The sequence below is a fragment of the Saccopteryx bilineata genome, chromosome 1 (genome assembly GCF_036850765.1).
Source record: "Saccopteryx bilineata isolate mSacBil1 chromosome 1, mSacBil1_pri_phased_curated, whole genome shotgun sequence".
NCBI classification, from domain to species: domain Eukaryota; kingdom Metazoa; phylum Chordata; class Mammalia; order Chiroptera; family Emballonuridae; genus Saccopteryx; species Saccopteryx bilineata.
The window spans coordinates 89157010-89259304 of NC_089490.1; the positions used below are offsets into that span (position 1 = coordinate 89157010).

General features: G+C 51.8%; 4 protein-coding genes across 5 annotated transcripts; 2 read left to right on the forward strand and 2 right to left on the reverse strand.

Annotated features, from left to right (window-relative positions):
- Positions 1-19039: 19039 nt before the first annotated feature.
- Positions 19040-30015, forward strand: SOX10 (SRY-box transcription factor 10). The gene is made up of 4 exons (XM_066258457.1): positions 19040-19235; positions 19722-20242; positions 24878-25146; positions 28100-30015. The coding sequence occupies exons 2-4, from the start codon at positions 19800-19802 to the stop codon at positions 28801-28803; spliced, it is 1416 nt and encodes a 471-aa protein (XP_066114554.1). The 5' UTR covers positions 19040-19235; positions 19722-19799; the 3' UTR covers positions 28804-30015.
- A 3538-nt stretch (positions 30016-33553) lies between these two features.
- On the reverse strand, positions 33554-46418 carry POLR2F (RNA polymerase II, I and III subunit F). Its single transcript, XM_066258543.1, has 5 exons — positions 46286-46418; positions 44022-44091; positions 39819-39949; positions 34192-34263; positions 33554-33750 (listed from the first exon to the last, which is right to left on the reverse strand). Exons 1-5 carry the CDS (start codon positions 46303-46305, stop codon positions 33660-33662), a joined length of 384 nt encoding a protein of 127 aa, XP_066114640.1. The 5' UTR covers positions 46306-46418; the 3' UTR covers positions 33554-33659.
- Positions 46419-46453: 35 nt separating this feature from the next.
- On the forward strand, positions 46454-54690 carry C1H22orf23 (chromosome 1 C22orf23 homolog). Of its 2 annotated transcripts, none has more exons than XM_066258519.1 (7): positions 46454-46742; positions 46931-47042; positions 47824-47886; positions 52547-52729; positions 53459-53587; positions 53806-53906; positions 54088-54690. In XM_066258519.1, the coding sequence occupies exons 2-7, from the start codon at positions 46940-46942 to the stop codon at positions 54157-54159; spliced, it is 651 nt and encodes a 216-aa protein (XP_066114616.1). In that variant the 5' UTR covers positions 46454-46742; positions 46931-46939; the 3' UTR covers positions 54160-54690. The 2 variants fall into 2 exon arrangements, with proteins under 2 accessions (XP_066114616.1, XP_066114627.1); XM_066258530.1 differs by having other exon boundaries at positions 46454-46717.
- A 935-nt stretch (positions 54691-55625) lies between these two features.
- Positions 55626-84665, reverse strand: MICALL1 (MICAL like 1). The gene is made up of 16 exons (XM_066258445.1): positions 84183-84665; positions 79632-79680; positions 79130-79271; positions 73139-73218; positions 71929-72071; positions 70277-70710; positions 68863-68920; positions 67567-67946; positions 65850-66265; positions 62842-62976; positions 62098-62224; positions 61880-61970; positions 61651-61724; positions 58880-58994; positions 58636-58682; positions 55626-57573 (listed from the first exon to the last, which is right to left on the reverse strand). Exons 1-16 carry the CDS (start codon positions 84326-84328, stop codon positions 57452-57454), a joined length of 2559 nt encoding a protein of 852 aa, XP_066114542.1. The 5' UTR covers positions 84329-84665; the 3' UTR covers positions 55626-57451.
- Positions 84666-102295: the final 17630 nt, after the last annotated feature.

The following is a 102295-nucleotide window of genomic DNA, read 5'->3' on the forward strand; positions in this document are numbered from 1 at the left end:
TTGTTTTTGTTTTTTTTTACAGAGACAGAGAGAGGGATAGATAGGGACAGACAGACAGGAACGGAGAGAGATGAGAAGCATCAGTCATCAGTTTTTCATTGCAACACGTTAGTTGTTCATTGATTGCTTTCTCATATGTGCCTTGACCATGGGGCTACAGCAGACCGAGTAACTCCTTGCTCAAGCCAGTGACCTTGGGTACAAGCTGGTGGGCTTTTGCTCAAACCAGATGAGCCCGTGCTCAATCTGGCAACCTCGGGGTCTCAGACCTGGGTCCTCCGCATCCCAGTTTGACGCTCTATCCACTGCGCCACTGCCTGGTCAGGCGGTTTCTAAGGTCTTAACTATGGTCTGTACTTATTCCTCCAGGGAAAGTACTAGTGTATAGACCTCATTTGGGGTGGCTTCTCTAGATTTCTTCATTTTAGGGGCTAGCATCACCCTCCCATCCCTGCTTGGTCTGAAAACCCTCACCTGCCACCTACACAGACCAGTCCTATTGTGTCCTTGGTGGGACCCCTCCTCACGGGCTCCCCTCCCTCAACCGCTCATGCAGGGGCAGGGTGTGCTGCCTGCCCTGTTCAGTTCTGCAGATGAACATGTTCTCAGGAGCAAGCGACCCTCAGAAACCATCGAATTCTGCCCAGTGGACGGTGGGTGCTCACTCATGGTGATCTTTTATTGTTAATGCAAAACTTTTCTCCCTTAATCACAACAAACCTATGAGGTTACGAGCAGCCTCATTTGTTAAAAATAAATTTAAAACATTAAGGGACTCGCCCAAGGTCACACATCAGTGACTGTCAGAATCAGGGTTCCAACACAGGCTCCAGTCAGCTCGGTAGGCCTCGAGGTGCTGATGGTAAGGCACACCAAGCAAATGCTGCCAATCAGACCTTGCAATTTTGTGATCTGATGAGGTTAAACTTGGACCAAAAGCAATAAAAATGGTGAAAAAGTGGACTTAGTTAAGCTAAACATAATAAAGGTATAAAAATACAACTACATATGCACCAAATAACATAGAACCAACACCCATAAAGCAGAACTCATAGGACATTCAAGGAGAAACTGAAGCACACTGGAAATAGACTAACCTGCTTCTCAGTCCCTGACAGATCAGGTGAGCTACAATGAATCTCGAAGTTCACTGACCGTGAAGTGGATGTCAACCTAGCTACTCATGTACATGTGTATTCAGATGCACCCCAAACATCTACCCATCTCTATTCTAGAGACTAGCTCCCCTATGTGTGTTGAGCTGCTCAGAGAGACACATTCAGATGTACAGGTAAGCTGCACACATTTAGAGATAAAAGTTTTTCTAACTTGTCTACAATGAATATATTTCATGTACAAGGGTTTTCTGGACATTGTTTTGTAAGTACAGGGCACATAGGATTCTGGTGAGTTGAAGATATACGTAATACAGATTTCTGTTAAGTGAAACCAGCCTCCCATATCTGTCTACACAAGGGAAGCTATGAGGATGTTGTAAGATCATCATAGAAGCCCCAGGCCCACGGAGCACTCAGAGCACTGTGGGTGTTGGCATTACCACCTGTTTCCAGCACCTTTCACTCCAGCTACTGCCCGAATAGTTTTCAAATCTCTCCTCCTCTTCGCTCTCACCTGTCCTTATCCCAACTCAGGTCCCCATCATCTGGCCCTGGCCGGTTGGCTCAGTGATAGAGCGTCAGCCTGGCATGCAGGAGTCCCGGGTTCGATTCCCAGCCGAGGTACACAGGAGAAGCGCCCATCTGCTTCTCCACCCCTCCCCCTCTCCTTCCTCTCTGTCTCTCTCTTCACCTCCCGCAGCCAAGGCTCCATTAGAGCAAAGTTGGCCCAGGCACTGAGGATGGCTCTGTGGCCTCTGCCTCAGGCACTAGAATGGCTCTGGTTGCAACAGAACAAGGCCCCAGATGGGCAGAGCATCACCCCCTGGTGGGCATGCCGGGTGGATCCCAGTCGGGCGCGTGCAGGAGTCTGTCTGACTGCTTCCCCATTTCCAACTTCAGAAAAATACAAAAAAACAAACAAACAACAAAAAAAACAGGTCCCCATCATCTTTCCCAAGATTAATACCTCAGCCTCTTGCCCTGGCCAGGTAGCTCATTTGGTAGAGCATTGTCTTGACACACCAAGGTTGCAGGTTCCATCCCTAGTCAGGGCACAGACAAGAATCAACTAATGAATAGGTAAATAAGTGGAACAACAAATTGGTACTTCTCTCTCTCTCCCTTTTTCTCTCTAAAATCAATGAAGTTTAAAAATTAAAAAAAATATATCAGCTTCTTTACTGGCTCCCATCCTCCAGTCTCTTCCAGCATCTCCTGCTCTCCCCAGCAACCATGCATTTCCCCTGATGATTTGAGAGTGATCTTTCTTTTTCAAACTACAATATAAGAGAGAGCTCATTTAGAAAGTCACAGAGGTAGGAGAAGTGAGCCATAGAAGAAATGGGCTCAGGAAACAAGCAACAGAGGCAAGAAAGGCCCTTGGAGAGAGAGAGAGAGAGAGAGAGAGAGAGAGAGAGATATGCTTTGAGAGACAAAAGTGGGAGAAAAGGTGCAGGCGTGCTCTGGGAAAAGAGAGAGCAAGCCTTGAGAGTGAACTTAAACTTCACCATGGCTCCCCATTATTCTCAGGATACAATCCCCTGCTGACCTTTCTAGTGTCACCCCGGCCCCTCCCCTGTTCTCTGTACTCTAAAATACCCTGCATTCCAAATATAGTGCACTTGTCCCAAATTCTCCATATGCTGTCCTTTCTCTACCTTCACTCGTGTATAGCCTGTTATCTCAATTACCATTAGGCTGCCTGACCTGTGGTGGCACAGTGGCTAGAGCGTCAACCTGGAACACTGAAGTCAGCGGTTCAAAACCCTGGGCTTGCCCAGTCAAGGTACATATGACAAGCAAGCAATGAACAACTAAAGTGAAGTAACAATAAGTTAATAGATCTTGCTCCCCACCTCCTCTCTCTGTTAAAAAAAAAATCTTTAAAAACAAATTATCATTAGGTTGCTTTTCTCTCTGTTCAAACCATTCTATCTCTCTAAGGTTTGACCCAAATATCATCACCAGGAAGCCATCCTTGATAGCCCCAGACACAGCTCCGTGTACTGAGTACCCTTGACCCCACATCATATCAAGCATATTAAAATGCACCCTCATCATATATGAAATATAATCATTTAGCTATAAACAAATTTGAATAAATTTTTGTGATTTTTCATTTGGAAATTTTTATTAATTTCTATTTAGCTATTTTCTTTACAAACTTTGAAACTGGTACTTTTTTTCTTCAGTTCTCAAATAATTTTGTGGGCCACTAAAAGCCTCTCGACCTCGAGCCTCCTCTGCCAAAGGTTAAGAAGATCCCCTGGTGCTGCCTCCACCCAACACTGACCACGCTAGGTGCAGTGAAACAGGTGTTTATCCACCCATCTCCTCCTCAGGACCATGAGCCTCAAGGTCAAGGGGAAGTTCTTGTTTCCTCTCTATATCCCTGGTGGTCAGTAGCCAGCCAGCATGGTGCAGACACTCAGGCACTGTCCATGGAATGAGTTATTTCATAAATTCCTCTAAAAACCTTTTGCCTCTATGAGTCTAATACAATGTGACTCATATTTATTTCTGCATCTGTTACTGTATCTCTGTAAAATATTTCTGTAATTTGTATCTGTTCTCACCAAAGAGCTCTGAGTCATGTCCCACTGTCTGCTTATCCCAACATGTGTGCTGTCGAGAGCCTACTATGTGCCCACATGTTACCTGTCCTGAGCTTCATGACAATTCCATGAAATAGATCCTATTACCCCTATTGACAGATAAGGAAACTGAGACTCAGAATGGAGAACTAGCTTGCAAATAAGAGGTTGCAGAGTGAGGAAGTGAACTCAGGACTGTCCGACTCCCAGTCCTCTGACCTCCCTCAACGCCCCTCCCTCGCCGGGTGCAGGTCCTCCGTTAGCTATCACCCCTCCCATGCTTCTTGTCTATTCCTCTGCTTCCAGCAAGACAGACTTCTCCTCCACCCACACACCTCGTCCTGTCATCAGTGGGTGGAGTTGTCTCAACACCATCACCCAATTCAGTCCCAGAAATGTTTCCTGAGTACCGACTCTGTGCTAAGCACTATGCTGAGAACAAGAGCTAAAATAATGAATGCCAAGGTCACCAGGCTACAAGCTCCTCAAGGTCAAGGACCCAACCCAGAGCAAAGAGACAGCAAGACTTCATCAGCCCACCCTTCACTTTGAAGGGTTAGAGAATATCATATTCAAACACCCACCACACCTCCCTAGCCGGGCAGGGACCCCTGGGGCTGCCCTACCTTTTACCCACATTGAGTCTGTCCCTGTGGGCTCAGGGCACCAGCCACCCTAGACCCCTATGTGAGGTTTGGAGAATAACATGGGGACAGGCCGGGCCCACCTGCCATTCTCCTCCCTGGATTTCAAGACCAGAGGGTCAACACATTCATGGGAGGAGGCGTCCCAATGTGACCCACCTAATAAACCCCTACATTTGTAGAGCAACTCTGCAGTTTGTAAAAGGTTCCACCTCCTATCTTTTGGTAGATTCTCCCTATCCCAGCTAGGGGCAAGGAATTATCTAGTCCACTTGGCTCCTAGAGGTAGAGTTCAGGCCAGGACCCAGGAGTTCTGACTCCTGCCTTGTAGTGGTATCTGCAAACTCTGTCCATTTCTCAGGACCTCAGAAGGGCTCTTCTTTTCTTTCTTTTTTTTTTTTTTTTTTTTTTCCATTTTTCTGAAGCTGGAAACAGGGAGAGACAGTCAGACAGACTCCCGCATGCACCCAACCGGGATCCACCCGGCACGCCCACCAGGGGCGACGCTCTGCCCACCAGGGGGCGATGTTCTGCCCATCCTGGGCGTCGTCATATTGCGACCAGAGCCACTCTAGCGCCTGGGGCAGAGGCCAAGGAGCCATCCCCAGCGCCCGGGCCATCCTTGCTCCAGTGGAGCCTTGGCTGCGGGAGGGGAAGAGAGAGACAGAGAGGAAAGCGCGGCGGAGGGGTGGAGAAGCAAATGGGCGCTTCTCCTGTGTGCCCTGGCCGGGAATCAAACCCGGGTCCTCCAGGGCTCCTCTTTTCTAAACCTCAGCTCCCTGTCTGTGCCATCAGGGCCTATGGCTGGACAACCTCTCAGATCCCCTCAGTTTTCAACATGCTCACATCTACCACAGGGAGGAAGGCCGGCTGTGTTACCAGGGAGGAAACTGAGGCCCAGAGCTCTCCAGAGCCCCCACAGCAACTGCACCCTCTGTGCACCATGCTGTCGGGGGAATGACACCATGTTCCAGCAGGCCCAGCAGGATGAGTCACTAAGTATGGAAATGATGCTGGCACAAGGGAGGTTCGGGGGCTGGGACACCCACCCCCACCGAAACCACAGCTGAGGAGGAGCTATGACAGGATTCCTAAGACTGGCCCAAGAGGGCACAGGCTGCAGGGCGCGGATTCAGACAGTCAAATGGTGCATGTGATATGCCTTTCAGCCCAAGGGCACTGGAAGCCACCCAGACCGCCAACAATATTAATAATCACAATAAAAATAATAATAGAACTCAGCTGTTAGCTATTGTGTCATTCACCTTACACCTGTTCCTCACAGCAAAGCTGCCAGGTGAGTGCTAGGTGACCCCATCTTACAGATGCGACCCATCCAAGGGGCTCAGAGAGACTAGGAGCTCTGTTCCAGGTCACACAGGCAGCACAGCCTCCGTCCCTTGCATCCACAGCCCAGGAACGTTTCGTTTTAGCTCAGAGGCCTCATTGACGCCTCGGAGGCCCTCACTGGGGCAGAGTCGTGGCACTGGGCTGAGAGACAGATGACTTATGGGTAGGTGGGCACCCTCTGGGCCTTAGCCTGAACATCCCAAAAACCGGGAATTTAACCTAGGGTTTCTCCAAGGCCATTCCATAGGCTGTGACATTCAAGATGTTGCCAGAGGCCTGCGGGACCTCACACACAGGCCACAGCCTAGCTCACACAGGTGGGGGAGGCTGAGCTCCTGTGGTGGCTGAGGGCCCCAGTGTCCCCCACGTGCAGGCAGCTGAAGGTGCCTGTGGTCATCTGGCAGGAATGTGTCTGAGCTCACTTGGAGCTAGGCCATCGGACCGTGGGACAGAGGGTACAATGTGGGAGCCCAAGCTGGCTCTCCACAGCACCAGCTCAGCGCTGCTCCACAGGGAACACTAAGGACCCCAGGCAAAGATGGGGCAGACTGGGGGTTCCCAGGAGAGCAGGCCTATCAGCCGCCCTGACAGGCCCACAGCCTGGGCTGGGCTCCAGGCCTCAGGAGAGACAGTTACACAGGGGTGGAGCCTATAGGCATCCTGGGAAAAAGTGAAGACACAAACCCTCGGTAAGGGAGCATAGGAGGGGCGTCTCCATCCTGAGTGGGGACAGGGATACATGTGTGATGAAAAGCAGCGCTCCCGTCTCGGGGCTGTGGCTCACCCTCCAGGGCAGGCTCCTGTTACCAACCAGACCCTGATGCCCTTCCTTTGACATCTCTGCCTCAAGCCCCCCCCCCCAAACTCTCTCTCTCTCTCTCTCTCTTTCTCTCTCTCTCTCTCTCTCTCTCTCTCGCATTCCTCTGGGAGCCGATCAGGGCTTGAATGACACCCCAGATGACTCTTTGCTATTAATTCCCACACACAGAATGGGCCCCTTGTTCTCCTCTCCCGGAGGAATAGCCGTGGCCAAAGCCATCCCAAGAGTTCCCGACTTAACCCTTCTCCTGGCTGCTCCTCTGCATGTCCCTACACCCAAGGCGACAGAGCCTGCAGGGGGTGGGACACAGAGAAGGAGTCTGGAAGACACAGGCGCGCTCTTCAAGCTCAGAGCTCCTAGAATAAAGTCCCCAGAATGGAAGAGCAGGACCACCCAACCTCTCTGGGGAGCTCTCAGCCAGACCCTGGTGTCCCAAAGGCCTCTCTACCTAAGTGTGGGAGGCCCAGAGCCAGCCTGATATCTCTGGCCCCCAGGGAGGCTCTTTCAAAGAGTAGCTGGGAGGCTCAGGCCCTTGACCCCGCCCTGGCCCTGAGGGGTTAATGGGACAGGAGGCCCAACACCACCTGTCCTGGCAGGTCACTGAGGAAAGACAAGAGGTGATTCTTCTGAGCCTGGAGGACAGAGGAGGAACTAGTCCGTACAAAGCTCACCACCCCCTTCTTCCCTGTCCCCACCCCCATGCCACCCCAGACACAGTGCCATGGGAGCACAGGGAGAGGGGCTCAGAAGCAGAGGCAATTAAGCTGGGACCAGAAGCCAGGGGACTGGGCTCAGGCTGAGAGCAGAGGCTGACCAGGGTGTGGCTGCGAACCAGAAAGGTGGCCTGGGGAGAGGCGAACTGGAAATGCAGGAGCCAGGCAGGGAGGACGTTGAAGGTCAGGACAGGAGGCACAGCGCCCTCAGCCCTGAGCTCCTATCTGCACTCCTCTGCACAAACCTCGATCTCCCTACGTTGTCACTTCTCCCTATTGCTTGCATTTTCCCAGGACCCTCCACTCCCTGGCAGCCTCCCCACATTTTCAGGTCGGCAAGGACAGGGCAGGTGAGGGGCTGGGGGGGGGGGGGCGTAGAGACAGAGAGAAATGGGGAGGAGCAGAGTCAGGAGCAAGGGAATCAAGGCAGAGAGAGTAAAAGAAGGCCTCAGACCAGAGACATTGACAGAAGTGGGAAAAGGAGAGAGCAAAGGCCAAAAGGAAGAGGAGGAGAAGGAAGGAGGAAGGGGGCAGCCCTGGCCAACTCTCGGGGCCCCTCCCAAGCTCCTCCTAGTGCTGGCAGAGCCATGCAGCCCCCATGCGGCTCCCTGCTCCCTGCACAGCTGCCCGGCTGCCCTGCTGCTGGGAAGGCTGCGAGTGCAGGCCTGAGACACACAGCAAAGAAGAGGGCACCATGGAAGCACAGAAGGACCCTGCCCAAGAGGAGGGAGTTTTGAGGCTAGGGAGGGGCCTTAGAAACCATTTATTCCAATAGTTCCTGCACTAGCTGTGTCATAATCTCCGTGAAGCTGTTAAAAATAGATTCCCAACCAAACTAAGACCAGGGATGGGACCTAGGGATCAGTATTTACAGCCAGCTCCCCAGGGAGCTTGCGCGACACCAGATTTGGGTCACTCTGGCAGATGAGGATGCTGTTGGCTACTCAAAGTCACACAAAAATCGCCTACAGAGCTGGGACTCACAGTGAGGCCTCCCAGGTCCCAGCCCAGGGTGCCGGTGGGTCTGCGCAATGCCAAGCAAACAGGAAAGGCTTAAATGGCAGTGCCATCCCCTTCCCTCTGTCCCTCTAGCCTCAAGGCCCAGGCCCAGCTCTCCAGGGCTGCCAGGGCACTCGCCATCCTGAAGCCAACAAATCAAATGGGAGAGAGAAAGGCATTGAGCCAGAATGGGATTTCTGTCCCCATTCCCCCGCCCCCGTCCCCCTAGTGCCAAGGCCTGGGGCTGCAAGCTCTAGCCAAAGACGGGGGCGGAGGGTGGGGCAGGAGGGAGGAGGGGAAGGCCCCGGTGCTTCCTGTCCCCCATAGCCCCCCTACCCCAACCTCTCCCTGTAGCCTCCTTGGGCTCAGGGCTGGGTCCCCGGAGGCAGTGGTGTCTGAAGCTGACAGATCTGCCCTGTCCTTCCTGCCTGCTGGAGGAAGGGGTGGAGCTGACCGGGGAGCTGGCTCAGATGCTCCATCCCCCCTCCTCTCCCTGTCCTAGGTCCTCTGGTGCTTGGTGTCCCACTAATCCCAGCCTGTCCCTCCAGGGTTCCCCAGTTCCAAAAGAAGAAAGAGCACTGGGAATACAGATGCCTGTGCCCGTCACATGATACCCTGGACAAGTCTCCAGTCTCTCGCCCACAGGCTCCCTGCTCGCTCTCATCACCTCTGCGGGCTCCCACCGCCCCTCCTCCACCCATCCTCCCCAACAGGCGACCTTTATTCATGCATTCATTCATTCATTGGCCACCTCTGGTCTGCCAGGCACCCAGCTCAGCCCCAGGATTCATGAATGTGACATCCTTATGGGAAGGCAATGAATTTCACAGTAATATACTGCTCACAAAAATTAGGGGATATTTCAAAATGAATATGAAGTGATAAAAAAAAGAAGCATGATTTTTTTTTATTAAACAAGAACATCAGAAAAGCAAACGACGAGTCAAAGAAAGTTGTTTAATTATGCAAATAAGATGCAAACTCAATTATCATGATTGAGTAGCAAATGATATATCAAATGCTTCTTTTCTTAATAGCTTCATATTCATTGTGAAATATACTCTAATTTTGGTGAGCAGTGTATATACTACATATATAACATTATATAATGTGTTATATATAATTTTATAATATAACAAGTATGTGTAAAGTGTATAAATATGTATATAATATGTGTCTGTATTACAGTATAGTAAATAACTTCACAGTAAATATGCAATTGTAAAGGACAATGAATGTCATACAGGAAAAGGCCAGGGTGCTGTCAGAGAATAGCTAACACTGGAAGATTGGGGAGGTGTCTCTGTGGATGTGACCTTTAGGCTGGGCCCTAAAGAAGAGCCAAGGAGGAGATGTTGGGAGAGCCCAGCTGAGGGAGAGCATTGTGGAGGCTCAGAAGCCAGAAAGCACTGCCTGAGTTTAAAGGGCTGGAAGGGGGACACTCTGGCTGGAGCCCTGGGATGAAAGCGGGCAGTCATTGGGCAGGGCCAGTCTGAAGACAGGAGATTTTGCCCCTAACAGCGGGAGAAGGAAGCACATATTTGCTCCATCAGGAATTGGAAATTCTCTTTCCCACGTGCACATGGGTCTGCCGCATCTGTGCACCCTGGAACGAACAAGTGAAGGGCTGACTGTGGGGAGTGAGTGTGGAGGCCAGGGCCAGGCTCTCTGGGGAGAGGAGTAGGCAGGGTGTCTAGTGGGTTCCCTCCCGTCAGTAAGGTTCCCCAGTCACAGAGTACCTGCTGTGTGCTCACATGTCCAGCACTGAGCAGCCGCCTCAGGGAGACAGTACCAGATGTGGGCCTTTTCCGATAACCCCTAAGACCCTGAGAGTAAAAGAACCCCTGCAGGGGCTAGGTGAAAAAGGGGAAGGGATTAAGAAGTACAAAATGGCAGTTGCAAAATAGTCACGGGGATATAACATCCAGTATAGGGAATACAGTCAATAATATGGACGATATGGTAATAACTATGTATGGTGCCAAATGGGCACTTAAAATATTGGGGGAATCACTTTGTAAAGTATATGATTGTCTAAGCACTATGCTGTACACCTGAAACTAATACAAAATAGTATTATATGTGAACTGTAATTGAGGCTCTAGCTGGGTTGCTCAGTGGATAGAGCACTGTCCCAGCATGCCGAGGTCGTGGGCTTGATCCCCAGTCAGGGCAGTACAAGAAGGAACCAATGAGTGCACAACTAAGTGGAACAACAAACTAATGCTTCTCTCTCTTTTTCTCTCTCTCTCTCAAATCAACAGGAAAAAAAATTTTTTTAACTGTAATTGAAAAATAAAATAAAACAGAAGCACTGAGATCTCCAAAACCAACTCCCTCATTGTACAGATGAAGGAGTGAGCCCAGAGAGGGGGGCTGACTTCTCCAAGGTCACACAACAAGAGTTGGGACCGTGGCAGCGTCGGGAACAGCTTTTCCCACCACATCTGCCCAACCCAAGACTTCTTCTCAAGGGTCTAGCCCCAAATGGGAGACACTCAAACTCTGACCTGTCAACTTGCCACCTGGTAGGACAGCAAGACAAATACGTGCCTGGCAGCCTCACAAGTCTGTGACACTTTCTGCTTGCATCAAGGCACCTGGACATGGGAGCACACCCAGGGCTGTGCCTGAGTCCCTTGCTACTGCTGAAGTCAGTGCAACTCTTTCCCCTAGCAAAGGAAGAGGCTTTCCAGGGTGGTATTATATCCAAGGCATTATTATACCCACCATGATAACCATCCTACCTGGAAAACACTGGACATTGACCTGCAGTTGAAACAGCTGGGAAAAGGGGATTGCTGTGTATACCTTTTGTTCCTGCCATTGTGGTGAGTAAGCACTTGCTGTTTCTTGGGGGGTGTATATGGGGGTTTTTTCATCTTTGTAATATGCCTACAAGGCAGTATTGTTACTTTCATTTTAAAAACAAGAAAATTGAGGTGCAGGAAAATGACATGTTGGCCCAATCTCACCACTGGTAACTGGGGCAGGGACCAGGTTCAAGTCCTAGTCTCTCTGGCTCGAGTTTAGGTCCGTCATCACTCATCTGCCCTTTTCATTATAAAGTGATGTCATCAAAGGATAAGTTAACCTTACTGTAGGGAGACCCCTTTGAGGTCTAAAATACTAAAATCCCACTGTATCACCCCATTTTCACTGTGAGGGGACAGAGGTAACCTTGTGAGAGCCGGGATACAATCACAACGCCAACCTCAAATGGGCATCTGCTCATGCCCAGGCCAGTCCCCTGCCCTGCCCTTCGGCATCCTCTCCCCTTCATCTGCCCAGTTGCCTGCTCATAATGGAAGGACAAAGGCCTTTCCTTAGGCACACACAGCCCGCCTTGTGGCCCCCTCCAAGGGCATCAGCACAGGTCCCATCTGATCAAGGCCACCCTCAGCCCTGCCCCACCCTTTCATTCTTTGCTCTACCTGCTCCACTGCCTTCATCCTCACACATCTGTGCCATGTTGCCTATGAAGTGTGTGGAGATGTACGAATGAACGAATGAACCAACTCCCAGCTTGCCAACCAGCTTCCTGAGGACAAGGTGAGCACTCGTCTCCCTTCATTAACCCTCAGACAGCACAGCCTTGCCTAGGGTGCATCGTCAAAACAACCTGGGTGCAAAGAGTTATGGCAGAAAGGTCAAGTTCCATGACCAAACAGTGACGTGACCACAGCCAATCACAGTCAACGCCTTCCCCTTCTCCTTTGGTACAATGGGAGTCTCCCCAGGGTCACTGGGAGCTGATGGGAGAACATTCACAACAGCATTCTGGCAGGATAAGAAGAATGACTACTATCAAACCGAAGGTCAACCAACGGCCACGTTTTGCAGGTAGATCCCCAAGATGCTAATAAAAACAGCTGCTATTTATGGAGCCCCTTTATGTGCCAGGTACTGTTGTGTTTATATAAGTTATCTAGTTTAATCCTCACCACAGCCTGGAAGGAAACTGAGTCTCAGAGACACTAAGTCACTTGCCAAGAATACACAGCGAATAAATGGGGGTACCAGGATCCAAACGTGAAGCTGCCTGACTCAAGAGCACCACACCTCATTACCCATGTACTCTGATCTACCACCTGCAAGTCATTCATCCATTCGCATCACTGTGCACCTTCTATGTGTCAGGCAACATGATGGAAGGTGACAGAGACCCAGTTCACAGGTACAAATACCAGCAGGAGTGACATCCTGCTGAAAAGGTGAGCACGGCAGGAGGCAGGGGAGACTCCTGGCCTCGGCCAATAGGCAAGGTGTCCTGTGGACAGGGCTGGGCCTCCTGGGGCCACACCTCAGGAGTGGGGAGAGCCAATGCGGCTGCGGCTTAGGTCAAGGGTTGGGGCCCGGTATGGCATGGGGGTTACAGAGGTCCATCCTGGGATTGTGGGTGGGACACAGAATTTAAGACAGTGTCCTAAGGAATGCCCAGGCCCTTCCCAGGTGAAAGTGCCTCAAGAGAACACTCCACCTTCTTGACTCTTGGGAGAGAAGAAGGGGGAGACAAAAGGACCAGAATGGGAGGAAGGGAGTTAGAAGGAGGAAGAGGAGGAGTCAGAGATAAGCATTTTAAACAAAGATCCATTTCTTTTTTTTTTTTTTTTTTCATTTTTCTGAAGCTGGAAACAGGGAGAGACAGTCAGACAGACTCCCGCATGCGCCCGACTGGGATCCACCCGGCACGCCCACCATGGGGCGACGCTCTGCCCACCAGGGGGCGATGCTCTGCCCATCCTGGGCGTCGCCATGTTGCTACCAGAGCCACTCTAGCGCCTGAGGCAGAGGCCACAGAGCCATCCCCAGCGCCCGGGCCATCTTTGCTCCAATGGAGCCTTGGCTGCGGGAGGGGAAGAGAGAGACAGAGAGGAAAGCGCGGCGGAGGGGTGGAGAAGCAAATGGACGCTTCTCCTGTGTGCCCTGGCCGGAATCGAACCCGGGTCCTCCGCACGCTAGGCCGACGCTCTACCGCTGAGCCAACCGGCCAGGGCCCCCAAAGATCCATTTCTTAACTGCAGCACCTAGAGCTTTTAACACCTTCATGAGCCCCGCATCTCTGAAAAGAAGTGGAATGTTTCCCAAACATATTTGCCCACAAAACTGTCTTTTCAAGAAACGCAATCAATGTCTGAAGAACACTAAAGGGCCTGAGAGTACCAGCTTGGAAAGAGTCAGGCATGGGCTTCTTGTTTTGAAATATAATCCATGGGCTATCAAATATGAAAACGCCTTCACAGATAACCTAGAAAGTCCCTCATTTTACAGATGGGAAACGGAGGCTTAGAGAAGTAGCTGAGCAACACAGGGCCTCTGCGTAGTCCAGCTGGACTTGACTCCAGCCCTTGGGGCTCTGGTCGCTGGTTTGGCTATGGAGAACCTCAACTGTGCCAGGGTTCTGGGCTTTCATGTAGGCGTCTCCCATCAAACTCTCAGCTCTTCAAGACCAGGCCCTGGCCCCCATCAACCTCCCCACCATGGCTCTTGGCCCAGTGCTCTGCATAGAGGGTATGTTCTCAAAAGTTCACCAAAGCTTGAGAGATTCAGGAGAGACACCAGGAAGGACTTTCCAGCAGCTCAGTTTGGGTGATAGGAACAAACAGTCTTCTTTTCTGAGGGCTTCTAAGAAGAGGGCAGAGGCCAGCTGCCCCTAGGCAGCACTGGGCACTAGCCCCAGCTCCCTTGTTCCCAGAAAATTCAGGGTTGGAAGGGGAGAAACACTTAGGCCCCAGGAGCTGCCTTCCTGGCCTGGGCCCAGGACTCTCAGCTTGGACTAGAAACAGGGACAGGGGAGACAGCCCCTGTTGGGACAGGCCCTAGAATGCTGTCCTCGCTGAGCGCTCAGGCCCTCCATCTCCAGGAAGCCACTCCTGCCTGCTCCAGCCCCTCTGATCTTTTCATCCTGGAACTGGAACAGCAATATCACAGGAAAGACTCCCTGAAGTTGTGCTGGGCCCTGGAGAGGCTAAGACCTGAGTGAGGAAGTGGCAACCGGCCTGGACACCAGGCTGTGTGTGAGGAGGAGAGGCAGGCACAAAGCCTCTGCCTCCCTTCCATGGAAAAGAGATTCAGGAAAAGAAGTCCAACCACAGTGTCCAGGTTTGCATACCTGAAGAGGGCCTCTGAGCTGGGCCGCAAGCAGCCACTGGGCGGGGAAGCAGCGGGCAGAGCAAGTGGGAAGGCCTGGGGGCAGGGAGGAGGAGAGCACAGGCCCTCAGTCTAGCGGCAGTAGGGCCCAGTGGTCAGGGTAGGTTTGGGAGGTAAACTGCGGATACCAATCCACACCCTCTCATCATTAGCTGGGTGACCTCAGGCCTGTCACTGAACCTCTTTGTGCCTCAGTTTCCTTACTAGAAGGAAAATAATAGCAGCACCTACTCATAGGATTGTTGAGAGGACCAAATGAGTCCAGTGACGGGAGTGCTCAGAGCTGGGCCTACCGGCCCACGGGGAGGCTCCAGACGTAAGGGGTGCATGCCGGGAAGGCCCACCCATGAGGTGCAGGAGGAATGTACCACACACCACCCTGCTCTGATGTTAGTTAGGGTCAACAGGCAGACTCTAACTCCTGAGGGCAAGTCCACAGCTCCTGCTCAGCAAATACCTGTGCACTTGAAGTGAGTGCTCTTCCCCACCTCTCAGCACTAAATTACATTTTCTGATTACCGTCCATTGAGTTCTCACTGCACACCAATCATGGAGCTAGGAACAGCTTGTATTATTTCAGTCTTCCATATATACATATATATGTCATTATCAGCATTTTACAAATTAGCCCAAGGCCATATAGATACTAATGGCAGGATTGCCTCACTCTAAGTCCAGTGCTCTTTCCTGTACCCCATACTAAGAAGAATACAGCCTGTCCAGAGGTGGGGGTAGCCTAGGGAACATTTGAGGGAGCCCCTACACTCCCAGTCTAAGCTTCTGTCCTGGTCACTACTGTACCCTTGACCCCTGACCCAATCTCCTCAGTCCCCCGCCCCACCAATACATAGTCCGTTGTCTGCCACGCCCCAGTTAACCATACTTCTGGCCTCCAGCTCTGGGGTCCGGAGCCCCATGTCCCTCCCCTGTCCCTGGAGATTATGCATTTTGCAGGGGTCATCACAGCCTCCAGAGAGTCAAGTAAGGGTGAGCAAGGCTCCAAGGGAGCTTCAAGAAAGTAATATACCTGGACCCCAACCCCAGAAATTCAGAATTAGCCAGTCTGTGATGCAATCCAGGCTTCAGTATTTTTTTAAAAACTCCACACGATCCTAAAATGCAGCAAGAGTTACCAGAACCAGCACTCCAGGCAGTTGTGCAGAGCTGGTCAGAAATGCAGAATCTCAGGCTGCTCCCTGGACCTGAGGAGCGGGAGCCGGGTGACCACACCTTTACATAGAGAGGCCACACCTATCTCAACAAGCCAGCAGTAAGGATGCATGTGCGTCCCTCTGGTTAATCAGAGTCACCCTAATAAATTCAATTTTTTAAAAAGTGTCCCTCTAGGTGCTAGAGGCGGCTATATGTGTTTGAGGTGCTGGAAGGGGCACAGGCCTGCAGGAACAAGGGAGGGGACAGTCTGGACCATGCAAGTCCACACAGTGCCTGGAGGTGGGAGAGTGCTTTCCCACTGTCCCTTCACCTGGCCCTCCGCTTTGTCCTCTGAGGGAGTAGGGGAGCCAATGCCATGCCCACCTGAGAAAATGGAGGTAGGAACAAAGACGACTTGACCAGCATTGCCCCTCACTCCTGCACGGCCCCTTGCTCTGGGAACAGCAGATGTCCCCATTTTATCACAGTGTGTCCTGGGTGGCAGGCATGGTGAGAGGGTGATCATTGCCCAGGTGACAGATGACTTGCCGGGCCCGAAAAAGGCTTCCACAAAGCAGGACCTTCCACAAAGCAGAGCCTTCCACAAAGCAGGACCAGTAAGTACCCTGAGAGGAAGGCTCAGGGAGCTAAGGGGTTAAGGGTCACTGCTGACTGAAGCAGTTCTGCCAGGTGGGGCCATCAGTGAACTTTACTTTTGATGACAGAATTTCATTCTTTCCCCTCCTCTCAAGGGCTGTCTTAGGAATAAATGTGGGACCAGTGTCAACAGCACCCAGGTTATATCCCAGGAAAATATTGTTGCTCCTGAAAGGCCTCTCCACCCAGGAGAGGAAGCCTGGGTCTTTACCAACACACACTCTGGGTCCCTCTCTGTTGGGTAGAGAGGACAGGCCAGAGTCCACCCCTCACCACACCTCACTAAGGGCAGATTGGATTGGGGTGTAGTGAGGGGAGGATCCTGCCTAGCATCCTTGGGGAAGGGTCAGGAATGAGGGGGAAAGGAGCCCTTCCCACCCAGAGCAAGGGAGGGAGCAGAAAGTGGCGCTGGCCCACCTGGTGGTTCTGCCAAGAGCAGGTGCCAAGGGCAGGGGCCCAGGTCTCAACCCAGGACCCCTCCTTGCTCTCCAGGGATGAACATGGGGCCTTTATCCTCCCCTGCTGGAGAAAGCTGGGCCCCCGAGCCAGGGATGGGATGGAGGGGATCACAGTTGCCAATAGGTGGGTGGATGAAGGACAATGTTCGCAGCAGGGTGTCTCCACTCCCCCCACCCCCACCCCTCAGCCCTGGGCATCTGACAGCCCTTCTCCCCACCCCTGCAGGCACACCTGCCTCATCCAGCACCTCCCAGCAGAAAGCCCAAGCACAGCACAGCGGAAACAGGAGGAGCAAGAAAGAGAGAGACAGAGAGAAGGAAAAAGAGGGCCCCTCCTCATCCACTGTGGCTTCTCTGCAGACCCAGAGCACACACTGCCACCCCCACCCCCATCCTGGCACAGCTGGGCCAAGGAGGCTAAGGGAGGAGGCAGGAGGCAGAGAGAGGAGCTGTGGGACCCCACACCCAGCTTCCTACCCTGGGCCCTGGCCCTTCACAGCCACCCCTCCCTGCCCGAGGGGGTCTCAGGGCCGAATCACAGACATTACAGGAGGCAGGGAGGCCCTTCCCTCAAAGAGGAGGAACCAAGGGTGGAAGGATGAACGGGGACCCACCGGGATCAAGAGATGCCAGGCAGGCGGGCAGCGGGCAGGCAGCAGCGGGTGTTGGAGACTGCTGCGGGCAGCCGGACACGACGGCTGGATGCTCGTCCCTCCGTCCCTCTGTCCATCCAGGGCGGCTCCTCTCTGGGCGGTTCTGAGGCCGGGCGGGCGCTGTTAAAAAGCTTTTTATGTGTGTGTGTGTTAATCACATGATTGCCGTTCACCTGTATTTCGAACAAAGACAGCTCACTGTTTCAAGGCCCCGAACAAGAGTCTGGGCACAGGGAAGAGAAGGGAGGCGGGGGGAGGAGGGTTGGCAGCGCCGGGGGTGGCGTCGAGGAAAACTGGGGGGAGATTGTCCAAGGCCGGCAAGCAAGAGAAAGAGAAAACCCTTATCAAACTCCTAATTCACTGGGCTCCGAGGCCCCAGACACACTGGCCCGATTGTCTGGCTGGTTGTGTGTGCGAGCATGTGTGTGTGTGTGTGTGTGTTCCAATGTCCGCTCCCCCCACCCCCAACATGCCTTTGCCTCGTGTGACTACCTCATTGTGTCCCTTTACCCACCCCCCTCCACCCCCTTGGCCTTTCCCAAGCATGAGGCCTTGCCTGGACCCCCTTTGCAGCCCCACTCCAGACAGGACTCCCTTGGGTTGGGCATGGGGCCTTGCCCAGCTGCTGAGGAGCTCAGAATCGTACCTGATCACCAATGCTGCCCAGGCTCTATCTGTCCCTCCAAGCACACCTAAACCTCTGCCTCCACACCCACCCACGGAGAAGAGAGAAGGATGTGACCTTTGGAGGAGAGACCTAGGAAAGAGGAAAAGGAAAAGGAGCTTTGAGTAATGGGCCAGACAGAAAAATGGAGGATTCACCCAGCTGAGGAGGAGGCTGAGGGAAAAGATGGCCAAAGAGAAGGGGGGGGGGGGCAGTGCAACTCTCCACCCTTTCTCTGGAGTGGGGGACTTCATGATAACCAGGATTGGGACTCCTCCCACCAAGAGAATGTGAGCCCAGTGTGAAGGGAGTTGGGTCCCAGGAAGTGGGACTCCAGAAGCCTTCAGACCCACTTGAAGAATACCCTCAGCACAAGCTCAGCCTACTGGTAACTTTAGACCTGTCCCTCTATCTTGACCCAGCCCACCCTTACAGGTGCCGGGTGATCAATGAGAAGGAACCAGAGGTCAAGCCAGGCCATCTGCACTGGGCAGGAGGTGTGGAGCTGCTGCCTGCAAAGCCAAGTATAGACCTAGAACTGTCTAAGTTGAGGCAGAGATGGCAGCCTGGGTGGGGACTGAGGCAGATGAAGACAGCTGGGAAGCAGGCCTATCCACAGGCATTCCGTAAGATGTCTACTGAAGCAACATAAGCCAGCCACTTTGCACTTCAACAGAACCTTCACCTGCCTTCTTCTCATTCCTCCCCAGTCTTTTGCCAACTGCCCATCCCACCACCTGGGGCAGAGATTGGGGGTCACAGGTAGGCCCAATTTTCCTCCAAGCAACAGGTTCTCACCCCACCCACGTTCATCCTTTGGCTTTTCTGGCCTGATTACCCCCACCCCTACACCTCCCCAACTAAGCTCAGGCCCCAAGATGGGCCTGGGGCAGCAGCGCAGGGAGCTGGAGTAGGGGGCTGACAGAGGAGCCCTGAGTGTTGGGGACGAAGGAAAGCGCTGGAGGCTCCACCTTCTGCCCTTCCCTCCCTCCCCTCCCCCTCCCCCTTCTCCCCCTCCTTCCTTCCCCAGCCTTCGGCAGCAGCTCAGTGCTCAGTCAGTCTCAGGCTGTCCGGCCAGGGTGGTTGGTGGTGAGGATTCAGGCTCCGTCCTGACCAGGCAGTGGCCTGAGGCTCAGGGCCCCCCAGCCCCTCCCTCCCAGCCCACCAGCGTCAACCCCCAGCCCCGAGCTGGACCGCACACCTTGGGACGCGGTTTTCCACTTCCTAAGGACGAGCCCCAGGCTGGAGGAGAGGTCCGAGGAGGTGAGTGAGTGCTCAACCCGCTCCTCCCTTCCACAGTCCAGGCCTGGGACCCTGCTGTGAGGCCTGGGGTGGAGAGAGGGTACACCCGTACCTGCCCCCCACCCAGCTCTTCTGGGCTCCGCCAGGGCAGGCGTAGGGAAGAGGGAGAGGTGAGAGAAAAGGTGGGAGACTCCAGGCGCCAGGATTAGAGCAGAATAAAGAGTCCGTTTTTCTTCCTTTCCATCAACAAACCTCCACCCAAAAGGAGGTTTTAAAAAATCCCAAACCCACCCACACCAAGAGACGGTTGGGACCAGGTGGTGGGAAGACGTGGAGGCAGGAGCTAGGAGGCCGAGCCGAGTCTGGCATGTGCGCGTGCCCCAGGGGCTGCAGTGGGTTTAGGGAGAGCAAAGCGGGCGCCACTTCGGGGCTCTGCCCGCGTCGCGTCCCGGGATTCCGTCGGGGCTGAGCGCGCGGCTGCTCCATCGCGTCCTCCTTCAAATCCAGGTGAGCGTGGGACTCTTCGCGAGGACGCCGGCGGCGGGCCCCGGGGAGGCGGCCGAGGCGACGGCGGCCGGGGGCGACATGGCGGATGAGCAGGACCTCTCCGAGGTGGAGCTGAGCCCCGTGGGCTCAGAGGAGCCCCGCTGCCTGTCCCCGGGTAGCGCGCCCTCGTTGGGACCCGACGGCGGCGGTGGCGGTGGCGGCGGCGGGGGATCGGGCCTGCGGGCCAGCCCGGGGCCGGGAGAGCTGGGCAAGGTCAAGAAGGAGCAGCAGGACGGCGAAGCGGACGATGACAAGTTTCCTGTGTGCATCCGCGAGGCCGTCAGCCAGGTGCTGAGCGGCTACGACTGGACACTGGTGCCCATGCCGGTGCGCGTCAACGGCGCCAGCAAGAGCAAACCGCACGTCAAGCGGCCCATGAACGCCTTCATGGTGTGGGCGCAGGCGGCGCGCAGGAAGCTAGCCGACCAGTACCCGCACCTGCACAATGCCGAGCTCAGCAAGACGCTGGGCAAACTCTGGAGGTGAGCGCACCCGCCGCCCGCCGGGACCTCCTGCAGGCCCTCCAGCTGCGGGTGGGTTCAGGCCGTGCGGGAACTCCTTGGGCCCTTCTCGGGCGGGGGCAGGGGTGGCGAGAACAACTCTGATGGTGCTGAAAGACCAGGTGTGGGCATCGGACCCGCCTTGCCCCCAACAAATACCCGCTTGGTGCTGGCTCAGAACCCGGGGCCTAGGCTGCTCCCCACCCCGAGTAGTGGGCAAAAAGGCGCCCCCTCGTGGTTGGAATTCTGTCGGTGGCAGGCGGTAGGGCCTGGGCTTCTTCCTGGGGGAGAAAGGGCTGGAGGGAGAGAAAGATGGTGGACTGACGGCTCACACGCCAGGCCTTCACTAATCACACATTCAGGGGTGCCACTGCCACCAGTTAAGTGGTGGGGGATGCTGGGGAAACGCTTGGCAAAGAATTGAGGACCTGGCTGGAAAGGCAGGGAAACTGAGGCAGCCAGAGGTAGAAATGGTGAAAGTCCAAGAAAAGCAAGGAATTCAAACAGGAGTCTTTGAAAGAGTGAGGAATAGAGAACTGCTAAGGGACAAATCTGTGACTGCAGGGTCCTGTCCTATCCCAGCTGCCTTCACTGTGTCTTCCTGACCTCACCATCCTTAAGTCTGGGGATTCTTCATCCTCCTGGGAAGGGGACACAGAAGGAAGCCTCCCCCTCCTACCCTGTCCCAAAGCTGCCAGGTTTGTCTCTCTCCCTCCCTCTGCCAGTTCGGCGCCATCTTCTTTTCTAGGGCCCCACCCAGCGTTGAGTAACCTCCTACCCCTCCACCCTGAAGCTGGAGCTGAGAGCCCTGGCCACAGAAATCCTTGGCCCCCTTCCTGTTCAGGGTCTCTCAGACTCCCAGCTCTGGGAGCAACCTAAACCTCTGGGGGAAAACATCCCCCCAAGGAGGAAGTCTGACAACCCTCTACTCAACCTGACTTCCTTTGGGACATTGTTGAACATGGCAACCCCACCCCCAGAGTCCTGGGCAGCTCACAAAGCGAACAGGGGCTCCAGGAGATGGGAGCCTGAAGAGGTCACCTGGTTCCCTGCTAGACTGCTCAGGAGATAGCCCCAAAAGGCAAAAGGGTTGCAAAGGCCACGTAACAGCTGGTAGCAGACCAGGAGCCAAGGCCACAACCCAGGTCTCCTGACTCTTCATCCAGTGGTCTTCCCCCACACAGTCCCTGGTACAGTGTGGGTCACCCTTTTACTCTAGGTGTGCTCAGGAGGTTGTGAGGATGGGAGCAGAGGAAAAGAGCAGTAAGGCATCTAGATTCAGAAAGTTTAGGCTTTGACAGAGGAGCCGGCAACTCTCCTGCTGCGGCGCCCCTTTGCCAGCCCCCAGCACAGTGAAGACTGGATCCTGAAGGCCAAAGGCTTAGGGTAGTGGAAAGAGCAACAAGGCCTCCAAGACACCCAAAAGAACTCACATCCAGCCCCCAGCCCTGTCCTTGGCCATGTGTTTGCTGAAGACCAGGTGCCCCTTCTCCTCCTCTCAGCCCTCAGCACTCTGCGTGTCCTGGGCAGGTCACAGGCCTCAGACCCAGAAAGTCTAGTTCTGCCCAAGAGCAGAGGTCAAATCTAGCTCCTCTGCCCAACGTCCATCCACACCCATGTGGGGCTCGGCCTGGACCTGGACCGTTGGTGCTCGGGACAGCAAAGAGCAAGTGAAAGACAGAGAAGCAGGAGGGAGACAGAGAGGCAGACAGAGCAGACCATGTGGACAGTGAGCAGACCACAGCAAGAGCCCAGTGACAGCGTCAGAGCAAGGATGGACCCCCACTTCTCCCAGCACACTATCACCAAGGATTTAAGATTGGACCCACCACTGTCCCTGTCCCTCTTTCCCCAGCCCAGAACCCTGGGCTTGGGCTCCCTCAAGAGGACTCATTCCTGGCCACCACTCAAGGTGGGAGCATAGGGGCCCAGGGTGCCCCCCGCCCCAGGCCCAGCCTGGGGTAGGACAATCAGGAAAGCAATACTGTTTGTTTAGGAACCAATCCCAGTGGTAGGAGGGTGGCAGGTCAGTGGCAAGGATCAAAGACTATGCCAACATGTGGGCAGGCTACCTCCTGGGTCCTGTGTGGGGTCCTGAAGGGCATCCTTGGATCCTGGATTTGGACTGGGCTGGCTGTCTCTTCATGGGCTCCTCCTGAGGTTCCCCGCCCCCCTCCCCACTTCATGACTTCCAGGCCATCAAGGAGGGGAATGATTAGGTAGGCAGAACTGGAAAACAGGGGCCCTAAACTGGAAAAGAGACAGACTGTATAAGGTGCTCTAAATGAGTTGGGGTCAGACACACCAGCTTCCAGGTCCTGACTCCTAATTAGCTGCATGGGCTCCAATAGTCAGGCTAACCTTCGGTGCCCACCTGGGAAAGGACTGTGGATACAGATCACGTGCTGCGGGCTGTATGTTAGTTGACTTGCCTAGAGAAAATAATTAGAGTCAAGAGACTAAAACGGGGTCATAGGCTGGACCGCTAACCCCACAGGCCCCTTCTCAAGAGCAACTGAAGTAGCAGCCAGTGCCCCACCTTGGGAGGCCCCCAGGTTGGGGTTTCCAGTTTGGGTAGGGAACCAGCCTACCCTCTCCTCACCCCTTTCCTAACTTTGGAGACCCAGAGGACAGAGGTGAAGTAAAGGAGGCGGGGGTGGGAGGAACTATGACAGTGCTGAGTGAGGGCTGGCACTGGAGTTGAGGTCAGATTTGGAATTGGGTTTACATGGTGGAGCAGAATAGGTTTAGGGTCAAGAGAGAGCCTAAACAGCTGAGGACTGGGTGAGGCTGGCATTGGGGTTGAAGGTGGGGTTAGCCTCTCTAGAAAGGACTGGGGTTAGGGCTGGTGTGTGGGGAGGGACAGGTGGGCTCATAGTTAGGTTTCTATCGAGGTTAGTGTACTGGGAAGAGCTGGCAAGGGAGGTGACAATGGGATGTATATAATGTTGTAATCTCTCTTTTGGCCTGCACCCTCCCCTGCCCCATTCCCCCCCCCCCCCGCCATTTTCTTGCCAATTCATACCTGATTGACAGGTATGCAGAGAGCACAGGGAAGGTTTGGGGTGGGACACTGAGTGAGCTGAGTGTCCCCAGACATCCACGAGCTTCTATGTTGGCTGAGCCTGCTCTTTGCCCTCTTGTGCAGTTCTATCCCCGCTCTGACCCTCAACACCCCCCCCAACACACACACACACACACACACACACACACACACTCCAGGGCCTGCCCCACCCACTCCTCTGGGTCCAGCCTCCCAGAGACCTGGCTGGGGGCAGGAAATCGGCATCCCTCTCTCAAACTCATGAGGCGCTGATCTGGAGTCCCCATCCCATCACTTGGTTACAGGAACCCTTGGAGAAACCTGGGCTAGGGCTGGGCTCCAGGGTGGGGAGAGGGGGCAGTGGGGAGGCTAAGCTGCAGAGGAATGCTGCTGCCGGCTAGGAGGTGCCTGGTATGACCACCCCCTCCCATCCTGGGCGAGAGGGCTCAGCCTTCTGCTGACTAGGAGAAGAGGGCACCCACTGGGGGTGGGGGGCTGGAGAGAGCAGCCCTTTGGGCAGAGAACAGAGCTGCTCCAGTAGACTCCCTTCTGTCTAGAATTGCATAGGTTCTTTCCCCTCAGCACCCTCTACAAGGTAACCCGTCCTGCCCTCCTCACTCTCGGGCAGTCAAGGCCTGAACACCTACCCTCCTCACCCTCTAGTCCTGGCCTGAGGATGGAGTCAGATGGGCAGGGCAGTGCCTTCAGGGCTTCCCTCCACTGCCGGTCTTGGACTGGGAAGGTCTGTCTGCCTGTCCCTGGTCTGGGAAGAGTGTCTAGCTTCCTCTTCCCTTTGTCACCCCCAAATAAAGAGATATGATCTCCCCCAGGGGGCAGTGAAGAGAGCTCCCCTCCTGCCCACAGCCCCAGCACACTGGAATTCCCAGAGTCGGTATTCCAGGAGTGGGCCCAGCCCAGGTCCTCTTGTCCCACCCCCACCCACCTCCCTGCAAGCAGCATTAGAATAGCGCTTATTTCTCAAGCGTCACCTCCCCACCCCAGGCCTGATGCAAAACACTTCATGTCCATTATCTTAGTCCCACACCCGGTGAAGTGGGTATTATCATCCTCGTTTTGTAGGTGAAGAAATAAAGGCTCAGAGGAGTGACTTGCCCACAATCACACAGCTAGTAAGTAGCAGAGACTAGGCTCTTCTGAACCCTCACCATGCTGCTTCTCTGTTTACACACCTTTAGCCACAGGGAGCTCACCCCTTGACGAGGCAGCCAGCTCCATTTATAGATCGCTTTGATGACTAGAAAGTTTTTTCTGTCCTTGAACCGATGTCTGCCCCTCCTAAGTTCTCGTCGTATTTCTAACTCCATCCCAGGGGCTACCTGGAGCAGCAGGCTGGCCCCTCTCTTATACCCCAGCCCCATGAGAGAGTTGGGGGTGAGATCACAGCCCTCTGAGCCTGAGGTTCCTTGGGCCTCACTTCTTCCAGCCCATAAATAGAAAAGCAAGCTCCCTTGCTGGGTTCCGCCTGTTGGGCTTCCCATCTTTAGGCCTCCTATTTTCCAGGGAAGACACTCACACTGGCCCCTCTGCTGTCTCTCTCAATTGCCCCACCCCAGGCTGCTGAATGAGAGTGACAAGCGCCCCTTCATTGAGGAGGCTGAGAGGCTCCGGATGCAGCACAAGAAGGACCACCCAGACTACAAGTACCAGCCTAGGAGGAGGAAGAACGGGAAGGCGGCCCAGGGGGAGTCAGAGTGCCCTGGCGGGGAGGCCGATCAGGGAGGGGCTGCCGCCATCCAGGCCCATTACAAGAGCGCCCACCTGGACCACCGGCACCCGGGAGAGGGCTCCCCAATGTCAGATGGAAACCCTGAACACCCCTCAGGTGAACATTGGGCTGGGAGCTGGGATAGGGTGATGGTGAGCTGTGGGTGGGGGAGCCTGGGCAATGGGGAGAGGTGAAGCCTGGATGGATGGCTTGAGAGACCCTGACACTCCGCGATAGCCCTGTGCCCTGGGAGGGCTTACCAGGCTGTGCGGTCACCCCAGCTGGGGGGCAGGGCCCCAGAGGGAGCTCAGTGGGGACCCTGGTGCCAGGGAAGGCAGTTGGGCAAGATGGTTGTGGCTGATGAAAGGGGCCCTGTTGCTGAGTGGCGAAGCCAGTTAAGGAGGCCCGGGGGTGAGTTACAACAAGGAAGGGCAGGACAGGATGAGTTTCAGCAATGGGAGACCAGATGGAGAAGATCATTGCCTCTTTCTCACCTCCCAGTCTGATGGGGGAGACATGGCATGTGACGATAAGCACATGTCATGCAGGGGCCAGACCAGGCATCTTGTTTCATTCTCATTAATGATGATAACCTCTAACATTCATTGAGTACCTACTGTGTGCCAGGAACTGTGTTTACTGCCTTAAGTGCATTCATTCAATCATTCTGAACCGGGATGAGGCAGCTACTCTGCCTGGGCTCTGACTTCAGCTGAGAGGCTCATTACTCTCAATTAAAGGGTGAGAAAACAAGTAACATGCCACACAGCTGAGGCCTGAGCTCAGGCTCTGGCTCCAGGGCCTCTGCCGGTACCACAGCTGCCTCACTGTGTTCACAATGTAGAGAGCGCCATGTGGTCAGGCGCACAGGAAGTCTTGGTGAGCAGAGCTCTGCCTTTAGAAGACACGTCCCACGTCCTCCTTTCTTCCAGGACTGGGAGCAGACAATCAGGAACCCAGGGTCTAGTGGCAGGAGCAGGGATGAGCACATGTGAATTAAGTATAGGAAGAAGCAAATGCACACAAAACCCAAGACGCAGAGGGGGCGTCATCCACCATCTATTCAGTCAGATTTCCAAAAATGTCCAGCCACCCAACAGACTCTGCAAGGAAAGCTTCAGGAAGCCATGCCTGAGCTACTTGGTATTCCAGTTTTACTGATAAGGAAACTGGTTAAGAGAAGACAGGAGTCCGCCCAGGGTCACACAGTAAGTGACAGCCAGGATTGAAACCCAAAGTCCAAAATGATTGGCCAATGCAGGACTTGGCATCTCCTCTGGTCTGATAAAGGAGGCACAGACCTACCCTACAGGCTTCTGGTCTTCCTCTGAGGGGATCCCCAGTCCCATCTTCCCTCCCCACATCACCCTCTGAGATTCAGGGACATAACTTCCCCCATACACACACACACACACACACACACACACACACACACACACACACACAGATACACACACCAGAAGACCCTGGGCCATGCACAGAACCACCACCTCAGAACATTGGCTTTTTCTCAGCTCAGCTACCTCTCCTTAGTGAGGCCTATGCCAAGTCCACAGACCGGGGTGAGTGGCTTCTCCTGCGGGCCTCCTGCCCTTTGCATGCCCCATCATCACAGCACTTCTGAAGCTGCCCTCTAGCCATGTGTGGGTATAGGATCTCCTCAAGCCTCTAAGCTTGTGAAAACAGTGGCTCATTTTATTTATGCTATATCCCCTGTGCCTGGCACAGTACCCCATAAGTGTCTGCCAAGTGAATATGTGAATGCAAAAACTGAGAAAGGAACAGAGGTATAGAAGGTCGGTTATCTCAGTGCTCCCCTGAGCAAGTGGGGAAGAGCCACTGGAGGAACAATGGGCAGCATGGTGTGTGATGGGGGAGCAGAGCGACTGGCTCAGAGGGAAGGTTTCCTGGAGTAAGGGTCCTTGGGTGGAGAAGAGAGGTTGGAGGGGACACTGCTATTCGGAGGCCAGAGCAGGAGGAGGCACAGGCAAGCCAGCAAAAGTGAAATGGAGAGTCAAGATTGAAGCAGCCTGACCAGGCGGTGGCGCAGTGGCGTCACCTGGCGTCAGACTGGGATGCAGAGGACCCAGGTTCGAGACCCCGAGGTCGCCAGCTTAAGCGCGGGCTCATCTGGCTTGAGCAAAAAGCTCACCAGCTTGGACCCAAGGTCGCTGGCTCGAGCAAGGGGTTACTCGGTCTGCCAAAGGCCTGCAGTCAAGGCACATATGAGAAAGCAATCAATGAACAACTAAGGTGTCGCAACGGAAAACTGATGATTGATGCTTCTCATCTCTCTCCGTTTCTGTCTGTCTGTCCTTATCTATCCCTCTTTCTGACTCACTCTCTCTGTCCCTGTAAAAAAAAAAAAAAAAAATGAAGCAGGTGAGTGAGGTCAGCAAGGAGAGCAGCCAACAGGCCAAGTGAGCATGCACTGAGGGGAGCAGGCAAGCTGGATGGAGAGCAGGACCCCACTGGGCTCAGCAGCTAAGGAGCCATGGAACAGGGGAGGAAGTGACTTCAGCTGATGTGAGGAAGAACTTTGTAATGGGAAAGGTTTTTCAAAAGGAATCAGATCTGTCCAGGAATGGGCAACAGAGGGAGTCCTGCTCTGGGTAGGAGGCAGGACCCATCTGCAAGATTGGAGAATTTTGGCCTGACCTGTGGTGGCGCAGTGGATAAAGTGTTGACCTGGAAATGCTGAGGTCGCCGGTTCGAAACCCTGGGCTTGCCTGGTCAAGGCACATATGGGAGTTGATGCTTCCAGCTCCTCCCCCCCTTCTCTCTCTCTCCTCTCTCTCTCTCTCCTCTCTAAAATGAATAAATAAAATAAAAATTTTAAAAAAAAAAAAGAAAGAAAGGAAAGATTGGAGAATTTCAAGAACTGGAGGCCAATCCAAGACCATTATAAAAATAAATGCTAACTCAGGCTGCCCAAACACGTAAAACGTACAAGGTCACACCAGGATTATCCCTCAGTCTCCTGAAGACATCTTCTCTGAAGGTGAACCATGAGAATCCAGAAACCTCTGACCTTGTTTCCTGCTTCTCTCTCTGTCTTCCTCCTACCCAGGCCAGAGCCATGGCCCACCCACCCCTCCGACCACCCCAAAGACAGAGCTGCAGTCAGGCAAGACAGACCCCAAGCGGGATGGGCGCTCCATGGGGGAGGGCGGAAAGCCTCACATCGACTTCGGCAACGTAGACATCGGTGAGATCAGCCACGAGGTAATGTCCAACATGGAAACCTTTGATGTGGCTGAGTTGGACCAGTACCTGCCACCCAATGGGCACCCGGGCCACGTGGGCAGCTACTCAGCAGCTGGCTATGGTCTGGGCAGTGCCCTGGCTGTGGCCAGCGGACACTCCACTTGGATCTCCAAGCCACCAGGTGTGGCTCTGCCCACGGTCTCGCCACCTGGTGTGGATGCCAAAGCGCAGGTGAAGACGGAGACCGCAGGGCCTCAGGGGCCCCCGCACTACAGTGACCAGCCGTCCACCTCGCAGATCGCCTACACCTCCCTCAGTCTGCCCCACTACGGCTCTGCTTTCCCCTCCATCTCCCGCCCCCAGTTTGACTACTCTGACCATCAGCCCTCAGGACCATACTATGGCCATTCAGGCCAGGCCTCTGGCCTCTACTCGGCCTTCTCCTACATGGGTCCCTCACAGCGGCCCCTCTACACGGCCATCTCTGACCCCAGCCCCTCAGGGCCCCAGTCCCACAGCCCCACACACTGGGAGCAGCCAGTATATACGACGCTGTCCCGGCCTTAAAGGAGGCCCTGTCATACCCCCACCCAGTCCCTCTGGGTAGCACGCCCCTTCCCCAAGCCCTAGCGCCCTGTTCCTCGCCTATTTCAGGCCTGGTGGTGGCTGGGGAGGAGGCTGCAGAGGCTGACAGCTGAGAGAAGGCTTTCTGTCTGGCTCACTGCCTTAATGACCCCCACCCCATCCTCTCCAGGCTCCAGCCCAGGCAAAGCCCTAGACTACTAGGCTGGGCAGAGGAGAAGGAGGTTGATGGTTGCCCCTAGACTGAACGATGAGGGGCTGCACCTTCCCCCCAGGATGACCCTCGATCCCAAGACCTGAGAAGGACCCCCTCACCCTCCTCTGGGAGGGAAAGCATCCAGGGTTGGATGGGAATCCGAGGCCTTGCCATTCCTGTGCCTTTGTTTCCTCTTTTGTGGAGAATGAGGGATCTGACATAACCCATGCCACCTGTGCTACGCGCCTAAGATCAAAGTCAACCCAAGACTTACATCAGTGCCTGGAGTGGGCTATGTCTTCCCCTTGGGGGCTGACAGCTTTGAACAGCCTCATAGGATGCTGGGGTGGAGTGGGGGCTCAGAGGGAGCACGTCTCATCCCCTCCAGTGCCCCTTCCCCTCCTGAACACAGAAAGGAATTGGCATAGAGGTCCCCAGATCCAATTCTATGCCAACAACCTCATTCTTTGTCTAACGAGAAAGAGGCCCCAGGTCCTCCTCCGCTACCACCTGCAGACCTTGAGGCACATCGCTGGAGGTGAGGAAAGGATTCGGAGACAATTCACAGAGCCTTTCTCCTGGCTCCCTGCCAGTCCCTCTTCCTCACCAGGCTCTGTGGCCCCTGCTGTCTCAGCCCCAAACTCCTTGGGCTTCCCAGAGAGCTACAGCTGCTCAGCCCAAATCCTTGGCTCCAGGAGGACATGCAGGGCCAGCAACCCAGGTTGCTGGCACAGGCTGAAGACACTAAACTCTTGATGTGTACATTCTGCCCTGGCCTTTTGCCCTTTGCTTCCCAGTGGTATCTGAATAAAGTATGTAGCTCTGTCTGCCCCTATCTTCCTGTTCTGCAGCCCCCACAATCCACATGTAACTCATTACTGCCCCCTTATTTATCTCAGTAGGTCCCTTTCCCCTCTCCCCTTTCCTAGGATCTCCAGCCCCTATTAACTCTGCATTAAGCACTCCACATAATAAAATTAAAGGTTCCAGTTACCTGTTTAGTGGGCCTGACCTGGCCTGTCTCTTGGTCTCTTATCCCTGTACCTATGCTTCCTCAAACACTTCTGGAAGTAGCTAGGGGTGGAATGCAAAGGATAGCTAACCCAAATGTGTCCTCTCTCCCCCAGGAAGGTGGGGGCAGTGCCGTGGGGTAGGACAACTGGCATTGCAGTGGGGTCAGTCTGTGCGCAGGGGCTGGGGCCTCAGATGGAAGCTCTCCCCCTAGCCCAGCTGTGCTTACACCACAGGGGGGCCACTCCCTGGCTCCAGCTGGAACTCAGACAGAGCACCTTCCAATCGGCCCTTTGCTTGTCCAACAGAGAAGGGGCCTGCAAAGTATTTAAGAGATAGGTATTTGAAAAAGAGACAGGTCAGGCCTGAATTCTTGATTCTTGCTGGTCATTTAGAATATGCTGCTGGGCCTTCTCTCTCTTGCCACCTCTTCTCTCTCTCTCTCTCTCTCTCTCTCTCTCTCTCTCTCACACACACACACACACACACGGGTACAATCCAGGATCTAGCTGATCTTCACAGCAGTTGCTCGTGCCTGAGTGTAAACCCAGGATGGCAGACATGCAATCTAACCCTTCAGTGCTGACTCCCTGAGAGCTCTTTCCTCAGCTGAATCCAAGCTGTGCTTGGGGGCTAGGAGCCACTCCACTCAGGGACAGGGGAAATCTCTTCACCACCATGCCCCACTGATGTATGGCTCTGGTGGTTGGAAGTCTTCCTTATACCCAGCTAATAACAGTAATAGTACCATGTACTGAGAGTGCTCCCTGGTCAAGTGCTTTATGTCATTCAAACCTATGAGGGAGTGGATCCTATCTGTATCCCCATTTTCCAGATGAGGAAACTGAAGCTTTGAGAGATTCATGGTAAGGAGTGCTGACGCCCTGACTCCATTGCACTCTTAACCACTGTTCCTTCTACCTGCTCATCATTTGGGAACCCTACTTCTCCTTTTCATCTGAAGTGATACTTTTTCCACTGCTCCAGAGCAGCAGCCTCAGCTTCCTGATCCACCTCTCACCTCCGAGTCAGGATCTGGGGTGGGGTGGAGAGCTCCAAGATCTAGCCCAGTCCTCCAGGGTGGCCAGACTCCTGTTGTTCACCATGTGAGCTTTTCAGGCAACCTCACCAAACTGCTGGTTCCATGAAGTTTAGGGTAGTTGCAAACCCCCATTCTCATGGACAGTATCTGCTGCCAAGTCAGATCACCCCAACTGTATATAAGATGTTTTCTGGTGTTTTGTTTTGTTGTAGATAAATGCAGCATTTTATATTGATCTTTAACAGATTTCACCTTGTTGGAATTGACCATTTCCCACCTATATTAAACCTTTTGGAATCCTGAATACAACTTACTAGCTCTCCTTCTGAGCTTTATGTATCTGCAAACCTGAATATCCTCATTCAAGTCACTAATAAAAATGGTTGAAGAGAAGCAGGGCCTGTGTACACCACTAAATCCTTCTCTATCATCAGTTCTGTTACCTATATTCTTAAGGGAAGACTGGCAATCTATTCAGAGTTCATGAAGTACACATCATAATAGTGTAAAGACTGCCTGATGCCTTACTAAAGTCAAGATTTGCTGTAACCTCTGAACTTCCAGACTAGTGACCATTGAAAAAAATCAATCTGGTTCATTTGGCAATATTCTTAGAAACCCTATGCTAGTCCTGGGTCTCTTCTTTATTATCTAAGTGTTTTCAAACAGGAAGTAACCTATTCTAGCATTGTATTACGGACCTATTAGTCCTAATCTTATGTGCTTGTAACTTTTACAACCCACCCTTTCACCTCTACTGAAAAAGAGGATTTTAGTCCATTTCCAGTTCGTTCACTGCTCCTGCTCTTGGCAAGCTCCTGTATCTCATGAGATCAACCTGACAGTCAGTCACTGGGGATGTGAGAAGAGGAAAAATGGCCCCAGAGAGGACAAATGACCCGGAAAAGTAGGAAGACCTGGCTTGCGCTCATTCCCCAAGACCCAAACTTGCTGACATGCTGGGGCCTCAGTCAGATAGTGACCACATGTAAAGAGAGAAGGGGCCAGGTGTTCCTGGAGGGGACTGAAAAGACCATGGCCATGCCTGGCCGGCTGAGTAGCAAGAGACTGACTCCCTGAAAGAGGAGCAGAATGGAAAGGGGGAGGTGGGAGGAAAACACCCCCTGTCCATCTCTCCTACACCCTATCCCCTAAGGGTTAACCCCCTACTCCCTCTTCCCGCCCCATCACTCCTCCCCCACCCAAACCCCATCTCCCTTTAATCACATCTGATACTGAGCAGCCCAGCAGGAACAAAGAGACCATTTAGAAAAACGGGGCCGAGAAAGTGACCCCCGCACTCTAGGGCAGCCGCCTGGATGCCAGCACAAAGGCGGCATTTCAGAGCTGAAATTTCAGCACCCAACTTGATTAAAGAATTCCACAGGATTGGAGGAGGGTGGAAGGGGGTGCAAGTCCACTGCTCCCTGAATTAACCCTTCTCCAAGGCAGCAAAAATCCTCCTGGGGCTGCTTATCACTCCCACCCTGCCCAGGGTGCACCCATCCAGGGGGGCCATGCCTCTTGCAGGGGTCAAGCTAGCCTGGCTCCTCCTCTTCCTGGAAGGGGAGCTGGCAGTAGAATGGAGGTTAGGCTAGAACATTCAGAGAGCCAATTTTCCCTTCTATCTCTGTTGGTGTCAATATAAACCCTCTCCCTGCCCAGCCAGGGAGGGAGGAACCAATGTGATTGGTCTTACTGAAGGTTGGGTAAGCAGGGTGAAGAGTACAGGACCCACTAGAACCTATGGCAGAAGATAATGAGCACCAGTCCTGATTAATGCCAGGCCTGAACCCAAGAGCCCTGATTCCCTGCCCACTGTCATCCCAGCACTCATCTCAGTCAAGGCCTCAGAGCGTCACAGGCCCCACACAGAACAGAAAGGACATCGTTCAGAGGCTGGGAAGGATAGGGTATGGGTGTGGCAGACCAGAGGCGGGCCACGAAGGCCATTGTGTGGGCAGTGAGCACCAAGGTGGGCAGGGGTAGGCAGGTGCTCAGTCCTTGCCCCAGCTGATTTGCCCAGCAGGGCTCTGCTTGGGGAGGGCGGAGATCACTGGGTCCCCAGGCTTCCTGCTGGGGCACTGCTCCTGAAAGGGAATCCGAGCCCATGATAAGAGGCTCGAGGCAGGTCCTTAGGAAACAATGGGTGGCTTGATGAGACCTGCTCTGTGATACTCCTGAGAAGGGAGAAGCCCCTGCAGCCAGTCCCCACTGGAAAGGAAATTGGGGGTTTCCATGGCAACCAGCTCCCTGGGCACAAAGGCTGGTCTGTCTGCTGGGAAGGCAGCTGAGGTGTCTCCCTGCAGCAGCCTTTGCTCTGGTGAACGAAGATGGAGGGAGGGATGCAGGATATCCACAGGGAGTAAAGGCCCCTGGTACTTCTTAAAGAGGTGACAGTCATGGGGCCACGGGATGGGTGCAGCCTCCAGACAGCAGGGCAGAAGTGGGTGGGCATAGCAGATAACTGGAGGCAGAGCGGGTAGAAAGGTTGAATAGTTTATTATTTACATGTATAAAGAATGTGAGAGAAAAAAAAGAATGTGAGCAAAGAAGGTGGGGATGAGGCATGGTTGAGAAGATGAGTCCAGCTCAGTCGGTGATGATGAGCTCGTCTACCCCCCAGTCTTCATAGCTCCCGTCTGGCAGGTAGCGCCGAATGATGATGGGGATCTTTCGGGCCCTGTGGCAGGGGAGAAGTCACAAGTACGTGAGGGCTGGAGATCCCAGCTCTACGGCAGGAGGGACAGACTGTGTGCAGGATGCAGGGAATGAGAAGTCTTAGGAGCATCCTCCTGAGTCTAAGTGTACTTTGTAAGAAAAGAATTACAATAAAAAGGAAGTTCCTGCACCCCTGAGTGTGGGACAGTGGGTCCCAAGGCTGAAGGTAAGGCAAACTGCAGCAGGAACAAGGAATGTTGACAGGCAGGAGAGGTCCATGTCTCATCAGTGCTCTCCCCTTTGCCTTCCCCTCTCCTGCCTCCCTCCTCCTTCCTGGTGGGCTGACTCCTCAACAAGCACCATATCTCCCTGGTCAGAGATGTAGGGGTCAGGGTGTGCAACAGAGAAACAGAGGATGCCTCCCAGGGCTCTATAGCAGCGAACAGTGATCTGGGCGACTTACTTGAGCTCTTTCATGGCGATGAGCAAGGGATCTGTCTCCCCTTCCAGCTCCACCATCACAGGGGCACACATCCTGTAGGTACAGGGACAGGTGTTGGGGAGAGGTCCAGCAGGAAGTCAGTAAGGGGGGGCTCACTTCACAAACAGCACTAGATTGACACCCCGGTCCTCACCTACAAAGGTCACCTTCTAGGCAGACAGGTGTAGTGGGTGGTGAGCAGTGGTTCAGGGGCACTAACAGCGAGGGTACGTAAGTGGGAGCCAGTGGATCAGCTTTAAATTGCCTCTAAAGACAATGAATGTCTCTTCAAATCTCAGTATCCTCATTTGAAAACAAAGACAAAAGGCCCTGCTTTGCCCACAATGATGCTAGGATACTACTAGCTAACAAGCAAAAACTCACCAAGTACCATATGTTGCTCAGTTCTTTACACAGACTATTTCATTTCCTTTGAGGTGAATACTAGCACTATTTGTTTTACTGATGAGGAAACTGAGAAACAGAGAAGTCATTAACTTGCCCAAGGTCACACAGCCAGTAAATGACCCTAAACCCTACATGTTCCTCCTACCCACTATGCCAGGGGTCGGGAACCTATGGCTCACGAGCCAGATGTGGCTCTTTTGATGGCTGCATCTGGCTCACAGACAAATCTTTAATAAAATAATAATAACATTAAAAATATAAAACATTCTCACGTATTACAATCCATTCATTTCCTACCGCTCATGTTCATGGTTGCGGGTGGCTAGAGCCAATCACAGCTGTCCTCTGGGACAACACCAAATTTTTATTGGATAATGCGTAATGTACACGGGTCATTGTATGGCTCTCACGGAATTACATTTTAATATATATGGCATTCATGGCTCTCAGCCAAAAAGGTTCCCGACCAATGCACTATGCTGTAACAGCTCCCATTTATAAGCTGAAGATCCACAAATTTAAAAAGGTATTGCGACGCCTGACCAGGTAGTGGCGCAGTGAATAGAGCATCAACCTGGGATGCTGAGGACCCAGGTTTAAAGCCCCAAGGTTACAGGCTTGAGTGCAGGCTCATCTGGCTTGAGTGCAGACTCACTAGCTTGAGTGTGGGGTTGCTGGCTTGAGCCCTAAGGTCGCTGGCTTGAACAAGGGGTCACTCACTGGCCTGGCTGGAGTGCCCCCGCCCCAGTCAAGGCACATATGAGAAGCAATCAATGAACAACTAAAAAGTGATGTAAAAAAAAAAAAGCCCTGGCCAGTTGGCTCAGCAGTAGAGCGTCGGCCTGGCGTGCGGGTGACCCAGGTTCGATTCCGGCCAGGGCACATAGGAGAAGCGCCCATTTGCTTCTCCACCTACCCCCTCCTTCCTCTCTGTCTCTCTCTTCCCCTCCCGCAGCCAAGGCTCCATTGGAGCAAAGATGGCCCGGGCGCTGGGGATGGCTCCTTGGCCTCTGCCCCAGGCGCTAGAGTGGCTCTGGTCGTGGCAGAGCGATGCCCCGGAGGGGCAGAGCATCGCCCCCTGGTGGGCAGAGCGTTGCCCCTGGTGGGCGTGCCGGGTGGATCCCAGTCGGGTGCCTGCGGGAGTCTGTCTGACTGTCTCTCCCCGTTTCCAGCTTCAGAAAAAATACAAAAAATACAAAAAAAAAAAAAGTGATGTAACTACAAGTTGATGCTTCTCATCTCTCTCCCTTCCTGTCTCTCTCACTGTAAAAGAAAAAAAAAAAGGAACTGTGAGTGGGACAAAAGTAAGCATTAATAACAAGGCCAATGACATTCATCATGTCAGCTCCCCTACCAGGAACCTTCCCCAGGGCCTGTGGCAGACTCCTGAACCCAGTGGCCATGGTAGAGTATTCCAACACAAAAAAGGCAGGTGCAGACTCCCCTTCTGATGGCTCCAACCTACCAGCCCAGACCCTGCCTCAGGTCCAGCTCCTGTTTTCCTTCTCTCTCTTGGCAAAACACCCTTAGAAGTCCTGCTCTCCTAGCTGGATAGTTCGGTTGATTAGAGCATTGTACTGAAGCCCAGAGAAGTTCTGCTCTTCCAGCCTCCACACAGGGCCTGTATCAAGTGTTCTCCTGTTCACCACCCTTCCGTGATGTTCCAAGGCCAGTAGGCAGAACCTATTCTGGTCTCTGCTCACCTTACTAGCACCTTCTCATGCTACTTGCCTACATTCACCCCACGTTCTTGCCACACCAAACTCCTAAGGTTCCCTGGACAGATGCTGTTGTTACCTTTTCATGTCCTCTTACAAACTCTTCCTTTTCCTACAGGCCTGGGAGAGACTCAAATGTCTCCACTATGGGGATCATTTGCTGGAGCCTCAGTGCCTGGCTCATTTACATATGTTTTCCTTGGCACCAGTCTCACTGTATACTAACTATTTGTTTGGAGTTTCCCATGTTAGACCATGACAAGCACCTGGTGACCCAGGATATGCCCTAGCACAGTACTTGACCCACCACAGAGGTTCTGAACACAAATGAAGGGGTGCCAATTCTAGGCACACCTCCTCTTGGGAGCCACCAAGAGGAGGTGTGCCTAGATTCCAGCTCAGGTTTACACTACTGGATCCCAAACCTGATCATCAGAATTACTCAGAGAGTATGCTAAAAATCCAGGACCCCAGGTCCCTTTCCAGAGCTTCTGAACAGACTCTCTTATAAAGGAGCCTGAGAACCTGCATTTACAAAGCTTCCTGCATGATTCTAACAATCAGCCAGTCAGAGCGCCACCAGTTTACACTAAATAATTTGCTAATTTTATTACTAGTTTGATTTTTTTACTCCCAAAAGCCTGAAAATTTCCCAAGAGCAGAGGCCAAGTGTTTAACTTTCCCTAATTTTCTTTCAATAAGTATTTAAATTTCCCCAAAATTTAAAGCTTTAAAAAAATGTGGCAAAATGCCCTTCCTGATGTGCATATGCCTTTTTTATCTCAAGATGTGAATAATTCAATAGGATTGATTCATCCAGCCCAATTGTGTGCAGGCAATGTGCTAAGTGTGAAAGTGTGCCCTTAGGTGATTTGTCTGCACCAGAACGATCCTTAGGCTGTGGTACACATTAGCCACTAGGTGGTGCTAATGTAAGGAGTGACTGAGACATCCAAAAACATCCAAAAACTATGTTTCTTCAGTACCTAAACGCAGGTTGCAGGCCTAGAGCTAGCGATTAGCTACAGCCACCCTGAGGTGGTTCTCACAGCAGGCAGGGATCTGCCAGACAGTGTCCTACCCCTTAATTGGAAGGAACACTGCAGACCTAACTAAGTGGGACCGTGCCTTGCTTCCACAGAAAAGCAGGTCGCTGGGACTCGGTAGTGTTCTGAATGTCTGCCTCCACAGTTTTAAGTGCTGCACACTGCCCACCAAGTGCACACCAATCTTCTGAACTTGTCACTCGAAGCACCAGTGACATCTTTCCTAGGCCATAAGCCACATGCCATTCTCCACCACAAGCTGCACTTGCCTGCCTCCACCTGGACCTTTCTTCGTGCTGTTTCTGGTCCCCAGGATACCTCAAAACCACTTCCCTTTCCCTGTCGCCTCTTGAACTCTAACCTCCTCATGAGGCTTTTCCAGGTGCCCCTGCATTTACTCCCTTCTCCCGTTTTGCACCCCTTACAAAGTACCACACCTGCCTGCTTTGGGTTATAGGTATTTGTGAAGGGGTCCATCTCCCCACCAGGCTATAAACACCTGGAGGACAGGGGGATTGTGTCTTACTATCTCTGCATCCCCAACAGGTACAAGCATAGGACCTTATTCAATGTTGGAAGACAAACCTGCATATTATCAGTCTATTTGCTTGAAAAATAATGTATGAGTTATTCTTTCTGCCGGGTTATTTTTAGAAGAGATGAATGTAAGAGCACCAACAAAATGCTTCACAACAAAGAAAATGTCTTCTATCTGCACTATCCACTACAGAAGCCACAGGTGACTGGGTACATGAATAGGGCTAATGAGACCTAACAACTGAACTTTTATTTAATTTAAATTTAAATGACTACATGGATCTAGTAGCTACCATAACTGATGGTACAGGCCTAGGGGATCCAGACCCCAAGGATACCAAAATTATCATACGGAGTACGGCTCTAATTTCTCCCAGACCAGCAAGGAAAATAACCAGACTGGCAAGAGGTCTATGGCTACAGAACAGATAAGGAACAATGTTGGCTGATCATAAAACCCTTTCTCTAGGTCAACATGGTGGTCATCTTCACCCCACAGGCTGGAGGAGATCAAGTCCAATGCTGAGTGGGAATTATGAAGGGGAACACATCGATCTAGCATCACCCCTCCAGAACACCAAACTCCGCCACGCTCGCCCAGCTTCCTCCCAGCCTATTTTACACTATTCCCTACATGAAGCAACCCAACTTCCAGATTACCACCATTCCCCACGCCAGCTTATAAGAAGTCTGGGTAGGTCTCCTTTACTTGGCCTTGTGTCTCCTAGGAGACCTTCTATGAAAGCAAGAATACCACATACGCCCTCTCTGTCCCCCAACTTACTCCTCCCTAGGAAGGAGTAACTTATCTGACAGGGAAACCTGGAGGAAAAGCAGATAACTATGGCCTAGCTTTTTTGAGAGCTCTGCTTTCTCAAAACCACCTGCCTGCAGAGAAGGTGCTTTCACAAGGCCCACAACCTTAGAAGGCAGGCTTGCCCCTGCAGACTCTGATGCCTATACTGCCTGAACATGCAATCACCATTTGATCTCCACCTACCCACTGGCTATCTCCTTAATCTTGTTATTCTTCAACTAGTTCCAAACTTGGAAGAGAAAGGAAAAGTTGCTAATTTCATATCCCCATTACCCCACCCTTGTTCTGTTTTCACACCTCTAGCATGGTCTCTGCGTGGCTGGCTCTTGCACTCTTCTGGACTGGTCATAGTTGACCTCAAATTGCGTACCACCATTTAAGGCCCTGGCCAGTTGGCTGGGTCAGTTAAGAGCATCGTCCCGAAACAACAAGGTTGCAGGTTCAATCCTAGGTCAGTGCACACACCGGAAGCAACCAAGGAATGCGCGACTGAGTGGAACAACAAATGAATGCTTCCCTTTCCCCTCCCCTCTCTCTCACTTCCTCTCTCTCTCTAAAAACCAATAAAAATTAAGCCCTGGCCAGATAGCTCAGTTGGTTGAAACACTGTCCTGGAGCATGGAGGTTGCTGGTTGAATTCCCCAGTCAGGGCACAAACAGGAGTAGCTTGATGTTCCTGTCTCTCTCTCAAAAAAAAAAAAAAAAAAAAAGAACCACCAAAAACCCAATGGTGCTGTCACAGGACTGCCAACTAAGCAGCCCACAATGGTCTGGTAGGGCTGTCTAAATCCACTTTATTTTTGCTTCAGTAACCCGAGGCAATCATCAAGTTCCGTTCTTTTGTTATTCTCCTACTGTACTGTTATTTGACTTCTCAGATGATCATGTCCAACTGCTATTGGATTACAAACTCCCTGAGGGTAGGTATCTAGCACAGTGCCTGGCACATAGGGACAACACCCCCTTATTTAGCATTCGAGAGCAGGGAGAGCCTGTTTTCAGGTGCCAGGCTGGGCCACACTAACAGCGTGGAGGCTCTCTGTGGCCTGACGGATGGAAGACAGTAAAGGGGTACACACTCACGCGATCTGGAGGGCACGGGTGCCCAGCACACGGGCTCGCTCATACTTGGTCATGTATGGTGTGGTGATTCGTTTCTGGTTGGCCTGCGGTCGCTCTCCAGAGGGGAGGATCTCAACATTCTCCTGGCCCTCCTGGCAGAAAAGGGGAAAATCTCAGGGTGCATTACTGCAGGTGAGGGGGAGGATGACGATGGCAATGATTATAACCACCACTACCACTACTGCTTATTACATGCCAGCAACCTTGCAGTTGCCTTACTGACACCTTCCTTAATCCTCACAATAACCTTATGAGGCAGGGATTAGTGACATTTTAGAGGCTTGAAGAGTTAGTTAACTTGGCCAGTCTCAGACATAGTAAAAGAGAAGGATCATGATCAGGAGGATTCCAAAGCCAGCTGCCTCATCTAGAAGAGAGCAACAGAAGGCCAGAGATGGCATAGTCCACGAACACTGTCCCCATACAAATAAGTCCTTAAGCACAGACAAAAATTACCCTGAGCAGGAAGTGAAGAACAAGCAACCCTCCTTCAGATAGGATAACTGAGTCAAAGGGTCCAGTGACTAAAAAGTCAGAGTGAAGGCAGAAACATACCAAATATTTTTTCATATGTGTGTGTGTGTTCAAATATTTAACAATTAGTGCCTGACCAGGCGGTGGCGCAGTGGATAGAGTGACAGACTGGATGCGGAAGACCCAGGTTCGAGACCCCGAGGTCGCCAGCTTGAGTGTGGGCTCATCTGGTTTGAGCAAAGCTCACCAGCTTGGACCCAAGGTCGCTGGCTCGAGCAAGAGGTTACTTGGTCTGCTGAAGGCCCACAGTCAAGGCACATATGAGAAAGCAATCAATGAACAACTAAGGTGTCGCAACGAAAAACTAATGATTGATGCTTCTCATCTCTCTCTGTTCCTGTCTGTCTGTCCCTATCTATCCCTCTCTCTGACTCTCCCTGTCTCTGTAAAAAGAAAAAAAAAAAAAAAAATTTAACAATTATTTATTAAGCACCTGTCAAAAGCCAAACATCATAATAGGTGCTGAGACAGAAAGCTAAGTTTCTCAAAGAATTCACTGTCTGAGGAGGAGACAAGGATAAACCAAACAGCAGGTGCTTTGAAGATATTCAAATGTGCAACAAAGTTAAGAACAAGGTGGGGGACACCTAACTCATGCAGGGGGTTAGGAAGACAGTCCAGAGATGAGACTTGAGCTAGTCTAGAAGAATTAGTAGAAGTTCTCAAGCCAACAAGGAAAGGAAGGGAATTCCAGGCAGGTTGAATTGCATGTGCAAAGGGCCGAGGAGAGAATGTACTAGGTTTAGATAACTAATTGTAGAGTATGATAAGAGCAAAGGTGCACTCAGGGTCCTAGGCAAGAGAATAAATTCTGTAACAAAAAATTAAGACAACAAGTATATACTGAGTGCTTACTACGTATCAGATAGTGTCCTAGGTGCTTGGGACAAAGCATTAAGACAAAAATTCTTCCCCTATAGAGCTCATTAATTATAATGAGAAGAGACAAACAAAAAAATTAATATAACAGAGAGAAAAAAACAGGAAGTGCCAGGACAGACAGATATGACTTGAACAAAGACCTGAAGGAGGAGAGAAGTAGATCATGTAGATATCTTAGGGAAAAGTGTTCCTGGAAGAGGGAACAGCAGAATCAAAGCTCCTAAGCAGGAATCTGCTTGGCATGACTGGCACAGCAAGAAGAGATAGGTCACAGAGGGAGCAAGTGGCCAGATCATAGAGAACCTTGTACATTTTTTTGGCATTTATTCTGAATGAGATAGGAAACCATTGGATGAACGTTCTGAGCAGGAGAGAGACACACTTTGACTTAACATATAAAATGATCATCCTGAATACTCTGTTGAGAATATTCTGTAGGAGCAGGGCAGAAGCAAAGACACCATTTTTAGGAAGATCAATAGTGTGGGCAGGTAAGAAAGATGATTCTGGCAACAGAAAGGTAATGAGATCAGTTAAAGGCAGGAAAACAAGGAATACAGTTTCTGCAGTAATGATGGTGAAAAGCAATAAAGATCTAAACCAGGCTGAGCACTCGGTATGTAGAAAGGGAACAGGGCTGAACCACATGTAGGAGGCAGAACTGACAGGACAGAAATGGAAGGCGACCAGAAGGATGGAGAAGGAGGTTTTTGACACAGTGAATAGGTACCTAAGGGTGCCAAGCAGAGAGAAAATTCAAAAAGAGGGGGACATCGCCTGACCAGGCGGTGGTGCAGTGGATAGAGTGTTGGACTGGGATGCGGAAGACCCAGGTTCGAGACCCCAAGGTCATCAGCTTGAGCGCGGGCTCATCTGGTTTGAGCAAGGCTCACCAGCTTGGACCCAAGGTCGCTGGCTCCAGCAAGGGGTTACTCGGTCTGCTGAAGGCCCGTGGTCAAGGCACATATGAGAAAGCAATCAATGAACAACGAAGGTGTCACAACAAAAAACTGATGGTTGATGCTTCTCATCTCTCTCCATTCCTGTCTGTCTGTCCCTATCTATCCCTCTCTCTGACTCTCTGTCTCTGTCACAAAATAAATAAATAAATAAATAAAATTTTTTTAAAAAGAGGGGGACATCAGCTTCCTAGCCTGAAAACATCAAGGGATCACTCTCTTTAGGAGACATAAAGCACTTCTTCCTCGATCAGTCACAAAAGACAGAAAGCCCTATTCCATTCCTGTACCTAGTAACCCATCCACCTCGTTGCTCAAGCCAGAAACCTATCACTGCGGCCAAGTGGCTCAGTTGGTTAGAGAATTATCCCGCAACGCCAAGGTTGCAGTTTCAATCCCAGGTCGAGGCACATACAAGAATCAAATAAGTCCTGGCCTGTGGTGGCACAGTGGATAGAGCGTCAACCTAGAATGCTGAGGTCACGGGTTCAAAACCCTGGGCTTGCCTGGTCAAGGCACATACAACAAGTAACCAACGAGCAGCTACAGTGAAGCAACTACTTCTTATCCCCCAACCCTCCTCTCTCTGTAAAATTAATAAAATTACCAAAAAAAAATTTATTTAAAAAAGAATCAACCAAGGAATGCATAAATAAGTAGAACAAAAAATTGATGTCAGCAAAATAAAAATTAAAAAAAGAAACAAACCTAGGAGTCATCCTTATCATCTCCCACTCTGTCAGTCTCAAATCCAACTCACCAAAATATCTCCTACAAGTTTTCTCATCAGTGACGCTAGTTTTCCCAAGTCCAAGCTACAGGTCTCTCACCTGGAGGTCTATAAGACTTCCCTAATCCGTCTCTCTCTTTTACTCTTTTTATTATTATTATTATTTAGAGAGAGAAGAGAGAGAGAGAGAGAAAGAGGTGGGGAGGAGCAGGAAACATCAACTCCCATATGTGCCTTGACCAGGCAAGCCCAGGGTTTCGAACCAGCGACATCAGCGTTTCTAGGTCAACACTTTATCCGCTGCACCACCACAGGGTCAGGCCTCTCTCTCTTAATCTTTTTTTTTTTTTTTAGAGAGATTTTATTTATTCATTTTAAAGACAGGAGAAAGAGAGAGAGAGAGAGAGAGAAAGAGGGAGGGAGGGAGGGAGGGAGGAGGGGGCAGGAGCAGGAAACATCAACTCCCATATGTGCCTTGACCAGGCAAGCCCAGGGTTTCGAACTGGAGAACTCAGAGTTCCAGGTTGACGCTTTATCCACTGCGCCACCACAGGCCAGGCACTCTCTCTTACTCTTAATCCTCCCCAATTTGCTCCCTACTTTGAGACCAGAATGCTCTTTCTAAAGTACAAACTGGATCATGCCATTCCCAAGCTCAAAACTTTCAGTGGCTTCCCACTACCCTCAGGCTATGAAATCTGCCTGATCAGGGCCCCTATCTCTCCCCTTTGCTCCTATGGAGACCCATCCTGCAGAGCACATATCATATAATAAACATTCAACACACATTTGTTGAATGAATGAAGGTGACATTTAATCCATCAGTAAATTAACTGTCCCAGAAGCCAAGAGCTGTGATCCAAATGGACAAAAACCTCAGGCCCACCCTGTAGGACTTCTCCATTAACCAGAACTGGAATTCTGCTCACTCTTACTGGGGGTGCTTGTGAAAGAGGCTCTGATCACAAACAGGAGGCAGGTGCACTCAGGGAATTATCACTGGCCAGGCTATTTGGCAGCCTAGACTGTAGAGCAGAGAGCCCAAGGTGAAATACTGACCTCCTCAGCATTCTCCAAGTCATCTAGTCCTTCATCCTCCTCCACATCATCAAAGTCGTCACCATCAAAACTGTACAAAAAGAGGCCGGTTAGTTAGAGCATCGCTCACAAGAATCAGAGAGGGCAAAGCATGTCTCATCCAATATTTAGGAGATGCTAAATAAATATCTACTTAAGGAATTAATCAAACTTGTTTCATTTTACTTCAAACTTAACCCAACAGCCCTCAAATTTTGCCAGGACTCATTCATCATCACTACTTCTCTCTCTACTGGACCATTCCCATCAGCACATAAACATGTACTTATTTCCCATCTTAAAAAACAAAACTTTTCTGGCCCTGGTCAGTTGGCTCAGCAGTACAGCGTTGGCCCGGTGTGTGGAAGTCCCGAGTTCAATTCCCAGTCAGGGCACATAGGAGAAGTGCCCATCTGCTTCTCCTCCCTCCCCCTCTCCTTTCTCTCTGTCTCTCTCTTCTCCTCCCGCAGCCAAGGCTCCATTGGAGCAAAGTTGGCCTGGGCCCTGAGGATGGTTCCATGGCCTCCGCCTCAGGTGCTAGAATGACTTCGGCCACAACGGAGTAAAGACCCTTGGTGGGCATGCTGGGTGAATCCTGATTGGGCACATGCGGGAGTCTGTCTGCCTCTCCGCTTCTAACTTTGAAAAATACAAAAAAAAAAAAAAAAAAAAAAAAAACCCAAAAAACTTTTCTATTCTCTCCCCAAAGAGCCCTATCTACATGCTCCCATTGGGAGCAAAATTCATAGAAGAGTTGTCTAACGTCACGGTTCCCCATTCTTCTCTTCCCATTATGTTATAATTTCACTCCAAGAAGACATCCACCTCCATGATTCCATCAAAAACACTCCTCCTTGGGTCCTGGCCCGTTGGCTCAGAGGTAGAGCCTCGGCCTGGAGTGCAGAAGTCCCGGGTTCGATTCCGGCCAGGGCACATAGGAGAAGCGCCTATTTGCTTTTCCACCCTTCCCCCTCTCCTTCCTCTCTTCCCTTCCTGCAGTGAGCAAAGATGGCCCCGGCGCTGGGGATGGCTCCTTGGCCTCTGCCCCAGGCGCTAGAGCCCTGGAGGGGCAGAGCGTCGCCCCCTGGTGGGCGTGCTGGGTGGATCCCGGTCGGGCGCATGCGGGAGTCTGTCTGTCTCTCCCCATTTCCAGCTTCAAAAAAATACAAAAAAAAAAACAACACTCCTCCTTTTGAGTTTGTTAATGATTTCCATGTTGCTCAATCCAGTGGACTGTTCTTAGGCTCACTTAGCTTGACCTATCAGCAGGCACACAAGACCACTTCTTCTCCCTCAATACATTCTCCTCACTCCAGCAAGGGCACCTCATTCTCTCCTGTTTCCCCACCTCACTGGCTGCTCCTTCTGTCTCCAAGCACTCCTGCTCTAACGCTCAGTCATCTCCTCTTCTTCACTGACACTGCCCTGATGACCTCACCTGTTTCTTAGTTTTGACTAATATACTTATGTTGACCACTCCCCTATTTTTACCTTCGGAACAGACCTCTTCTTGGACCTCACACGTCAGAAAATCATTTTGGCCCCACCTTCAAAATAAATCCAGAATTCAAAACCACTTCTCACTACTTCTATTTCTATCAAGCCACTACCTTTCCAGATCTTTCTCACCTTAAAGTCTCACCAGACCCTCTTCTGGAGTACTTCTGTGTATCAGTTCTCACTTAATATGGTAGATAGGTTCTGCGAATTTAAGCCAAACAATGCAGGAGGAAACCAATTTTACCACAGGCTAATTGATATAAACAGGAGCAAGTGTCCTACAGCATCTCATCAATGTTGGACCAAAATGACGTTTATTCGAGGAACTGCTGTACTATACACACTTCTACTGCCTAATCTCACACGATGCTCTACTATCTGTTTATGGGCCTGTCCCCTCTTCTAAAACGGGAGCACGTGGAGAGCAGCGACTGTGTCTAATACACCTCAATCTTCCCAAACAAGACACAGAACCTGGCTCGTGTACGTTTGCTGTTAGACACCTTTCTCATTGATCCTCTCTGTACCCTCGATCCTGAGCCTTTCCGTGACCAACCTCTGGCTATGATTTTGGATTCTCCCCCCCCCCCCATTTCCCTGACCCAGCTCCGCGGGCCCCTCAGCCGCCAGCCAGTCCCCTCAGATACTGCCTCTGGTCGCCTAACTCCTCAACCTCCTTTGACCCAGGCTCCCGCCTCACCCGCCCCTTCCGAGGGTCCGCAAAGGCACTTCGCTCCCGCACTCACTTGTCCTCATTGTCTGACATGACCCCCGCGCCGCAGACCCCAGCGGAGACTCGCGAACAGTAAGCCTCCGCCTCGCGCAACGCCACGCGTACTCTGCGCCTGCGCCGTGAACCAGAGGCAATCACTTCCAGGAAGTAGGCCAGCGCGGTAAGAGTGCGCATGCGTTGATAAAGCAAGCGCTCGTTATCATGGTAACCAGAGCATCTAGCGGCTAGACTCTAGCTGCAGGCTCTGTATACAGAGATCTCAAGAGTATTTCTACTGGGCCCTCGCGCAGTGCCGCGGTAGAACCTTGGTTACGATCTCCCGAACCCAGCTGGGGTCTTACTTTAGGGTGATGTTTCAATTTTGGCAGAACACCCAACGGGCATTCTCGTTCCCGCGGCTATCTTAAGGCCCCCTTCCTAGGGCCTTGCCTGCCAAAGGCACCAGGTCAAGATGAGATCTCCGTTTATGTGTGTGTATCTGCCTGTGTTTCTGTTTGGGATGGAAGGGTCGGGCACTGTCGCAATAGTGACGGGCAGCGTCACAATTCTCTTGGGGCCGACCCGCCCCTAGACTTTGGTGGTGTTGGGGGCGGGGTGGGGGGGGAGTAGAGATTGGACCTGGGAGACGGGTGTGTCATTATGTTATTTCCCTCCTCAGGAACCTCCCATGGGTTCCCAGGAGCGGGTGGAGGCGGTGACCAAAGGAATGGGGTTCTGGCGCAGCCCCAAGCAGGCCACTTACTCCGCTGGGACCTGCGAGCTCCTCAGAGGTCAGTGCGCTTAAAGGACAGGGGAAGAGTGGTAATAACAATTACCCAATGAAACTCAGGTCTCCCCCACGTCTCCTGTGACTCAGCAATTGCTATTTTCACTTTATAGATAAAAAGCCTTGGGTTCAGGTCTTACAACTTGCAAGTGGCCAAAAGTCAAAGAACTAAGACTTTTATAGTAGATAACTCCTGTGCACCCCTTAGATCACATTTTCAATTTCCTCCTCACCCACCACTACAGTGGAACCAACTATTATGTGCCCTCACACTACCGAATACCTTTTTCTTCACTGGACTCACTTTAACCTGTAGTCATATATTAAGTGTGTCCCATTGGATCAGTATCCATCTATGCTTCTAACCCAGTGAGCATCAGTGCAGGACCATTCCTATTTTGGCTCCCTATTGTAGCTCTAGTGTCTGACATATGCTTAATGAATACTTATTCATTCATTCACTCAAAACATTTTAAAAGCCCACTATGTGCTTTAGACTTTATAGGTGCCGAGGATACAGCATAAAAAAGAAAAAAACAGTAAAATTTTTGCTCTTATGGAGCTAATATTTTAGTAGGAGGGTAACAAATGACAAATGAGTAAACTCTATAGAACTTAGATGGTGATTAATGCTATAGAAAAAAATGAAGCAGGAGAGGAAGAGAGTGAGTACTCAGGTACAGAATGGGGGTAGGATGTAACACAATTTTAAATGTCTGTGGTGTGAGATGAAGGCTTGTCTGCCTGCATCTCAAGAGGCCTCACTGAAGTGCTTTATCTTGCAGTGATGATGAAGGAATCCAAACTGACTAAATTCCAACAGCGCCACATAATGGACACCATGAAAAGTAAGTCAGTCCACAGAAGCCTTCCTGGGCAGAGGGATTCTGGATCATGTTTTTAATGCTCTTCTATATTAAGGAATAGGAGATGTTATTTTAAAAGACAGAAATAGCATAGTATAATATTTTTTTATCTTGCCCCTTAGGAATTGGCCTTACGGGGTCTTTGTTCCTTTCTCCTAACATGGGTCCTGGCACAACAACAAGCCTCCTGCAACCCTGTGGTAGCCAACTTTCCCAAGAGATCATAGAGCAATTGAAACTTTCAAAAAATGTCTCAAAATTGTCATGTCTGCAATCTATCCCTCCCCGTTACACACATACTATATGAGCTCTCCAGAGGAGAGGACTATGTATGTGTCTTGTTTTATTTATTCATAGCTTAGCTAGAAGAAACAAGAAAATTGACAGAACTCCACCTTAGGAAGACTATGTAAAGCATTTCCACAACTTACCTCTGACCACACATTGTATCAATATTATTTATTTTTAAGGGAAACAAAAAGTGGAAGTACATGGGTACTAAAATCTTGAAAGCATCCTTACTTTCTGAGATTTAACTGAATCAATGTGGATCAGAACAGAAACCTCTAAAGTTGCCTTTAAGAGCCTGACCAGGCGGTGGCGCAGTGGATAGAGCATTGGACTGGGATGTGGACGGAGGACCCAGGTTCAAGACCCTGAGCTTGCCAGCTTGAGCGCGGACTCATCTGTTTTTGAGCAAAAGCTCACCATCGCTGGCTTGAGCAAGGGGTTACTCGGTTCTGCTGAAGGCCTACGGTCAAAGCACATATGAGAAAGCAATCAATGAACAACTAAGGTGTTGCAACGAAAAACTAATAATTGATGCTTCTCATCTCTCTCCATTCCTGTCTGTCTGTCCCTATCTATCCCTCTCTCTGACTCTCTCTCTGTCTCTGTAAAAATAATAATAATAATAATAATAAATAAAGTTGCCTTTAAGAGAGAGAATGCCAGAGTAAGCCTACCAAGTTTTACTTGAATCTATCAAAAGCTATTCACTTCTTTGAAGATGTGCCTATCAGGAGAGCATCTGATCAACCACAGAAGCTTAGGGAAGAGAGAGTTAGAGAGGCAGATATTGGCAGTACTTGTCCAGCACTGGCTGGTGGAGAGAGACTCCATCAGGCCAGATCAGGGGTCAGATATCCTTCCTCATTGTGGGCAAGGACAACTCAGGCTGCCAGAGCCTAGTTCTGTAGCACATTCAAATCATAACCCAATTCTCACACTCAGTAATATACTAATAAGTTGGTGTCCCCTGTAGCACAACTACAGAGGGACTATCGGGAATCCACTAAAAGTAAATACTAGAAGACCAAGGACTGTGTCTGCCCTGTTCACCTTGGTATTCCCAGCACCAAGGTGCTCAAACTTTATTGAAGAACTAATTGCATTAGTGGTTAGGATAACACAGGTAGCTGGTTCACCTGGCAGTGTTATTCTCCCTTAGAAGGTTTTTGGTTGTTTTTTTGTTTTGTTTTGGTTTTTGCCTCCAACATTAGTGTTCAGCCTTCCTTCTAGAATCTCTTCTTTACTTCCCTCCTCTTAACCAAATCCTACTGTTATTTTGAGCCTCAGTTTGAATTCCAAGCCATAAATTTCTCTCCTTCACCTGAACTCCCAGAATTATTCGGGCCATATTTATTTGCTGAGAATGAGCAAAAAAAAAGAAGTAGCATTTGGCAATGGAAAGGGGAAGGTCAATGGGAAGTAGTGGAAGCTCCATCCTTCTCGTTCCTCAGGGCAGACACCTAAGTCATTTTCGACTCCTCATTTCCCAGACCCCACATCTGACCCATCAGCGAGCCCACTGCTTGACCTTCAAACCATATCCTGACTGACCGCCTCTGCCCTTGACCCCTCCACAACTGTATTTTCAATAGCAGCCAAGGGGATTATGTTACTTCTCTGCTCAAAACGCCCCAATGGAGCCTGACCAGGTGGTAGTGCAGTGGATAGAGTGTCGGACTGGGACACAAAGAACCCAGGTTTGAAACCCTGAGGTCACTGCCTTAAGCGCAGGCTCATCTGGCTTGAGCGCAGGGTTGCTGGCTTGAGCGTGGGATCATAGACATGACCCCAAGGTCGCTGGCTTGAACCCAAAGGTCGCTGGCTTGAGCCCAAGATTTCTGGCTTGAGTAAGGGGTCACTCACTCTGCTATAGCCTCTCTGTAAAGGCACATATGAGAAAGCAATCAAGGAATAACTAGGGTGCCGCAACGAAGAATTGATGCTTCTTATCTCTCTCCCTTCCTGTCTGTCCATATCTGTCTCTCTCTCTCTCTGTCAAAAAACCCCCCACAAACAGCCTGACCAGGCGGTGGCGCAGTGGATAGAGTGTCGGACTGGGATGCAGAGGACCCAGGTTTGAGACCCCAAGGTCACCAGCTTGAGCACAAGCTCATCTGGTTTGAGCAAAGCTCACTAGCTTGGACCCAAGGTCGCTGGCTTGAGCGAGGGGTTACTCGGTCTGCTGAAGGCCCGTGGTCAAGGCACATATGAGAAAGCAATCAATGAACAACTAAGGTGTTGCAACGAAAAACTGATGATTGATGCTTCTCATCTCTCTGTTCCTGTCTGTCTGTCCCTATCTATCCCTCTCTCTGACTCTCTGTCTCTGTAAAAAAAACACAAAAAACCCCACAAACAAACAAACAAAAAAACGCCTCAATGGCTTCCAACCTCATACAAATAGCCAATTTCTTCAGAGGCCTAGAAGGTCCTATACTTTTGCCTTCCATGACCTCTGACCTCTATTCTCATGACTGCCCCTTGCTCACTCTTCCTGGCATCCTAGCTCCTAGCTGTTTCTTTTTTTTTTTTTTTTTTTTTTGGTATTTTTCTGAAGCTGGAAACAGGGAGAGACAGTCAGACAGACTCCCGCATGCACCCAACCAGGATCCACCCAGCACGCCCACCAGGGGTGACGCTCTGCCCCTCCGGGGGGTCGCTCTGCCGAGACCAGAGCCACTCTAGCCCTGGGGCAGAGGCCAAGGAGCCATCCCCAGCGCCTGGGCCATCTTTGCTCCAATGGAACCTTGGCTGCGGGAGGGGAAGAGAGAGACAGAGAGGAAGGAGACGGGGGTGGAGAAGCAGATGGGCGCTTCTCCTGTGTGCCCTGGCCGGGAATCGAACCCGGGTCCCCCGCACGCCAGGCCGACGCTCTACTGCTGAGCCAACCGGCCAGGGCTCCTAGCTGTTTCTTAGACACTCCAGGCACATTCCCATGTCAGGGCCTTTGTTCTAGCTGTTCTGTCTCAGAAGCTCTTCCCTGAAATAGCTGCAGAGCTGGTCCCCTCACCACTATTGGGTCTTTTCTCAAATGTTACTGTCTTCACGAGAGCTTCCCTGGATTGCTACCCTATTTAAATTGTAAATCCTGCTGTGACACATTGAAAACTCTACCACATAACATACTATATATTTTATCATCTTCCACACTCCCAAATGCAGTCACCACAAAGGCAGGACTTTGTCTAACTTACCACTTTACCCCCAGTGTCCTGGGCCTGGCATGGAGTAGATGTTCATTACATATTTGAAGAAGGTTGGGAAGGTAGAATAGGTAGGCCAGATCCAAAGAGTGAGTGGAACAAACTCTGAGCTGAGCTTTAGGGTGATTGAGAGGAGGAGGAGCTAGTCAACCAGAAAGGAGGTGACACCTTGGTTGGCCTGGCAGAGGAGCGCCAAGTCTGGGCTGAGGCAGTGGGTATGATTAGTAGGGGGGATTCATGTCTATTACCATCCAAACCATCCCTCCCTATTCATGAACCAAGTAGGTTTTAGGAATCTATCAATAGAAATAAAAGTACAAATACAAAGGCTTGATGTACAAGAATGTTTATTGCAGCATTATTTGAAGTAGTAAAAATAAAATAAAAACAGCCTGAATTTCTGAAACTGGGAGACTAGTTGACTATATAATGTAGACATTGGAAGGACTAGTACACAGCTATAAAAAATAAGTTATATCCATGATAAACTGCTGAATCTGTTATTGCATATATATAACACAGTATGGTTCACTGTTTGAAAAACAAATCTTATATATGTACATATATCTTTGAACGTGTTTATATAAGCATTAATAAGAATGGACCGAGGCCCTGGCCGGTTGGCTCAGTGGTAGAGCGTCAGCTTGGCATGCAGGAGTCCCGGGTTCAATTCCTGGCCAGGTCACACAGGAGAAGCACCCATCTGCTTCTCCACCCCTCCCCCTCTCCTTCCTCTCTGTCTCTCTCTTCCCCTCCTGCAGCCAAGGCTCCACTGGAGCAAAGTTGGGCCAGGCGCTAAGGATGGCTCCATGGCCTCTGCCTCAGGCACTAGAATGGCCCTGGTTGCAACAGAGCAATGCCCCAGATGGGCAGAGCATCGCCCCCTGGTGGGCATGCCGGGTGGATCCCGATCGGGCGCATGCGGGAGTCTGTCTGACTGTCTCCCCGTTTCCAACTTCAGAAAAATACAAAAAAAAAAATGGACTGAGACCACCAAATTGTTACCATCACCATTGTAAAGGGAGGATTGGAGGGGAGAAGGGAAGACTCTTCTGTACTGTTAGCTTTGTTATAACAGGCAGGTACCACTTTTATAAATTGAAAAAAGCGCCAGTGGATTCCCCCCACCCCAACCCTCCCTTCTCCAGGAGGAGACATTTTGCCCCTGCACTGCAGCCCAACATCTAGCCAGAGGGTCTTGCCTCTCAAGCAGCCGGCCCCAGACATCTGCCTGCCTCCCATCCTGGCAGCCCAGTCCCACCTCAGGCCTGCCAGCCTGTGCCAGGCCAACGGGGCCTACAGCCAGGAGCAGTTCAAGCCTCGAGCCACCCGTAAGTTAGAGGGCCTCAACCAGAGCCCCTCTTCTTCCTCCCTTCATGAGGGTTGGAGGGGTGTGGGAAGATGAGTGGTGCACAGGGCAGGTGAGCATATATCTAATCAAATTCTCTGGCTGTTTGCACCAATGCTCTTGAGCCTTGGCACATTAGCTTGGGAGCGTTCGAGGTGCAGGGGAAACCAGTTAGGTTGTCCTTTTTCAAAATTTTTCCAGAATGCTCTTTAACAATTAACTGGATTCTACCAATCTCTGACAAATGACTATCAGATCCTATGACCACTGCTCTCTCATGCTTACACGAACCCAGAGCTTTCTGCAGCCCAGCCTACTTCAGAGAGCCATCCATCCCCCTTCCTCCTTGGCGCTTGACATAACACTTGGCTCAGACTCTCCTACACTGCATGCAGCCTCTACACACAGGCTGCCACGTGGCAGCCACTGAGTTTTCTTTGCCTTGCTCTGTACCAAAGTAGCATGTAGGTTTTGACAAAGCACCAAAGTAGCATGTAGGTTTTGACAAAGCTCTCTTCTTGGTTCTTTCAACCCCTTTTTTTTGCCTATCTTGACATGAGAGGCTCAGGAGCACCCAGAATAGAAGGTGCCAGCATTACAGAAGCCCTCTCCTGTTACCCAAGTACATTGGAGCAGGCATACCCAATTGGGAACACCGATCAGGAATGGGGGTGCCCTTCATGCCTTAACTAGGCCTTTTTGGGCTTTATAGGAGATCTGGAGAAGGAGAAGCGAAGACTCCAAAATATCTTTGCCACAGGAAAAGACAAAGAGGAACGGAAAAGAAAGCACCACCCTGTGCAACAGGACCCAGCCCCTGAACTGGATCGGTTTGAAGAACGTAAGCCACTGATGGGCCAGCTGTGCTGGGGAGGGGACTGTATGCAGGGGGCCCAGAATGAGGGGAGGGGTGATCCCTGAGGTCCAACTAGCGAGAAACAATGTCTGACCACAGAACTACTTCATTTCCCCGAGATGCATCCCCTGCCCCCACCACCCCTCCCAGGAGCCTGCTGGTCCCCATTGCTCTGTACGATGATGACCCTTCTCCCTGTCCAGTGGTCAAGGAGGTGCAGGAAAGGAAAGAATTCCTGGCTGACATGGAGGCCCTGGGACAGGGCAGACAGTACCGAGGGATCATCCTTACTGAAATCTCCCAGGTAGGAGAAGCAACAGGCAAGTGGGAGGGGATGCATCCACCATAATGTGGAGTATGAGATTTGACTAGAAATAAAGGATCAGTTGTGGTTGAGGTTTGGGGAGGCCAGCTCTAGCCTGATATCACTATTGGCTCCTATAGTTTTTACCCTGATAACCAGCTTTCCCTGATACGTTTTGCAGAAATTACGGGAAATGGAAGACATTGACCACCAGAGGAGTGAGGAACTTCGGAAGGCTCTTGTCACTGCTTAATCTGTCTCCAGAGATGGGTGTGGAGTAGCCCAACTTTGACCCCTGGAGCCTACCCCTTTGCCAAGTGGGTCATCCCAGTTCAGCCCACTTAACCCTGCCCTTCAGCCATGTGAAAGTCATACAGGACTACTGTGGCCTAGGGAACCCAGGCATATACAGCACCCTAAAAATGAACCAATCAGAATGAGCGGATTCTCCTTGAGACTATGGCCAGGGAGCCTGGGTCAGCTGTGCCTCAGACCCAGTCACAGATACAGACTCATGGCTTTGAGTCTTTTCTTGGGAAGATAGGGCCCCGATACAGTGACAGTAAGGCCTGCAGCATCTTGGGCAAATGTTGACGGGCATCCAGCAGGCCCTCTTCCCATCATGTGCACCCACTGTGTGAACCCACATGTAGTTTATGAACTTAGGAATGAATGTGATTCTTTTCTTCCTACCTGTCTTAGGACCTACTTATTTGACTTCTTACAGCCCTAGGTAAGTGTTTAGCCACTATGATTAATTGGCCAATAAAACATATCTAATGCAGGTCATTACACACCCATTTTGTCTTCAGAAGAATAAGGTTTATTAATCTAAGGTGTTAGAATTTTTCTAGCTGTTTGCGTAATTCAAGTGGAAATGGGAACCGACACTTGAGCAGCCCATGGCCAGGCACTGTGGCAGGTGCTGAATCTCACTCGCAGTGAATTCTCTCAATAAACCCCTGCAATGGTTTGTTATCTCTGTGTGAAAATGGGAGGCTTACCAAGTACCAAAACCAAGGTCATTTCACCAGCAAGTAGCCTCCTCAGGATTAAAAGTTTGCTTTATGCCTTTCCACTGAACCCACAGTCCATAGGAAAAAACTCAGAGGGTTGGGAAGGATCCAGACGGAGCCTAGCTTTGGAGTTCCAATCCCAGCCTCCCAGCCTGTGCTGGTGAACTTGAGCACCACTGCCCCCAGCCTCAGCTCCGACTGCTCGTCTGTGAGGCCCAGCTCAAAGGAGGCATCTGTCCCCAGGAGCCGCCGCTGGCCCTAGCACACAGTACACGGCAGTCCCCATGGCATGGGAAAACCCTGAGCCCTAGGTACTCTAGTATTCTGTCATTTTCCCATCTCCACAAATCAAAATATTTTGGAAATTCCAACCAACCCTTCCACCTGGAGGGATTCATATAATCCTACAGATCACATGCCCCAAGTTTTAGTTGGTAGGGTAAACACCTGCAGCCTCAAACAGATAAGAGAGCAGGGGCCAGGTCTAGGGCTGGTTCAGGAACATTCCATGGGAAGCCTGTGTCCACACGCCCTCCAGAACCTGAGGCCAGAGGGTGCAACATGACAGGGATAGCCACCCTCCCCCTCAGAGCCACTGCACCACCAGAGGCAGCACACTGGAGAACCCCAGGGTGATTTCACCCTTCCCTCAATTAAAACCTGATTAGTTGCCAACACTTACAAATCACACAAACACATAATCTGGATTTCTAGCTTCTTTAGAAACTAGAAAGATCTGATGACACTGGGCCACAGTTCCAGAGGCTATAGTGACTTAAGGAAAAACTTCCCCCTTTCATTGTGGCATAGATACACCCCAGTTCACTCTCATCCCCACCACCTGAGACTCCTGATGCTGAGATAGCCTAATGCAGTAGTCCCCAACCTTTTTTGGGCCACGGACCGGTTTAATGTCAGAAAATATTTTCACGGACCGGCCTTTAGGGTGGGACGGATAAATGTATCACGTGACCGAGTCAAACGTTAAGAGTGAGTCTTAGACGGATGTAACAGAGGAAATCTGGTCATTTTTAAAAAATAAAACATCGTTCAGACTTAAATATAAATAAAACGGAAATAATGTAAGTTATTTATTCTTTCTCTGCGGACCAGTACCGGTCCGCGGCCCGGGGGTTAGGGACCACTGGCCTAATGGAGCCATCCCTCAGAGCACACCCAGTCCAGTCCATGTCCTGGCCCCTGATGGTCCCAGAAGCTGGTGACCCCAGCTCCAGGTCAATAGGCACGTTTGGAAGAAGACTGAAGATCACCAGGGGCTACATGGGTGCAGGAGCTACCTCTCCCTGAAGAGCAAGGAAGTCCTCCTGCCCAATGGCAGGCACTAAGGGCCAAAGCCCCTGCTGGTAGACAACCCCTATATGCCTCTCCTGAGCCACCAGAGAGGCCTGGCCACAAGGCACAGTGGAGGCAGAAAAGAAGGCAGACCTGGCAAAGGGAAAGCACCCCAAGTCTGCAGGGCTCTGGCGATGAGGTTGTTTCCATTTATTGTTGGTGAGGAAAACCCTTGTGAATTAATACAGTGTGATCTTTCCCCAGAGGTGTGATTGAGGGCAGGGGCCCCACAGGTACCCCAGAAATAGCTTATAGACCAAGAGCTGCTGGGTACAGTCCCTAGAGAAAAGGCATTGTCCCCATCGGCTCCTCCCAGTGGGGTGAGTGGCCATCAGTCCTTTGGTGGGTATAGGTCAGGAAAGAATGAACAGAGCAACAGAGTGTGAGGAGACTGGCAATGACCACACACACGCATGGGTCCACCAGCCCCTCCTGGGGCGGGAGCCTCAGTGAGGCATCAGACTACAGTGTGTTAAAGAATCAGGATTAGCACCTACATAAAGTAACCCCCCCTCTTCAGTTGACCAGGGACCAGAATGGCAACCAGGGCCTGCCTTCCAGAGACCCTTGTTGGGAGACTCAGCACAAAGGCACCCACCCACCCAGTGTGGCCATCATCGCCCTCTGTCCTGGTGAGGTTTCCTACAGAGCAAGGAAAGATGAGGAAAGCACCTCCTAGAACTTCAAGAGACAGAGGGAGGGGTTTTGTCCATCAGACCCATTCATGTCTGAGGACATAGTCACTAACCAAACTTAGAGACTTCATAAATAGAGCTCCTGAGTGAGGAGAAATAGACTCGGGTCCCCCTGCCCTGGAAAGGAGGACAGGGGCTCAGAGCCAGCGCCAGGAGGAGCCAGTGCAGCCAAGCCTGCTCTCTGGCCTGCCAAGAGGAGCAGAACTGTAGAGGCAGGAGACCCAGGGGCAGACCTCATGGGTGGAAGGAACCTCGGGTCAGAACTCTGACAACTAAGAATCCCATCTGGACATAGCACAGAGGGAAGGACCAGGGAGCTCCCATCACAGCAGGGGCTGGGTGGGGTGAGGTGCAGGTGTGCTCAGCCACTGCCGCTCCCTGGACCCAGGACCCTGCTTGCTCCTTGGGTTCATCGCAGCATCTGGAGTCATCAGAACCAGACCGGACAGGGCTGAGTCAGGATGGGGTGGGTGCCTCGCTGTTAGCTCTTGTCCCCAGGGGACTTGCTCTTGGTGTCACGCTTGTTTCCTAGCAGCTTCAGCACCTTCATGGTCTTGAACTTCCCCTTCTTCCTGCCCTCGGATTCAGCCTCCTTCTGGAACTCTGCAGGAGAGAAAGGGGAGTCTTACCAACATGGGGATGGGGCAGGCCACAAGTAGGGACAGAGGCTTGGAAGGCCAGCCCCCAGGGGCTTGGCACAGCTCCAGCACTGCCTGCCGGGAACCCTGGGCAAGTCACTTCACCTCTCTGAGCCTCTGGTTCTTTGCCTATAGGATGGGACCCACACCCTCTCCCAGTGTTTTGACAAGGATCTGAGATAAAGCAATGTGAGAACACTCTGGGAACTCTATATAAAGTATGGCATAAATCGATCTTTAAAAGGCTGATTCCCTAGGCTGGTGCTCATAGCTCTGTGGGTTACAGCACAAACACTGCCTCTCTGAACTGAAAGAAACCTCAGAAATCATCTCCTGGCCCCTAATTTTATAGACAGGAATATGTGGGTTTGAAATGGACTAAGTAGGTGCCATGCCCTGGCGAAATGCTTTACACACATTATCCCAGTAGTCCCCAGCACACACCTGGGAGGTGGGGCCTCTATCACCCCCATTCTGCAGACCAGGAAAGGCCTAGAGGGCTCAAGTGGCTGGCTCAAGTCACCCTCTAATAAACACCAGAGCTGGCACTGGAACCCAAGCAGTCTGACTAGAGTCCAGGCTTAACCACAAGGCCATAAAATGAATCACGGGTGGAACCAAGATTAAACCCAGGTCTCCTGACTCCCAGTCCAGTGCTCTTTTAACTGTTCCAAGCACTATCTTATCTCTGGTAGGTACTGCTATATGAGCCCACAGACTTTTCCAAGATCAGCTGCAGATCAAGGAGGAATGCAGAGCTTAAGGCAAACCACCCTGGGAAAATGCTCACTGTACACCAACCAGTCTTCCCTAGGGGCACCAGAGCATCCCACACCCACCCTCCGAGCCCAGACACAGCTTTTCTGGCTACAGGCTGACCTGTCTTGCAGTGCATGGCCTTCCCAAGGGAACAGAAGTTGGGGGTTGGCACACACCCTCCCTGCAGAGCCTCTCCAACCCTCTGTTCAACCTGTCCCCCACCCTCCAGCAGTTCAAATGGGGGCCAGAGCTCCAGGAGAGGCCTCACCTTTCTTCCTGATCATGGCTTCCAACATCTTATCTTCCTCTTCCTCCCTGAAAAGAGAAAAGGAAGCTGAATGTCCCACAGGAGGAAGGACCAGAAAGTTTCTCAGTCCCTTCCAGCCTCTGACTCCACACAGGGTGAACAAAAGTGCATTGGGATCGCTAGCAGTGAGGGAAGGGCTGGCCTCGACTGCTCTGGGCCCTTCCCCTAGGAACCCCCAGGGGAGCCCCTAACCCAGCCATGTCACCTCTGCCGGTCCTCATCCAGGCAGTTGACAATGGCATTGCGCTGCTCGATGAGGGTCACAATCTCCTGCATCAGCACCTTCTCGCGGCCCCGGTCCTCCTCTGTCCAGTCCTTCTCTGCCCAAGGAGAAAAGTTAGGGCTGTGAGTGGTAGGAAAACCCTCCTGCCTTCCCAAGAAGCCAGAAAGCAACAACTAAGTGGTAAGTTCGAGCCAGCCCCATGCCAGAGGACACTAAGGAGGAGCCTAGATGGGTGGGGATTCTAAGTTTTTGGAAAAATGAAGGTTATTACAGAAGAGACCAAGGTTCCTAGGCTGTCTACCAAAAATACCACCCTTTAAGGGGGCTCTGGAAGGGCGCACAAGACCTGATCTGAGAACAGAGACCAGCGCACGGCACATGGCTTCCTGCTTCTATTCTTTCATTCATTCAATAAATGTTCATGCTGATTTCCTGGAGGAGGCAGGATTCAGGCTGGGCCATCTGAGAGCCTCCAAGAGGGCGCTGGCCAGAGTAGGGCAGGGGTTGGGAAAGAACAGGGAACCCCAGAGGTCCTCATGCAGAAGCAACATCATCCAAGTGGCATACTGGAATATGAATGCCACGAAGGAGGGCAGACTAGAGGGGACCCTAGGGACAAGGAACACAGCCAGGAGGTGTCTCTGATGTCAGACACCTGCTGCTCCTCCAGTCTTCTCTCAAGAATCTTCAAGCCTGACCAGGCGGTGGCGCAGTGGATAGAGTGTCGGACTGGGATGCAGAAGACCCAGGATCGAGACCCCGAGGTCACCAGCTTGAGCAAGGGCTCATCTGGTTTGAGCAAAAGCTCACCAACTTGAGCCCAAGGTCGCTGGCTCAAGCAAGGGGTTACTCGGTCTGCTGTAGGCCCGCGGTCAAGGCACATATGAGAAAGCAATCAATGAACAACTAAGGTGTTGCAATGCGCAACGAAAAACTAATGATAGATGCTTCTCATCTCTCCGTTCCTGTCTGTCCCTGTCTATCCCTCTCTCTGACTCTCTCTCTGTCTCTGTAAAAAAAAAAAAAAAAAAAGAAAAAAATCTTCAAGGACCACCCTCAAGGCCCACATGCCCCTTGGTATTCCTCTCACACAGCCCATAAACTGCCAGGAAATGGGTGCCCACACTTGACCTTTCCTCTACACCTCTGCCACTCCATGTTTTGAAATAAGTATCCTGAGGCTACCTCAGCCATGCCCCAAACTCCCACCACCTCACCTTGCCACAACTCAGGAGCAGATGGCCCAGCATAGTTCTGGGGACAACATGGGCTTCAGAGTCACCACCCCCAGATCAAATCAAACTTTGCCACTTCCCAAATCTGGGGCCTTGGTAAATTAGGTCACCAATCTACATGTGGGGGAACTGAGGCTCAGGGAAGTTCCGTCCTTGACCAGTGCCACACAGCAAAAATGTAGCCAGTATGTGAAACTAGACAACCTGTCACACCAAGCTATAGCCTAATGGGTCTCCAAACCACTTTGGGGCCTTATAACCAGTCTCACCCTGCAAAAGCAACAAACTCAGCCACCATACCAAGGCTGAGAAGCAATACAATAAGGGTGTTGCTGTGGCTCCCTCTGAGTGGCAGCTACGCCCCAGCCTCCCAGGAGATTTCAGTGTCTACTGATAGCAATAGAAGGCTGGGACCTTCCAAGGCTTCCCCAGAGACACTCAGGCCTCTGGGTCTCACCCCATCTCCCATCTTCCCCAGTCAATGGAGAGTCAGGGCCACCGTCCCAGCTGGTAGGAGGGGCTGTGTCTACAGGGACGGGCCCAGGCCAAAGACACAGTAGAAGCCCTGGCCCACCACCAATGGGAAGACTGCACCTCTCTGGCTCTCCATTTCCTCATCTGTTAAATGAAAACAATGATGCCCACCACCTGGGCCACAGGACATGGTCAAAAACCCTGGCTCCCGCCCTAAACGCTGTCCAGTCCTGCAGTCTCTCTCAGCCTGTGGTTGCGGCCATGACATGGCCACTAGCCCCCACTCAACCACATAACCATCAACTGTCAGCCATCAGAGGCCACAGTGTTTCCACATCTACTGTCTCCTGGTCCCAGGAATACCCCATGAGGTAGCTACTGGTCTTATACTTGACATCTTTGAGGCTCAGTGAGGCTGAGAAACTTGCCTTCCTTCCCTATCCCCTGCCCCCAGCACATTAGCAGCAAAACACAGAATTGTATGGCTCTACACCCAGTCCCTCCAACTGCCCCTCCACCACTCTGAGCTGGTCCTCTCCCTCCCTCCCAGATTCATTCCGAGTCTGCTGTGCAGGGAATCCCTCTACCTTCCACTCCACTGCCAGTAACATCCTGCCACGCTTTTTGGCCTCGTGGCTGTGATCCCAGAGCTGCCTCTGGTCAGGTAACTGCTGTAATTTACTTATTGGAGCAGCCCTGGGCTCTGGAGCCTGAGACCTTCCCCCTGGGACCTGCCCACCCATGTGTTCCAGGAGAGGGAGCAGACATAGGTGTTCAGTTCCTGAGCCTGGTGCTTCTGTGAGCCAGTCATCTCTGACACCATGTGTGTCCACACTCCCACCATGGCTCAAGCCTATTTATCACCTGTTACAACCCAGATGGCCCCTCCAGGCCCTCTCCTCTGGCCCTGTTCCGAGCATCGGTGTGTCCCCATCAGGGCTCTGTCTGTCCACTGCCCAATGTAGAAGGGAAGAACTTGGCCTGCTCCCCTCTATTGCCAGGCCCTGGGGCAGGTGCCCAGGGAGTGCATGAGGCTGCACTGACCTGGCTTATTGAGAAGGCACCGGAGCTCATACTCCACATCGGCCTGGCGCTGCTCCAGGTTCTGCTGCTTGAAGCTAGAGGGTGGGAATAAGCCGACTATTAATTCAGCCCATGCAAGGCTGCCCTGGCCTGTGCTGTCAGTGGTGAGAGAAGGAAGACAGGGAGTCTCTCCTTTCTAAGTTGTACAGGTTGCAGGGAGAGGCACAGGGCCGAGGGGAGGAGGACTCACACATAGATGAGCTCGGACTCCCGCCGCACCAGCAGGTGCTTCTCGTGGATGAGCTTGAACCAGTCCACCAGCATGTCGTCCTCACGGCCCTCTGGAAGCCAGGTGCCCACTGAGGTCAGGGTTGGCAGCAGTACCCATTCTCACGGAGGCTCCCCTGAGTGAGAGGCTCCTGCCGCCCCTAGGTCCCACCCACCAGGCCTTCCCAGCAGCTCTCGAACCATTCATTCCGCCACGCAGCTTCTCCTCTAGCATAACGCCGCGGAGTTCCAGGGCATCCAGCTGGCGCTCAATGGTGTCCACCTCTCCATGGATGTCCTCCTCGGGGATGTACTGATCAGCCTGAACCTGTCCAACAGCACCCCGCTCACCTGAAGAGCAGCCCACCTCTCCCTCCCGCCTGCTGCCTGGAGCTTCATTTCTCTGGCCAGCACTGGCCACCACCTGGGGCCTGAGCTCTATTCTACACTACTGGCCAGATGCAGGGACCCAGGGTAGGGAAGGGTCGGCGTGGGTATAGTCACAATCCCTCCATGCCCCTGACCCTAGCATCAGCAGGCACACCCAGAGGAAGGCATAACTTCCTGCCTCTCATGGCAACACTGCCGCCTTCTCTACCACTCCATACATGACACCACAATGTGAGAGAGGGACCTTATTATAGAGATAAACTTGAGAACACTCTCCTCTATTTAACCAGAGGTATGTCATGTGAGTGCTATGACCTCTGAACTATAAATAACAAGTTAAATACACCACCCATTGCACCTGTTTGAGAATGGCTGATCAGTCTGAAATCCCCTTGGTTGCAGGTTAACCTTCCAGCTGGGCCACCCAAGTGCCCCTTTACCAACATCTGAGAGCAGCTACCCAGATAGCCCATCCTCTTCAAGTGTCCCATGGGGAGCATAAGGCTTCCAAGGACCGGCCCGGACCCAGGCAGTCTAGAAGCTCCCAGCTGGTACCTTGCGCTTGATGAGTGGGAAGCCATGTCCTGGGGCAGGCGGCCTTGCTGGCTTGGATCCCTTGGTGGCTTTCTTTGTGGCTAGGGACGCTGTGGGTGATGCCTTCCGGTTAAAAGGATTCTCCTTGCAGGAAGACTAAAGGCAGGGTGACATGACAGAGGATAAGTCTGGGGTGAGAGCAGTAAGACACTGGCTGCCTGAGCGCATGGGACTTTGGAAAGCAGGCTGGACCCCAGGGGAGAGGGAAGAGGGCCTGGGCAGAAAGGGACCTGCCAGCATTCAGTCTCTCGTGCATTCAGTCATCCAGCACATATTCCCACTCCCAGCACCTCCCCTTGGCAGTTGCTGCCCTCTGGACTTGTATACATTCTTTTTTTTTTTTCTTCTGAAGTTGGAAACAGGGAGGCAGTCAAACAGACTCCCACATGCGCCCGACTGGGATCCACATGGCATGCCCACCAGGGGGCGATGTTCTGCCCATCTGAGGCCTTGCTCTGTTGCAACCAGAGCCATTCTAGCACCTGAGGTGGAGGCCACAGAGCCATCCTCAGTGCCCGGGCCAACTTTGCTCCAATGGAGCCCTGGCTGCGGGAGGGGAAGAGAGAGACAGAGAGGAAGGAGAGGGGGAGGGGTGGAGAAGCAGATGGGCACTTCTCCTGTGTGCCCTGGCCGGGAATCAAACCCAGGACTCCCGCACGCCAGGCCGACGCTCTACCACTGAGCCAACCGGCCAGGGCCTATACCAGGGGTCTCAAACTCGCGGCTGTGTGGCCTGCCCACCAATTTTGTGCGGCCCGCAGACTAATCAAACTTCGTGGATTAATCTGCAGGCCAGTCTGCGGCCGCACAAAATTGGTGGGCGGGCCGCATGCGGCCCGCAGGCCGCGAGTTTGAGACCCCTGGCCTATACATTCTTGTTTAATTCTCAGAGCTGCTCGCAAAGTGCTCACTTTATAGCTGAAACTCAAGTTCAGGGAGGTTGGATAATTGGCTCAAGGTCATGTACTTCCCAAGGGCCCAAGCAAGGGTGAGAATCATCTCAGGGCAGGGCAGCCATCCAGCACTGGGGGCAGTAGTCAGGACATGTTGTTTAGGGCCAGACAGAGCTATAGCAGCTCATTCAGACCTTATAACCTCCATTTCCCAGCGGGGACTCTCAGGCTCAGAGAGGAACAGCTCCATGGTGGTAAGGAAGTATGAAAGCAGGGCTCCCATCCTCCATCTGGCCAGCAGATGGGGGAGAAGAGCAGTTACCTCCCTGCCCAGGAAAGACCTCCATCCTTTGCTGGCCCCCTTCTGCACCCAGAGCCCCATAGCTTTCTGGCTCTCTGGGGAGAGCCCAGTCCTCTTGAGACCAGCACAGCCGGGCAGCCCCAGTACTCCAACCACCTTCCCCAGGTCCTTGGAAACAGAGGAGTCATCATGAAGAGGCCTCTCTTGCGGCTAGACATGGAGTACTCCCAGTTTTTGCCCAGTTTCCACTCAGCAGCCAGGGAGACAACAAGGGGCCTGTTCATCTACCCCACACCAGTCCAGGGGGAGAGTTTCTCTCAGGTGGGGAGCTGCTCTGAGACCAGGCATGGCAGGCAGATGGGGCGTGGTTCCCATAGGACAGCACCCACCCAAGACCTTTGTCTTGCCCCCAATACCTCTGTGATTCTGTCCTAACCTTGAGGTTAGGGTGGAGTTGGGGTGCCCCAGAAGGAAGCCCACTTGGGGCCCTGCCTCCTCTCTCCTCCCTCCACAATCCTTCCCGAGGCGCCCAGCAGGGCCAAGCAGCGTGAAGCCCCAGCCCCTCAGGGGTTCTCAGCCTTTTCTTAGCACACAATTCCTTCACATCAGCCTTTTATAACCCCCACCAAGGAAAGGGGTGTCTAAAGGAAGCTGCCTGAAGGGTTGTGTCCAAAATCAACCTCCTTCCCCATCTCTCACAAAGGAACCCTGGGGCTGGTCTGAACCACTAAAGCCCAGAGAAGGAGTGGGGTTCTCCTCAAGATCTCACAGCAGGTGGGTGACAGAGCTGGACAGAAGGCTGTGGCCCAGGCCACGGAAGGTTAAATGCCTGAAACAGAAAGCACCAGCAGGAGCTGGACAAGGGTCCAGCCGCCTTCTAGCTTTATCCTGTCCGTTAGGTCAGACCACAGCCACTCATCCTGACCCTCCACTGAGCTGGATGAATCTTGGGCCTTCAGAGAGCTCAGAGTGTGAGGAGAAAGTGGAGGATCAGAACCTGGTGGCCCAAAGGGGCTGTGGCTGAAAAAAAGAGGCCCCCTCAGGAACCAGGTGCCCAGAGAAATGTCCTTACCCCTGGTGTCTCCCCTGGTTCTTTTTTTTTTTTTAAGATTTTATTTATTCATTATAGAGAGGAAAGAGAGAGAGAGAGAAGGGGGGAGGAGCAGGAAGCATCAACTCCCATATGTGCCTTGACCAGGCAAGCCCAGAGTTTTGAACCGGCAACCTCAGCATTTCCAGGTTGATGCTTTATCCACTGCACCACCACAGGTCGGGCTCCCCTGGTTCTTGACAAGGGACTGAAAAAAAGTGTGCAAAAGTCATGACCACAAAGGTCATGAGCTCCCTGGGATGGTTGCCTCATGCCCACTCCACCTCCAAAAGGAGACAAAGTATAGGATGGGCCTTGGAGTGGGCCTCTGGCATAAACAGGGCCTCAGTGAATGGAAGGGTGGACGCATGGTGGCTGGGTGAATGGCTCCCAAATAGGCAAGTGCATGGGATAGGCACATAAATAGGTGCCTGAATGCATGGAAGGGCCTGGCAGTGGACGGAAGAAGAAATGGACAGGAGGTCTGGCCAATGGATAGAACAACGGCCAGATGGATCTATGCCACAGTGACTGGACTGATGAATGGAGAGATGGCCACAGCCAGGTCAGTCAAGAAGTAAAAGGCCAGCAATGATGAAAGGCCCTGAACATTCCTTCCCTGAGAACAGACCCCCATCTCCTAGACAGACAGGACAGTAGCTTTTAGTGAGGGTGAAGCACTCACCTTTACGTGGAGCTGTGGGGATGAGGAGCTGGGCAAAGGCACGGGGATCTTATCTCCCACCAACAGGAGAGGGGTTGGGGCTGCACCACTGCAGGGCTTGGCTGGCTGGGGTCCCGAGCTGTCCCTACTATTGGGAGCAAGGCCAGGGCTGGCTTGAGGCATCTGGTCTGTGGTGGGCTGCACCAGCTCCCCAGAGGAGGACAGGGAGGAGTTGGCAGAGATGCTGGCAGAGGTCCCAGAGGTGCCAGGAGCATGGACAGCAGGCTCTGAGGAGCTCTTGGGCACAACTGGCGGCTCCAGAAGCTCCCCACTGGCGGGCTGGCTGGAGCTCTCAGATGACAAGCTCTCCACACTGAGGGCTGGCGAGGGGGTGGCCGAGGGTGGCTCCGAGTGTGAGAGGCGGGAGGCATGGAGAGCTGTACAAACAGATGAGCAAGTGGGTGCCACACCCAACACGGTCACTCTCAACATGTCTACAGTGGCCTTGGACACCCATGTCCTTCCACGTCCATAAGAAGCCAGAGAACCCGCCTCTCACTTTCTCACTGAGCATGGCTCCCATCTCCACTTTCCTCTCCTGTATCTGATCTGACCCAAAGCCAAGCCTAAATTAAAAGGCAAATCTGCCAGGGAGGAAAATGCTCAAACAAAATCAAGGCTGGTCTCTCCTGTGCCTCCAACCAGGAGCAGAGGAGGGAGGGAGGGCATCAGGAGAGGGGAGAAGTGGGCAGCCCTCACAGCAGCCAGCTCTGGGCCTGGCACTGCCCTGCACTGCTTTAATCCTCATGTGGGTGTCAGATACCATGCTTGCAAGTATCGTCATTTGCATTTTCCAGATAAGGCAACAGACTCAGTAAGAAGGCACTGGCCCCAGCAACGGCTGGGGTTGAACCCAGCTGTGTCTGACTCAGAGCTTATCTCGCTGGCTGAGTCCTACACCCATCCACCACCTGCACTTGGCTCAGCTAGAGGGCTCTGGGGCTCCAGCAGGGGCCAGAGTTGGGGCCCCACACCCCTGAGCACCTGCCTCCAACATGCTCTCAGCCCCACAGTCTCGGCTGCAGCCGGACCCCAGCCATGGTGGAAGGTGACTGGGCCCAGCGCCCAAGAAGAATGCAAGAGAGCCAAAAATACAATGTGCCTGGATGGGAGAGGAAGCACTGGGCAGAGGGGACACGATGCCCTGGGCTGGCCCACCACTACCATTTTCCAGATAAGGAGATTGAGGACAGACACAGGGAAAGAACTGCTCAAAGTCACAAGGGCTGAGTCAACAGAGCCAGGTCAGAGACGGAAGCTGCCAGTGACTGGAGGGGAGTGACTACACAGGCAGGATTCCAGCTCCCCCTGCCACGTGCTTTCCTGCAAGCTGACTCTGTGTTAAGCACTTCACCAGAACGCAGGTAATTCTCACAACAGACGTGAGGTGGATCATGAAGGGTTAAACATATGGAGTCTAGAGCCTGAATTCAATTCTTGCCTCCACTGCTTAAGCACTATGAGACCGTGGGCAAATCACTTACCCTCTCTGCACCTGTTTCCCCTCCTGCAAATGGGGGTATGATACCTAGCTCACAAGTTAGCTCAGGATTAAATGAGAGGACACATGTGAAATACCTGGCACCTAGCATAGAGGGATGCTGCTGAACCCCACCCCCTTCCCGGACCTGACCACAGAGTTCTGACCATCAGGAGAGCTTCCAGGGATGGCACTCACCTAGCGGGGATGCACTCGGCACTCGGGGGGCAGGGCGCTTCTTTGTCTTGGGGCTGCTGGTGGGGGTGATGCCATACCAGGGGTGCAGGGACTTGGGTGTGGACTCCGGCTGGGCCTGGGCAGGGCCAGTGGCCAGGCTGGGTGCAACAGGGGGCTCCTCCATCTCCTCCTCCTCCTCAAAGGGGTTGTAGGGCTTGGGCTCCAGGCCAGCCACTGCCGGGCTCCCTGGGGCCACCTCCTCCATGCCTCCATTCTCCACTCGCCTGCCCTCCCGGCATGGCGGCTGGGGGCTGCTGCTCGGGGGCAGAGGGGCTGGCTTCTTTTTTGATTCTGCCTGTACTAGTGTGATCCAAGGAGGGTCCTTTCTGAGGGCTGGTGTCCTGTAGGGCAACAGGAAGAGGCAGAAACCATTAGGAGTCAATGGGGCAGTGCCCTTCTCTCTCTGGACAGTTTTGAGTCCATTTCAAAGGAGATGAATGAGAAACTGTGCCTTTCTCCTCTCCCACCTGCAACACAATGGGCTGGTTTGGGCCCAAGGCTGAAATTGACTGTTGAAGTCACCTCTCCACTGGGCCACTAGAGGCCCAGAGAGGGTGAACCTTCATGCCGCATAGCCTCTGTTAGCCCAGCCCACCCAGCAAAGGACCCATAGAGGATCCCTCTGTGACATTTAAAAAGTCACCTGGCCTCTCTGTATCAGTCTCACACACAGGAAATGGGGACAATAATAGCCCTCACCTCACAAGGTCACTGTAAGAGTCCAGTGGGCATGGCACCTGGCACACAGCAAGTACTCAATGAGTCTTAACTGCTCTTATGGCCATGGCCCAGCTTTCTCCCTCACAGACACACAGCAGAAGCAGAGCTCCAAAGAACAGCTGGAAATAGATGTCCCCGCCTGTGACGCAGAGTCTCAGGGTAGAAGACCTGAGCCATGTATACAGCTGAACTGTTCTGGGCTTTTCTATATCTGGCTACTACTTCTCCCAATTCAATAAGCCAGGCCTAGGACCCCCAAGTTACAAAGGCAGTGGAGGCATGGGAGGCAAAGGAACTCCAGAGGTGACTGTCCCCACCAGGCACTGCCCACAGGAGGGGGCTCCCAGGGAGCCTTGGGGAAGGGGATGTGGGCACCCAGAGATGAGCCCTGCCCATTCTCAGGAGGGTGTGGAGTGGGTCCTTGCCTGCAGGAAGCCCTGCCCCCTACCTCGAGCAGGCCCCACAGGTCCACTGTTCCCACCACCAGGTTCCCACCCCAAGCAGGCCCCACAGGTAAGCCTCTCAGAGCCAGCGTACCTCTCTGACAGCTTGGGTGTCCCTCTCGGCTTGGGGACAGGAGGTTCATGCAGCCTTCCTAGATGGGAAAGGAGAGTGAGACAGCCCTTCATGGATAGCTATGGGCTTGGCAGCAGAGTGGGGCACCTAGGGAGTCAGCCAGAGTGCCTGCTAAACCAAGGAGTGCCTTTCCCTCCTACCAGGCAAGTCATGGACTCCAGGTGGCAACGGAAACCTCACCTGCACACTTGCACGTCCCCACCCCAGAACTCAGGGAGATTAGATAAGCACTAAAGGTGACAGGTAGAGAAGATCAAAGGGGCAAGGTCATTCAGCTAAAAATAAACATAAAACTCCATAAAAAGCGGGAGATGACAAGGCCAGGGCATCTAAGACCCCATTTGCATTTCAGCTGAGAAGTGGGAACCCAAGTGCTCCTCTGACACTTCCCTAGTGTGGACAGAAAACATTGTCTCAATGCAGCCCCAGGTTACCTCCTCCTGTAAGCCTCCTGTCTCCCAACTGTCCACCATGAATCCCACAATGGCTTCTGCTGCCCCCACCTTAACAGGCTTCTAGTTCTACTGAAATCCCTGTGTCTTTGCCCATCTCCCCCTGGAGACTGGCAGCACCTCAAAGGCATAAACAGGTCTGAACAATTTCTCTGTCCCAACTGCCCAGCTCAAGGCTGGGCTCAAAGCAGGCCTCCATGAGTGCAGAACAGACTGAACAGCCAGAGGGATTCTTTCTACCCCAGACCCCATGGTCTTTCCTAACCTAACTGCCTTCCCTAACCAAATGATAAGGATTGCCTGGCACATCTTAGGTTACCAGGAGCCTCGTTTCCATGAGCTCATGGAAGCTCAGGGAGGTCATCTGGGTCCTACCATAAGGCAGTTTTAACTAGCCTGAAGAGAGGCCTCAGAGGCCCACCTGACCAGGAACTCACCTAGCCTGTCCCCTGCCCCCAGCCCCTGAACACTCCCTTGCCAGATGTCCAGACACGAAGAGTACACAGGCTGGACATGGGAGAGGAGGTCACCTGGTATACACATACTGACCGTACAGAGTCCCAGATACAGTCAGGGCACAGGCACACACAGAGTTTGTTTACTTGCTACATACCCCAAAACTAAAGCACACAAAACACACAAAAGAACACAAACACCCCAACACACACAGCCTGGGGCAGCCTGGGGCATGATCTGGATGTACCTGTTTTGTTCAAACTATACCCCCAGCACCAGAGAACAGAGCCCAGCACAGAGGCCTCAGTCACTGTTTGCTGCATAAACTAGTAACCTCAGAAACACAATCATCCCCCAGACAGACACACAGGCACAGAGCGTGGCCCCATCAACACTCTCAGTGCGCATGTCTGTTTAAACACCAGATACTCCCCAGGGAACACCAGTCCCAGTTGGGCCCTGCTCACCGTTCACTAGGTTGCTGCTGCTACCCTGCTCCACCAAGTTCTCAGGCTGCAGGCTAGACCGGGGCCGGGGTGTGGGGGGTGTTAGGGCTGTGCTCTCCAAGGCCTTCCTGGGGGCGGGCATGGGGCGGCCAGCCTGGGAGCTGGCCAGGTCCTGTGACTTGTCCAGGACCCAGGGCTTGGTGGGGATCTGGGGCCGGGCCTCAGCCCTTGCAGCTGCACTTGGACTAAGGCCACCTCCCTCCACGTCCTTGGCTTCTTCTGCCATTTCTTTTGCTTCTTTTTGTTGTTGCTTTGGCTGCGGGGGGGACCAGGACTTGGCCTCTGACCGCCCACCTGGGCCCCGCCTGGTGCAGTGCTCCGCACACACGAAGGTGCCCTCTTCAGGCCCACTCCTGTAAGCGCCGGGGATCAGGGTGCTGGAGCACTGTCGACACCTGCCAGGGAGAACAGGGATGGATATTCAATGTGGCCAGGCCCAACTCAGCATGCTGGTTACCCTTCCTCCAGCAGCCAAGGCTGCTTCCTCTATCCCCTCCTCCCAACTGCCAGCCTGGATCCTGTCTCAATACCCTGGACTGCCCAGAGGAAAGGGAAAATGGTAACTGTCAGGATCATAGTAGAACAATAAAACCACATGAAATCAGCCACAGCAATTGTGAAACACGTGTTCAGTTTGTGCTGCAAGAGGAAGCAAAGGGTTCCCCCCAAGAGATACCATCCAGAGTGCGGCTGCCCCTCATTAGTGGCTCCGAAAATCAATTCAGTGGTTTTAAACCAGCCAGGGTTTTTGTTTTGTTTTGTTTTATGGAATAGAAGAAAATGATACAGAATAAAATAAAACATCAGAGTATATCACACTTTTTTACAAAACTAATCCAAGTTGTGGGTCAATTTATACAAATTTTACTTGTATAAATATATATTTATAACTTGTCATAATGTCAAGTGGATTTCTTACTGGGTAGTGGGGTCACTATAAAGTTTTTTAAACACTGCCCTGATGGCCAGAAGTACCTGTGATGGTGTAATGAGTCCCTCCTCGAGATTCCCCCCATGACACCCTGTTCTGCGCTCAGGTCCCGGGTCCCAGGTCCAGCCGCGCTGCCCCCAACACACAAACACACTAAACCGTGATCAAGTGCACGTAGCAACTGTCAGACACCAGCTCCCTTGACTCTTCGATTTTCTTTTTTGATTTCTTTTTTGTAACATATGAAATGATTTTGTGTATTTTCTAAGTTATTTGTATTTTCCTTGCCTCTCATTCCATTTTCTTTAAACCTGGCTTCCCCTGGGAGTCATACACTGAACCCTGGTGGTTATTGTGATTTCTTGCCCCCCAGTGGCTTTTAAAGCATATTGTGCTCCTTAAACATCATCAGGTAGTTTGCCTCAAAGAGCGCCAGTAGCAGTGGAGGCAGAGCCGCTGGGTTCCAGCCCCATTTCTGTCTCTCATTATGTGACTGAGCAAGGCTTCTCCTTGCTACACCCTAGTATGCTCCCCAATAAAACAGGGATAAGCAGGATTCTCCAGCATGAAGAGCCCACCAAGGTGCCTGGCAGGTGGTAGTGCTGAATCCATGGAAGCTCCCTCCCTGCTACCAGGGTGCTGGGGTCAAGGCCCCTGCCTCCTGGCGCCCCCAGCCACTCACCGGAAGCAGTGCCGGTGGTACAGCTTGCCCTCGGCCAGGTAACGCTGCACCAGATGCACGTGTTGCCCGCAGGCTGCACACATGCTGCTGGGGGTCCGGTAGGCACCCTGCTCTGACAGGTGACCCGAGGCGAGCTCCTCACCCTGCAGGAAACAGGCAGATTGGGGGTAGGGGCATGGTCACCAGTCATCCTGTCCCCCCCTCTAATGGCTTCTGTCCCCCAAGTACACCCAGGTGCTAATGTGCTTCATCAGAGCCCTGGAGGGACACAGGGTGGGGGAGTGCCACCATTTCTCAGATGAGAAGCTAAAGCACCGAGAGGGTGCAACCCACTCAAGGCACTGAGTCAAGGTAGAAACATAAAAGTCCCAACTCCCAGTTTCTGGGCTTTCCCCACCAGAAACGTGGCTGTATGACCCCTTTCCCTTGGCTGCTCTTACTTGTCTCCCATCCCTACAGGTTGTTCCCGATGGGTGACTGTCCTCTTAGGTCCACTGCATCTGCCTTCTCTGCCGTCACTCCTAGGACCTCAGCAAGTTTAAACTCCAGTTTCTCTGCTTTCAAGCATCATGACCTTAAGCAAGCAGCTGGCATCTCTGAGACTTGGGTTCCCACCTGCAAACTGGAAGCCTATACCCCTGACTGTCTCAACCCCACACATACTCACTGGACACTCATCCTGTGCCCAGTGCCCTGTCCCTCAGGAACTCCCTGAGGAGCACACTGTAAAGTGCTGTCCAAAAGTAAAGGGCTGGGGTCACCCCTCTAAGCACCTTGGAGCACCATACTGGCAATGTGGCCCCCACTTCCCAGCTGAGAGACCTTTGACACATGACCAAGCCTGCCTGAGCCTCAGTGTTCTTGTCTGTATATCAGGACACATAATACTGACCTCCCAGGGCTGGTGGAAGATTAGACAGAATCACCCTGGGAAGTTAAAAGCTGTCTCAATAGGAATCAATGCTAGTATTTGCCATATTTTGTGTAAATCCTGTCAAGCCCAGGATGGCAGAGTCAGTGTTGTGGACTGCCCTATTCCCCCTTCCCAGGCCTGGCATCTCTTGCCCCTGACCCCTGGCCTGGCCTGTGAGACTATTTCCAAAACCAATGGGAAAAGGACCAAGCGTCCTCTGAGCACTGCAATGCCAGTTGTCCTGACCCCACCCAACCCTTTTCACTTGCACCCTTTCACCCACCCCAGACTGCCTACCTGTGTCCTATCTCCTGGTTCCACTAGAGTAGATGGCCGGGAGGAGGGTACCAGGCCCTTTCTAGGTGGTGAGACACCGGCTGTGAAGAGACAGGAAAGAGACCTGAGGCAAGTGGAAACCCTGGAATCCCAGGAGGCCCCGACCTGGCCTAAGATTTGAGCTCCGCAGCCATCATCTGGTTGGGACCAGAGTAGGCTTCCACACCACACAGGCCAGGGGATGCCTCCACTTCCAAGTGAAGAGCCAAATGTGAGCTACTTAACCTTGCTGAGCCTCTGCAAAGTGGGACAGTGACTCCTACTACATAGAGGCAATGTGAACAAGAGGCAACAGCACAATCACAGAGTTAACAGTGCCCAGTTTACGAGAGGATGTGTAGCTTCCTTTCCACCAGGGTAAGGGGGTTGAAGGGAAGGAAAAGAAAAAAACCACATGGTGCTGGAAACCATGGTACATGGTTCAGGAAAATGGGACAATTTCCTGGGCCGGCAAGGGGCTGCCCTGCCTATATGCACGTGGGCAGCTATGGCCCAGAACCCTGCCAGCAGTCCCTTATGCCAAGAAAAACCCACCCACCCCACCCCACCAGCTTCTTCCTCACCCCACTCCTTCATCGCTTTAGCAAATATTCACTAAGCACCTATTCTATATTCAGTGACGAAAATAAAATCCCCCAATTCAGAGAACTGCATTCAAAAATAGTCCAGTTTACAATATGACAATTTTAAAAAGAACACACAAGTCCCCTACTGTGGTCTAAAATAGCATTTACCAAACTTCAGGTCACAATCCATTAATGGACCCTGAAATCAATTTAGTGGATTACAACCAACACATTAAAATTTTTAAATTTTTTTTATTTTTTGATTGATTAAGTTTTAGTTTTGGGGTTTTTTTTTTTTTTGACAGAGACAGAGAGAGGAACAGATAGAGACAGTCAGACAGGAAGGGAGAGAGATGAGAAGCATTGATTCTTCACTGCAGCTCCTTAGTTGTTTATGGATTGCTTTCTCATATGTGCCTTGATCACGGGGGCTACAGCCAAGCAAGTAACCCCTTACTCAAGCCAGCGACTTTGGGTTTCAAGCCAGTGACCTTTGAGCTAAAGCCAGTGACCTTGGGCTTTAAGCCAGCAACCTTTGGGCTCAAGCCAGCAACCATGGAGTCATGTCTATGATTCCATGCTCAAGCCAGCTACCCTTTGCTCAAGGTGGTGAGCCTGTGCTCAAGCCAGCGACCTCGGGGTTTCAAACTTGGGTCCTCCATGTCCCAGTCCAACGCTCTATTCATGGCACCAACGCCTGGTCAGGCTGATTGATTTATTTTAGTGAGAAAAGGAGAGAGAGAGAAAAAGAGAGAGAGAGAGAGAGGGAAACATCAATCTGTCCCTTTATATGCCCTGACCAGGGTTCAAACCAGCAACCTCTGTGCTTCAGGACAATGCTCTAACCAACCCAGCTACCCGGCCAAGGCATAACCAACACATTTAAAAGATGGAATAAGGCCCTGGCCGGTTGGCTCAGTGGTAGAGCGTCGGCCTGGCCTGCGGAAGTCCCAGGTTCGATTCCCGGCCAGGACACACAGGAGAGGCGCCCATCTGCTTCTCCATCCCTCCCCCTCTCCTTCCTCTCTGTCTCTCTCTTCCCTTCCCACAGCCGAGGCTCCAATGGAGCAAAAGATGGTCCGGGCCCTGGGGATGGCTCCTTGGCCTCTGCCCCAGGCGCTAGAGTGGCTCTGGTCGCAACAGAGCGACGCCCTGGAGGGCAGAGCATCGCCCCCTGGTGGGCGTGCCGGGTGGATCCTGGTCGGGCGCATGCGGGAGTCTGTCTGACTGCCTCCCCCGTTTCCAGCTTCAGGAAAAAAAAAAAAAAAAGATGGAATAAAATAGAAAATGTCTGTATGCATACATATTATAAGGGAGACGATCTTTCTTGAAACTTGTTTCAATTACATATGTGTGCATGAATTTAGATTGTGATAGGAACTATATTTTTTACCATGAATCATGGTCAAAAATTTTGGGAGCCTAGCTGCTTAATCAAGTCCCAGCCCCTACGGTCCCATCCGTCTTCCTCTCCTTCTTCCCCCTAACCCCCGAAGCACACAGGCCCCCTGCTGCCCTCTTGCCTGGAACATTCCTCTCCTGATCTTCACATGGACTCCTTCTTCTCCTTGTCCAAGGCTTAGCTCAATATGTCACCTCCTTGGAAAAGCCCTCCCTGACCACTCAACTGAAGTAGTCACTTCCTCTTCCCATTGTTTTTTATCCTGTTACCTTATTTTGTCTCCTTATTGGACTTTCTTGAAATTATATTTCTTTTAATGTATTTCTTTTTTTAAATTTTATTTATTCATTTTAGAGAGGAGAGAGAAAGGGAGAGAGAGAGACAGAGAGAGAAGGTGGGGAGGAGCTGGAAGCAGCAACTCCCATATGTGCCTTGACCAGGCAAGCCCAGGGTTTTGAACCGGCGACCTCAGCATTTCCAGGTCGATGCTTTATCCACTGCGCCACCACAGGTCAGGCGAAATTATATTTCTTATTACATTGTGCTCTCTCTCCCTCCCCCATCCATTAGACTACAAGCTCTGTGCATCTGTCTTGTTCTCTGCTCTCTCCCTAGCACAGTGCCTGGCAAACAATAGGAGGAGCTCGATAGATACTTGTTAAACAAATGAATAAGTGCCAGTGCTGGAGCTACATAGCTGTGAACTAGACAAAGAGGGTCTGCAGGGGAAGAGAGAGGAGTAATAATGATATTATGGTCACAGTCTTACATGTTCAGCATGGGACAGGGGGCTACAAGAGCACCTGGGGAATATCAGGCAGGCTGCTTGCAGGCAAAATGTGATAATTAGAGGATTAGTAGGAAAGAATGTAATGAGGGTGGAAGAGACGGAACAGATAATGTAGTTTGGGGCTGGAGGATAACCAAGAAGAAAGGCTTAGCAGTACAGAATGTGATAAAGTTCAAGAAGCAGAAAAAATTGGGGCAGTGAGTTGCTCAAGCTAAATGTGAGGAAGCCCTCAGGGGCTACACTAAGAAGCTGGACTTTGTCCTGAGGACACCTGCCCTTGCCACCCCGTGGGAACTGTTACCCCTCCTCCAACTTCCCAAACACTGGGCTTCCTGTACTCACACTCTGGTTCCAGACCAGGATATGGCTCCTGGAGGTCAGGGGCCAGCTGATGTGTCCAGGGTCACTGGCACCCAGAGCCAGGTACAAGCTGAGCACCCAGTATAGCACTTTGGGGTTTCAGCAAGGGCCCGGCTCAGAGTTCCCCATTCCAGTGAGATCTAGTCCAGTCAAAATCATCCTTGAAATCCCTCCATTTGCCCAGAGAGTGCAGCACAGGCCCATATGGGGGAGTCTATCAGCCAGCTTTGCCTCCGGGGTTGGAACACATCACTGGGTCTCCTTTGGTTAAGCAGCAGGTGGGATAAAAATGGTTTGCATTTAGGGGCCAAATTATAGGAAAGTAGAAGCTGTACTTCTAGCAACAAGAATCCCTGCAGGCCTAAGGGTGCTCCCGCGCAGGCACAGCTTGGGGAGCTGGTCCACCAGGGCACCCTCACCCCAGGGCTCCCAGTGAGGACCCAGGATCAGAGTGGGCACCACCGACAATAGGACCTAGGGCCCACCACCACCCTACCTACCCCCCAGCTCCCAAGAAGGTGACCCTCCAGAGAAGAGCTTAGTAGAAAGAGAGTGGAGTTTACAACAGGGAACCCTCCAGAAGACAGAACTGAAATGTGATTCTAGGTAAGTAAGCTAAACTAACCAACGGAATAAAGACATCATAATACTAACCTTAGGTTCTAAATAAAAAGCAGATACAGGTTTACATTTCCTCGTTTACTCCTCACATCAACCCTGTGAGAAGGGTGTTGCTCTTATCCCCATTGCAAAGGGGAAAGATGGTGGCCCATTGTCACCCAGATAGTAAATGGCAGAGAAAAAATTTTGAGTACACACTCTTAACTTCTATCCTAATGCCTCTCACCAAAGACTCAGGAGTCGAGAAATCCTTTTAATTTGATTTCTATTAAAATACATATAATGCTATTTATTCAAGTATAACTAATCCCTAGCAATATCTCAGGAAGGGGGGGGTAACAGATTATTTTAATTTTTATGCTTTTTTCTGTGTTATAAATTGTCCATAATAGCCTGACCAGGCGGTGGCGCAGTGGATAGAGTGTCAGACTGGGATGCAGAGGACCCAGGTTCGAGACCAGCTTGAGCGCAGGCTCATCTGGTTTGAGCAAAAGCTCACCAGCTTCAACCCAAGGTCACTGGCTTGAGCAGGGGGTTACTAGGTCTGCTGAAGACCCATGGTCAAGGCACATGTGAGAAAGCAATCAATGAATAACTAAGGTGTTGCAACGCGTGACGGAAAAACTAATGATTGATGCTTCTTATCTCTCTGTTCCTGTCTGTCTCTGTCAATCCCTCTCTCTGACTCTCTCTCTGTCTCTGTAAAAATAAATAAATAAATAAATAAATAAATAAATGAAAACATTTAAAATTGTCCATAGTAAGCACATTTTACTTTTAAAAAGGAAAAAAAACCTGACTTCATAGAACGCTTTTTTTTTTTTTTTTTTTTTCCCCCATTTTTCTGAAGCTGGAAACAGGGAGAGACAGTCAGACAGACTCCCGCATGCGCCCGACCGGGATCCACCCGGCACGCCCACCAGGGGCGACGCTCTGCCCACCAGGGGGCGATGCTCTGCCCATCCTGGGCGTCGCCATGTTGCGACCAGAGCCACTCTAGCGCCTGAGGCAGAGGCCACAGAGCCATCCCCAGCGCCCGGGCCATCTTTGCTCCAATGGAGCCTTGGCTGCGGGAGGGGAAGAGAGAGACAGAGAGGAAAGCGCGGTGGAGGGGTGGAGAAGCAAATGGGCGCTTCTCCTGTGTGCTCTGGCCAGGAATCGAACCGGGGTCCTCCGCACGCTAGGCCGACGCTCTACCGCTCTACCGCTGAGCCAACCGGCCAGGGCATAGAACGCTTTTTTTAAAAGAGATGCGTTGCAATTGTTTGTTTGTTTTAAGATTTTATTTATTCATTATAGAGAGGGGAGGGGGGGAGGAGCAGGAAGCATCAACTTCCATATGTGCCTTGACCAGGCAAGCTCAGGGTTTTGAACCGGCAACCTCAGAGTTTCCAGGTTGACGCTTTATCCACTGCACCACCACAGGTCAGGCGCAATTGTTCACATGGAGAGCAGAGACAGGAGACAGGACTAAAATAGGGCAGGGGAGGGGGTCAAGGTGCCACCCCCTCAGGACTCATAGACAGCTGACACAGAGCAGGAGTCAGGACACCTGGATTCTTGACCCAGACTTTCTGCTTTCCTGCTGTGTGACCTTAAGCCCCTTGCTTTCCCTTTCTGGGACAACTTCTCTGCAGGAGAGACCCAGTTGCACCCAGGAGATTCCTGCATAGAGATTCTCCAGGCAGGAGGCTCTGTAGCCCCCAGTAACCTGACTCAGAGCAAAGAAGTACCTTTGTATCCCAGGGACTCCCCAACTCCCCAGCCTCTCAGTTCTCAGGTCTTAAAGGTCACCCTTGGGGAAGCCACTGCACAATAGCCCTACAGGGACACTTCCCTGCTGGAGGAAAAACCCCAGGGAAGTGTCTGCAAACAGGAAGTGAGGGTGAGTGCAGAGAGGTGAGCTCACAGACAGCAGTGAAGCTGCCCTGCTTTGTCTCCTGTCACATTATTTCGCTCAGTCACAGGCTGCGATATTACTTGTCTGCCTCCCCCACTAGACTGGCGCTCCAGGAGAAGAGCGACCTGGTCACAGCTGCACCCCCAGCACACTGCTGTTTCACTCAATAAATAGCATTTCAATGAGTGAATGAATGATCCAGTGAATAGATGATGAGCTGCCTTCCCAGCTGCCTGTCTGCAGCTCAGAAAACTACCATACGTCCCCAGCTCCAGCCCCAGCCCACCCCCCTGAAGGGCTGTCCCGCTCTCACCTTGGCCAGGGCTGGTGAAGTGGTTGTAATACTGAGACACGTAGGTCATGATGCTGAGGCAGTCGGGGACACTCATGGAGACCATGTCATTGGGGTCCAGGAGAGCAGGGATGCCCAGCTCCTTCTCAGCCACTTCAAAGGCCTGAGTGGGAGTGGGAGCAGGTGCAGGGATGGGTGGGTGGGGGGAAGCAGCCATAGCAGGAAGAGGAGGAGAAGGAGGCAGGGTGAGCGGGTGTCCCTCAGCTAAGGCCCAGCTTGGCTTCCCTCAGTGGGATGAGGGGGCCCAAGGCAGGGGTGACTATGGGCTCCCCTCCCTCTAACCCCACATGATGACCTGGAGAAGGGGGAGGTCAGGTGCTCCAAGGACACGCAGGCCAGGGGGAAGCAGGGGGCAGAGAAACAAGTGAGGCAGACCTTCGCTGCAGCTCCTGCCCTATAAGCCCCCTGCCCACCCCCACCCCCATACACAGCCTCTTGGGCTTCCATCTCTCTGGAGACTCACCAAACGGTTATTCTCGAAGACATTGTTCTTGGAAAGTGAATCAAAATCTCTGCAAGAGGCAACGGAGAGGAGGAGCTTTGAGGAGGTAATCAGGAAAGCTATGAGTCCGGAAACAGCCGGGTGGAGGTGACCTCTTCCCAAGGGGAGGGGTCTGTGGCTGTCAAAGAGGAAACTGAAGCAACAAGCACATGCTTGTAGAGTTGGGTCTGCCCAGTGGGGCCACATGAACTCAGAGGCATCCAGGCAGAGGCTGCAAATCACTCAGAAGGGGTAGGGCTCAAGTTCAAGCTTTCAGATTTAAGATCCCTTAACTCACTGCAAATTTGGACACCCTTCCACAGGAAGCCACATCCTGAGTCAGTAGAAAAGACAAAACTAAGACCAGGACAAATGCTTGTAAAAACAGGGACATCCGTGAATTGAGGACCTCATGCTGGTGCTATGCTAAGCTTCTGTCTTGAATTTACATTATTTACAACTCTATTTGACTGGTATTCAACCCATGTTATAGATGAGAACACTGAGGCCCAGAGAGGAGAAACCAGTCAGCCCTGGGAATCCACATTCCTGGTCCTTCTATTGCATGTCTCAAACCTGGGGAAACCACACCAGCATGCTGAATCCCAACCCAGACTGAAGATGAATGGTTTTTTTAATGGGGCCAGGAATAGAACAAGTCTGAACTAGACTGGAAATCATACAGACTCCAAAGCTACTGTCCGGCACTAAACGGCTGGCTGCCCTGCTGGGCCACTCCTAGGAGCACCTTTTCTTGGGAAGCAGTAAAGGGTTTTCCAGTTTCTAACCTGGGGCAGGTGAAGGGCAGCAGACCTGCCTAGGGAACCCTGGGAGGGGACAGCTGGCCAGCCTGCTGGCTTTATTTATCCCCCTCCTCCCTCCCTGCTCCAGGCTGCTAGAGTGGCAGAACCAGTGGAGGCAACCCAGCCTTCTTGCTTGCAGCCTTCCAGGTGCACCCGACCAAAGCCTTGCCTCTCTGTGGCTGAACACAGCAGCCTGACTGCCTGGTGTAGTGAGCCCAGGGGCCAAAGCAGGCAGCCCATCCTTCAACATCTGGGTCCCAGGCTTTGCTCTTCCGGACTCAGCAGTGACCTTGAGCAGGTCAGCAGTCTTTGCTGGCTTCATTTTCCCAACCTCAAACTGAGAAAGCTCTAGTACACGTCCCAGCCTGGTGGGGAGGGCTGACTGGTCGAGTCTGGGCTTGGTGAAGGGCAAGCACACTCCCCTTCCTTAGCCCTCCTACCCCCTAGTTTCTTCAGGCAGAGCCCAGGTGCAGTGAACTGAGAACTCCGGAACAAGGTGGACTGGAGGAAGTGACTGTGTATGAGCTTTTCTGCCTTACCACCTCAGGCCAGGTCACTTCCATCTCCCCTCAGCTAGGTCCCTAACTCCTCTTGCTTTGCCATTGCCTACGAGCATGAACCTCAACAAGCTATGTAACCTCCTAAACCTCAGCCTCCTGGTCTGTGACACCATAAACTAGGTGAAGGGACACCAGCATAAGCCCCCTACAAAGGCTTGTTTCAAGATCAAATGGGACAAAGCAACTAGTCTTGGCCATTTATTTCAGTCTCCCCAACAGTGTTCCTAGAAAGTTGGGTTTACATTTTGTTCACCCTTTGCCCCCAACACCCTACATAGTTCCGGGTACTCAGTAGACACTCAATAAATGTTTACTGAATGAAGAAATGTTGGAAGCAGTGTGAAAACTGTAAAGGCCTTCTTCCAGCCTCTTACCCTCACCCCCATATCTGTCTCTAATCAACATCTGGGCTTTGGTAACAGAGATTTTTCTGAGAGTTTCAAAGGACCGGGAAGTTCTATTTGGCTCTGGAGAGGTAAAGGGAGTTTAAAGGCGCCTGGATTGGGGAAAGACAACAATGAACCAGCCCCCTCACCGTAGTGGCAGAACCTGCCCCCTGCGGAGGCAGGGCCCACAGCGCCAGGAGCTTGAACCACTTTAGAAGATGATGCATGCCACACCCTATATCCTCCCCTATGTATTACTGAGGTCCAAAGGCAGATTTAACAGCAGGCGCACCAGGCACGCAGCCTGGGCCCCGACTTCTGAAGGGCCCCACAAAACCCCAACTTTACACATTTTTCTAATGACACCAAGTTTGGTTTCATATGTGCAATTTTAACATTAAAAGTACATAATACTTTTATTTATTTTAAAAATATGGTTAACATGTATTTTTATTTTCCCTGTCTTTCTTTTTTTTAAGGGGACCAATATTTTCTTCTGTATCCAGGGCCTCAACTGACCTTAATCCACCTCTGCTGAAGTCCCCTCTTATGCCTTAGGTGGGACCTGGGCCTCAGTGTCTGTCCTGTGCAATGGGCTGGCAACCCCAACACCAGCCTGCCTTGCCAATGAATGCCTGATATAATTATGAATCCCTTCTCAGGAGGGCAGCCACCCTCCATTCCACACCAACTCCGGAAACATCCCTCCTCTGCTTAAAACCATCATGGCTCCCCATGTCCACCCTCCTTAGCCAGTAAAAAGCCCTAAGCATTCTGGCCCAGCCACTTCTCCTGACCCTCCCTGCCATGTGCCATGGGCTCTAGCAGGGCTGCCTGTGGCACTGCTCAGGTAGTCCCCTCTGCCCAGAATGTCCTTACCTGCTCCTGCTATCTCCTTGAAGACTATGTGGTATCTGGGGGGCCTTCCCAGCCCATCTCTCTGACATAGCACTTTCCATTTGGGATTATCAACCCTGCTTCTACATCTGTTACTCCATAGGCATGGGAGACTGTGTAGGGTTTGTCTCTGTTGGTTGGTTGCTATCTCCATTACCAGGCACAATGCCCAGCACAGAGTAGTAACTCTGTAAATACTTGTTGAATAAATAAAGGAATAAAACACTTTCATCATCTCCCTACTGCCTCATAAGACTACTTATAATAACTAATGTTAATTAGTTGATTATTACCTCGTTTAATCCTCACAACAACCCTGTAAGGTCAGTCTGATTATCAAACCCACTTTAGAGATGCGGAAATGGTGCCTGAAGGGGTCCAGTGATTTACCCAAGGTCGCACACCTGGGCCATAGAGGCACTGAACACAAACCAAGCAGCCTGCACTTGGATGCTACTCAGAGGGCTCAGGTCCACCAACAGGGCCAGTTTGACACCCAAGTCCCTTCACACCTGGCCCTGGCCCCTGCCTTCACCACCTGCCCCACAGCCAAAACAGAAGACCCCTCAAGCCCTCCACCCCATTCTGGACGCTCTTCTCCACCCTTCAAGCCATTCTTGAGCCCAACCTCCCACCCCTGTCAGTGCAGATGTCACATGCCCCACAGCAGGCAGGGCCCACCTGCATCTGTCTCCACCTCATCTTGTTCACTTCTGCATCCACACCCCCAAAACCCTCTCCTCTGGGGTCTGCCCCACCACCCACAGGCATTGTACCACACGGCACAGAGTAAACTAGGTGCACGTGCCATTGAGTCCTTGGGCATCCTTCCCTTCCTTCCCCCCTCCTCAAAGCCTTCCCAGATACTGTCCTTGGGGAGGCAGGTTTGGAGGTGGAACTGCCACAGAGACTCCAGACCCTGCCAGGCTCCATGCCCTAGTGGGGGGCACTGTATGCACAAGAAATGGCAGATACCAGAGAAACTTTCACTCAGTGTTTTATGAATGAATGAATGAATGAATGAATGAATGGAAGAGGTACCAGCGCCCAAGGAAGAGGAAGCTGAGGTAGAAACCCCAAGTCAGCTGCTCTGGGGGTCTGAATAAATTTTCCCGTAAGAACTTCACTGGGCAGACAGGGACAAGAAGGGGGCATTTCATACCCTATAGCAGCCCATTGGTGGCTGTCAGTCAGACACTATGAGTCTTCACTTGGCCTTCCTGTCCCACTAAGGGCGGCAGGACCTTGGAGCACACACCTGAGGAGACAGGTCTGTGTCCTAAGGGAGGTTGCTGGGACCTAACACTCATTCATCCAATCACTGTTAGCCCAGGGTCTCCTCCGTGCCAGGCATTGTGCTAAGTGATCTTGAGACAAGATCGCACCGGGGAATCAGAGAAGTGAGGTTCACTGTACTCAGAATAAGGGGCCCCCTCACAGAGGGAACAGGCCTCAATGCCTCACAGGAAGGGGGTGCTCAGGGTGCCTGAGAGTTCAGTGCAGGAAAGGCCCAGGATCCCCAAAGAGGACTCGATGCCCCTTCAAAGTGTCAAGGCCTTAGGGAGATGAGCCCCTTGGGCGGAAATCAATGTGTTGTGGGCGGGGCCACCCCTACCCCCCCAACCCCGGCAGAAGTACTGGTACCCCGCTGAAAGTGTGTCCCGGTGGGCGGGGTCAGAGAAGCCTAGTGGGGGAGGGGTGTGCCCCGGGCTGGGGTCTCAGTGACCCTCCAGGCGTCAGGGCCCGACGGTAGCATCGGTGTCTCGGTCTCCGGGGGGCGGTGCCTGCCACCAACCAGGCCTCGCGTCATTGAGGGGGGCGGGGGTCCCCAGCCCGACCTGCGCCGCCCCGCTCCACTCCCCGGCCCGCCGCCCTCCTGGCACTCACAGCAGGTCCGGCCGGTGCCGGTGCAGGATGGCGCAGAAGGCCAGGCCATCCCGGAAGGAGCTGCTCAGGTCGCGGATGTCCACGCCGCGGTACCCCTCGCACTGGCGGCGGCACCAAGCCAGCAGCGCGCCTCGCGGCCCCGCCATGAGCCGCGCAGGGCACTGCCCGGCTCCGGACGACGCCGAGGTCAGGCTTCACCCTGGGACCCGCCGCCACGGGCCCAGTACCGGCGGCGGCTTCGGCGCGGCCCTGCCTGGCGCTGCTCTGAACTCCCGGCGCCGACCGGCGGGCGCAGGGCGGGGAGGAGGCGGGGCCGCGGCCTGGTGTACTCGTCGGGCTCCGCGCGAGGTCCCGGCTCGGCTGCCTGCTCCCCGCCCGGACCTGCCCGGACCAGCCCGGCCGGCCGCCGCCTACTCGCCGCCGCCCGCTCCCTTCGCTGTGGGCCGGCCGCGGGCGCCACCGTCCCGCTGGCCTCGGTCCCCGCCCGCCGCCGCGGGGAAGCGGGGAGGGGCGGCGGCCTGGCGCCCCACCCTATGGCGGCTCCGCCCCCAGACATGGACCCCGCCCCCCTCCCGACACCCCCTTGTCAGAGAATTCCAGTTACGGTGACCCCTCAAAGAACTGGGACAGCCCCTGAACTCCCCATCGCAAACTAGCCCTTCCCCACGACTTTCTCCACCCCACCACCTTCACCACGCCGGCCACCGGTAACTCCCCTTTCTCCCATCCAGAATCCTTCTTACTGTCAGGCCGCAGGACCTGCAAGTCCCCCACATGGATGTCTCTAAACCCATCTAGCTACCCTGGTCTGAAACTTTAGGAAGGCTTTCTCTCCCACCTCAGGCCAATCAGGCAGTTCTCCTGCAGACTCCAAAACACCCCTAGATGGCCACCAGCTTTCTTGATCCTGTCTCACCACTCCTAAATACCCTTGACCTCCAGGTTGTTCTGTTTTCCACTGTCTCTCTCCCATAGCCTGCCAAGGAAACTCCATACTCCCCACCACCGCCGTCAGTCCAGGTGTCCATTCAGTGATGTATTGAGCCTGACCACCTGTCCTGCACTTCTGACCTCTGTGTAGGCACAGAAATCACCCCTCCTGTCCTCATAGGGTGGTGGTGGGTTGGGCTTTTCAGGTAAGAACCTATAGGAAGCAGACCCTTGTCTAGCAGGGCATTAGGTGTCTGGCCTGGAACCATTCTCCCCATTCAAGACCTGGGTCAGCGACCCCTCCCCGGAGGCCTCTCCTCCTCCAGGAGATGAATCAGCCTCCACTGGCTGGCAGCTGGCTGCCATTGCAGTGATGTCACCCTGACTAGTGCATAAGTTAGCTGGGATAGGTCTGTCACTCACTCCCCCCTCCAAGGGAAGGAGCAGGGTCTTAGTCATCTGTTACCCCTCAGCACTGGGGTGGGGGGTGGGGAATGGAAAGAACAGGAATTTGGGAGTCATATTGACCCAGGCTCAAATCCTGGCTTTTCCCACTAACCCAGCCGTGTGATCTTGAGCCCCCGTGAGCCTCAGTTTTTACATCTTAAAAATAGGGATAGCCTGACCTGCGGTAGCACAGTGGCTAAAGCATCGACCTGGAACGCTAAGGTCGCTGGTTCAAAACCTTGGGCTTGCCTGGTCAAGGCACATATGGGAGTTGATGCTTCCTGCTCCCCGCCCTCCCCCCCCCATCTCTCTCTCTCTCTCTCTCTCTCTCTCTCTCTCTCTCTCCTCTCTAAAATGAATAAATAAAATCTTTTTTAAAAAATGGGGATAGGCCCTGGCTGGTTGGCTCAGTGGTAGAGCGTCGGCCTGGCGTGCGGAAGTCCTGGGTTCGATTCCCGGCCAGGGCACACAGGAGAGGCGCCCATCTGCTTCTCCACCCCTCCCCCCTCCTTCCTCTCTGTCTCTCTCTTCCCCTCCCGCAGGCAAGGCTCCATTGGAGCAAAAGATGGCCCGGGTGCTGGGGATGGCTCCTTGGCCTCTGCCCCAGGCGCTAGAGTGGCTCTGGTCGCGACAGAGCGACGCCCCAGATGGGCAAAGCATCGCCCCCTGGTGGGCGTGCCAGGTGGATCCCGGTCAGGCGCGTGCAGGAGTCTGTCTGACTGCCTCCCCGTTTCCAGCTTCAGAAGAATCAAACAAAACAAAACAAAAAATGGGGATAGCCTGACCTGTGGTGGCGCAGTGGATAAAGCATTGACCTGGAAATGCTGAGGTCGCCGGTTCGAAACCCTGGGCTTGCCTGTTCAAGGCACATATGGGAGTTGATGCTTCCAGCTCCTCCCCCCTTCTCTCTCTCTGTCTCTCTCTTCTCTCTCTCCCTCTTTATCTCTCTCCTCTCTAAAAATGAATAAATTTAAAAAAAATTTTAAAAATGGGGATAATTTCTTCTTTACAAGGTAGCAGAGATGATTAAGATGTGCCTGACCCCTTAGTGGTCATAAATACTATTGATACCTGGTAAACATGTGGTAAATGGATTTAATACACTTTGTACCCAGCTAATCACCTGTGCCTCTAAGTAAATAATGGAGCAGAGAGGCTGACTTGGGGAATCGCACCTCCTTGAAGGTCCACTGAGTCCCAGCACAGGATACAATGAAGAACCAGGGTGGGGCACCCCAACTTGCCAACCTGGGCCAGCTTCACACACCCTGGATCTGTCTGAGGCTAGAAGGCCACCACCTAGGCCTGGAATGTGGATCCTCAGGCTACCTAGGAAGGGACTGCCATGGACCAGGCTGCCTGACCAGCCTTCCTGGCCCTTGACCAGACTGCACTGCCACCTTCCCTGTCCTTTGTGGGAAAGCAACTCCAGGAAAGAAAGGTTCCAGGTGCTCTCATTAAATAGAGACTTGGCCTCAGGGATCCTGACACCAACACCTACCTTGGCCTTCCAAGTCCACAAGACTCTTTGATTAAACCCCTGTCCTCACCAGCCTAAGGGGCTCCGTTCAGATACCTGAGGACATGATGCCATTGCCATAATAATAGAGTACACAGCACAGCCCTCTGGGCCTCATTAGCCATTTGTGGGTTTTATAAACTCATTATTTGAGTCAGCTCACCGTGATAGGAAATAAGGGCCTGCATGACCATAGCTGTGTGACCACAGGCCAGACGACTCACCATTATGAACCCCAACTTACTACCCTGTAAGATCGAGATAATAATCTTTGTTTTGCCTGTGTTCCAGGTTTGTGGGTAATCAAGGGAGATAATGGGTAGAAAAATGCTGTGCAGGATGTAAATCTGGGTTCAAGTGGGAGGAGAAACAATGTTTACAGGTGAGGGCAGAAGCCACAGATGGCTAGGCAAGTCAGGTCACTGGCTGAAAATCATGCCTTAATTCCAGGATTAAGACAAAGAGCTCAGTGCTTTCCTTTTTTTTTTTATTTTTTATTTTTATTTATTTATTTTTTTTTTTTTTTTTTTTTTTTTCATTTTTCTGAAGCTTGGAAACAGGGAGAGACAGTCAGACAGACTCCCGCATGCGCCCGACTGGGATCCACCCGGCACGCCCACCAGGGGCAATGCTCTGCCCACCAGGGGGCGATGCTCTGCCCATCCTGGGCGTCGCCATGTTGCGACCAGAGCCACTCTAGCGCCTGAGGCAGAGGCCACAGAGCCATCCCCAGCGCCCGGGCCATCTTTGCTCCAGTGGAGCCCTGGCTGCGGGAGGGGAAGAGAGAGACAGAGAGGAAAGCGCGGCGGAGGGGTGGAGAAGCAAATGGGCGCTTCTCCTGTGTGCCCTGGCCGGGAATCAAACCCGGGTCCTCCGCACGCTAGGCCAACGCTCTACCGCTGAGCCAACCGGCCAGGGCTATTTTTATTTTTTAAAGACTTTATTTATTCAATTTTCAGAGAGGAGAGAGAGAGAGAGAGATGGAGGAGGAGCAGGAAGCATCACCTTCCCATATGTGCCTTGACCAGGCAAGCCCAGGGTTTCAAACCGGTGACCTCAGTGTTCCAGATCGACACTTTACTTTATCCCACTGCACCTCCACAGGTCAGGCGCTTTCTTCATTTTATTTTATTTTATTTTAAATTTTATTTATTCATTTTTAGAGAGGAGAGAGAGACAGAGAGGGAGAGAGAGGAGAGAGAGACAGAAAGAGAGAAGGGGGGAGGAGCAGGAAGCATCAACTCCCATATGTGCCTTGACCAGGCAAGCCAGGGTTTCGAACCGGCGACCTCAGCATTCCAGGTCGACGCTTTATCCACTGCGCCACCACAGGTCAGGCGCTTTCTTTATTTTTTAAATATCAATTTAGAAAATATATTCTCCTTATCAAAAATTTAAAAATAAAATAACTTTCTAGTTGACTATCTTCCTCAATTCCAGTGCCCTCCTAAGAAGTCACCATGGTTATCAGTTTGAAACTTAGCCTCCCAGACACCTTATGCAGACATTTAGATTCAAACATGGATTCAATAAATCCTAAATGTCTGAGCTCAAGGAGAGATGGGGGTGAACAAGACAGGATTCCTATCCTCATGGAATTGACTAGCTGGGAAGATGCACAGTAAAGAAATCAATGAAGGCTACTTAACATGGTGAGGTGCTTGGAAGAAGATAAAGCAAGGTGCCATGATAAAGACCATGAAAACAGACAGGGTGGCCTTCGAAACAGCTGCAGGTGTCCCAGTAGCGGGACAGGATCCTGGCTACTAGTGCTGACTAGTCTGGTGAGCGAGACAGAATCCTCACTACTTTTTGTCCAGCATGATAAGGGGCACAAGGAAAAAGGAAGCCCAAGGAATAGCAGGAGTGCAAAACGAGGCCCCTGACTGGTTTGAGTCAAGGTACCATGCTCTCCAGTTACCATTCTACCTGCCGGCCTGCTCTGTAGGAGAGCGCAAAAGCTGGATGAAAAATACTCCAAACCAATGGAGTGGGAGAAGTTAACAGAGAATGAGCACTAGGAATGAATGAGTGAATAAATAACCAGGACCTACAGTTTATAATTATTTTTATGCAGATCACAAAGAACTCAAAGTAAGCTTCAGAAAGATAAAAGGGAGAGGAAGTGCCATGCAGGGGACCTGGAGAAGCTGTGGGGGTACTGAGAACCTCTGGCCGTTGAGCCCACCTGATTCTGCACCTGTTCAGAGGCCAGCCAACTGCTTCTCTCTCAGCCAGAGGTCACTGTGTGCATGTGTGTTCCTGGGGGTGGGAAGCAATGCCTGGCTGGCCCCATTTCACCCACCACCTACTTTCTATGCCACTGACTTGCTAGAAGACCCTGGATAAGGATGTCACCTGGCTAAAGTTTAATATCAACCTGTATAAAAGGTAGGGATTAGCCCACCCAGTCATACAACAGGCTGGTCCTAGGATTCAGTCCTCCAGAAATACTATCCCAGGGGCCCTGAGATGTATATACAAAGATGTTCATTGTTTGTTCACAACAAAGCACTGGGAACAACCTAAGTGCTCATTAGTAAGGGACCGGGTAATTCAGTTTCAGCACAGCTGGGCAACAGAAAAACACACAGCTGTGAAAAAGAATGTCATGGAGCTGGGGGAACAGGAGGAGATGAAAGAGGGAATAGGGCAGATAAATGGTGAGGGATGGAGAATTGACTTGGAGTGATGAACACACAATACAGTGTAAAGATGACATGTTGTAGAATTGTGCACTTGAAACTGTATAATTTTGTTAACTAGTATCACCCCAATAAATTCAATAAAAAGGAAAAAATGAATGTCACGGAGGCCCTTGCCAGTTTGCTCAGTGGATAGCATATCAGCTGGTGTATGGACCTTCCTGGTTCAATTTCCCATCAGGACACACAAGCGAAGTGACCATCTACTTCTCTCCCCTACCCTCTCCCTGTTCTCTCCCTCTTCTCCTCCCACAGCCAGGGGCTCGACTGTTTCAAGCACGGGTCCCAAGCACTGAGAGTTGGTCCAAGTATGTCGGCCCTAGGTGCTAAAAATAGCTTAGTTGTTTCAAGCATCATCCCCAGATGGTGTTGCTGGGTGGATCCCAGACAGGGCACATGTAAGAATCTGTCTCAGCCCTGGACGGTTGGCTCAGCGGTAGAGCGTCGGCCTGGCGTGCAGGAATCTGCCTCAGGCGCTAGAATGACTCTGGATGCAAAGAGTGACGCCCCAGGAGGCAGAGCATCGCCCCCTGGTGGGCATGCCAGGTGGATCCTGGTCGGGCACATGCGGGAGTCTGTCTGACTGCCTCCCTGTTCCCAGCTTCAGAAAAATGAAAAAAAAAAAATCTGTCTCATTATCTCCTCTCCTCTCACTTAAAAAAAAAAAAGAGAAAGAAAAAGAAAAATGAATGTTATGGAAATACATTCTTAAAAGAAGTGAGCCCTGGCCAGTTGGCTCAGTGGTAGAGCATCAGCCTGGCGTATGGGAGTCCCAGGTTCGATTCCCGGCCAGGGCACATAGGAGAAATGCCCATCAGCTTCTCCACCCCTCCCCCTCTCCTTCCTCTCTGTCTCTCTCTTCCCCTCCCGCAGCCAAGGCTCCATTGGAGCAAAGTTTGCCCGGGCTCTGAGGATGGCTCTGTGGCCTCTGCCTCAGGCGCTAGAATGGCTCTGATTGTGGTAGAGCGACGCCCTGGATGGGCAGAGCATCTCCCCCTGGTGGGCGTGCCGAGTGGATCCCTGTCGGGCGCATGCGGGAGTCTGTCTGACTGCCTCCCCGTTTCCAGCTTCAGAAAAATAAAAAATAAAAATAAAAATAAAAAAAAAAAGAAGTGAAAAAGCAAGCTGCAGAATAACATAATAGGATCCCATTTTTTGCAAAACAATATTACATATATATCATATGTATTTACATATTTAAACATTTACAGGTACATGTATATGTTTTTTTAAATCATCAGAAAGAAAGGATACCTGTCCAAAAGCCAACAGTGGTTAACTTGGGAACTGAGATTTTTTACAAATCACTATGGTTTGACTTTATAACAACAGATAACTCTTTAAAATAATATGCCATAAAATTAACTCTTTTAATGTATACAGTTCAGTGGTTTTTAGTATATTTAGAGTGTGTAACCATCAGCACTGTTCCATTTAGAACATTCCCATTGCCCCCAAAACTCTGTACCCATTGGCACTCATTACCAATCTCCTGCCTCCAGCCCCTAGCAACTGCCACTCTACTTCCTGTCTCTGCGTATTTGACTACAGGTACCAGTTTGCTCAGTGGATAGCATATCAGCTGGCGTATAGGCCTTCCTGGTTCAATTTCCCATAAGTGGAACCACACATAAGTGAAACCACAATATTGGTCACTAATTAACTTTTAAACTCTTGTTCTGGTCATAGTGTTAACCAGGCACATTTTTTAAAAGTAATTTTAACATTCTCTGATGTGAGGGTGATCTGGCTGCGACATCTGTCACCTCATTGATCGCCAGGGTTGATTCGGCTGATCTGGCTGGCTAGGCGGGTGTCCCTTCCTCCCTCACCACTCCATGTGTGTCCCTCCTGAAGCTTCGCGCTTGGTCAAAGAGGACGACCTTCCCCGCTAGAGGAGAGGACCATTCTTCAGTCAAGGGTATACGAGTAGCTGCGCTCCCCTGCTAGAACCTCCAAACAAGTCTCAAGCTCCATTTGTAGGAGAACGTAGGATAGTCAAGTTTCCAAGACTCCAGACACATCCAAATGAGGCGCTGCATGTGGCAGTCTGCCTTTCTTTGGAAAGAAAAAAAAAGAAAAAGAAAGAGAAAAATAAAAGGAAAAAAAATAAGAAAAAAAAGAAAAAAGGAAAAAGGAAAAGAAAAAAACAAATAAAAGTAATTTTAACATTCTCGTACCAACACACATTGTTTGTGGTTTAACATTGCTAGAAGCAAATCTGGCTCTACAAAACCAGCCCCAAATGGACAACAGGAAATTTGTCCACACAGCACCAGAGCCACAGCAGATCACTGCAAGACAAGAATAAGACAGGTTGAGCAAGTATAACTTTATAATGAAAGAAATAAAAGATGAGAGAGGGGACTTTGTGAACTGGGCTATCCCTCCAGTCCAGGCAGCTGGGAGCCTCAGCACCTGCTTTCTTCTCATTCTAGAATTTTATTTTTCTAAGCTCTCCTGACTGCTAGATTCAAGGATTCCCCAAGTTCCATGTGGGTCTGACGGCTGTGCCTCAGGATTCAGGGTCTTGTTCAGGCCCTGGGCTTTGAGCTGCTCCCTGGGGGCAGCCTGGCAGAGCTATGGACAAGAGGAGCATTTTAGGACCTTGGGAGCCAGGGCCTGGGGGCAGCAGGAGGCCTTTGGGGCTTGAGTGACAGGAGTAGCAACTGCTTCACAGCTTGCCTCTGTCCTCACTGGGCCAGAGGCACATTGAGCATGCCAGGACACCTTGAACCCATCCTGCCTAGATGGGGCCTGGGTCCTCTGGAGTACCAGCTATGTCTGAGGATAGTTCAGCTATCCCGAGCCTTTCTCCACGGACCATGCTGCCTCCCGCATACATATATAGACACATTCTGGAAAATCCATTCAGGACTCCCAATGGGAAAGTGGGCTTGCATCTTTATCTCCAAATTGAAGAATCCTTCCACTAACCCCTCTAGAACAGAAAGGATCACATGCTAACTGAGGAGACTGGAGCCTGAGGAAAGGATGTATTTGCCCAAGGTGGTAGAGGCACTTAGGGGGAGGGGGAGCTGGGACTAAGCCCTACCCCCTGACCCTCACTCTCTGTGCAACAAGTGAGGTTGTGGCTTGCCACACTGTCCCTTGCCCCTTTTGGCTGCCCCTGAAATGCCTATTGCTGCTGTTCCAAATCTTACACAGGCTTCAAGGCCCAGCTCAGCCATCATCTCCTCCACGAAGCCTTCCCTGCTAAGCCTAGGCAGAAGCCACAACTTTAGGTTTACTCACAGAATCCCATCCTTAGAATTAGATGGAACACAGAGGGGATGTCCTTGTTGATTTCAAATAGGAATTTCCAGTCCTACCCCAGAGGGACTGGCATACCAGAGTAGAAGTCTAATATATAAACAACTGTAATAAACCATCACAGAAAGATAAGGGATGTGATGGAGAGAGGAGCAAAGTGCAATAGGGCTTCCAGAAGGAGCCTATCATCTCCTGTCTGAGGACTGAGGGTACATTCCTGAAGGCTGCACAGAGGAGGTGGCATTTGAATAGTTGCTCCCTTTCTGTGACATTTATTTGTGCATCTTCCTACATCTCCCTACTGGACTATGAGATTCTTAGTAATACTGATAGCTCATCTTTATGACCACTAACCACATCATAGACATTGTATGTGTGTGTGCTATTAATTACATTATCTCTTTGATTCCTCAAAACACGTCTATGAGCTAGGGACTATCACATTATCCCCATTTACTGATGAGGATAAGGCTCTGAGAGGCTAAAGCCTGCTTGAAGCCAAACAGCTATCAAAAGGTACAGTCAGCCCTGGCCGGTTGGTTCAGTGGTAGAGCGTCGGCCTGGCATGCAGAAGTCCCGGGTTCGATTCCCGGCCAGGGCACACAGGAGAAGCGCCCATCTGCTTCTCCACCCCTCCCCCTTTCCTTCCTCTCTGTCTCTCTCTTCCCCTTTCGCAGCCCAGGCTTCATTGGAGCAAAGATGGCCCGGGGCGCTGGGGATGGCTCTTTGGCCTCTGCCCCAGGCGCTGGAGTGGCGCTGGAGTGGCTCTGGTCGCAACAGAGCGAGGCCTCCTGGTGGGCAGAGCGTTGCCCCCTGGTGGGCGTGCCGGGTGGATCCCGGTTGGGCGCATGCGGGAGTCTGTCTGACTGTCTCTCCCCGTTTCCAGCTTCAGAAAGATAAAAAAAAAAGAAAAAAAAAAGGTATAGTCAGGACTCCATCTAGCTCCTCTGATTTCACAAAGAACTTTCACTACAAAGATGTGCCACTGGTGCACTGAGGCAGGCATTGTGTCCAATTCATTGAGCACCTAGTTTTCACTTAAATTCATTCATGGTCATGTACCTGTGAGCAAGACCCGTCCAGGAGCCTCAGCCACACAGCCTCCAGAGGCCCTGCTCACAATGCTCTCATCTCACTTCCAACTGCAATAAACATGCTAGATCTGAGATCCTTCCAGCAGGCTAGCAGGGTTGGTGCTGGGTGCTGATATAGTATTCAAGTTCCTGCTGCCCCACAGGAGAGGCTCAGGCGCAGGAATATGGCAGGAAGGAGCTGGAGGTAGACTGAAGGGCCTGACTTAGGATTGTGTCTGCAAAGCTAGCCAATTTATGCTTTGACTCTTTGGGGGTAACTGGGGGTTATGGTGCAGATCATGCATGATAATCTCAATATTAACCTAGCCAGCTGTGCAAGTCACAGTAGGAGTGGGAAATGGTTCCTTAGCCTTCCTGCCATACGTCCCCCTGAGGACACAGTGACAAGGAAACGTTGTCAGGCTGAAGAGATCTCAGTTAGTCAGACCACTTGACAAGGCTGTCAGACACTAGAAAAGGACTGTTTGGGTCCCACTTCCGTGTACCTGAGTGTGCACACGGAACAGTGAGCAAGGTAGCTCTTCCTATCTGAAACAGAAAGTGAGACTTGTCTGTCAAAGCTCTAAGAGTGAGTTGCCTTTTCCTCTAAAGAAAACAGAGGTTAGAGAGGGCACACCTCCTCCTCAGGTAACACAATACAACCAGGATGGATATGAGTAACATGTCATGCTCTACAGCTGTATATGCTGAGCCTTAAAAGGCCAGGCACGTCGGGGAGAATCACTGATGATAAATCAGAGGCTCGGAGAAGTTAAGCAACATGCCTGAAATCTCCCAGCTCCTAAGGGGGCAGCATCAGGTTGAACCTAAGTTCCCTGCCAATTCCCAACCATGACCAGAGAGGGAAGTCCCCTTTCCTATGTCCACTGCCCCCAGGAAAAGACTTGGGGGTGCCATTGGGGGGGTACAGAAGGGAAATATCTTGACCTTGATTCTGAGGCTGGAGAGGAACAGGCTGGGGCCAGAAATAAAGAAGAGTTGGGATTTTCAGCTGCAGGCTTGACAAGAATCTGGAGCCACAGGAACTAGGATGATTTGCTGCTTCCCATACTTCCATTTCAGAAAAACATCAGGAAATTGCTGGTCAGGCTTTGGATCTTCAAATTGGCCACTCCTGCCTCCCTCTCAGACTCTTCCTGATGCCCTTCCCCCACACCGGAGACCGGCCCCTGACCCCAGCCACAGCATACTCCAGCTCCCCTCCAGTCCTTAGGGCAGGCTGGGGGTGGGGTTGGAAGGCCACTGTTAGGTAGAGCCAGTGACAGCATAGCCAGTGTTCATTTGCAAAAAGCTGTGCTGGACAGTGCATACATTCATCGTTCATTCATTCTACTACACCACTATGTTTTAGAAGGATTTAAGGCACATTTCATCACTATTCATACAGTAAGTTCTCACTTAACATCAATAGGCTCTTGCAAACTGCGACTTTAAGTGAAATGAGGTACAATGAAACCAGTTTTTTTTTCTTTTTGCAAGAGACAAGAGAGACAGACAGACAGATGAGAAGCATCAACTCATAGTTGTGGCACCTTAGTTGTTAATTGATTGCTTTCTCATATGTGCCTTGACAGGGGGCCTCCAGCCAAGCTAGTGACCTCTTGCTCAAGCCAGCAACCTTGGACTCAAGCCAGTGACCATAGGGTCATATCTCTGATCCCACACTTAAGCTAGTGATCCAGCACTGAAACTGGTGAGCCCATGCTCAAGGAGGTGAACTCCGGGTTTCGAACCTGGGTCCTCAGCATCCCAGGCTGATGCTCTATCCACTGTGCCACTGCCTCATCAGGCTGAAACCAGTTTTAATTACCATAAGCTAATTGACAGAAACAAGAGCTAAGTTTCTACAACCAATTTTGGGTCACATAAATATCACCAAACTTCTAAATAAGTACCCCAAACACTTCTAATATTAAAAATTGAAATAAATGTAAGCTATACATAGTTAAAAAAGATTAGCCTGACCTGTGGTAGCACAGTGGATAAAGTGTCGACCTGGGATGCTGCAGTCACTGGTTCAAAACCCCGGCTTGCCTGGTCAAGGCACATACTGAGAAGCAACTACTGAGTTGATGCTTCCCGCTCCTCCCCTATTTCTCTCTCTCTCTCTAAAATCAATCAATACATTTAAAAAAATCTTTTTAGGCCCTGGCCGGTTGGCTCAGCGGTAGAGCGTTGGCCTGGCGTGCAGGAGTCCTGGGTTCGATTCCCGGCCAGGGCACACAGGAGAGGCGCCCATCTGCTTCTCCACCCCTCCCCCTCTCCTTCCTCTCTGTCTCTCTCTTCCCCTTCCGCAGCCAAGGCTCCATTGGAGCAGAGATTGCCCGGGCACTGAGGATGGCTCTGTGGCCTCTGCCTCAGGCGCTAGAATGGCTCTGGATGCAACAGAGCGACGCCACAGATGGGCAGAGCATCGCCCCCTGGTGGGCATGCTGGGTGGATCCCGGTCGGGTGCATGCGGGAGTCTATCTGATTGCCTCCCCGTTTCCAGCTTCGGAAAAATGAAGAAACACACACACACACACACACACACACACACACACACACACACAAAATCTTTCTTAAAAAGAAATATTAGTAAGAACAACTAAGAAAATTATTTTCCAATCTGCTTATTCCAGTTCAGGGTCACAGGTGGCCTCTTCCAGCAGCTCAGGGACCCACCCACCCTGAACAAGTCACCCTTCCATCTCAGGGAGCACCTGCACACACCTCTACTCACTCAGACCAGGGCAGTATAGACACACACATTCCCCTAATATGTACATCTCTGGGGTGTGGGAGGAAACTGAAGTCCCCAAAGAAAACCAGCACAGAAACAGGAGAATGTGCAAACTGCACATCTGCAGTGGCCCCAGCTGGGAATTGTTATTGTTTTTCATTGCGCATTGCGACACCTTAGTTGTTCATTGATTGCTTTCTCATATGTGCCTTGACTGTGGGCCTTCAGCAGTCCGAGTAACCCCTTGCTTGAGCCAGCGACCTTGGGTCCAAGCTGGTGAATTCTTGCTCAAACCAGATGAGCCCATGCTCAAGCTGGCAAACTCAGGGTCTCGAACCTGGGTCTTCCGAATCCCAGTTTGACGCTCTATCCACTGCGCCACTGCCTGGTCAGGCAGGAATTGGTTTTTTTTCCTCATCACCTTTGTAACAAACAAAACTGATGATATTCAGAACCTGCTGTATATTTATATTGTTTCATTGGCTTCTCCTCCACTCACTTCCTTACACATTCATCATTTATTCACTCAATGAAATCTGACTGCAAAGCTCATGTGTACTAAGTACTGCCCCTTTCCTCAGGTGCTCTCGGGGCTCCTGGCCCGATTCTGGATGTAACCCAGAATTCTAGAAATGTGGGGCTGTAGCCCTTGGGCATTTTGCAGATAGGAAGGTGGGCAGCAGCCACCTAAGGTCAAAGCCATACTGGAAAGAGAAACTCCATCTTAGATTTGTAGCCCGCTGTATAAGAAAGCCAGAGAGCCTGACCTGTGGTGGCGCAGAGGATAAAGCGTCGACCTGGAATGCTGAGATTGCCGGTTCAAAACCCTGGGCTTGCCCGGTCAAGACACATATGGGAGTTGAGGCTTCCTGCTCCTCCCCCCCTTCTCTCTCTCTCTCTCTCCTCTCTCTCTCTCTCTCTCTCTCTCTCTCTCCCCCCCCTCTAAAATGAATAAATAAATAAAAATAATTAAAAAAAAAAAAAAGCCAGAGAGACACTGTGAAAGCAAGCCGAGGCCAGCACTCTTAGCTTTGGTGTGTGAAGATCAGGGTCCAGCCCCAGCTGCTCACTGCTTCTGCCCATTCTTATGACCTGGGCATCTATCTCCACTGGGGTGTCTCATAAGCACCTCAAAATCCTGTGCAAACCCAGTTCTCTACCCACCAGCACATGCCCCTACCCCAAACTTGCTCCACCCACCCCATCTCAGAGTAGCTCTATCTCCCCAACTGCAAATGCCAGAGGCCTGGGCATCTCCCTCCCCCACCACCCTCATTTGAACCAACTGCCAAGTCCTGTCCTCTGTAACCTCCCAAGTTGCACTTGGATTCCCCCACCTCTCCCCAAACCTGCTGCCACCATTGTGTATGGCCCACCCTGCTTCTTGGCAGCTGGATAACTCTAGACAAGTGTCTCAGCTTCTCTGTGAAGCGGTCTCTATACTGGCTCTACATAGGCCTGCCTTTAGTACCTAGAGGAACAGGGGTGGAGAAAGTCCTGGGTGAGTCTGGAGGCTGAGTCCTAGCTCCTCCACAAGACAGCCATGCTGATCCACACATGACCTTTCTGTCTCTATAATCTATGACTCATTTCCAAGGTCACAGACAGCTAATAATAATGACCTATATCCCTAATAACAACCCTATGGCCAGGTGCTATGCTAGTACTTTATATAATTTAACCAACAGAACAATCCTGAAGCAGGTACCATTCTCATTTTATAACTGAGGAAAGTGAGGCATTGAGAAGCTACATAACTTGAGGCCCCTGGTTACACAGCTAGTACATGGAAAATCAAAATTCAAACCCTGGTTTGCCTAAGCCCAAGCCCACACACTCTGCTATACTACCTTCTCTCACTGGTACAGGAACTTTAAGCAACTGGGAGCACCCAGAGCTCCCCATTCTTTAATTGACAAAAGCCTCACTCCTTGTATGCATGGGAGGATTATGAACCTACTTTCTCCACTCTGGGCAGCAAGAATAAAAACCCTGCGAGTTGGCTGCAGCTGCTGAATGCCCAGCATTCCTCGAGCAGTACCAGGCAGAGTTCAGCTGTGCCTGTCCCCTCACAAGGGCTGCTAGCTGCCCAGCACTGTCACTGGACATGAACCAAGCCACTGGGAAATGGCCCCAAACTGGGTGCATACACACTGTGCCTGTGACCTTGAGCTCCTGAAATGGCCCAACTCCCAGCAAGGTGAGAAGAGTGCTGAGAGGCTGTGTCAGATACAGCACACCTGGACCTGGCATAATTTTCATGATGGGGACAGAAGACACTGACATAAACGAGGAGACTCCGGTGCTGAATTAAAAATGTTATCCCTGGGGGCTGCTCAGGTGTGTCTGAATTCCTATGCGCCACCATTGCAGAATGTCAGGGCCAGTAGTGGATGCAGAAGTGATAGTGCTGGATAGGCTGTTCTTTAGACCAGGCAACAGGGAGGAAGGCACTTGAGGGGAAGGAGGTCTGGCTGGCACTAGCCTGTCAATCAAAATGCTTGGCAGGATGCCAACTCTGCAGTCTTAGGATGAAGCAAGGTAACAAATGAAGTGGGCTTTTTTTTTTTGTATTTTTCTGAAGTTGGAAATGGGCAGTCAAGACTCCCGCATTAGTCTAACCGGGATCCACCTGGCATGCCCACCAGGGGGCGTTGCTCTGTTGCAACCAGAGCCATTCTAGTGCCTGAGGCAAAGGCCATAGAGCCATCCTCAGCGCCCGGGCAAACTTTGCTCCAATGGAGCCTTGGCTGCGGGAGGGGAAGAGAGAGACAGAGAGGAAGGAGAGGGGGAGGGGTGGAGAAGCAAATGGGCGCTTCTCCTGTGTGCCCTGGCCAGGAATCAAACCCGGGACTCCTGCACTCCAGGCTGACACTCTACCACTGAGCCAACCGGCCAAGAGCCCTGTAAATAAATGGTTGGACTTTGTACTTATTCACAGAGAGGCTAATTGTGCTTTTTCCTTCCTCTGGGAGGTGGGGCTGAATTGTAGGATGGCGTCCCAGCGACAGCACAGGCTTTAGGATGGCACTGACCCCAGTTCGATCCTGGTTCCTCTTTAGCTCTGAGAACTTGGACAAGTTCTGTAATGTCCCTGGTGAAGAATGGCTTCCCACCTCAGTGAGACTTGGTTGCAGATGTTATAGCCCTCTATGTGATTGGGAGCTTGACTGTGCTCTGGACTCTCAGCCTCCCTATTTTGTCCACTGCTCCAACTGACCTTGTTCTCTCAACACATAAAACATTCACCTTCACACTTGCTTCCCTCAGGTACACACAACGTTGCCTCCTGCCTACTTCAGGACTCTGCCCAGACACCAACCAGTGTGCTGTTTTCTCTCCTATTCAAAATGGTAACTCCTACCCTTCACTTTTCTCCATAACATGTATCTCCATTCAACATACAAAATATAGTTTATAGCCTGTCTCTTTCCACCCATTAAAATGTAAACCCATGCCTGAACAGGCGGTGGTGCAGTGGATAGAGCATCGGACTGGGACGTAGAAGACCCAGATTCGAGACTCTGAGGTTGCCAGCTTGAGCGCAGGCTCATCTGGTTTGAGCAAGAATTCACCAGCTTGGACCCAAGGTTGCTGGCTTGAGCAAGGGGTCTGCTGAAGGCCCACAGTCAAGGCACATATGAGAAAGCAATCAATGAACAACTAAGGTGTTGCAACGAAAAACTGAAGATTGATGCTTCTCATCTCTCTTCGTTCCTGTCTGTCCCTTCTACCCCTCTCTGACTCTGTTAAGAAAAAAAATAGTTTTTTTCATGCTCTTAAGTTCCTTATTGCCAGAAAGCTCAAGAGAGAGGAACCACACACCAGGTAAGCACAAAGCCTAGCTCAGGAATTCATAGCAATACTGCCACTGGAAGGCAGGGACAGCCTCACCAGCTGTGTCCTTCCAAGTTATAAGAAATAGCTCTTCTCTTTAGGACTAATATACAAACCACATAGATTTTAATGGGTATTTGTTGCTGTTCCACCTCCTGTGCCAGTCATAAGGTAGGACTCTCTACATTAAAAACTTAAGTTTGATGGCCCTGGCCGGTTGGCTCAGCAGTAGAGCGTCGGCCTGGCGTGCCGGGGGGACCTGGGTTCGATTCCCGGCCAGGGCACATAGGAGAAGCGCCCATTTGCTTCTCCACCCCCACCCTCCTTCCTCTCTGTCTCTCTTCCCCTCCCGCAGCCAAGGCTCCATTGGAGCAAAGATGGCCCGGGCACTGGGGATGGCTCCTTGGCCTCTGCCCCAGGCGCTAGAGTGGCTCTGGTCGTGGCAGAGCGACCCTCCGGAGGGGCAGAGCATCGCCCCCTGATGGGCAGAGCGTGGCCCCTGGTGGGTGTGCCAGGTGGATCCTGGTCGGGCACTTGCGGGAGTCTGTCTGACCGTCTCTCCCCGTTTCCAGCTTCAGAAAAATACAAAAATACAAAAAAAAAACAAACTTAAGTTTGAGGCTGACCAGGCAGTGGCGCAGTGGCTAGAGCATCAGACTGGGATATGGAAGACCCAGGTTCGAGACCCCGAGGTCACCAGCTTGAGCGCGGGCTCATCTGGTTTGAGCACGGCTCACCAGCTTGAGCCCAGGGTTGCTGGCTCGAGCAAGGGGTCACTTGGTCTGCTGTAGCCCCCCAGCCTAGGCACATATGAGAAATCAATCAATGAACAACTAAGGAGCCCCAACAAAGAATTGATGTTTCTCATCTCTCTCCCTTCCTGTCTGTCTTCCCTGTCTCTGTCTCTGCAAAAAAAAAAACAAAAAAAAAAACTCAAGTTTGAGTAACAGACCTGTTTTCACTACTACGACCTTGACCTTGCACAAGCTATTTAATTACTCCAAGCTTCACTTTCCTCAATAAAACAAGGACACCAAGTCTACCTGTCTCCAGAATGGAATAACGCACAATCTGTGTGCTGACCTGAGGGCTTACTCATGAACACAAGGTTTCTATAGCTCCAAGAACATTCCATCTTTGCTGAGAAGGTCGGGTGACATGCCTGAGACAACCAGCTTCAGTCAAGTTTTCCATTGTAGAATTATCTGTGCTTTGAGAAAAAAGCTTAGAAGTCAACTCTCTTAAGTTTGGCCTGCTAGGTTTTGAGGTGGAGAAGATGCCACCTCAAAGAAGTCCCCAAGATGGCAAATCCCACATGGGTGTTTAAGGGAGGGATGGCAGTGAGAGGGAAAAGACACAATTCAGCGGTGACTGGCTGTGGAGGTGACAGCAGGCAAGCAGTAGTATCAAACTCACTGAGGGTGCAAGAGGTTGCACACACATCATCAAGGTCTCCAGGGCGAGGAATCAGAACACCTGGCCATCAGAAGCCAGTAGAAAGTAGTAGTCATTTAGAGCCAACTGTCGGCTTTGTATAGCTATGTGACCTTAACTGAGTCACTCCACTTCCTCAGTCTGTTTCCTCA

Coding starts and splice junctions, on each gene's coding strand:
- SOX10 (XM_066258457.1), top strand. CDS start 19,800: ATGGCGGATGAGCAGGACCTCTCCGAGGTGGAGCTGAGCCCCGTGGGC. Junction 20,243..24,877: donor ACGCTGGGCAAACTCTGGAG/GTGAGCGCACCC, acceptor GCCCCACCCCAG/GCTGCTGAATGAGAGTGACA. Junction 25,147..28,099: donor AAACCCTGAACACCCCTCAG/GTGAACATTGGG, acceptor CCTCCTACCCAG/GCCAGAGCCATGGCCCACCC.
- POLR2F (XM_066258543.1), bottom strand. CDS start 46,305: ATGTCAGACAATGAGGACAA. Junction 44,092..46,285: donor ATGTCAGACAATGAGGACAA/GTGAGTGCGGGA, acceptor CTTTTTGTACAG/TTTTGATGGTGACGACTTTG. Junction 39,950..44,021: donor ACTTGGAGAATGCTGAGGAG/GTCAGTATTTCA, acceptor CTTTTCTGCCAG/GAGGGCCAGGAGAATGTTGA.
- C1H22orf23 (XM_066258519.1), top strand. CDS start 46,940: ATGGGTTCCCAGGAGCGGGTGGAGGCGGTGACCAAAGGAATGGGGTTC. Junction 47,043..47,823: donor GACCTGCGAGCTCCTCAGAG/GTCAGTGCGCTT, acceptor TTTATCTTGCAG/TGATGATGAAGGAATCCAAA. Junction 53,907..54,087: donor TCCTTACTGAAATCTCCCAG/GTAGGAGAAGCA, acceptor TACGTTTTGCAG/AAATTACGGGAAATGGAAGA.
- MICALL1 (XM_066258445.1), bottom strand. CDS start 84,328: ATGGCGGGGCCGCGAGGCGCGCTGCTGGCTTGGTGCCGCCGCCAGTGC. Junction 66,266..67,566: donor GCCGAGTGCATCCCCGCTAG/GTGAGTGCCATC, acceptor CTGTTTGTACAG/CTCTCCATGCCTCCCGCCTC. Junction 62,977..65,849: donor CCCCACAGCTCCACGTAAAG/GTGAGTGCTTCA, acceptor CCCTGCCTTTAG/TCTTCCTGCAAGGAGAATCC.